General features: G+C 45.6%; 2 protein-coding genes across 11 annotated transcripts; both read left to right on the forward strand.

The window, feature by feature from the left end:
* Positions 1 to 12,990: 12,990 nt before the first annotated feature.
* LOC135912769 (uncharacterized) lies at positions 12,991 to 61,011 on the forward strand. 5 transcript variants are annotated; one of them, XM_065445302.1, is made up of 8 exons: positions 12,991 to 13,076; positions 15,321 to 15,379; positions 16,450 to 16,562; positions 29,952 to 29,984; positions 46,780 to 46,822; positions 47,340 to 47,384; positions 52,427 to 52,602; positions 60,755 to 60,894. In XM_065445302.1, exons 1-7 carry the CDS (start codon positions 13,044 to 13,046, stop codon positions 52,434 to 52,436), a joined length of 336 nt encoding a protein of 111 aa, XP_065301374.1. In that variant the 5' UTR covers positions 12,991 to 13,043; the 3' UTR covers positions 52,437 to 52,602; positions 60,755 to 60,894. The 5 variants fall into 5 exon arrangements, with proteins under 5 accessions (XP_065301374.1, XP_065301372.1, XP_065301376.1 ...); XM_065445300.1 differs by lacking the exon at positions 52,427 to 52,602 and having other exon boundaries at positions 60,755 to 61,011; XM_065445304.1 differs by lacking the exon at positions 29,952 to 29,984.
* Positions 61,012 to 68,619: 7,608 nt separating this feature from the next.
* Positions 68,620 to 116,831, forward strand: LOC135912770 (uncharacterized). 6 transcript variants are annotated; one of them, XR_010567768.2, is made up of 4 exons: positions 68,620 to 68,779; positions 86,494 to 86,615; positions 86,687 to 86,805; positions 116,553 to 116,831. XR_010567768.2 is itself a non-coding variant. In XM_065445305.2 (4 exons), the coding sequence occupies exons 1-4, from the start codon at positions 68,705 to 68,707 to the stop codon at positions 116,723 to 116,725; spliced, it is 408 nt and encodes a 135-aa protein (XP_065301377.1). In that variant the 5' UTR covers positions 68,622 to 68,704; the 3' UTR covers positions 116,726 to 116,831. The 6 variants fall into 6 exon arrangements, 1 of the variants encoding a protein (XP_065301377.1); XM_065445305.2 differs by having other exon boundaries at positions 68,622 to 68,779; positions 86,494 to 86,545; positions 86,698 to 86,805; XR_010567767.1 differs by lacking the exon at positions 68,620 to 68,779 and adding an exon at positions 81,260 to 81,353.
* Positions 116,832 to 121,896: the final 5,065 nt, after the last annotated feature.

The following is a 121,896-nucleotide window of genomic DNA, read 5'->3' on the forward strand; positions in this document are numbered from 1 at the left end:
GTCATTAAACATTGCAGAAAAGGTCGTCAACCAAGAGGTTACATTCCGGAAGATGAGCCAAGAGTGTGCTTATATACTCATGAAGGATCCGCAATCAGGCTAGTTGAAAAAATCAAGGTTCTTGGGTATCACATAGACGGAAACAATACTAACTACAGAACAATACAACATATCTCGAATAAAACAGATGAGGTCATTAGGTTACTAAGGAGAATTACCAATAGACACAGAGGCCTGGGAGGAGACAGCGCTTTGAGGATAATACATGCCTTTGCTCTCTGTCACTCAACTTATGTGGCTGGATTATTCAAATGGAAGCAGGCAGAACTTAACAAACTTAATGTGATGCTCAGGAAGCTCGTTAAAGTAGCCCTGGGTATACCCAGTAACGCTGCAACCGACAAACTCATGAGTCTAGGGGTGCACAATACAATGCAAGAAATTGCGGAGGCCCAACAGCTAGCGCAACACGAAAGATTGACAAAGTCACGAGCTGGCAGGAATATATTACAGGCAATAGGTGCAGAACTGAATACATCGAGGAGTCCAATAGAGGCTGAAGCAGAATTAATGACTGAAGTTAGGAGCAAGATCAGAACCAACCCTCTCCCCAGAAACATGCATCCAGAATATAATGTCGAAAGGAGAATGGCAAGAGCTAAAGCACTCTTGAAGGAAATAGAGCAGCAGAACCAACTGGCAGCTATAGTTGATGCCGCCTGGGTGAACGGTAAAGAAGCCTATACGGCCATTGTATCAAATTATCAAGGGAAGGTGCAAGACGCTCTCAGAATTTTTACTAAGGACCCCACGGTGGCAGAACAAGCGGCAATTGCTCTAGACATCAGGAGTAATAAGTGGGCCTTCATTTACAGTGATTCGAAAACCGCTGTAAAGTGTTTTGATAAAGGCTACGTAGCTGGAGTTGCAGCTAAACTTTTTGAAAACATTGTGATTATGACAACTGAAATCCGATGGTTTCCTGCGCATATGGGGAAAGTGGACGAGACTCGGGTAAACCTCAATGAGGTTGCTCATGACTTGGCACGAGGACTTGCTAACCGTGACAGTCACAACCGAGCCGTTCACCATCAAGCGAGGGAATCCAGAGATCATTTATTAACATACAATGATGTTACCAAACATTACTATTTAGGACGCAGACAATTCCCTTTGCCACATTCAAAACTGAACAGGGCCCAGGCAGTCTCACTGCGCTTATTGCAAACGGGTACATATCCCACACCGTACACCATTAATAAAATATATCCAGAGAGGGAGATTAAGATGGAATGCAATGATTGTAATGGCATCATTGGAATCAGACATATGCTTGCGGGGTGTCCCGCGACTCTCGCCAACCTCGTTGAAGAATGGACACAGTGGGAGTAAAGGATTCAAAGCCCATTGTTTCAGGACCAACTAAGGGCAGTCTAGAGGGCCCATGATGTCGCTGAAAGGCTTGGCCTGACAGTGCCGACGTGGGAGCGGCCCGCCTTGGCTTGAGAAGTCGAGCCTCCGCACCTCAGTACAATAAAAGTTTTCACACACACACGGGAATAAATTGACGTGAAGATTGTAGTAAATAGACATGATCTGTTGTTACGCTGAAGACAAGTCAACTGGTAAGGCACATCACAAGGTAGACAATTATGGCCTGCTTTGCAAGGACATCGCGCTCGAGGCTTTAGCTTTGCTGGTGTCCGCAGTAACATTCAGGCATGCGATATTTCTGAATAATCCAAGTTTCTGCTAACAAACCACAAAATCCTGGCTACCTTTAAGTCGTTGATGCTGTCATGAGATTCTTCTATATTGCTGATCTAACAATGTGCCCTCGGGCATTTTATAACCATGACTTTAACCTCCACCTACTGGTATATTCCGGCGCTGTGCGTACCTCGAGAAGCTTATTCTTTTTCTTTAGTCATCAGCGCTCTTTCGATTTTACATCGAACTGAGTACTCAAAATGGCGCGTAAGCTTTAGCGTATCACATGGCTGCATCGCTAAAGAAAGTTACCGCTTGTAAAGCTGCGTTTTCTGTCGCCAATGATTTACCGGTCATGTGTCCTCATTCTTGTCGCCGCCATTTTATAGTTCCGTGCAATTCTGCGTACTATAAACAGCCTTCCCGTAGCCATCCAGTATCCTAGATCTTCTGAGCCAAGGTTGGTGTGGCCTGAAACGCGTTTTTATTTAATGTATCTCAATGTACAGGCGTCAAAATAATACAAGCCAGTTCAATCGGCTCCCTCTTTCTACCGAGTCTCCGTGGTTCCCCCATACTCCTTACCCAGCGTAAACTAGCAGACTAGAGTCACACGCCAGTGAGGCCGACCTATCTCTACCTTTGCCTCATTAGGAGTCGTCTTCCCATTTTTATGAAGGTATCATTTATTCATACCAAGAAGCACGTCCTCATGCTTAGTATACTCCCGTTCACCGAGGAAGGACAGCGCTCATGTGTTGGCTTGATAAGCGACTGTATTGAATTTCGTTGCAGTATCACTCACACTCTAATACACAAGAAGTATGGCTTTCAGTTGAGCCAACACAATCGCATTAGGGAGAAGTTGCTCATCCTATAACTTATTCAAATAATTGTCGTCGACAGCATACAACAAAAAAGCCAATGATTTCTTTCCTCCATGTGTTTTAGCACATATTTATCGAAAAACCTTTCTTCGCAGGACACCAGCACGGACTTCCAGGACTTTCCTGACGCAGCTGCTAATCGGACACGTGAAGTGTATAACACGATGCCCATCCAACAAAGTGCTCCGCACGATAACGCATCCGATACATTCAACTACCCTGACCAAGACGTCGAAACCACTTGATTGCGTGCTTTAATTTAGACTCACAATGAAGTCTTAAATATGGACCGTAATATTGTTACCCATCATCGAAATAAGCATATTATAGTGGATTTCATTATATACGAGTTAGTTTAACTTTTGATTAAACGTAAATGAAGGGGTCTTGATATGGTACTCATTTCATAGCGCAAAAATAAAAAGAATATCATGAATCAGAATAAAAAGAAACTCACTTTAAATAGAAGCTCCTAGCGACAGTTTACGATCACCAGATATTCAAATACAATAACGCACTATACAGCAAGCAAAAGTAGCGCAAGATTGTATCTTATGAGTTGTGTTATACCTACGCTTTAGGGCCTAAGCCCCAAGTTTACGATTAGCCTAGGTCAGTAAAATCTGATATTTATTTATTGTATACCAATAGCGGGCTTTTTCCAGACTAAGATTTTAGTTGTTTTTTCGCAGCGCGCAGAGATGCCAATCACAGTAACTGAACTGCGACAGATTATATAGCAAGGGAAACCCCTCTTTCGTCACATTCGTGCTCAAAAGAAACAATGTTTTCTGATAGTTGAAGGTGCGATTTATACCGAGAATTAGGGACATTGTTATACTGGTCCTGCTCATCGCATAAAGGAGCGAGAACAAGTATGGAAACTAAAGCCATCTTTCTCGTTTTAGCGTGTCGTTGTTGGTCGTATTTGAATATAGGATGTAAGAGGGAAGTTGCCGAGACGTCGTCATTCAATGCTTTCGTGTTGTGCTCAATAGCTTCTAAAGTGACGGAACAAGCGAAGTGAGCTAGGTTTGGGTTAATGGGTGTTTTAATAAAAACTAAACCAATTACTACCCCTACGCGTCGCATACTCCACTACGAAATAAAAATTCAACCCCGCCGGCAAAACCGCACTGTATCTGCGCGCCGTGGCTGGGCATGTGAAGGTAGGATAAATACAAGGATGTAGTGTGACGCAATACTTTCAAATTCCACGCTTACAAAAATAAAGAAAAGGAGCATATGCACTATGTTCTCCCCACGTGATTGGGAAACGATAATTCTTCGCCGCTGAGCACGTACAGAAAAATAGAGCGGGTGACAAGTGTCCCAAGTAACGATGGCGTCACTAAGAGCTACACGAACCGAACAAGGCTTCCAGAGGCTGGAGGCTATGTTGGCCTATTTACGAAGACTTCGTCCCTAACAAAAGTACGGTGCTCGTCAGAGAAGCTTTGCTTGTCGGGACTAGCTGCCTAACAACATGCAGCCTCGTAGTCTTTTTTTTAATCCGTTCTATTGCGCTCTCCCAAACATCTACAGTTCCCGATATAACAGTTTCAAAATTGAAAGTAGTTCACCTGCACAGCGATATTACGAAAAGGAATGAATGTTATTGACTAGTGCACCTCCGCGATTTTTTTTCTGGGTGAACAGGCGCGTATTTTGCACTTCATTCTATGGTGGTTGCGGGCTATAGCGACTTTCTTGGTCCAAGGCATTAAGCAGCTCCTCGAAGCTTTGCGATTCCGAGTGCCAGATGAGAATGTGATACACGCCTTTAACGAGGAGTCGGACAAGAAACTGCATGCAAATAAGCCTCTCTCTGTGTCTCAAAGGCCATTTTTATTTTTGCAATTTCAGGCTCCGAAAAGGAAACTATAACAAAACTCGTCCATCTGCCGCGCACCACATTATAAAAAAGAAGGGGTGCACATCTGAGTTTTGTTTTTTTTTGCATTTCACACGTATATCATTTACGGTAGGCGCATATTCTTGCCGTCGTGCGCTAACTACACCAACTAATCGGATGCAGCGTGAAATACTGAAGAACTCGCAGTGTCATTTTACTGCGGTAGGAAACAACGTTCATAGTAGCAAAGGGGAAAAAAACATGTAAATCACAAAAGTTGCAGAAGCAGAGCACAAACATCGCAACTGGGGTCCGCTGGCGGGAAATCATTGGCCCATGTCGGCGCACAGATCTTGGAAATAAGAATTTTACAGAAACCAAACACTCGAAGCTCTAAGCAACGCATGGAGCAACGTAAATGCAGGCAATTGTTAACAATGACGAAGCGATTAGTGATCGTTCAAAAGCAGCTAAAATATTTAAAAGCTAGCCAATTATGTAAAATATGTATAGATGAAACGCAAGCGGAACTGAATATTGAGAGGAAGCGCAATCACTTGCATGCACGCGACATATGAGAGCGATGTTTTGCGCAGCCCGCCAATTACCTTAATTATGTGCGGAACACAGATCGCAGGACGACATTGTCTGTACAGGCAGCTAGTTAGGCTGAAGACTGGAACAATGAGAGGGTATTGGAAATATGTAAATAACCCCTGCAGTGAGCGCACGTAGTCGTGGTTGCTGCCTCTCAAAGAAAATTTGTTCAATGTGTTCTATGCCTTTCCAGTACATATTGCCGTCAGTCATTACCGAGCCAGGAGGCGCGAGCCTAGCTACCCAGCGCTATATATGTTTGCACTGCCTCGTGGAAGCCCAGGCTAACAATGAAAGTCGTCTCCAAGAACTCTTTTAGATATCGAACTGGGAACATAATTTACGCCCGTCAACACGTTGGCGCGAAGGTGTTCCCGTGCGTTCATCCCGGGAACGCACAGCAAAGTTTGTCACAGTGCTCCGGGCGTAATGTTTGCAGCTGTTGGTATAGACCTTGTCATCGGGCGAGGAAAGACGGGTGCGCCACGATTCTTCCCTTCTCTCTGGCGTGTTTGAGCCGGAGTGGCGCTGCTTGAATGTGTTGCTCCTCGCATGCTGCAGAACGATTCGGGGATGAGCTAGCTCGTTCTCCGAGAAATTTACGTACACCACTTTATACAAGGTCGTCGGGAAACCACTGCACAGCATTTGGGTTCAACAGTAACTATAGTGTACGCGGAATTTCACCTTGGCTGCACAATCGTGCGACGTACCATCAACTGCGGTGTCTGCACATGTTGGGAAGTATTTGGTTGCATTGGTTTTCAGTCGACGAAGAGCAGCGGCGTCTGTGAATTGGCAGCGTGAATTGGGAAGTCTTCTGTGGCCGTTTGACCTGTGAATTAAAACATGAGTGTTCGTCTACTGCCAACCGAATACAATCACGAAGCATCTAAGCACGAATCGTAATGAATATTTGCGACCGCTAGCGACGTCGCTCTCAAGCCTTTCAAGAGCTGCTACGCAATGTCTTCATTAGCATCGCGTACGAGGCCGATGGCGTGGCTCAACACAGTCATCACTGTGGTAGGTAAACCAGGATGATATTCTACATATAATCAACACAGCCATCACTGCGGTTGGTAAACCAGGATGATATTCTACATATAATGTCATACATCATATAGCACTATGCTTCGGCATTTCCTCTTTGCCCGGTAAACCATCTATTTCAAAATGGGACCACATCGAAAGAATGCGATGACTATTTGTAAGGAGACAGTTTCCGTAAAACGGGTGAGTGCATTATAGATGACTAGCCGAACAAGACACAACAACAAATCGCTTTTCATCCTTCTGAGGCTTTCATGACGCTTGAATTGGACTTGCCTCGAGTGATCGATTGATAAATTTGGTCGGTGTATTTCACACACAAAAAAAAAATAAAAATTCGGCAGAGGGACTTAAAACTGCTTACGTGTGGGAACGCGAAGGAATGGTATACCATTTGTTGACCTCGGAACGCCATGAGCGCGCTCATGGTATACATTCATGACGTGCGCCACCTCCCCATTGGCTGAATCGTCACGTGCCCAATGACGCATGCACTAGGTCACACCTTTAGAGAACCAGAACCATTGAATCGACGTGGCTTGGGGGAAGCATGCTCGTTTCGCAACGCGGAGGCCCGGGTAGCATACCCATCGAGGCCAAAGCATAAGAAATTTTCTTTCGGATGCAACATCCCTGAAAATCTTGACGTGAGTCCTAGTGTTTTCGACATACTTTTATTCTTTGCGCAGTGGCCCATCCTGATACCATCGTTCGGTCATGCCGACTCCGTTGATGTCGCCTTTCTCGTAATGGGGCATACAAGGCTTTCGAATTAAAACACAGGATAACATCTCATTAAGACCAAATAGGGTCGTGCCATGGCTCATGCGCCATTGGCAGCGTTGTTGGCACCAGACGGTGTTGCGGTTGCTTAAGCTTCCTGCGTGATAAACTGATACCAGCCCCTTGGGCTACAACTGAAATGGAATGATTTTCTGAACAGCAAGCAATGCATACTTGCTTAATTCCTTTGTGGAGCACTATGCTTGCTCACACCTGATAAGCGAAGCATTGCCCGATCCAGGTCAGTAGGGTGAATAATAAGTAATTCTTTCCGTTGGGGCTACCGTACAGGCTTAGACCCGCAGGAACGTTTGAGAAGCTCTCGGCATCTTTCTGCATGAGACAAAAATAATTGTCTCCTAAACCTTTTCAGAAGGCTTATTATCCTCACCTAATTTTTCTGTAATACGGAGATATTTGATCACTTATCTACAACAGTTGACACTTTAATTCCCATTTACACGATGCTTGGTACATTTCACCTTCCTTTCCCTCCAAAAAGTTGATAACCATTTTACCACCATCCGATTCATGGTCGATTCCCAAGAGTGGGCTGCGCCATTTCACTAGGATGGGAAGAACGGGGTTTTATATGAGATCTTGTTTGTTTCACATCGGATTACTGGATGTCACAGTTATGGGGCATATGGATATTTTAATAAGGAAGAGAAAGAAAACTTATGGCAGTATATACAAAATACTCCAGACAAAGCGGAAATGGTAGCCCTACAGGAGACACATGTAACGGGTAATCTACATGGATGCACCCCATATACCAGCCCAAGCCTAGTGCAAGCTCAGAAAAAAAAAAATCAGCAAGGAAAGGCAGCAGGAAACGAAAATTGCCTCAATGACAGTAACAACTCACAGTAACAATAACTGCCAAAAACAGTGTTCCGCAGTTATTCATAGATAATATAAACAAAAAGAATTTTTGCACAGCAGATGCAGATTCTACTGAACGTAACGAATTTGTACACGTCAAATGAGACGTACCACAGGGGTCCGTCCTCAGCCCCCTTCTTTTCTTAATTTACATTAACAACTTACCCTTGCATGCGTCCTGCCATATCCATACGTTTGCCGATGACTGCGTTATTTATCGCGCAGTCAATACCATCACTGACCAAAATCTTCCATTTGAACTTAACCGGGTGCAAGAACGGTGTGACCTTCGGCTGAAGACACTAAACTCTAATAATAGCAAACTTGTCTCATTTACACGTCATCATCAGCCACTTCATTTTTCTTATCGATGTGGGGACATCACAGTGGAATTAGGAGAATCCTACAAATACTTAGGTGTCATCCTGGAGGATGACCTCACTTGAAAAGCGCATGTAACTAATGTTGTTCATCGGCTAAGAAAACACTGAGATCTCAAAGACGTCATATTTCCTTCGCTCCATGACATGTAAAACTGTTAGCCTGTAGATCATTGGTAAGAACGAAACTCGAATACGCAATTGCCATTTGGGCAGCCATTGCCATTGCATTACCTTTGCGATCGGCCCACTTATGGGGAGTGCTTCACGCCTGCTTTACCTCCAACGCGGGTCGGCCCGGCATTGCACTATCTTCGGGATCGGCCCACGTATGGGGAGGGCTTAACGCCTGTTCCTCCTCCGCCGCGGGTGGCCCGGCATTGCACTATCTCTGGGACCGTCCCATGTACAGTGTGCTTTTTGCTTACCACAACGACACGAAAATTTGCTTGGACGGTAGAGGTATACAGCTTGGCTGTTAAAAAAAAAACCTTCCGTATCGCCTCTATCCTTTCGTCGCCGCAAACCACCATCTCACTCTTGCATAGGCTCTACTATTCGACGCTTAATCGCCCACCATTCATTCTCCACCCAAGGAGCCGGTCACGACGCATTGGCCATCCGCAGCAGGTAGTACAACCACATCCGCGCACAAATATACGTTGAGCCTTATTTTTCTAATGAAAATCTAAAGACTGGAATGCCCTTCCTCATCAAGTCGCTGCCGCCACCTGCTCTTCACAATTTTTTCAAGATGTAACAACTTGTTATTTACAGAATTCAATGCATTATAACACTCGTTTGCAAATGTCCCCACCCCTTATGTAATACGCCTTACGTGGTCATTAAGGAAATAAAGTGAAATGAAATGAATAATACCTAATGAACACGTATAGGCCTCCTGCAACGCGAAAGGTCTCTGGAGAGTGCAAAAGGTACATAAAAATTTCACTCGCAATCCTCCCCTTCGGAAAGCGGATGTCCAGAAAAGCTGTTCTAGACCTTCACTACAACGGCTGAACGGCGTATGCAATGCTTTATGGCTTTAGAGCAATGGTAGTAATGGGCGTAATGGTAATTTAGAAAGCACGCCGCCACACGTAGCGGTGTTGCAAAAACACTGAAATCATTTGCTAGGCTGGTTCTTGCATATACGAAAGGCTAGCGACTTCACTCCTCAAATCGAAAGCTGTCGTCGCCACGGCAGCTAGTTCAACAATAATATTTGCTGCGAAAGGTATGCGGGGAGCGCTACGTGCTTCGCATTGCTATTCCGAGTGCTTTAGCATCAATCATGTCGTTCGCGTGCTTGTGTTGCGCTTGTTGTTTATTGAAACATGTGCTGCTCTGTAGGTTGTGTGCATTACTCCAAAAAATGTATCTACAGCTCGCTTCAGTTTGCTGAGTACTTGAAGCCTCTGCCTTACGGGTTACGAACCACTGCTCCTGTCCCTGAAATGTCACCGTGATCGGCCCAGATTTTCGCGAACGGACGCGTACACAAAATTGCCGATCAACTAGAGGCTAACCGCTTCGCTGTAAAAAACTAAGAAAATGAAAATGCAAATAATATGGCTGCGCGACGTCAACAGCCATCATACAAAAAGTGACACCTGAAGAAAAAAATTGAAAGGGCACTTCGTTATCTCAACTCGCACGAATGCGACACGATTCCGATCGGCTCAGCAGATGCGCGGCGACGTCTGGTGGCACCAATGGTGGAGTCACTTGACATGAGCGGCCATGGCAACAGAAGCGGCGCGACGTCAGGTGACCAACGGTGTTTGTCGCAAAGTACGCACAGCGCAAGGTCGAGGGTTCTATCTCGCCAAAGGTTGAGGGCAGGACTCCGAACAAAGGTCGGGGGTTCCAGTGCCTTAATTAACTCTAAATTTCTTAACTGCCCTTTAACATCACCTTAATCTACACCAAATATCTGGGGTCCGAATCCCACCAGAGGTTGAGGGCTCGGCTGCCACGAAAAGTCGTGAGTACGAGTGCCTCAATTTAGTCTATCTTAACTAGCTGGGCCTTATTGAACCTCTCCTTAGATGTGACCAAACGTCGAAAATACGACCCCGACCAAAAAACGACGATTCATAGGTATCTTGGACCATCGTGTGGTCACGCCTACACCTACAACTTACCGGATTTTTGGCCTCATGAGTCATATTATGCTTCCGCATTATTAGGGCCTGTTGAATGACGTGGTGAGCATTGCGACAGACAACGACCCTCTGTAACCATGTGCAGCAAATAGTGCAGGGAGGAACGCAGGCCGAGACCTCGCTTGGATCCGAACAGATCAAGAACCGGAAAAGGTAAACAAAGGTGAAAACCTGGCAAGCGATCAGTATACAATACAGGCTAAAATAATAGCCTCGAAAGCCAAAAATAAACAGAGGGACTTCACGGTGTGGACATTCTCTATAAAGGAATGGGAAATGTTCGGCAGGAAAGTGCAAGTTGTGAAAACAACGAATGAAGCAAGATGGCTCCAAGAGATGATATAAGCAGAAAAAATAAGCGCAAAAAAATCACTGAAACAGCACAACACCGTCATGTTGACACACTTGCTATCGCTATGGAACAGGTGACCCTGGAAACGGAAAAATAAAACTGAAACAACATGGACACAATAAAGAGCTAAAAAGCGAATCAACTAAAGTGTGAAGCACAATAATATATTGATCACCTACCAAACACTAACTGGATAGGGACATGCGAGGAAGTAGCCAACTATTTGTAGAAGAAAAATCCATGAATACTACTCAGGAGACGTATGGGCGAACCACCTAAAAAAGATTATTCAGTGGAAATAAAAGTAATCGAAAGACAAACAAAATGAATCATAGCAAAACGCATAGCTGACCATTTCTTCTCGCATATATAAAAGAAGGGTTAATACCATCTAGCTCTAAACAATAAGTGGTCATACCTATACTAAAACTTGGAAAAGACCCAAAGAAAAGAATGGCAAATAACCCACCACTTTCTCTAGCTTCATCTGCTTGAAAACAATTGGAAGGGTTTGTCCTGGAAAGATTTAGGTGTGTACAGGAAAAGTGAAAAACTACGACCTTAGAGCCACTGGGTTCAGACCACACTCGCGGTCGCAAGACGCAATGTTAATGATATACAATCACGTCTGCGAAGAAGATATCAGTAGCCAGTTAAGAGTGATACTAGGTTTAGATGTTAAAAGTGCATTTGACAATATCTGACACAGTGCAGTAATCAAAGGGATGTTGCAGTTAAATTCACTCCACAGGGCGATGCAGTATATATAAACTTACTATAAAGGAACAGTTACCTCAAATATTGCGGCGAAGAGTCCTAAAGGCGACATTTTACGCGGGAGGGGCCCAAAGGTCTATAATATCCCCAATGCTCTTTTCTCCAGCCTCAGAAGAAGCCACTGCCGCACTTAAACGCACAACACACCTAGGACATAGAATATATGCGGATGATATAACAAAGGGCACACAAGGGATCTGCATAAGATGTGGTAGAAACACTGCAAAATAAGGCAGACAAAATTCAACGATATATACAGAAGCAAGGGGCTTTCACTGTCCGTGCATGTATCGGAGTACGTCATAGTAACAAATCAAAAAGGAAAAAAAAGGTCCATCGGACAGAGAGCTCGTCCAACTCAATATGGAGATGACCGCAATACGCAGAAGGAAAGAAATTAGAGTCCCTGGCTTCTGCATCCAAAATGACGGGAACACTCACACTCAAATGATATTGTGCAACAAAAAACTACACGTACGTAAGAGAAGACGACACACCAAGAATTTGGTGCGTCGTCGTCTCGTACGTCCGTGTCGGTTTTCGTTGCTCAATATCATTTGAGTATTGGATTATCATCTTGCCCGGAATGATGCTGTCATTAACACTCACACGTGGTTTAAAGAAACGGTGCAGATAACATATCAGATGAAGAGACTGTTACAAAGAATAACTAGAAGACACAAAGACATGAAAGAGCGCCAAATAAAGAACCTGGTGAAAGTCTTAAGGGCACCTAGTATAATGTGCCAAGTGCCTTATCTAAGACTGGCGCAAACAAAGACCGAGAAGGCTCAAACCGAATATCACGAAATATAAAGATAACAATGCGGGAACTGTATGCGCTACCGGCTAGAACAGAAGAATAAAAGAAACGTTTTGCCCAAGTCAGCGAACATTCAACAGCAATTAAAAAAAACGTTCTGCATTCTAATCATCCCTAAAATATAACACATCACTGAAGATCACCGAAGAGAAGCAAACAGTATAGGCCATGGACTCAGATGAAGTACTGATCAGGCTGGTAAGGCGTATGATCTCGAAGGCCATGTACAAAGCAAGACAAAACATCCTGTCGAACTCAAACACTAAGAAACTTTTATAAAGTGCTAACGGAGTATTTGAACTGCGCAGGATTTACGTTATTGAAATGCCATGATGGATTTGTAAAAATTCAGATAACAGAAGCTGTCTACGCAACGCCCCGTTACGCCCAAGAAGAGCAATCTTGTGTTGCGATAGGCGGTTGCAGCCATCTCCCTTATGCGTGCGCGGCGGCTGGCCTCGGCCCGTGTGCGCCCACCGCAGAAATGCGGCATATATTTTTCCCTCTTCGTTCCTGCGTAAGAGCACAAAAACAAACCACAAGTTCTAACGTACTTTGTCACCTGTCAAGCGCAATGATTCTAAAATATTTTGTCTCAACCTCCTTTTCCTTTTTTTTGTTTTTGGGGATTAATTGGGATGCAATATCATTCATGAAAGAACCTGCACTTGTAAGGCTGCCTCCATCTAGGTCAATCCCTCATAGTGGGTAAGAGCCATCGTTTGGAAACAAAACAAGGCAAGACAATCCAACGGCAGGGAAGAAGAACAAGAATGGCTGATGCTTCTCAGAACGAGCCAGTACGGGTAAGTGGAGATTCACTGTTTTTCATGAAGGGGTTCATGAGGTTTTCATGAAGAGGAATCCTGTGATTTTATGAGCTGGAATTCAGGCCGGCACTAGCATCGTCAAGTGGCTTCCAAAAGGCGTTTTCAGATTCTCGTCTCCCCTCGTACCTGGGGTAGACATTTGTAATTCGATCGAAGGGCGTCTCCTTGTCGCTACGCCGAGGACTGGCTTCCCCCCCCCCCCCGACAGAAACAAAAAAAGCAAAGGATAATAAACTTACATATAGTTTGTTCCTGAAAATATTACATCATTCCGCGTAGGCGACAAAGAATGTGCCCGTTTGGACGAATCAATGTTTGGAGCGAAAGCGTAGAAAATAATTGTTACGTTCTTTTTCTGCGTGTGTTTCGCATAGCCATCCTGTGTATGATGTTGGTTCTTACGATAACATAAGTACAATAATTTTGATCTGTTTGGGAGAAATGAGAGGTGTTAAAGGTTCCTGGCAAACAAAATTGGAAGAAAGAAATGAACTGGTGAGGCGAAATTGCTCTTCCTTAGAGTCGGAGTTGGCCCAACACCGACGCGGCCTATTCAAATACTTGTAAAACGCCAAAACGCTTTTGTTAGGCAACCCCTGGACCGATTTTCATGAAATTTGTTGCATTTAAGAGAGAAAGCTAAATTCTAGTGACTGTTAGAGGCGACATTTCAATTTAGGGCCTGAATTTTAAGAAAGGAATTTTCGAAAATTCGGAAGCTGGAAAAAAAAATAGATGCACAAAGTTTATAAATTATTAGCTCTGCATCAAAAACAGATATCGCGATTCTGTAAACGGCATCGATTATATCATTCAAAGCTAACACACTCTATATGTCTATCTATATCTTACGTGAATTTGCTACGTTGTGCACAATAGTTCTGCAAAAGCTGTATTTCCATAATACATTCTTTTTTAGAAACACGTGTAACGTATCAGTTCTGTCCGCTTTAGATGTACTATCACATTCAATTCACAGAATTGTGACATAATTTTCCCTTGCTGACTTAGAGAGTTGTAAACTTGATAGTTTGGTTTTCCGAAAGTTTTAGATTTTCGCCAATTTTTAATAAAACATTGACAAACTAAATAAAAAATTCGAAACCAGGAATCACTAGATTTTAAGCTTTTCTTTTAAGTGCGACAAATCTCGTCAAATTTCGCGCAGCGGTTGTCGAGAAAAAAAAGAATTGTCCTTTTATATGTATTTAGATAGGAGCACCCGAGCTAAATTTTTCTCTTAAGCAAAGCCGCGAAACTACACCATTACGGCAGTTGTACTACAGAAGCGCGAAATTTTCATGAAATTCAAAAGAAACTCCTTTTTCTAGGAGCACATTTCTCGTTTTCAGCTTCTTCTAATCCATTTCAGTGCTATTTACACACTGTAGAACATGCCGTTCGACAGTGGGTATGAATTTTCTAGAAATTATTTCGTTTTCATTGTTGCCGAATTTTGTCATTGGCTCGGACAGTGATAAGACGCCTCGACGCCACCGGTATCATTGGCATCGGCAATTCGGTGCACGCCATGATAAGAAACTTGTCAAAAATCGAATGTCACATTGCAACATGCGGACCTTAATGCGACAAAACTGGTAAGCTGTCTTATGTTTGGCGTACCTTCCCACGCGAGCGTGTTTGTGTATTGTGTACGGCGTGGGGGGGGGGGGGGGGGGTGATGCAGTTGCCGCGTCTGTGCTGAGAGGTAGTAATACATTGTGTACTCGTATACCCTAACGAGAATGGATGATTGACAGAGTTTAGCGCAGGGTTCCTGTAATTCAGAAGGGCATAATAATGTTGCTGGAGTGAGGCGTTCAGCAAAGCATACTTTTGTGCTTTTTTGATGCCAGCTTGATAGGGTCTAGTTCATATGGTCGCCATGCTGGGTGTCCCTACTTAAAATTCACTTCACTGGTTTACAAAAGAATCGTACATGAGCGTTGGTAGCAACCATTGCGTCACATCCGCTTATAGGAAAGAGCAATGACACAAGCGGCCCCTCATAATTGAAAGCTATTCACCGCAGGTGATTCTCAAGTCGTTGACGTGAACATAATTTTTAAAAATGTAATTGAATCTCGCATCTTACACGGGGAATAAAAACGAACCGGCCTCTTTTTGTAAAACGCTTTATGTTCACTTTATGGTCTTTATTTAGCGTTCCGTCAAAAGCACTGCACTGAATCGATAGTTTCGTTTCTTTAAATTACTTAGGTGTCCAGGCCTACTGCAAAGGAGGTGACCACAAGAAAGGACTCCCTTGAAGTACTAAGGTATGCATTCTTATACATCGTTCTTAGCACTTCACATTGGAGAATTTACAAAAGAACAGTGTCTTGGATCAGAGCGAGTTGGAAGGCCTTCTTTCTTTTTGACATAAAAGAGGGACCCACAGCAATAACAAGAATGACACTAGCGCTCTCTTCTAACTGAATCTTTCAACGTGCGCCAAATAATATAGGGGGTCACAAAAACCAAACAGAAAATGAGACTGCCAGAAGCAAAGGAAAAACTCAGTAGTTACATGTGCGAGTTCATAGCTTTTTCTACATAAGGGATAACTGCACTACGTCCATGTGACCACTAATTTTTCTCAGACCACTTTTGACAGTCTCATTGTTTCGTTGAATTTTTTTGTCGTCTAGTAGATTTATGTGGCACACATTGTTGATAAACCGTCGGCTGAAAGACAGCTCCGGTATTTACTTTTTTATTGTGAATTTTTTTGATGTAAATCACGAAATGAATATATTGTGCTTACGACAGCTTGTGCTTAGGTGAACATATGTTTTTCACCATTCTAGAGCACTTTGTTCACTTGTGGCATTCTCTTGCGCTTTTCCGCTGCATGAAAACACAAGACGCAGTGGATCACAGATTCGATGCTCTGTAATCGAGCTTGGCCGCAAATGAAATTCTGGAGTGAGGAAGCGTAGGAGTCCCGAGCGTGTAACCATCAATCCTTAACTTGCGCCGAAGAATGCTTTATTTTAATTTCTGTTGTTTACAATATCCGATAGGAACACACTACGGATTACACACAAATAACTGGTTGGGAAAGTTTTCCACCTGACTTACGCAGAGATAACCTTTACTTTGTGCTTAGTAGGCCCTATGGCAATTACACATGATAATTACAGAGTGCACCACAATGCCTATTTTGCTATGCGTACAGTATGTTAAAATCACTATGAATAATAAACAGGCGCCACCTAATACCAACTACTGTACACCATCGACCACACACCAAGTACTAATTTGCCTATGATCGCCTGCTCTCCGCAATGTCGCAATGACTTTGAAAGAATAGCACAACTAACTGTGCGCCCTCTATTGGGTGCAGAAAGAAGTTCCACCCCAAGGAAGATGAGAACGCGTTGAAGATTGACGCGCGCACCGTGGCCGCTATCCTCGTGACGTGCTTGCTCCTCTTGCTGCTCGTCGGCTACGTTATTGGTGAGCTAGGGAGTCTAGATGTCTAGATTTGTGTTGTTTTAGGGGGGCGACAGCCTTTGAGAGGGTATTTGCCACATCGAGATAATTTTAGGGGTGACACTTTCCGATGAACTATACGATGTGGGCCTCAAAATGTCAAGAGACCAGCCCTGCAGACACACAACGTTGTCGGCAAGCGACGGTGACGTGAAAGTAGTAATGTTTTTTAATAAACATCGGCTTCAGCCACCAAAGTGACAAGGCCACCATAGTGTATGGCAAGGCAGTACAAGGACGTTTACTTTATATTTAGCAGCATTACTACCACGCACATAGAAAAATATACCTTATATTACGTGTAAATCAAGAGTAACAACAGCACTTACATAAGATTATGCTACTAAAAGCACAGTACCATGATCTATAACGTGTTGATTTATATTATTGAATGAATGAATGAATGAATGAATGAATGAATGAATGAATGAATGAATGAATGAATGAATGAATGAATGAATGACTTTATTGCCCGTAAAAGCAATTCTATGGTGGGCTTCCTGGTAAAAAGTTGCCTGCAGGCAACTTGGGGAGCCCGAAAACACATTAAAGGCAACAGAAGGGAGTGGGAGCTCAAATGATAATGGAAGGTGATTAGGCGTTAATTTACAAAAACGTATGTTTGCAAAAAGGAAGTATTAAATTTGAATAATTAGAAAAACAACCAGTATGTGTACATCATGAAATATTACACTTATACATAAGCCTTATAAGTTACTGAAAGCATTCTTATGAAACAAAAACTGAAAAAAGCACATTTAATATAGCACTACATTCTGTACAACACAAACTCAGAAAAAAAGGGTCACACTAAGCCTAACATAAGCACTATGGTAATAAACAAACAGAAGAATTAGTTTCACAGAAAGTAGTTTTGCGAGCTTCATCAGGACCGAAGATCTATTTTTCGTAAGGCGAGGTTGATGAGCAAACTTCAGAAGTGGATGTCGAAGCATATGTCGACCATAACTCGTTGTTGAGTGCGCAATGATCCATCGTTGAGGTGTCCTGGTGTCATTGGTTGCAAGATGTTCATGCAGACGAGCTATATTACGAATACTGCTTACCGTGTGCTTACAGCATACATACATGCACCTGCATACATCAGTGCCAAGGAATGTTGTAAAAGATTTTGCATTTTAAACAGATTAACTTGTGAACAGTGGCTGAGTAGGAACATCGTATGACTTATTACTTATCACGCATATTAATTTTCTGCAAGATAGAGACCATGACCATATCAATTTTGATGCTGTATACCGTACTTGAAAGCAGTAATGCAAATGTCTCAAAAATAACGCATTGCAAATTAGTGTTTCTATTTTGAAGTGGAAGATATTTAAGCCAGTACATTGCGCATACTACTTCGTACACTTTTCCAGCGAGGAAGTCGTAATGGCTTTTCCACAACATATGCTCATCAAAGAAGACACCTAGCGTTTTTTATGCGAAGCATATTACGAGAGCTCAACCCAGCTCCTCGGGCGCGGCGGTGTCGCCTTCAATACCACGTGACACCGTGACGTCACGACAGAGGAGAAACGGGGCTCCAACTCGCGCCGTCGCTCGCGGCGTCGCCCCCCGCATCGGACGCTGTGAGCGTCGAGCAACGCAGCGTTCGGCGCGACAACGAATTGCGCGCCTGAGCAAGCGCCGCACGCCTGAGCCGACGCCGACGAGACCGGCTTTTCTGCGACACTGCGCGTTAAAATAAAGGCTAGTATGCTTCGCATCCTGGGCTTAACCTTAGCTAAGCCACAGCCATTTTTTCTATCTACAATTTTAATTTTGGACCCCCTAATAGTAAGTCTGTTTGTGGTGTAATTTTCCTAATTTTAGCTTCTAACAAAACTACCTTAGTTTTCTTTGTATTACTTTTAAGGCCGTTTTCAAGAAAGCAGCCGTAGCCTTTCGTTAGACCAAAGTGGGCTGTCAGTGTGGGGCTATGTGCATTCTCTGATTTAAATAGCGAAGAGGCGCGTCATCACCATAGATAACATATTTTGTGTTAGGATCGACATTAGCCAAGTTATTTATGTAGAAGTTAAGAAGAAGGGGTCCGAAGGTGCTTCCTTGGGGAACACCAAATTTGAATGGCCTTACCTGTGATACAGTTTGAAGTTGCACTTGCTGCCTCCTGTGTTTCAACTACGACGTGATTAACTCTAGAGCTATGCTCCGTAAACCATAATAAGTTACGTTTTGAAACAATAGAGCATGCTTTATACTGTCAAATGCATTACTGTAATCTGCAAATGCTCCTGGGACTTAACCCTTTGAGGGTCGATTTCTTTCGCCACATGTGACCACTCAGGGTCGATTTTTTTTATTGCTCATTTAAATTCTTCAGAGGGAGCTATTTCGAAAAAAAATTACTGTAATTTTTCTAGGGTGACCGTTAAGTGAGAAAAAAATGTTTGGCGTTGGCATATATGGACTGTTTATTCAAGAAAAACAATAAAAATAGCAAATAAAGTTATAAGATTTTCAAAAAATTGGCGCATTGTTATACACAATGTGCACACGAGAAAAATACACAAGAAGAATGCGCACACGAAATTTTTTTGCAAGTCTCAAATGTTCCTTTTGCACTAATACTTCTTCAGCGTGTGGTATTTCTTGAAGCATGGCTCCACGCAGAGCGGTTTGTTGCACTCAGCGCGCATGTACCTTGTATGGTATGAAGGGCTTTATTTAGGTCCTGAGGGATCAGTCTGTCCTCGCGATGTTTTTGCTGCCGAGTGGTGTTGGCGCAGACATGGCACCTCCTCTGGGTACTGCTTCCCTGAGGAGACGTGGGAGGCAACTTCGGAATAAAGGGCCAAAAAAGGAAACGCATGCACGGCGGCATCCTTCGTATGCGGACCCCTGTGAGCAACAACCGAGCGGGTAACAGGCGGTCACCCTTTGAGTGACAAGAACGAAATAGCCATCAGTTTTGCGAGCAAAAGAAGCCGAAACCGCGTGCGGAACAAAACCGAAACTAACCGCCGCGCGCCCGCGAGCGCGCCAATGCGCGAGCGGTAGCAGACGCGCCGGAGCAAGAAAAAAGTATAGAACGAAAACTGAAAGAGAGAGACGCGAGAAAAAAATTTCATGTATTCCCACATAGTAGCACCACATGCCAGGCAAGAAAAAGTTAGGAAATTAGCGCGCGTTTTAAACGTACAGACGGCGCCGTAAATATACGGCATCGACCATTTTCGGACCTGTTCGCGGCGCCGTATATTTACGGCGTCGACCCTCAATGGGTTAAGAATGCACATCCAGCTACCTAAGCATGAATCCTTTTTTGCTCAAGGAGGGCAATATCAGTGGACAAATGTTTTTGAAAAGAAAGTAGCAACAAGAAATTAATATCTTTCTTCCATAAACATTGGCAAATGACACGCAATAATGATAATTTCCTTCAATGCTTTCGAAAAGATAGGTAATATTGAAATTGGTCTTTAATTAAACATTCGTGTTTTATCTCCCTCTTTAAGTATAGGAAAGACTATGGCACTCTGCATTTTGCGCGGGAACACAACAGAAGAAAGACAGAGATTGTACATATGCATTAAAACTAGAGCTAGCAAATCAATACTATACTTCAGTAGTCTGATTTGTAAATTAATAATGTCGCATGACATACTATTCCTCAATACAAGAAAAATGGTGACTACTTCAGACACACTCATAGGGCACAAAAATGCTGTCCCGACACTTTGACAGTTGTTGACAGGCGTTAATCTTCAATGGTGGGTTGTCGATTTGAGTAAGTATATTTACTGAGTGCTTCAGCCAGACACTCTACTGGTATTTCCTTTCCCTCGCGTATGATGCATTGTATCGTACAACCTTTGGTTGAAACGTTGTATAGCGATTTCAATTACTCCCATACCGTTTGCTGTAATTTTCACACGATTGAAATAATTCTTGTCATAAGATGTTTTCGCTTGGCTTAGCTAAGAATGGAGCTTGTTACGGAACTTCTTAAATGCTTCAAAGTCAGCTATGTTACGGGATGTGATAAGGTTGTCACAATTTATTTTTGAGTTGAATATGAGTATACCGTTGATTTGTTATCTCTGGTTTTGGAATTTTAGCTCCCCACTTTTTTCTCATGCGGCAAGAGAGATAGAATGAACTTTTGTTCTAAGCACGAGCAGTTTGTGTCTTAGGTGGGCGGCCTTCTTATTCCACGTAGAAGTGAGCCATGGCCATCTCCCGCGCGCATTCGGTCAGACTGCGCTGTCTATTACGGTCAGGATCTGTTACCTTGGCCTGCCACTGTTATTCGGATAGCATTTGGGTGTCTACGGGGGCACCTTTTCATACACATCCCATTACCATATGGTATATGTTGTCTAGAACATCACAGTACTTGCAGATAATAGGTGCTCAGTGGGTGAGTTTCCGTTCAATAAGATACCATGGACATAGGTATTGGTTTAAATTTCTCGAGGCCTACTGCCTCTTCCCTATAGTTTCGCCAGGATGAGGCGGCGATTAAGTTCTGTCTAGCTTGTAGTGTTACAAAATATCGGTGCACTTTTGGGGGAATGCATCCTTCCTCCTTTGCGCGCCCTGTGAGAAGGTCGGTGAACCTGAGCTCGGGGAGATCATGCTGCATCACTCTCCGACATGGAACTCATGAAGCTCCTCTAGCCCGCCTTGGTTGCTCAGTGGCTATGGTGTTTGGCTGCTGAGCATAAGGTAGCGGGATCGAATCCTGGCCACGGCAGCCGCACTTCGATGGAGGCGAAATGTGAAAACACCCGTGAACTTAGATTTTTGTGCACGGTAAAGAAACCCAGGTGGTCGAAATTTCCGGAGTCTTCCACTACGGCGTGTCTCATAATAAGAAAGTGGTTTTGGCACGTAAAATCCCTTAATTTACTTTTTAATAAAGCTTCTCCAATTACGGGAGTTCAGAAGACGAAATATTGGAATAGGTGAAGGAGAAGATGACAGGAGGCACACAAAGCCCGGCAATTTTTTAGATGCGCCTAGATTACGCAGGTACCGTAAATGAAAATTTCATTGCCCATTCACACAGGAAACATAACACTCGAAACATACCACCAGGTAAAGACCGCATAAACAACAAGATGATCCACAACCTAAGCAAGGAGGCGGCAGAATACCTCCTACAAACCATCAACGAAAGTGGGGAAAGCATACCAATTACAACAATCCCGAAACACGCGAAGGTCATCATGATGCCGAGAGCAAACAAGCCACAAGGGATAGGGAAATGCGACGCATATTCCTGACATTATGCGCAAAAAAGCTGTACGTGCATATGCTCCTTAACAGACTAACTCCATAAATTGAACAAAGCAGATAGATGCCCGACACCAAGTATGGTTTGCGCCCCCACTTACCCACTAATGTCATCTTGCTACAAATGAAGGAGGACGTTATCGATCCTTAGGCAACGAGCAAGAGCGCAATCCGGACCATGTGCATGAACGCAGCTATTTACAATGTCTCTCACAAGGTGGTGTTGAAAAATCTCCAGGACAGGCACTGTGGCGCAAAAACACGCCGCTGCATACAAAATTTCCTCACCATCCGTACAGGCGTGGTTGGCCTGGACAGTCTGAAATCGGAGAAGCTTGAAATTGCGGACAAACGAACTCTGCAGGGGTCAGTGATCGCACTTCTCCTTTTTAACATAGTCATGCTGAAAATACCAAATGTGTTGAAAGGAATACACGGAATAAACACGCCCTCTGTGGAGATGACATGCCCATCTGTACAACAGGCAGATACCCAGGAACTCAACAGGATGCACTGCAAAAAAAAAAAGAAAAGCGGTGGATAGGACGGAAACGTACCTCAAGGCATGCGGGCTCGCGTGCGCACCGGAAAATCTGAGCTTCTCATAATAAAACAGAGAAGCAGAGGAAGACCACCAAAGTTTCGATCCAAGAACCACAGCTCTGCCTGAATGGAGTGAAAATGTCTAAATTTGCGTCGCTCAGAATTCTCGGTCTATATATTCAAAAGAACGAATCAGGCACAGTTACCCTTCCCATACTACAAGAAACCGTCGTGCAATTAGCAGACCTGTTACGACGGGTAGCAAACACATAGCCCGGTTAGAAAGAACAAGATACAGTCAGAAAAACTTGAGCTTTCATGATCAGCAAAAACACCTGTGTTTGACCTCAAGGGTGTGGAAATTGAAAGACCATCAATATTGCCATAGGGATCTCCAGACGATCCCTACACAACGACTACGGCGGTTACGTCGCCAGAACATCTGGGAGAAGCTACACGAAGCACACAAATTGAACCAACTCGAGTGCTTCAAACCTGCTGAAACAGGTAGGGAAACACTGAGAAGATTAGGATAAGCTGAAGGTATGCAACTGCGCGACGAGAAAAAGATAATCCCGGAGACAATTCGAGAGTACATCTCTGTAGCCCCCATTTTAAGAAATAGTCCTCCAATCATCAACGAAGAAAGAAGAAAATCCAGAATAGAAACACTCTGAAAAACATACGGTTGAAATCTAGACGCAGGACACACCGATGGAGGAAAATAATCGGAAACTCTAGTACATGCTATCAGCGTCGCCAAGGGCGAAGAGAGAACGGAAGCTAGCACTTTAAGAAGATAAATATATACTGTATAAGAAGCAGCAATTGCCCTAGTCATCTCAACCTGCGGGTAGGAAGCAATGATGCTCACTGATTCACACGCGGCTGGCCAAAATATTCACAAAGATGAACCTCTCTGAAACCCTCAAAAATCCTCCCAGCTACGGCAAAGAAGCACCTGCCAGATATATACATGGTTTGGACTCCGGCCCACGAGTCGCTGCTGGGGAATGAGGCAGGTGACACCTCTGCGCGAGCACACGTTAGCCGGGCTTTCCCTTATGCGGCAAATAAAATTTATTTGGTAGGAGACACGAAACTTGCCAAGAAAGATATTAAACGGATCGTCAGGATCCGTCGTGCGATAGACATCGTCCCACTTAATGAGGCTTAGCTCTGCCCGAAAATGCTAAGGCCGAATTGGTGTAATCAGCAGGGCGGTTTGCTTTACGGTTTGCTAAAATGTTTATATCAATATATTCGCCCCCATACATCATTATATTAATATTCAGAGGTGTAAAAAGTAACTTTTTTAAACAAGAACAAATACTCAGCATTACTAGATGGTAGGCGCTAGAAAGTGGAAAATACAGTCCGTCCATAAGAACAGAAAACTCCTCGTATTATTTAGTTGTAACGAAGAGCTCTACGTAGCACATTGCTTAAACTTTAAGTTGATAAGCAAGCTGACGCCTCCAACTTGTGCAGTTTTTCTACATTGGGTAAAGCACTAGCAATTAAGGAAGTTCAAAGGAAGCAAGTTCGGATCATATTCTGTTTCTCAGAGCATTCTGACGGTGAAGTAGAAGCGCAGACTACCAAAAAATATGTCAAGGTAATGAAATTTGTGTTTGGCTGGCTGGCAATAAACGGGAAGCATCGCACATATATCTGTGCGCAGAAACAACCTAATCGGTGCATGCAACGATTGGGAAGACACTGCATTCATTACCCATCCTAATTATTACACCAGGTGCCCAAAGTCAGTTGCTAATGTTATCCCTAGCACACGTTCGCCTTCACCTTTGCGTACGAAAACCTTCCCGATGCAATCACACGCAAAGCAATAGTGTATTTAACGCAATAGCGTTAAGGAGCTCGTGTCGCAGAAAAGCCGGTGCCGTCGGTGTCGGGTGTCGGCGTCCGCGGCGTTGACCGTGAGCGATAAATCACGGCAGGCACTTCATAAATAAAAAGAAACTTCCAAGATGGGCTGGGTGGGAATCGAACCAGGGTCTCCGGAATGTGAGACGGAGTCGCTACCACTCAGCCACGAGTTCGATACTTGAAAGCGGTACAAACGCGCTTCTAGTGAACGCGGTGTTGCCTTAAAAACGTGCCGTAGAAAGTTATACTGCGGTGTATATCGGTAATTATGAGCATGTAACTTACAGAAGTCGCATTTACACGAGTAGCGAAGTACGTTTCCGCTACATTTCTTCTGCGCTTACCGCACACGCAGAGCCATCTTGCGGTAAACACAGAAGACCCCTCCTCTCAATGTACGGCGCTGCCCCGACAGGTGGCGCGCCATGCGCGCATTGGGCCTTGCTGTGCGCGGACCGGTGCCAGGCGCGTTGCGGCCCCGACTCCCTCTCCCCTGACGACGCTTCGCCGTGCTCCCACGCGGGTTGCAGAATCAAGCGCCGTTCCTTTCTTTAGATTACTATCTCTCTATCTCTCTGCCAGTGCCGATCACGACGTTTGGCTGGCGTAGATCGTTTCCCCCTCCGAGACACCGAGTTCTTTGGTTCGTTCCGTTTGCTCAGGCGCACGTTTCGTTGCCGCGCGAAACGCTGCGTTGCTCGACGCTCTCCGTGTGATAGGTGGGCGCAAAGTTCGATGCGGGGCGCCTCGTAAGTGATCCCTGCGCCGTAGCGCTTTGTTTTACACCCCTTGGCGGGTCGATGTGAACACTGTCGCGTTCCACTCTTGAAGGCGAAGCTTAAGCGTCCACCAATTTTTCTTTAGTCCATGGCTTGGTTGCACGAAGTGGAGCCCTGTTTTGCGCTGTCAAGTTTTCTGTCATATACAGATCAGATTGGACGGTCAGCCGCATCTTTCTTCTGCAAGCCATTGTTCTTTCACATAGAGATGGGCAAAGCGAACAATAATTGCAGGAATCTGATCAGTTTTAGACGCCATTGTATGAACCACTGAGACGACATCTTCAGTTAGTAGCGGAAGCCTAAGTTTGGAAGCAATCTTGTTGATCTCTGTCATGAGACATTAATATTTTTGCCACTTCAAACCATGAATTTCGGTGTTTAGCTTACGAGTCTGGAACTCCAGGTTATTAATGGCAGTACATACTCTTTGTATCTCGGGATCTACTTTGACCTCTTCAGTCATTGTTTCCCTAGAGTTCATTTTCTTTAGTTGAGCGTAACGATTTCATACCACCTTATGGATTTCATTGTATTTTGGTGATATTAGGCTAAGAGAATATTAAATGTCACTGACCCTTTCCTTTAGGGGAAACAACTTATCTAGCTTACCGTTGAGGTCGAGCCGCAATATATCAATTTTCGGTTGTTTACATTCTCATCCAATGGAAGCGCACTTTTTCTCCTGTAACAGTCCGCACATTTCAAGTTCCTTTCGTATGCTTCTTCCTTAGACTTAAACGGGGATTTTGCGATTCGACAACAAGATACAGTATGGTATTGGCGACAGCACAGCACTACGTAACGCTATCATGTGCTTGTCGTGTAGCTTAGCATCTTGTACAATTGACTGTTGAAAGGGCCATTTCAAAACACACTGCGTACAGTTATACAGATTTACCATCCGTTAAGGCACGTAACGCAAGACGTTAAAAGATGAAGTGGCAGCAATAGCGGCGAAAGGAAATTGCTAGCATTAACTAAGAGTCTCATAGGTTTAACTGTGCAACCCGCGTAAGCTGAAATAATTTGATGTGATAACAGAAACGTAAATTGCAGCGCACATATTCAAGATATAGGTAAGTCTCTCCCGCATTGCAGCAAAATTATTTTAAAGTAAATTATTAACCCGGCCACCAACTTGGGTGCATGTCAAAGCATAACAAAAAAGGTACGAATTCGTTGAAATTTCTACGTGGATTGGATACCAACATGGCTGCTTGCGAAATTCGGTGGCAAATACGGGTGGAAGTATTCGTATTGCCACCACTGAAAAACAGTGCTTGTAGACACCATGTGGTGAGTGAGTTTCCTTCTATATGGAGCAAAAATGGCTAGAACTGTGCATACTTCCCGTCAATTTCTTCCAACGCTATGAGGCAAAGCCACTCTTTTGCGTACATAAGCGCCGATGTTGAAACAGTGAATTTACGCTTCTGCCACCATGCTATATTAATGCGAAATATTTTTTGCCCACCTTAGGCACATGGAGTCTCTCTGTATTTTTATGACGTCTTCATGCCTTAGCGGTTGTTTCTTTAACTAAATCGCATTTGAATGGGTTCAATGATATATGGTTTACATGAACTGACTGCATGGCATGACATGAATACACTCTTACGCAACGTGATGCCACCATGGCCATTATGTATGACATGTTATGACGTGTATGCGTAACATAACTTCTATATTATGACTGAATTACGCAACGTGCATTTGGGTAAATATTTTACGGCAGATAATGTTTTTTCGGTCATTTCTCGCTCCATCATGTAATTCCATATACCTGAGGCATTTGAGGCGTATATTGAAATAAATTGCAGTGACTCCAGAATGTAAGGGCTGGATTTGAATTGCCATGCACAGCAAGCACTATTCTTCGATAGTTCAGTTGAAACTAGCAAGGCTACCATTCGTGTGGTAGCGTTCAAAGCACGGCCCTGCGTAGAGAGCCTTCTCGCACCACCAGGACCCGATCCTGGTTTCCTTGAAGACGTTTTTTTCCATTTCCGTCTTGCCGTTGAACCGTTTCATGTTCAGGGGAAGTCCTGGCCGCCTTTTCTTCTCGGTACCGCTGTTATGGGAGTACTTGTTGATGATATCCTGAATAAGTTACAGCCTGTAATACAAATGAGATGCTCTGCCCCCTCCTGTATGATACAGGACGAATGAATTGTAGGCTGCCTCATACAATAAGCATTGGAAGATCTTCTGTTATGAGATCTTTTTTTCGGTTCCACAGCACTCAGCAGCTAGACAGCATCTGATCTGCCCTGTCGACTCCTCCCATTGTATAGTTATAATCCAGAAGAACAACTGACTTCATGGTTTGGTTGCCCATTTCCTAAGTGAATGGCACCATTTCAGCACCGTGGGCCATAGATAAAACCGTAACCAGCTTTTTATTCATCCACAGTACTGCCAAACACTTGCCCCTTTAAGAGGCATTCATCTCTTCTTTCTTGAGCTTTGGCCTGGTGAAACCAGGAGGAAGGTCTTTGCTAGTGGCTTGTGTTGTGCCATAGATATCGGTAGAGCTCTTGAGAAGGAAGTCAACCAGTTCTAGTGATGTGTAGAAGTTGTCGACTGTGATTCAGTAGTCATAGTGTGGCAAGGGCTCCGCAGGATTCAGTAGAACGTTCATTGCTATTCCAAAGATTTCTATTCCTAGTGACGAGACCTCAAGGTGAGTACATTTCCCTGTATGTATTACTGAGTTTCGAGTATAGCCGCTTTCATAATCACACAGCAAGAATGGCTTGATGCCGAGCCTTGCTCTCTTCAAAGGCATGTACTGCTTCTCACTAAGCCGTCCTTTGAATAGCAACAAGCTCTCGTCGACACTTACGTCACGCTCAGGCACGTACAACGTGTGGTACTTGTTCAGAACCTCCTGGTAAACCGGCCAGCTTTTTCCGAAATGAGTTTGAGGGTGTTATTCCAAATTTTCAAGGGTCGCGTTTTCAAGAAAGCGCAACATTCTGCTGACGAGTTGGAACCAGTTTCTGGGCCTAATCTCACCAAAGAGAGGAGTCTCAAGCAGCCTGTTTCTCGACTAGCACATCCTTTCATTTGGTTTCAGTACAATGGCCTGCAGCAACAATAGGCTAATAGAAACATGAAGTTCTTCTCCCGTAAGTGAAGACCATATTCAGAAGCGGGAATGTTGGCCCAGGTTACTCGAAGTCAACAGCTGAGACGCGTACTGGTTTGTCTCTACTACGATAGCATCAAGCATTTCATCATTGAAGTAAGCCTCAAAAAGCTCAAATGGTTGAAGGGACAGCGTACTGTGATTGTCACCCACGGAGAACCCGTGAATTCAAACTCTGTGTGGGATGTTGTCGGGGTATATGCGGTACCATGCGCGGGACCGGGCCATCCTATCATCGCTGCTTTCTTTCGCTTCAGAGTTGCTGTGCGTAAAAATTTCATCACTATCTTCTTCGCTTGAAGAATCAAACACCAACATCCTCACCACTCGCGCTTTCATCATCTGAAGGAGAAATATTTCCCGCAGAAAAACGCCGCACGAATGTGTTCATGCTTGTTCGTAAAGCACGGGAAACACAAGGCACAAACTCCGCCATCTAGTGTGTACACTCTCATTGAGTAATAGCACCAATGACGGAACCCGTGCTGCCAACTATTCTTGAAATCGAAAAGCAAATTTGACGTCCTGGGTTTGTCAAAAGCCTCTTGAAACATTGCGAAGGACCCATGACGCCCACAAGTCGCCATAAGGCAAAAAAACTGGCGACTGCTCATGGCGAGCTTAGGTCATCATAAGCCGTTAAGGGGTTAACGTGCAGCTAAATCTAAGTGAGCAGGTGTTTTCACAGTTCGTCCCCACCGAAATGCGAGCGCCGTGGCCGGTATTCGATTCCGCGATCTCGTGCTTATGAGCCCAGCTCTATAGCCACTAAGCAACCGCGGCGGGTGATCTACTGCCTGAATGACTTGGTGTGCATTTTTCGGCGTCAGTTTAATATCACTTTAACATAGAAGGATCAAGTGCAGATAGTATCCAGAGAAGGCCCCCAAGGTGATATTGTATTATGCTTTCTACGTCAAGTGATACAAGCCATGTTATGCGTCGTGGTCTTTGACCATTAGGTATGCGATCGTGGCCGTGTATGCCATGGCATGTCATTCATGTGCCTCCATGGATACATGTTATAAATGTACCTGGTGTTCACGACATCCAAGCTACGCAGGTGTTGTCATGCGTGTGTGTCTTTCGTGTTCCGCATGACAGGACACGTAATTAAGACGTCATGCATGCATGCCCATTCTTGTCATGTCATACCATGTCATTCATGTCATGCACGAATTTCGTGACATGTATTGTTATCTATGCCATTTCACATATGTCATGTTATGCATGCCTACCAATGTCATGTCGGCACTTCATGTCATGGAGGCAATCTCAATCTTGTCACTGCACGTCGTGCTATAGATGACATTACATGTCATTCATCTCATGCCACGCGTGTTACGAAAGCAGCGGATTGCTATCTTCATGACATTGAAGGTAACGAAAAGTCGGCGTCACGTACGTGTAGTTAGCTTCCCTGGAGAGCGGAGGAACATTTAACTGCGCGAGCAGCGATGTGAGCTGCGAAACGAAAATTAGGCGCTACTGTTTGTGAGCCTTCTCTCAGCGCCACCTATACAACGCGCCTGCCTACTACGTGGCGCTTAGTTCATTTCACCGCGAATGAAAGACACAATGATGCCATGATCGAGAGTAATCGTGTGGCCGCAACATACATTCTGCATGACTGCACTTGCTTGGCCGGCAAAAAAGTTTTCAGCGCCGAATTTACCACAAAACGAAAGTAATATACTTACATTTACGTTTTTGTTTCAGCGGGAGGCAAGCCGGTGGAGCGTACAAAAGAGGGTAAGAATGATGACCGGTTTTTCGATTTACTAGTGCATTCGAAGCACTCATGTGCGTATTGAGTGTGCGGGAAACAGAAGCGAAAAAGGCATAAAGAATTGAGCAACGCCAACTGACCGCTTTTTCTCTTCTTGGCCAATTTGCTGTATGCAAATGGTTCGCCAGCGCAACCAGCCGCGGTAGTTGACTGACTAGGCCGTTCCACGAGCACAAGTTCATGGGTTCGAACTCGGCCGCTGCGGCCGCATTCCGATAACGGTAGGAATGAAAAAACGTCCGCATGCCCTGCAGTGGGTACATGCTAAAGTTTATACCGGACACTTTCACTATGAATTCCATTGATTAGCCAATTCTGCACTTTATTGACGCTGAAGTGAACGAGTTAATTTATTGTCACCCCGTAAGAGCCGGCTCTTCAGGGCTGAGTTTTGCTACAAACATAAAGCGAAGCGCACTGTGCGAGCGCTCGCGGACATTGCAGACCATGGCTGTGTTGTCAAATAGCTATCGCAATGTATAGAACAGCAAATATGCGGGATTTTCAAAGTTAAAGTAATATTAGGGACCATGCCACGCTAGCTACGTAATATGTGCTTGCGCAGGCGGACGCAGTTTTCAGACAGAGCCACCAAACACGTCATTAACTAAAACATCTGAGATCAATTTTTCTGCCCTCACGATTGTGATGTGCAGTGCGGAGGCTATCTCACGGCAGTATGAACCACCACGGGCTCGGGCGTAGCGGGCCTCACGATCGCGTCAGTCATCGCCTCGCTTATCTAGTTCCGCTGCGCGCGCGAGTTCTTGGCCTGCAAAATAGTGGCGAGCACTGTGCCCGCAAGGAACACAGTATTGTTCGACGTTTACGGAAACATTTTATTTGCCTCCGGTGACACCCAGCCATGCCTAAACGCCCTGTCGCGGTGCGGAGCGGAACGAAAGGAAGCTCCTGCACCAAGGACGAAAATAGTGACAAAGGGCGTTGCTAGCATGTCGATGCAGCACTATGGCCCCGCACGACATGCCGCTAGAAAAAAACTGTCCCTGCGACTATGAAGCCTTCTGTACCCTCGCGATGACCAATTAGTCGGCTCGCGAGAGCTCGGGCAATCTCCGTCGGCTTGCGCCTCCAATAAGTGAGGTGAGGTACGACCCTTTTGTCCCCCCTCATGGGAGACCTGAGCCCAGGTCGTTAAACTTTGCCGGATTTAAAATAAAGTTGTTTCCATCCATCGCTGTTGTCGCTCGCCTTGCCGATCTCACTGGTCACGCCACTGCAGGCACATGGGACGGTGCGGTGGTCTGCGCGAAGTGCCACCGCCGAAAACCAGTCCGTTAAGAAAGCCACTCCCGAAAACCGCCGTCGGTGAAAAGGCAGAGGAGTAGGGATGACAGCATAAGAGAATGCCTGCCCAAAGGTGCCAAGGCATACTTGGATCTCAGCAATGTTTATATGCGAAACTTTCAGACAATCACATTTCCAGAAAAGTTCGCTTTGTTTGATTCTCCTGGAGCGCCTCTCTTACGAGAAATTCATGACAGAATTTTACACTGAGCCAGCTAATTTCATCCCCATTCAGGGGCATGAATCTCGACAAAGTCTCAAACCGTGTGGGAACGTCAACGTGCTAGAAAGGAAAAAAAATGTGGCCATTTTGCCCGACAGGCCAAGCATCGATTGCAATTAAATATTTGTAGAGAGCTATACGAAGTAAGGATAGTAGTTTATTGGCCCGTTTAAACTTGCAACCATTCGCCTACTAACTAAATTACCAAGAATGGTGTTACGCGCACACGAGAAACATGAATATATCTCACTCATTTACCGCCCAGCCTCGCTGTCAGAACGCTGGCGGGGGAATGCGCGGCAGCAAAAACGAGAACATTTACCGTTGTGCTGCCCCTCGCTTTAGCGCTAAGCGGTGAGAAGACAGCGCCACGCGGTGCTACCGGCACTCGACGCAGTCTGTTCCCATCGCAGATTGTTCCAAGTGAGGGCCCGCACGGCCGCGCGATACGCAGCCGCCGGAGGAGTCTTGCCCGATTTGCTACCTGACCGCTCCGCTTTCCTTCCTTGCGTGCGCGCGCGCGATTGAGACACCCTCGTCGGCTCACCCTAGCAGACTTTCACTAGAATATACGGCATACGGCGCGCAGTGACGATATAATCATGGTTTCACATATGTAACACGACGGCGACAATGGCAGAAATGCGCCGGGGTTGTCCATATATTGCTATTCCAATAAAAACATTAATTACTTGTTTTCGCCGGCTGGTAGCAAGGACGTAGCTGTTACCATCTACGTCTAGCTTCCAAGCAACATGTCACATGTAAGCTACCTGACAATGGTGGTTTGATGTGTCGAGATGTGCGCCCCTGAATGGTGATATGAATGCCCTGAATGTGAGATTTGATGATGAGTACGTCGAACAAAACTGCTCCTGGAGAGTGAGAGTGAAGTTGTCTGAAGATATGATTCCCTTCGAGTTTCGTATATAAACATATACGACAATCGCGATAAGAAAAAAAAATCACCATGAAGTTCTTTGTTACTATCCGTTTGTTTTTATTCTGTCCGCAAATGGCACAGAAATTGCTTTCGCAATTACGTTTTACGTCACTAGCTTAGCGATTTCTTAAAAATCACTGTTAGTTTAACTTTGAAGACTGTGTGTAACTAATCGACTTATGCAGCTGTCAGCTTGAGTGTCTTAAGTACCATACTTAAAGAAAGCTAACTTGAACTCTTTGACAATTATGAACTCGTACGTGTAGTCCACTGATAAAAAAAAAATATTTACTCCTGCCATGCTTGCACATAGGTGAGGGTGTGCAGGGCGCTTAGGTAAGAGTACCCATCACGCTGGGAAATTGTCGCGCTGATTCACGAAGCAGAATCAGGGGTTGAAGCTATTGGCGTCACGATACCCGGCCCGAAATTTTCAATGACAAGGCTGTACAAGGCTGTGACAAAGCGAGGACGTCAAAATCACTGTTGCCTAATCGAGAACTTCCCTATCAGATTATATGGCAGTCGGGCGAGGTGACATGACGTCATGTATCGGAGTCAAAAGGCCTTCTGCTATCTAAGTGGCGTTGGATTGGCTGCGCCAGTAGTGACGACGTTGCCCCCTGTCGCAGCCCAGCACGCGCGGAGCGGTTTTTTTCCGGCTCCGAAATGGGTAGTCCACGTGCCATACGGACACCTTAGGAGCAGGCAGCATTCGATCAGCAACGCTGCGTGCAGAACCGGGAATGAGCTCGCCTAAGCCGTGCCGATGCTGCAGCCAGGGCACAAGAACAGGCTCGTGCAACCGAGCGCAAGCAGCAACCGTGTACCGAGGATTCAGCATCGAACCAAGCCGTTATTTAATGAACTATAGAGCTTAATCCAGTAATAAACACCGGGGCCGCACGTTTGATCTTCGCTGGTTAACCACCTGTACGTAGTACTTGGGCGGTAATGTTTATATCGTTCTGTTAGCTTTTACAGCGTCAGCAGCACGCAGCAACGCTGAAAGTATTCGAAATAAAACTATAAGGAAGAACGAATGGATAAGACAGTGCTTTTACAAAATAAATAGCTTGCCGTTCATGTCATGTGCGAATTGAGTTGCTAATCATAAACAGTGTACAGAGGAGTGCAGTTGCAATTTCTCAATAATATGTATGGAAAATCATATCACATGACACGTATTTTTCCCCCTTAATCTTTATTTTTACAACAAAGGGGTATATGGCTAGCCTTTTCGCCCGTCCGTCCGTCCGTCCGTCGCCTGTACGCCGTAAGACCCCTTAAACTTTGTAATGTAGCCACACTCTCCTCCTCCGCCTTCACTCCTCCTCGTTTCTCCTGTCTTTCACGCTACCTCCTCGAGCATGGCGCCACCTACACTGCTCTAGCGTAGAATGACTCCAACATGCGCTCTTCGCAACTCCGTAGACGCTTCTCGAGTAAAAATGGCGGTGATGCACGGCGCGAGGGCTTACCTGATGCTATTAGGCCAATAGCGACGTGGTGTCTGCCTCGGCCAGAGCGCGCAAGGAGGCGGTAGCATGCTTCAAAAGCGTGCCGCTGCTTTACGAAGTTTAAGGGGTTTTAGTACGCCGAAAGTTCCTCCGGCGCAACCGCATGCACATGGACGACAAAAAAAGAGAGAAAGAGAGGCGTGCGATTGGCTGCGCCAGTAGTGACGTCGTTGCTCTCCGTCACAGCAGGGCGCGCGAAGAAGTTTTTCTGCGGCCCCGAAATAATGGGTAGGTCACACGTCATGCGTACTCCTGAGGAGGAGGCAGCTTTCGATCGGCAACGCCGCGTGCAGAACCAGGATCGAGCTCGCCTCCTCCGTACCGATGCTGCAGCCCGGGCGCAAGAACAGGCTCGTGCAACCGAGGGCAAGCAGCATCTGCGTACCGAGGATCCGGCACCCTACTAAGCCGTCGTTTAATTAACTGTCGAAACACCGGCGCCACGCGTTTCAGCTTCACTGGTTAACATCCGTACGGAGTGCTTGGGCGGTGACATTTCATTTAATGTTGGCTCTTATACACAATCAAGTACGTTCAGTGGAGTGAACATCATTATACAAGCAATTAATTGAATTCTGTGGTAGTGCGTGCCAAAACTACGATTTGTTTATGAGGCACGCCGTAGTGGGGGGCACCGCATTAATTTTGATAACCAAGGTATCTTTACCCTGCCCCCGATGCACGGGACAGGGGCGTTTTTGCATTTTGTCTTCATCAAAATGTGGGCGCGGCGGCCGTGATTTGATCCCGGGAAATCCTGCTTAGCAGTGTAACACTAAAGCCGCTAAGCCACCACGGCGGGTGATACAAGGAATCCAATGATATGATTGTTAGCTCATTACTTGGTTTGTTGCGTCTTGTAGAAAACACAACCTAACTGCCAGTTCTCTTTAAGTGCAAACAATTGGCTTTACGTTCCATTAGGCACGTCGAATAGACTTTAATTGAGCCTAATAAAACAAGGTGAGTGCAGGAGCTTAGACGCAGAAGCTTTGCGTGAGGACGACGATTTCGTAACGTACGTGCATGTGACAAAATTTCGCTAGCGTTTGGCAAAGAACACTTTTGTTCTAAAAAGTTTGCGATGCATCCGTTCATTGGAGATGACTGGTGATGCTGATGAAATTAACTAGTTTTTTTCCCGCGAGCATGTAATTGCTAACGGTAAACTTTATATGTTATGATAATTAGTGTAGCCCCATATGATATTCTCGTCTTGCAGGGAGTGTGAGAAACACAATTGTGAAAACTGAATCGCTAAACAAACTCTGTATTGGTTTAACCGGCACCCACAAAAGCATTGGACACTCAAAGCACAATGATAGCGGCAAGTACAGTAAGCGATTGTCGAAACTTGATCAGTGGGTCAAGCACCTGGGCTTTTACACATGGCTTGTCGAAAGTTTCAGAGTGATTGCTGGTACCCGGGTGCCTCCCGGGAAGTACTACACGATTCGCGTCGCACATACAATCTGATTACACAAGGATGAGTGGCAAGAGACGACGTGTAGAACCATCGACAGTATTCAAGAAACTTCCAATACAGGCAGGCACGTCCAGCGCCGAGCGATAACGTTTAACATTCAGTAGCCGGCGAAGAGCGGTCAGTGTAGAGAGATGAACAGGTCCACGTGTCATTATAAGCACTTTGTCCGTGAGTGACGAAACCATATGGACACATCAACAAACACACAAAGTACCAGTCTGGCTGCCAAACACAATACCGGCTGGTACCGTGGCATAATATATCTTGTAATCATTGCACCCCTGTTGAAATCCCGTAGCAACCACCACTACCCCTAATACCCTGGCTGCAAACTTCTTTGTCAATGGCTGTCCATCCAGTGGAAGCACTTCACTGGGAGGTGTCTATTGCGGATGGAGCGCTATATAAGCGTACATAAGCACTTGACTTGGCACAATTCTTTTGGAGGTATTGGCCAAAATTGGGCACATACCAATATTGCCTACGCAGTGTCTAAATTGTCTGCTTGCGCACATGCCCAGTGCCGCACACCCATCGAACCAACCAGCCTACTAGGTCAGCAAGCAGCGAGTAGCCAGCCGTCTATCTCGACACATATACAGTGGCCTACGCTCGTTGCTCCGCAAGATAGGAGACAGCACATTACATCATGCCCAAGCTAGTAGACAAGTTCAGTCACTGGGTATGTGAAAGAGGCTAGATGCATACCACAAGCTGGCCGAAGTTCCAGAAGAATGCTAGTCACAATAAAGCCCTACGGGCTTTCAAAGCTACCCTACTTGCTTTGAATAAGTTAAAATTACCAAGCTCCTGCCATCTGTTTGTTCCATACCCGCAAAAGTATTCACGTGGAGGCTTTGAAACTACAACGGCAAGAGGAGGCCACGTTCCGTCGCCTGTGGGTGATGTTTGCTCAATCCCACAGACAAGTTGAAAGAAGCATGTTCATCGCACTGACAGACGCTTCAACAATATGTTGGGCGTCTGTCATACGTGCATTGTATTATCACAATAACGCGCATTGTGCTGTACAATTTCATATGTGTATTTGAAACTGTCGAAAGTATGGTTGGAAGCCCTTGCTTTTTCATTGCGTAGTGTTGAAAAGCATAGCACGAAACTAAGCCGTGTATCTTGCCTCGTCGCAACACTGAAATCAATGCCATGACTTATACACGTTACGACAGCCGCCGCCGTCCCCTAATCATAAAAAATAATGGTTCAGGTAAACTAGCTGCGGTTGGAGAACCGTAATGCACGTGCACTTTTGCACACCGTAATACTCATACGTTACAGAGTCCTAGTACGTGAGATTCTCGTGACTAGGGAAAACGTGCCTGCTATATTTTCGAAGATATCGTCCCATTCATTTTGATAAATAGACGGACAAGCATTGCTTACTTTAGTATGAATATAGAAACGTGCTCATTCGGCCTCACGGATTGTAAAACAAACTGGCACTCGCCTAAGGTTCAATAAGAAATAAAACATATAATAATGTTTCGACACCGCTACGGGTCCCCTGTTCACAATAAAGATGAGCGCGAGAGAGTGGCGATTATTTTTGTCTTAGGTGGAGCAGAGTGCGCATGTATATCTCGGGGAGATTATCCCGTGTCTGGTTAATCACCTGTCTACTCGTTTGAATATGTAAAGTTTCTAAGAGCAGTTTTGACGATAGGCGATTCTCTGTCGCAAATTTACTCGCAGCATCGCGATCACTAATGTGATTAGTGGTGTGATCATCCGCCAAGGCGTTGGAAGTTACATTGTCCTTCCTGACGTTGTGCTGGTGCTGCCGAACCCTTCTTTTAAAATTCCCAGCATCAGCCATGTAGGATGCGTCACAACTGTTGCACGGAATGTTGCATATTCCCCCTGGAAACCTTGACCTTTCCAACTAGTCTTTCACGCGTACGAGCTTCTGTTTTTGTTTGTTGGGGCACGTGTGCGATTTTTACGCCATATGTGCCAAAAACTCTTGCGAGTGTCTCACTAATGCCACGCGCGTAGGGGACAGCCGCTCGTTTCTGCTCCTTTTTTTTTCTTATAGCCTTGCGTTAGCAACTGCAGACCGCAATGTGCCGGGTAGCTCTTCTTGGAGAGGTCTTTCCTTACCATGGCTGGCTCTTGCTGGCGCAGTCCAGGCTCCGAGAAGATGCCCAATGCACGAGGGTAGAGTCAAATGGCAACTGAACGTTTCTTTCCTATAGAATGCGCAGAGAGTAACCTCGGGTATCAACCCATGTGGATCGGCTTCCCTTACGCACTGGTTGTACATAGCTTTGCTTACACTGGTTGTGATACACAGGTTGTGATACCCTTGGCTGAACGTGTTATGAGGACGTCGAGGAAAGCAATCTGCCAATTGTTTTCTTTTTCCGCGGTGAACTGGATACTTGGTATAAAAGAGTTCAAATGCTGAAGGCGGAAAATGTTGGCCACGAATCACACAAAAACAGCCCGCTATGCATCAAAACAATTTTTAGAGGTGTTATACGAGGATATCGCAGAATTTCTAAGTGCGTCTGGGGCGAAATTCGCACAAGACTACTCTTACAATCTTGACGTACTGAAACGACTAGAAACTCGATTAACCGGACACAGGGTAATCTCTCCGAGCTATACATGCGCACTCTGCGCCACCTTACACATAAATAATTGCCCCCTCTTGCGCTTATCTTCATTGTTACCAAGGGGCCCACAGTGGTCTCGAAATGTCATTATAAGTTTTATTTCCTTTTGAACCTTCGGCGAGTGCCAGTGTAAGTGAAAATGCATCGCACTCACATGACGAGTTTTCGTCATACTTCGGACTATCGTCCTCACTGAGTTTCTTACGATCTTTTTTTTTTCTTTTTACAGACAAGTAAGTATTAGCACTACCTTCGTGCTTGTGAAAATAAGATAGCTGCGCTGTTCTCGAAGCTTCACGTAGAGTACACTAAAAGCAGGGAAATAAAGAAAGCCATAGGCGGTAGAGTTACAAAAGTTTCAACATTGGCAAAAATTTGAAAGATATGGCGACGCTGATATCATGTCGAGATGATTAAAGTTGGTATGGAATTAGCAAGCTATATTATAGTGGGTGTATAATTGCTGATTATATGTTTGATATTTTGTGACGAATATTACCGGGTTCGAATTCTTGGCGGTACTGTTTTCGTACCTAACCGCTGTCCCGCCAAGCTGGCTCAGTGCGTTGTCCGTAGTCAAAAAGACAAGCGTTCATGCTGCTTTGCTGAGTGAACAGGGTTCAAAACCAACCATCAGAAAAATTTGGGTCGCTGAGTATATGGCAATGTGTGCTTACAGGCCGCACTTGAGCACCTTTTAGGCCGATATGGCTAACTGTAGAGTCAGAATTTTGTAGGTGTGTCTATTCGAACACTCTTCTACGTCGACTTGCAGCACTGGGTGTGTAAAGCTTTGTCTGCACTGATCTTCAACGTACTACTTTGATGCGAACTTGGGTCATCGGGTATGTGCCAGTAGGTGCGTGAAACTCTTCATATGAACATTGTTAACGCAAACTTTGGTAACCAGGTATGCGCCAAGGGGAATGCGGCATTTCTACAATCACGAAGGAGTCCCCATAAATTTCTTCACTGCTAAGCGGCATCGAACAAACGTAACAATGGTTCCTCAAGGACAGCAACCCGACGCAATTGCAGGCTGCGCCACAATGCACTGCGTATGTTGTTCCGCCTTTCGATGAACCTCTCGCCAACTAGGGTCACTGAATATGGGCCATTCATTGTGCGGCCAAGCGAGGCAACGATTCTCAGCGTTCCCAGGCGCCAGCACGGCATGCTTCACAGGACAGTGTGTTTAGAAGGAAGCGCAATAGAGCAGCTTGGCTGCACCGTGTAGCGTCTGAGCGTTCGCACGCAGCGGTGCGGTATGCATCTCGGAGGCCATGCGCGCATTCCGCCGTGGCACTGCTAGATAGCGCCCAGATAGCGCCCAAATAAATGCGAAAGAGGAGTCGAGCTGCAGTACATGCCTTATAGATAATTCGTTTCGACGGTGGCGATGCCTTGTGTCACTGTATTGATTGAATGCTAAACGCATTACCGTCGACAGTGATTGTGACATGGGTTTTGCTGATTTTATGAAGAGCGGCACATACCCGGTAGCATATATTCAGAGAGTCAAGGTGGCGTCAAGGACGTTTATTGAAGAGCTCCAGATACCCAGCGTCACATCCTGTGTGGCACATACCCAGGGAGCTTACGTAATTCTCTGAAGCGTGCTAGGAAGCCAACGCTTCTTCGCCCATGGACAGAGAGAATTCGCAAGCGTCATAACTATAAGTTACCCAAGTTCGTGTCAAGGGACATCCGTTGAACAGTGGCATGTGCCCAATGGCACATACTCAGTGACACAAGCCTTGTAGCACATACCTGGTAGCACATATCCCGTAGCACATACCCAGCGACCCAAATTGGCACAGCGCTGTAGCACCTACCCCATTACCGAAGCCGGCGTGAAAGAAAAACGGTCAGACCCATGGATACCAGGAAGTGCGCGAAGTGTTAGAAAAAAGCTTCACTGGCCGACTACATCCTGTGGCTATGAAGGGAGCGCTACGGATGCAAAGCATGTGGAAGTAACACCGTTCCTAGAAACAGTACAAAAATCTCATCAGCGTTTGTTGAGGCAGCGGAAGATAAAAGATAAATATGAGTTTTATTAAAGCACATAAAAACAAAATACGCCATTGAGTGCTAAATTTAGATATTTGCACCCTAAATATAAAAAAGGAACTGATTAAAATTAAAATTGCTTGATTATTTTGGCGAATCGGCCGTGTTGGTACATATTCGAAAAGGCGGCAGCGCAAAAAAGGAAGATACGGACAGAGACAGGACAGGGACGAGCGCTGAACTTCCAACAACATGACTGTAAATATTTCACAAAGATATACACGCTCTCTCAGATGGGGGTTATCATCTGCGCATGCGGAAACATGCCAGCTCTATGTCTCAAAGGGTGATCTGGGCCATGCTGATATATTCCTCCCCAATTCTAGAGATCCGTTCAGATTCTGCGATTTCCCGTGAGACGCGTTTTACTCCTCCAGATAATGCAAGTGTTTTCAAGGTTTGGCGAACAGTCCTTGCGATCGAGACAATTACTTGCCAGCGAACCTTCAAAATCCTTTTCTTCTTGCGCATTTTTTTCGTTGTTTGCGTGCTCCCTTAACCTATCATTAAGACATCTCCCAAGTTGGCCAGCGTACACTTTTTCGCACCTTACATGAATTGCATAGACCACACCTTCTGCGCACTCAACAAAACACCATCTGTGCTTTGTGCCGCAGTCACGGTGCTGGGTTACCGCTGGGTTGGTCAACCTGCAAAGTTTTGAAAGCTTGCGGGGGCCAGAAAATACGACTTGTACGTCGTAACGTTTGGCAAGCTTTTTCAGGCTGTGCGATAGCGCGTGACTGTAAGGTATCACAGCTGCTAATACCTACGCTGTGCTCGAGATGCGCATGTTTGCGGCTTTGTGCGCATCTTTTTGAGAAAGCCCTCTGCTACCGAAATGAAGAGATGTTGCGGGTACCCGGCGCTCAGCAGTTTTTCGGTTTGATGATTGAACACATCTGAGATATAGTGCGGGCAAGATTTGCCAAGTGTGTTCTTTAGGCACACCGGGGCAATAGCTCGTTTAACGAGATTAGTGTAGGTGGACTTGAAAGCAGAAGTGGCTTGTTGGCATGCGATTCAAAGCTGCCGCAGACAGCAAAGCATTAAACCAGAACCGGATTTTAAAAAAAACTCGGGGGCCTTCCACTCTATGAAGAAGGATGGCCAATGTAGCTGTGTATGTGGGCCTCTTAATGGCGAACAGCACTTCCGCCGCGGGTCTGCCCGGCATCACACTATCTTTGCGATCGGTACATGTATGGGGAGCGCTTAACGCCTGCTTCACATGCGCCGTGGGTCGACCCGGAATTGCACTGTCTTCGGAATCAGCTCACGTAAGGGGAGTGCTTAGGGCCTGCTATACCTCCGCCGCGGGTCAGGCCGGTATTTCACTATCTTCGGGATCCGCCCACGTATGGGGAGTTTTTTGCTTACCGAGCCAACAACACGAAAATTTCTTTGGATGGTAGAAGCATACAGCTTCGCTGTAAAATCTGATTTGGCCATTCGCTGTTAGTTCATACGTTAGGTCAAGCGGGCTAATTCTATCTTTGAAGATAGCCACCGCCTTACTCCTTTCAATTCAATGGCCCGCAATTCAGAATTGAAAACAACAAAAAATCCTCGGCTAAGCGAAAAACCTTGCGAACATTCTTGCCTGCGAGCTCCGGCATGCATAATACGATAGAAATGAGCAAGTACTAAGCCACTGGGGACTGCGGCGATGCAGTGCCCAATGCATACACCCTGCTTTTGGGAATGTGGTGTCCCTTCAAGCTGGACATACGTTGACGGTAAATAAACATTCAGACTACTAAAAAACCGCGAACTGAGACCCCAGTTGCATATTGAAAAGGAATGAAACCATATTTGTCGATAGAATGCCGAACGCATTCAAGAAATAGGTTATGGGCTAAAGAATAAAATAGCTATTTAAACTCATTTGAGAAAGCCTGACAGATTTTGTCAGTACTTATGCTTAAAATTTCTAAAATCTGATTAGAGTTGCTCATCATGAAAGGGTCGTCTAGAGATAAAACCTAAAGATGACGCTGTAGGAGAAAGCAACAGTGTGCTACCATTTTCCAGATTCAGAGACAGTCATCCTTGCTGGCACATGAACCTTGTGCGTTTTCACGCTAAGAAAGACCTTTAAAATATTTTTTCTTGCTCTTATCGATCGCTTTCACAAGTTGGGAAAGGTTTAACCTGTCACACAGTTTCATTTCGTGACACTTCAGTTTGCCCAACGATACCCCAGAGCGCGAATAGAACACAGAGGAGACGGCTTCGCTCGATTTTGATAGTGAAGCCGCCATTTTCGTGCACCGGAAGAAACCGGAGAAAGTGGTCATGCAGAAAGTATTCCACACGTCTAAAGGACAGGCTGGATTCTGATTTCTTGCAGCGGTTAAGCACATCAACACCTTCCGAAACGTGCACTCGCCGCCGCCGAGGCACGACGAGACACCTGTCGCACCAAAGGTCTTGACTAACCTTTCTCCCTAGCTTTGACTCCCTGTATGGCACAGGCAACTTTAGCCAAAGGGAAAGGACATAGCGTACGTCGGCTGGTAAAGTTGCGTCTCTTACTACCTGCACCTTGCTTTGTGACTCTTGCGTACTCGGAAGAGACCGTGACTCCCAGTCTCACAAGCATCTGTTGCCAGAGGAACTCCGTTGTTTGGTGGAAAAGAGGGTGAAAGGCACGCAAGTCACGTTGGTGTGAGGAAATGTGCGTCCTGCTGCAGACTTGCACAGTCAGAAGACTTCGATATGCACGCGCTTGGCGTCTCCACTCAGACCGCAAGACCTTGACCATCCGTATTTCTTGGCCGACGGATGGCGGGAGTCCACCAAACAACACGCTGATTTCCTGGTGCAGACGCTTAGCCCGGAGACAGAAAGTGAGTTCCCGAGCACGGCATACTGAAACCGCGATGCGTGCAACGGTATCGCATGGGTCGAACGGAGTACAAGGCGAGAAAGAGCGCTTTGTACGAGAAATAGGCTTGATTATTCTGGAGAATCGGGAGTGTCCGTACATATTTGAAAATGTGGCCGCGCTAAAAAAGAAGACACGGACGGAGACAAGGCGACAAAGACGAGCGACAAAGACTTTCAACAACATGATTGTCAATCGTGCAATCTGAAAAAAAAGTGGCCCAGTACTAAGACGTGCAAATCGTGTTCTGTGCCCCCCACAAGCTTGCAGGTTGATCCAAACCGGCAGCGTTACTGCTGCACAAAGCACAGACGGTCTTTTGTTGAATGCGCAGGAGGTATGGTCTATGAAATTCCTTTAAGGTACGGAAAATTGCACGTTGGCCAAACTGGGAGATTTGTTAACGATAGGTTAAAGGGGAACGCAAACACGTACAAAATGCGCGAAAAGGAATAGATTTTGAAGGTTTGCTGGCAAGTCATTATCTGAATCGCAAGGGCTGTTGCCCAACCTTGAAAACACTCCCGTTATCAAGAGTAGCAAACCGCATCTGAAATAGAAAATCGCAGAATCTGGATGGACCTCTAGACTTGTGGAGGGATCGATGTATCAGCATGGCCTCCATCACCCTTGTAGACAAAGACTTGGCATATTTACGCATGCGCAGATGATAACCCCTGGCTCGGACAGCACGTGCATTTTTGTGAACCATTCACAATCATGTTGTTGGAAGTTCTAAAACGACTAATTTTAACGAACGCTAGCAAACGTTCACGTTCCTTGAAAAGATGGGAATATTTAAATCAATTTTGTATAGATCGGCAAATTATTGAGGCGTAAAAATACTGTTTGTATGTTACAATCACAATAAATTGGCTTATATAAGTCACGCATAAATCAAAGAGAAACACGTGCGCTTAATGTATAAGAGAATTCTATCAGAGAAGTCATCGACAGCACTAAGCCTGGATGGGTTGACCAACAGCTCTTACCGCCTACGGAAACCCCTTAGAAACACTTCCAGGAGGTGGAGAGAGACAGTGTAAAGGCAGAGGGACTTTTATTCCAAGGGAAATGGTCAGAAATCGGGAGCTACAAGAGACGTGCAAATCGGTGTGCCTGTCATGTTCAGGTGGTTGAGGCGTACATACAGGATGATTGTAAGACGCCGATTGCAGAATGGTGGTATGGCAGGTAACAACATGTTTTTGCTTAGGCAACTGCAGTTCCCGCTAAAGTTTATTTATAAAGGCTGTCTCCAATGCTATAGCTCGTTTCATAAAAAAAATCAACTTTAACATATAATTGGTTATTGAAGAAAGTATTTGTATTACAGGAAGCGTTACGGGAAAACAGTAATAAATAAAATACAAATAATCAAAAGACCCAAAAGATGACAAGTAATTATTTACATGTACTTTGTTACGTGCAAATCCCGGTAAATTTGACTTACTTTTCTTGTTTTCTCCTCGGTGTTTGCGCAAATGCGAAACGGTCACGAGCGGAAGCTACGCTGGTTAAGTATCTGTTCCAAAAAATGGAAAACGATGCAAAGCGCTGCGGGTCTATTTCGTTCAGTACCATATTCACAGAAGCTACCCCACGGTGTCTTTCTCATCACTGCCACAGCATGTTGTCCGCAAGCACATCTGCAATACAACGTGCTTACAGGCGGGAGTACAGGAGATCGATTGAAGAAAATGTTGGATGGATTAGAAGCCTTCAGCAAACAGATGATTCAGGGACTATAAAGACCCGTGGTCACAAGACCAACATTACATAGAAACGCATCGTGCCTGGCTAATTTAGAAGCCCAGACAAACTATGCAAATGAGGTGCATGAGAATAATAAAGGCTAATTCCTCACTTTTGTTCTACTGAAGGTGGCCAAAATCCATCGGGGTATTAAAAAGGCAGCAGATGCTCATCTATTGCACCGCTGGTTCAGTGACGACCTTGGCAAATTTTCACTGGGACAGGCTTCGATTGTTTGGCTAGAGTATTTACCTTGCTGTTGCACTTCCTGTGCCTGTGAGTGTTTGGCCTGATAACGTTACACTGTGCCTAGCGTTAGTCTATTTTGGCGCGTTAGTTGCAATAGTTTTTGCGATTGTGCTCTCTTTTCTCAAGCATGAATAACTTGTAAGCCATGGTATGCCTTATAGTGATCCTGCACACAGCAACTCTCTCGGAGAACACTGTTTTATAAAGTGTAAGGAAAATTATAAATTAAAATGGCCAGGCTTAGCTTGGTTAAGCCAAGAATGCGTTGCATATTGCGTGAGTTGGGGCCCAGCTTTTCCTCCGGCTGTCGTGACGTCACATCACGTGGTTGTGCTAAAGGTCAATGGTTGCTGCCCGGCCGCGCCCAAGGGCTGAACTGAGTGATTGCAATATGCAACGCATAAAAATAGTGTCAACTTAGTAACAAACATAGCAAACTTAAAATAGAACAGACCCACATATGAGACGCGCAGCAATGAACAATGGCTCATACCCTCAATGGTGGCTTCGCGGCCGCGCCCAAGGGCTGAACTGAGTGATTGCAATATGCAACGCATAATATCGCACTTCTTATATCCTCCAACCTCGGTTCATCACCATCATCAAACTATTTTTATATGGACTGTAGGAAGAAGGCCTTGCCCAGTAATCATTAAGTGCCCCGTATTGCGCATGCTGATTCGAAGTTATTCATGGAAATTTCCTAATTGGTTCACCCGACTGAATTTTCGGCCGTCCTCGGATGCGCTTTCCATTTTTTGACCGCCATTATCTAACTCTGATCTTTCATCGGCTGTCTGCCCTGCGCATTACATGGCCTGCCTTGCTACATTTTTTTTCTTAACATCAAATAGATTATGGGTTACCCCATTTATTCTCTGATCTACACCGCTGTCATCCTGTCTCTTAACGTTAGGCCTAATATTTCTATTTCCATCCCTTTTTTCACATTCTTTAACTTCTTCTCGAGCTTCTTTGCTAACGTCCACGCTTCTGCCGCATATGTTACCCGCCGTAAAATGCAAATATTGTGCACTTTTCAATGAGTGTGGTAGACTCCCAGTCAGGATCAAGTAATGACTGCGGTATGAACTCCAACCTCTTTTATTCGTCTGAAAGTTTATTTCTAATGATCAGTGTTCCCTGAGGATAATTAACCACTAAACGCACTCTTGCACAGACACTAGAGCTTCATTGGCGATCATGATTTCTTGTTTCCTTGCCAGTCTACTGCACATTATCTTTGTGTTCTCCATACCCTACCTTCAACCATACCCTTGCACGTTCTCGGTTAAGGTACTCATTCATTTGTTTCAATCCAGCCCCAGTGTTGCTGAACCAAACAATGTCATCTCCAAACCGATGATTGTCGGAATAGTATCCGCCAATTTTCACTCCCAAGAACTTCGAGCGTGACAGCTTGAATACCTTTAAGCATGCATTGAATAGCATCGGAGAGATGGCGTCTCTTTGCCAGATAACTTACTTGACAGGTATTTTTCTACTTTTCTTGTGGAGTATCAAGGTAGCTGGATGTACAGCAACGCGATATGTGCACTTTAAATTGTACATACTGTAATTCTATCTGGTGTGTTGTCCGGAATTTCGACTAGCATCCATGACACTAATGTTCAGCGAGTGACGTCGTCTTCATCGCTGCTCTTATTTTTTTCAGCTTGTCGACGCCACTTTCAGGGGGCGCGGCTACCGTGGCGGTTGTGAGCACTTACTTTCACATATTTCAATAAGGATTGTGATTGTTCCACTTCATTTGCGATCGTCGCTTTCAATAGTATGCTTCATCTTAAGCGCACCTATTTATGTAGTCTATGTAGCATTATATAAGAACTGCCCACAACATTTGCGCTTTTCTCTCATATTTCGACGCCATTCTTGGCCGACCAACACTTTTGTGTCACAATTACCATACAAACTCATTGCAGTGATTAAACTTTTCTAGATACACTGAACCTACTGTGTAATGAAATCACATTGCTTCGCACTAGAGCGCCAGCACATTCTATAAACAGCGAATGTTGGTGCGGTCTCTCTGTCATGTCATGTTTGCCTTCATAACAACCACGTTCACAACGTCTTGCAACATCTGATAACGCGGAAAGCCAGAAAATCATAACCAGGAATGTCGCGGCACCTTTTCATAAGAAATACAATTTTATGTGCAAGCAGTTGAGGGTTGCCTTTTGCTCTCATGCAAGCAAACTTTTATTCGTGCAGGCCGGACGAGCTGGAGAGGAAGAAAGCAGCATGGACTACAGCCAGGTATGCCAGCTATTGTCGAACAGCGCGGTGTGCAAATAGTTGTTGTAAACATTGTATGTTCGAGCTCTCGGTCTAAAAATGAGCAAGGGCCCAGAAGGTAGAAATGATAAAACGAGACTCTGGACTTCAATGTGCCTTTTGCTCAAAGAGAAATGTGAGAGCATTGTACACCCCTCAGGGCGCGTTACTTTGGGTTCGAAGAGTAAACGTGTCCCAAAAAATTTGTGAATCGGTTGTATTACCCTTTCCCTCAAATGGAGAACCTCCCAATCACTAATTCTCAACAAGAGAACTTGGTGTACCAGGCGCAACTCCTTACTAGCGCTTTTAAAGGCGTAAGCATTTCTATGCCTACCCAACGAGGGAACCCGTCCGTCCATCACGTAAGACGGGATTGCTTTCAAGGCACGACCCGCACAAACGAGCTAACCTACTTCGTGCTGCCTCTCACTTCAACGGGAACTAAGCCGAGAGAACACGGTGCAACCGAACGTGTCAGAATTGGACGCACTATATGTGCCCATCGCAGATCGCTTTCAAAATAGAACCCGCGCGGCCCCGACATACGCAGCTGCCTCAGGGGTACGGTATATCACAGCTGATAAATGTTCGCATCGAGAGGAGGCAGCGTCGACGATCCCGTCATCGATCACGTACGAGGTCTACCAAGCGTGACACCATTCAACTACGCCATGTACTACAGCACGCATCGTCCAGTGCTCATCTTCCACCAAGCAGCGGCATCATACAATAGCACCATCATATAACATTACTTATCATTTCTCCTGCTCGTCTCTTTTCATCACCTCGCGCGGGTCTCAGTTAACATTTCGTTAGTGCAACCGCGCTTCTCCCTTTCGGGATTATTTCGCGATGTTTCTCGCAGCTATACCAAACGTAGCAGCATACATTAATAAAACAGCAGGTGGTTAGTAGCAAATGCTTACGCATCATTTAGATAACTGCCACAGGAGATTCTGCGTGTAATTTTTTTTTTTTAAAGAAGCAGTCCTGTCTAGGCCCCTTGCGTTTTCACTAACAGGCTGCGTGACTAGGCGACGTTAGCAGCGAAAATGCTTTCGACAATATTTCGCAAATAACTAAGAAACCTAATATCTACGATTTTTATGGCATATTCGGAAACATGTAAATTGACTCCGAGGTGTGATGTCATGTGTGCCCTTAGAAACGTCTATGACTACCACCACTTTCAATATATGCTACATTATAGTAGGCTATAAAATACATGGCCGTTCCGCTTAGTTTCCTAAAAGTTGGCCTATAATAGTCCGGAATGACATTACCCGGAACGCAGAGACAGATTGTAGCCGATTTTGAGGACGGATAGCTCAAAAGTGGTGCTAGTCTTGTACCTTATGCTAAACAATATCCCTTCACTTCTCCTCGGCATCAATTTCACAGTACCGCTTGTAACCTAAAATTACTAATTAATATGGTAAGACTGCTATTTTAGCTCCTTGGTTAAATTATTGCTGAAAATGCTTTTGCTGATGATATCTGCCTGTATCCGTGTAGCCTATATGCAAGAAACGGCCAAAGGCCAGGTTTAAGATTTCTTTTAAAAAAGTCCTGCACATAGAAAGACACACCTGGTATATTTTGAGTCCCCGAACTAATATTCTCCATCATTTGGTGAAGTTGCCTAGGCGGAGGTTTCCCTATTGCTACTGGACTGTTTCCATGAGATTCAAAAATTTTTAAAGGCGCACATTTAGCTAAAGATTACTAATACGTCCGATTTGGAGACCATACTGGCAGAACTTTCGAAATTAATCAACAAGCGTAAGACAGCTGACATAAGGAAGTATAATGTGGATAGAATTGAACATGCTCTCAGGAACGGAGGAAGCCTAAAAACAGTGAAGAAGAAACGAGGAATTGGCAAGAATCAGACGTATGCGTTAAGAGACAAAGACGGCAATATCATTACTAACATGGATGAGATAGTTCAAGTGGCTGAGGAGTTCTATAGAGATTTATACAGTACCAGTGGCACCTACGACGATAATGGAAGAGAAAATAGTCTAGAGGAATTCGAAATCCCACAGGTAACGCCGGAAGAAGTAAAGAAAGCCTTGGGAGATATGCAAAGCGGGAAGGCAGCTGGGGAGGATCAGGTAACAGCAGATTTGTTGAAAGATGGTGGGCAGATTGTTCTAGAGAAACTGGCCACCCTGTATACGCAATGCCTCATGACATCGACCGTACCGGAATCTTGGAAGAACGCTAACATAATCCTAATCCATAAGAAAGCGGACGCGAGAGACTTGAAAAATTATAGACGGATCAACTTACTATCCGTTGCCTACAAACTATTTACTAAGGTAATCGCAAATAGAATCAGGAACACCTTAGACTTCTGTCAAGCAAAGGACCAGGCAGGATTCTGTAAAGGCTACTCAACAATAGATCATATTCACACTGTCAATCAGGTGATAGAGAAATGTGCAGAATATAACCAACCCTTATATATAGCTTTCATTGATTACGAGCAAGCGTTTGATTCTGTCGAAACCTCAGCAGTCATGGAGGCATTACGGAACCAGGGTGTAGATGAGCCGTATGTAAAAATACTGGAAGATATCTATAGCGGCTCCACAGCCACCGTAGTCCTCCACAATGAAAGCAACAAAATCCCAATAAAGAAAGGCGTCAGACAGGGAGATACGATCTCTCCAATGCTATTCACAGCATGTTCACAGGAGGTATTGAGACCTGGATTGGGAACCATTGGGGATAAAAGTTAATGGAGAATACCTTAGTAACTTGCGATTCGCTGATGATATTGCCTTGCTTAGTAACTCAGGGGACCAATTGCAATGCATGCTCAATGACCTCAAGAGGCAAAGCAGAAGAGTGGGTCTAAAAATTAATCTGCAGAAAACTAAAGTAATGTTTAACAGCCTCGGAAGAGAACAGCAATTTACAATAGGTAGCGACGCACTGGAAGTAGTAAGGGAATACATCTACTTAGGACAGGTAGTGACGGCGGATCCGGATCATGAGACGGAAATAATTAGAAGAATAAGAATGGGCTGGGGTGCGTTTGGCAGGCATTCTCAGATCATGAACAGCAGGTTGCCATTATCCCTCAAGAGAAAAGTCTATAATAGCTGTGTCTTACCAGTACTCACCTACGGGGCAGAAACCTGGAGGCTTACGAAAAGGGTTCTACTCAAATTGAGGACGACGCAACGAGCTATGGAAAGAAGAATGATAGGTGTAACGTTAAGGGATAAGAAAAGAGCAGATTGGGTGAGGGAACAAACGGGAGGTAATGACATCTTAGTTGAAATGAAGAAAAAGAAATGGGCATGGGAAGGACATGTAATGAGGAGGGAAGATAACCGATGGTCATTAAGGGTTACGGACTGGATTCCAAGGGAAAGGAAGCGTAGCAGGGGGCGGCAGAAAGTTAGGTGGGCGGATGAGATTAAGAAGTTTGCAGGGACGGCATGGCCACAATTAGTACATGACCGGGGTTGTTGGAGAAATATGGGAGAGGCCTTCGCCCTGCAGTGGGCGCAACCAGGCTGATGATGATGATGATGGTGAATACGTCCGATACCATATATTCCCAAACTGTCACATGGCTAACTTCATAAAGGCCGATATGTGCCCAGGCAAACCCATGTGATCATACTGGATTGTGGACATTATAAGTTATCATATGATTCTGTATGATTCATTATCATACAGAAGTATGCCTGCCTGAAAAGGATTAATCTATTTAACAAATATGCCTATTGAGATTGGCTTTCTTAAAATATTTCTTCCATACCAATTGACATACAGTGTTTGAGCGGACAGCTAAAAACATTCTGGCAGTAAATTGACATACCGCTTCATTAAACATGGATGAACATGTTCAGAATATGTAAATGAGTGCCCGAAAATGCACTTGTAAATCGTGCACCGTCGCCGCAAAAGATGGCAGGCGTGACAGAACTGTGCGCACCAAAAGCGTGCACAGTACCTTCGTGAGCTTCGTTGCTGTGGACGACATAGCTAAATGGACGCCCACTACAATGTGAACGCAGTGTGCTGTGTGAGTAGGTTGAGATTGACGAGATAAGGTGAAGGGTGTTGGCGAAAAAGAGAGAACACACGGTGCAAGCGTTGAAAATTTTTGGACGGGTTATAATGAGGCAAGGGCTAGTTCTGGCCAGCGTTGAAAATTTCATCGACAAGCAGGAAGTTCAGAAGCAGTGCAAATGTAGCTTAACTGTATAAAAAAATGAAACGATGGTTTCCTGCCAAGTATGAAGTACCAGAAGTCGGCTGGGTAAGGCATGAACTCGAAGGCTCTGGAAGCTATTCAATAGATCGCGGCGGCAAGGTGTTAGTATCTCAAATGTAAAACACTGTGGGAGTTTAGCATAAGTATGTAAAAAATCTATACTCAATTAACGTCGCCCAGACATAATAGCCCAAAACGCTATATTAATAGTTTGGCCAGTGGATCGTGCCGTAAGTAGTCACACGTCCCCCAATGGTCGAAACAGACACAGCGCCTCTAGCATAACAATCTGCCATTTCGGAGACCATCGAAATTCCTACAATAATTGCCATACCATACGAAACGTTGGCTCTAGGATCGTTCCGCAACCATGGGAATGACGGTTAGTACTTGGATTGTCGGATCGTCGTACTTGCGCTTAGTTTATTAGACTTTAGCTGCCTTTAGCGGGAACGATTTCAAAGCTGTTCATGCATTTTTTAATGCAGAAGGCAAAAAGACTCTGGAAACACGTGTATTCTCTGCTAATTGCAGTGGTTCTTCTTGCCCATGCATTCGTGGCGCAATGGTTTCAACATCGGGCTTCTCTGCAGCAGTCCTGAGTTCGAATTGCGCGACGGACAATTTTACTAATGCCTGTTTAATTGTTTATAGCCCAGTAGGTTGTCGCCAATTATGAGTTTGCAAAGCCACCAAGCCGTTGAAAGCCAGAACGACGAAGTTTAGGCAAATCTATGTAATAACCATTATTCCCCTCCTGACTGAACCACCCTGCTTGCAGATCCCCTTGACACGAGCGCCACAGTTCCCGCTAATGAAGTATAAGCCCCATGCCAGCGAACTTGCGAGCGACAGCGAGAAGCGAAGCGACGGAGATGGATGTCGCGTTCGCTCGTCGCCTTCAAGTCGCACCGCAAGCGAGCGACGACTTCAAGCGACGTCTCCCCGGCGTTGCTGGTACGAGGGCATCCAATACGTGGCCAAACTGGTGTGACGCGTGCTTTATTAAATTAAGTTGATGTGTTTTCCTGAACCAGCACCGTAAAATATTTCTGAAGGCCTCGGTAGGTTTCCATCCTTGCATGTGCCAAAATTTGGTGGTTTGCTCGCCCTGTGCGACAAATTGGTAGTACTTGACTCATGTATATCCTGTTCCGGCTTCGCGCTATTGGCTAGCCATTCATATCACTTCCCAAAGACGAGGAGCGAATCCGAGATTTCCAGAACCAAGCGATTGAGCGACAAAACGACCGATCTGTTCACACAACGGCGCGGTTCGTCATTCAAAGCCGTCGCTCGTCGCCATCGCGCACAAAATATCTAAAGGGGCTTGGGTATAACTGTGTTAAACTCTACGCTGCACACATCGTGGCTGTAATAGTATGCTGATCAGAAGTAGGCGCATTCGCAGGCACACATGGGAATGCGTTCTCTCGACACCAGGCGCTTCCTTCATCGGATGGCTTAAGAACGCAGTTTGACATGCAGTTTCAGAAACCACAATATCTTCTTCATCCGTGTACATTGTTGTTTTTTACACAGGCATTTATAATTGCACTATTAACCCAACAAAACTATCACAGTACGTCAGGCTTCCCCGGGCACTGCAACTTTCTGCTAGAGTAAAAGAGACACAACGAAGAAAATTTGTTCTATGTGATCTCGTCGGCCATAGCCCATCGAGTCAGCTCTTTGGCTCCAGGCGAGCACGTCGTCCTCGACTCTGACGGAAGTGGTCTAGTACATACTTCACGTGGAAGCAAGCGGAATTTTTAATTAGCAGTTCTCTTAAAAGCATTATTGCAATTAAAACGCGCGATTAAAGCGACTCAAAATAGAGCAAGTGGATCGCGAAGGGAGTGCAATCAAAGGGCGTAGATAAGCCAATCCTAACACAGGTGACGAGTACATGCCCTTCAAGGGCTTCACTTCGATTCATAACAAGGGCGGACCTCGGAGGCAGTGAAGCCCAAAACGATGAGATATCTTGATACCAGCACAGAACGTGTCATTGCAAAGGCTTTAAAGTGGCTGATAGCATCGGCTTATTGGGAGCCAGTGTACTGAAACGCATGGAGAAAGGTATTTATTTATTTATTTATTTATTTATTTATTTATTTATTTATTTATTAAATATTGTTTTCTTCAGAGTCGAAGCATTACAGATGGGCGTGGGTAGACAATAAGCATAATGCTCAATGATCTAACAAAGCATGGTAATTAACGCATGGTAACTCTTAATTATACAATCTTAGATAAAGCAGATTTAAATCGCGTGTTACTGTAAATGGCAACATTGTCGGAAGGAAGGCGATTCCAAACCTGTGAAGTACGAGGTTGCGATAATGCTATTGCGATTCCCTCCCTTACGCGAAAAACGGGTAACCATCACATTTTTCCATGAAACATTAACTTTCGTCTAGCAGCCCATCTCCTACCAGACACTACATACAGCGCTTGTCCTGCGTTTATTGCACGGACGACGCAAGACTCCTGCACATGGCTCTTACATGGTGGAGAACTAGCGCAATGCTCAAACCGTGATATATGAGCTGTGCTTGCAGCGACCATAGTTCGTTTTTTTGAGCTCACTTGAATTCCCTGGACAACCCTACGCGGTAGCCCAATGGCTGTGGCATTGCGCTGCTGAAATCGAAGTCGCTATTTAGATCTCAGCCTAGGCAGCCGCATACTGATGGGAGCGAAATGCAAAAGTGCTCGTGTACTCATCTTTAGGTGCACGTTAATGTAGCCCACGTAGTCCAAATTATTCTGAAGTGCGCCGCTATGCATTTCCTCATAATCAAATAATGTTGCCACGTGACACCGCAAAATTGTATTTCTGTCTACATGGAAAAGGAGGGTGAAAAAAATTCCTGAAGCATTTTTAGTACTGGTACGACAAGAGTGCAATAGGAAAATTACGCGACGCATTAGGAGTTGCCCTTGACGGTGCCTCTGAAAAAAAAGGAAGAAAAAATGCGATGCGATTCCAATGGCACCGTTAAAGTCCAACTCGGTATCGTATCATGTTTTCTTTTTTTTATTACTCGTGACTTTTTCAACGACATCTTCAGGTCAGGGAGTGTGCAGTACTGTAATTATTAAATCGCGTGCATTAGGCTACCTTACTAATTTTATTCTGCCATCCTCATATGCGCTGCCCTACCAAGGAAAGCGGCAGCATTCACTCTGTTTCACCGCTTCTGTCGCATGACATTGCATGGTCACAAAGGATAACAATTTGTTACCTTCGGGGCTGCTGATGCCGTTTAATGCTTTGAGGCTTTTTGATGATGTCGGCTATCGTTAGGCCAGCGCTGAAGCTTTGTGTGCCAACACCGTTGCAGTAACGCACAGCGACATGAAAGGACGCAATAATTTTAGCAGCACATACTGCAGTTTGTAATCTGAATATTCCACGCTCAGCTTGCGGTACACGTGTATTGCTATACGTAACTGTGCACCACGCGGCAAGAATGCGAGATGCGTGGGCCTAATGCAACGCACATGGCCATGGAGAAAAAGCTAGTTGAACACATCGAGCTAGTGGAAACGTTGAAACTGGTTCGCGTCTTTTAAGGTTCCCAGAATTGCAGGTTGTCTTAAAATTTTTTTTATTATGTGAACAGCGAAAGCCGTCGTTAGACATGTTGGTCATGTCATAGTCATTGGTAGTCATTACAAGTCATTACATTCATTATTAGTCATTACTGGTCCTTACAAAGCATCCTTAGTCATTTATAATGACTTGTGGTCGTCACAAGCCATGGTTAGACATATTGGTTGTTTCGTAATCTTTAGTAGTCATTATTAGTCATTACTGCTCACTACTAAGCATGTTTAGTCATTTGTAATCGATTCTGGTCATTACAAGCCGTCGTAAGACACGTTGGTCATATCCTAGTCATCAGTAGTCATTACGAGTCATTTCAGTCATTATTAGTCATCACTGCTCAGCAGTAGGCATTCTTAGTCAGTTGTAATCAATTGTGGTCATTACAAGCCGTCGTTAGTCATATTGGTCATTTCGTAGTCATTAGTATTCGTTTCAGTTGTTACTACTCATTACAAGAAACCCGTAGTCATTTCTAATTAATTGTGGTCATTATAAGCCATCGCTGATATAATGGTCATTCCGGAGTCATTAGTAGTCCTTACAAGTCATTAGTAGTCATTATTATTAATTACTAGTGATTATTAACCTCTGCTAATCTCTATTAAAACCTTATCATTAACTAACTGTCATTATCGATCATTTTTAATTCTTTAATCTGTCTTTAATCCGTCTTCATATGGCGTGATGACGCTTAGGTGGACACTCCGGCGGTCAGGTCTGCTGACACAAACTTCACCACGAGCCTAGAAAAGCTTTCGCCTCAATGTCTTGCTACCCGTCGTGGTTGCTCAGTGGCTGTGGTGTTGGGCTGCTGAGCACGAGGTCGCGGGATCGAATCCCGGCCACGGCGGCCGCATTTCGATGGGGGCGAAAACACCCGTGTACTTAGATTTAGGTGCACGTTAAAGAACCCCAGGTGGTCGAAATTTCCGGAGTCCTCCACTACGGCATGCCTCATAATCAGAAATTGGTTTTGGCGCGTAAAACCCCATAATTTAATTTTTTTTCAATGTCGTGCTATTTTGACGGCCTATCTATGCTAGTACATTGTAGCTGCGCACTGAAATTGCCATAGCTCCTCCTTATCAGCGCTGGTTCCCCACTAAAATCACGAACAGTATCGGGTTGGGCTTGCATACTGACAGCAAAGCCGGAAAAACACATCCTAGCAATCGGAGCAACCATTTACCAGAGTAAGGCACGCGTTTGCTTCCTAATTAGTTGTGCTTGACCTTAGGCATGAGTATTTGTTAAGCGTCCGCTACTACACATCCACTCTTTGTAGGACATGTTCAAACGCGCATTCTGAGTAGTCAGTTCTGAGTACGCGGCTGTATAATATCGAGTTCGAAGCCATACTCCGTTCCATACATAGCAGTCAACGCTGTCGAGGTTACGAGACCTCTTTGGCTTCGTTCGCACATGGATATAGTTCGATTTTCTCTTATGAGAGTTAGCTCTTGCTTATCACGTTTCTCGATTTCTTGGGGTCTGCTACCACCTCCCTTCCGCCCGCATAGTAAATCCATATAGAAACCGAATTGTTGATTGATTGCAGACGTCATTAGTATATCGAATTGGTGATTGGTTGGTGACGTCACTGATATATCCAAGATGACCGCCAATTGATGACGTCACCAATAAATCTAAGATGGCGGCCGCCATCGTAAATCAGTAGAAACTCAATTGATAACGGCACGTGACTGTGACGTCAATATAAGATAACGGAGAAATTCTGGTGCCATTGATGACGTCGTAATACAATATGGCGGATAGAAGTTAATGCACGTGATTATGACGTCCCAATCAAAGATGGCGGCATAGTTGAGGCACATAGAGTTTCACAATATTACCTACAGGGAAATTGGCGCTGCTGCGCTGCGGTATGCATGGGAATGCCGGTATATTGTGACATCGGATTGGCATCGTTCTCGGAGAGCCAGGCAGGCACCGTTCCGCCTGTCACATTGATCAACTTTCTACTAAAACAGCATGTAAAAAGCTGTTTTAGCTTTATTGCGATGGAAGAACATGTTTTGTTTACCTACGAGAACTTGCCATTGCATGTACAACTATATGAAACGCCAAAAGTATCAGTGGGCCGCTAAAGTTGGAGGACAGACGACAAGATTCGTGCCCGCTTTGGAACAGTTTGCCGTCTGTTCTTGCTTTCCTTCGCTTGGTTTTGCATTGTAGGTGAGTAAACTACACTGGAAGAATTATTATGCATGAATGGAAACAATTTATGAAGATTTTACTTTAAGAACGCATTATCTGTGTAGCCATATCCACGTTTTAGACGAAGCTTCTTACAACACCAGCCAATACAAGCCTCGCAAACACACATGCCATCATTCCCATGACGGCACTGCGCCCCTTAGGAAACTCCCATAGATGATGGCGCCAGATATCCCTCTGTGTGTTATAGTGAGAAACTCTAGGTTTGGGAATCTCAAATCCGAGATGACGGCCAAATTTGGGTGCCAATGATGACGTCATATTTCAATATAGCGGCTAGAAGTGAAACCATGGATTATGACGTCATGAACAACGATGGCGGCGTAGTTCCGAATCTGAAATCGCAGATGGCGTCCAAATTCGGCTGCCAATAATGACGTAACGGGTCAATATGGCGGAGAGGTGTAATCACGTGATTATGACGTCATAGGATACAATGGCACCATAGTTTCGGTTTCCCAAATCCAAGATGGCGGCTTTCGATGTGACTTCATATCTAAGATGGCGGCCACTAAAATTAGTTGTGCCTGTGCACCATAATCAGATACTTCCGACAACGCCGGGCAGCTGAAACCGAAGAGGAACGAAAGACGAGACAGCAGAACGACAGAGAACGTAAGCGGGCTCGCATTTCGGTAGAAACCGAAGATCAACGCGCCGTTCTCACTTTAATCTCATTCATATCACTTCTAGTAAACCACACAGCTAGCGCTCGTTACTTGACCGTCTCCCAGACGGTGGCGGCAATTTTTTATGCGAAGCATATTACGAGGGCTCAACCCAGCTCCTCAGGCGCGGCGGTGACCATGAAATCACGTGACACCGTGACGTCACGACAGAGGAGAAGTGGCTTTGGCTCAACTCTTGCAAGACGGGCTGGGTGGGAATCGAACCAGGGTCTCCGGAGTGTGGGACGGAGACGCTACCACTGAGCCACGAGTACAACGCTTCAAAGCGGTACAAAAGCGCCTCTAGTGAATGCGGTGTTGCCTTAGAAACGCGCTGTTTCTAAGGCGTGCGTCTCTTGCTCAGGCGCACATTTCGTTGCCGCGCCGAACGCTGCTTTGCTCGACGCTCACCGCGTCCAATGCGGGGCGCGTAGTCGCTGCCCTGTAGCCCATTGTCTTACACCCCTTGGCGGGTCGACGGGAACGCTGTCGCGTTCCACTCTTGAAGGCGAAGAAGTAATGCATGAGTTGTTTCTTCGTCTAGCCGAACCAAATATAGCCAAGCAACAGCAGTTCACCAGGCTAAACAGTGGTTCAACAACTAAAATAAAGGCTAGTATGCTTCGCATCCTGGGCTTAACCTTACCTAAGCCACAGCCATTTTTTTTACAGCAATTGTGCGTAACTGGTTTTTATATAGGCTCGGTATTGAATGAAACAAGTTTTAACCCTTAGATGCGAACACACTGTAGTATACGGGTGCTAATGCGTTGTTTTAGATTATATTTAATTTTGTTGTTCTTTTCGGGGTTTTTCTTTGCAACCCGTCGACATGAACCTCACGTGCATTCTAGCGCGAGCGATCGCTGTTGGCGCGATGCGAAGCGTGGACGGAGCGCGCTGAGTGATAAGTATTCTTGACCAAACTTGTTGCGTAGCTTCCACAGCGTTGACTGCTATGTGTGGAACGAAAACTAGAGCCCTCTGAACAGAATTGGGCAAAGTTGGCTTTCACTAGCCCGGATTGGTGTGGAAACCTTTTATTGGTATAGTAATTATATGGACACTTCAGACGCATTTCTGCCGTTGGCGACGCCGTCGCCGTCGTCATGAGGTACCGTATGAGTGAAAGGGTGTGAGCGTGAGCAACACTACGTAGACGTGTTGGGGTGAGCCGGCGAAGGCGGTCCTCCTCGCCCAGCGCTCCGTACAAAGTGGAGACACTGCGGCGTCTACTACGGCGTTGGCCACGCGAATCGCGGACGCCGTAGTGCACGCTTTTGCTACACGCCGTAGAGACGCGTTGCCGGCGCTCGTGTGTCTTGAAAGCAACCTGTGGTGTGGCCAAAGTGCGCGCCCACGCGGGCCTCATCTTCAAATTGATCTGCGATGTTTGCAGAGGACGCGTATTGCCAGTAGCTTCGTATGCGTGTTTTGACGCTACGTTCGCGTTGAAGCGGCAGATGCAGGGAGGTCAATTGGCTCGCGGCTGCTGCCGCGATTCCTAACTCCAGCGTTTTCACAGAGAGTTTCCGGTGTCATTCACCGACATGTGTTCATGTTTACCTTTGCCCGCGTGATACCGTGCTCGTTATATTTAGTTAAAACACGTTGACGGGCTAGTTGGTTTGAATCCATGCTAAAATTGGTAATGGTGACTGAACAAGGACGGTAGAAAGAAGCATACACACAAGGACAGCCCTGTCTCTGTGTGTATGTTTCTTTCTTCGTCCTCGTTGACTCACGCTTACACATTCCATCATTAATAATTTAGTAAGTAAGCTAATGCTTACAAGTTTATAGGTCCGATGAAAGTACTATTGTACAACTATACCTAAATTTGCTATCGCAATTGACGCTTCGCCTTTCCGGCGGAACTACAATTTTCCTTTTTCATTGCGAGAGCAATTACACGAACGCTCCAGGCGTATTTGCGCCATGGTGTCGTCGTGCTGTCATGCTATCGACGAGGAATGCGAGGACCCCGCTCGAGGGTGTACAACATGAAACGCCATGGTTGAAAATGCCTCTAGGGACGCGTAAGTGCGTTCCACCCGAAAACTGACGCAGCCAAGTGGACGCATTTTCACGCTTCGCCTAATCAGCCTGGCCGGAGACAGGGCATCGCTTTGCTTAGCGCTGCTCACATGAGTGTTGTGCACACGCACACATTAGCTTTCCTGCTGAACAGCTGTGCAAAAACCTCCGCACTGTGAACGCAGAGCTAAAGTTATGTCACCATTTCTTTGGACGCTGATCAGCGCCGACGGTTTTCCTTGTGTCCCTTGCAGCACTGAGGTGCGAGCTCTGCAGCGCCGCTGGCACGTTTTTCATCACGCCAGCGTTGTGACGCGTCTTCCGCGTAATGCTAAACATAGATATCACTTGCACTGCTTCGTCTCGAGGCGAAAGTAGCCATTTATTTCATTGTTGTACTGAATATTCGCCATTTGTCAAGTGTTCGTTCAATGGCTTTGTGAATCGCTAAAGCCGCCTCAGGTTGATTGCCGAAAACTGTTTTTCGTGACGAATATGGTGTTGCTTTTTTTTTACCGACTGCTCCGTTTGCTGTTCTCGCTCGCAGGATTTTACCGCTGTTGTCGACGATACCGCGCCCCCTTACAGGACAGAAGCCAGTGAGTCCGATGACACCAACTACGCCAGCACAAGTACAGAGCGAGAAGAAATCTTCGGGGACAGTGCAGCTATATGAACAGTCCTTTTCTATCCTGTCTCAAACTTTGTACTTTCTTTAGCTCGCGGTTTCATACGCTCATGTTGTGTCCCCGACTGGCGTGTCTACTAATGCGCTGCCACATAAAACGCTGCTTCTCTTCCTTATTCAAAAGTATTGGCGTCCTCTTTGCCAAATGTGGTTAAGCGTTGTTAGGATCAGAAAGGTAAATAAATATATTCGTTGCTGCAACGCATGGATGGACGAATTCAGCCGCAAGGAACCTAGACCGCTGCGCCTGATATTCAGGGCAATAGTTCTGCTTTTCTTCTAAGACCACTTATAATTTTGTGATTACTCAAGAGAAGGCTTGAGAAGAACGAAGAGGCCAATGAAGTGCAAGAAAAAAAAACAAATATTGCAATTCAAGAAGTATTCGCAGATAATCATATATGTAATGTACGAAAAACACAATATAGGGATACCCTTGAGTCCCTCCATTCAACCAGCCTACTCAATCGCGCATTTGACAAAAAACACTTAAGGCGCAAAATATATGCCGAACGCAACAAAAATATTCGTACGAACCATGGCCTCAAGCGCGTGTACTTAAAGACCGCCGGAAAAGTGCCCATGCCCATTCACGCTGTCACGAGAACCAGGAAACCAACGTCCACGCAGGGAGCGATCAAATTTTCGAGCGTCACGGAAGACGAAAGATCTGTACCCCGCCTTCCTACATACTCGTCATGTCACTCCTCTCACCCCGTTCTATCTACGGCCGGTCTGGAGCTCGCGTTTAGAATACGTCCTGTGTAAGGGCAATCATGTATAACTTGATAGGCGCACAGTGTAGTTCCAGACGCTGCCGAGGGGCTGGCCAAGACGCGTCCTAGGCCGGCACGTCATTGCTGTGTCGCGGTTGTATCGCGAGTGCTGTCGCCAGGTTATTTGGCTCATTGCGCGACCCCGCCACCATAAGTAAGTCGTGGCAGAAAAGGACGGGCCGGAAAACAGCACACAAATTGCGTCATCTTCAACCAACTAAAATAAATATTGTATCAACAGCGACAATTCGAACCCCAGCTCCACCGCCACTGCAACCGTTCCGCAGCCGAGCATGCTAACTACTGCACCACTGTTGGATGGCGGCGTCATTGCAGCAGGCGACAGTGATGAACATCATCGAGGCTGCGTACATGGCAGGGCTTCCCCTAGCGGGTGATTCACTAGATGGTGCAACATGTACTCGAATCGTAAGTGCTGCGCTCCCGATAAATCAGAATTTATCAGGATACGAGGGCGAGGCCGTCAAACTCACGAGCCGGTGAACCTCTTTCTGGGAAACAGCCAGATAAAGGAGGTCCAGAAAATGCGAGTCCTCGGACTGTGGCTGCAAAGCAACAAACGAGTAGACCACACCATTAAAACCCTTAGGACTACGGTGAAACAGATCTCCCGTTTGATCCGTAGAGTAACTTATCACCGAAAAGGTTTCAAGGAAACAGAGACGATCCGGCTCGTTCAGGCTTTTGTGCTAAGTCGTCTCACATATAGCCTCCCTTTCCTGGACCCCACGAAAACAGAACTAAAGGCCCTAGATGCGTTGATTAGAACGTCGCACAAAGCGGCTCTTGGCCTACCACAGGGAACCTTCACTGAACGCCTGCTGGCCCTCGGGATTCACAATAACTACGAGGAGCAACGGGCAGCGACGCTCATATCTCAACGGGAGCGGCTTAGCTTAACCACCTCTGGCAGAAAATTACTTTGCCACGTGGGTTACCCTACTCGTCCACAGTATGCGGGAGAAGAACTCGAATCTCTGACCAGAGTCCTTCGTGAAAGGATCATAGTAGCCCCAATCCCTAAGAACATGAGTCCAAAATACCACCAGGGACGTAGAAATGCTCGAGCTCGAAAGTTAATGCAGCAATTCGGTGGAAACCCGGATACAGTCTACACAGTTGTCGCTCGATGTGGTGCTTACAAATACGCCGTCGCAGTAGTAGGAGCGGCCGCAAATCAATGGCTTGTGACTTGTGCCACGGCTAGAGTTGCATCTGCGTATACCGCAGAAGCTTCAGCCATCGCGCTAGCTATTAAAACTAAGGACGCTCTGGCACAATCATCGATAACTCTTACAGATTCCCAAGTCGCATGTAGAATATTCCTCACCGGGAGGCTACCACACAGCACCATTCACCTATTAGGATCCAACCTAACGCAGAAACACATGATCATCTGGTGCCCAGGTCACGCAGGACTCGAGGGCAAAGAGAGAGCGGACGGCGCAGCTCGTGCTTTTGTCAACCGAGCGGCCGACCACTCTGACGAAAACCCCTTTTTACCACGAGACATCCTTGAGCACCAGCGGCGCGAGCGAAGAAAGTACAGTCCACCACACCCTGACCTATCCAGGCAGGACTCTTATGACTGGCGCCGAATACAGACGCACACATTTCCAAACCATTATTTGAAAAATGCCATTCACCCAACGCTGTACAGCGCTCGCTGTCCTTGGTGCGGAGGCCGGCCAACTCTCGCCCACATTACGTGGGACTGCCAGAACAGGCCACCCAAAATTAATATACCAAAAAGAGCCGGCAAACTTTCCGGAAGGGAGCAGTGGGAGGATCGGGAGATGCAACTAGCGCTCCTCGACCAAGCACGGCGGACCACTCAAGCCAGTGGGGCCCTGGACTAGGGGCTCCACCCACTCACTTTCTTCATTTTTTTTCTTTTAAATAAAGCTTTTGATATATATATATATATATATATATATATATATATATATATATATATATATATATATATATATATATATATATATATATATGCCCTAGATAAAACAATTTCACAACGTAGTGAGACTCATTGTTCTTTGCGCTGTCCTCCGCACACTCGCACTTACTATCACTTTTCTACTTCGTTCGAGTCTGTGATTGTCAGCACCGCCTAGACTTAGTGAAGGCCTGAGCGTTCGGCGAATGACATTGCGCATGAGAGGCCGGCGGCGCTCTAGGGAACACGGGTTCAAGGAAGGGATCGCTCGTTTACGTGCAAAGTTAACTCGACTGCGGTTATTGCTTTTTGGGCGTTGTGGAATAGATATAACGCGGTGCACAGAGGCTGTTCAAGGTGATTTTATTCACGCAGAAGCATTTAGACGCTGCATTATTAAAAATATCTGTCAAAAGAAAACGAGATGGTTCAGCCTTACGATTTAGAAACGATTTTGCGTGCATGATGACAGGGATCAAGGTTTATATTTAAAAGTCGCAGGGCTGCCTCTTCTTTATCGTAGCTTCTTTTCTTTGCCTTGATTTATTGTCGGCGTGAAAGAGTCTGTCGTCCCTGCGACCATAAAGTCATTCATCAAAATCTTAGCGCTGCACCAAACACATCATCAGCACCAGCACAATCAGCCTGGCTACACCCACTGCAGGGCAAACGCCTCTCCCATACTTCTCCAGCTACCACGGTCATGTGCTCATTGCGGCCGTGTTGTCCCTGCAAACTTCTTAATCTCATCCGCCCACCTAACTTTCTGTTGCCCCGCGCTACGCTTCCCTTCTCATGGAATCCACTCCGTAACCCTTAATGACCATCGGTTATCTTCCCTACTCATTACATATCCTGCCCATACTCCATTTCTTTTTCTTTCTTTCAACTAAGATGTCATTACCTCGCGTTTGTTCCCTCAACCAATCTGCTGCTTTCTTATCCCTTAACGGTACACCCATCATCCTTCTTTCCATAGCTCGTTGCGTCGTCCTAAATTTATGTACAACCTTTTTCGTAAGCCTCCAGGTTTCTGCCCCGTAGGTGAATATTGCTAAGACACAGCTGGTATACACTTTTCTCTTGAGGGATAATGGCAACCTGCTGTTCATGATCTGAGAATGCCTGCCAAACGAACCCCAGCCGATTCTTATTCTGATTATTTCAGTCTCATGATCCGGATCCGCGGTCGCTACGTGCCCTGAGTAGATGTATTCCCTTACCACTTTCAGTGCGTCGCTACCTATCCTAAACTGCTGTTCTCTTCCGAGACTGTTAAACATTACTTCAGTTTTTTGCAGATTAATTTTTAGACCCACCCATCTGCTTTGCCTTTCCAGGTCAGTGAGCATGCATTGCAATTGGTCCCCTGAGTTACTAAGCAAGGCAATATCACCAGCGAATCGCAAGTTACTAAGGCATTCTCCATTGCCTTTTATCCGCAATTCTTCCCATTCCAGGTCTCTGAATAACTGGTGTAAACACGTTGTGAATAGCGTTGGAGATATCGTATCTCCTGCCTGACGCCCTTCTTTATTGGGATTTTGTTGCTTTCATTATGGAGGACTACGGTGGCTGTGGAGGCGCTGTTGATATCTTTCAGTATTTTTACACATGGCTCGTCTACACCCTGATTCCTTAATGCCTGCATGACTGTTGAGGTTTCGACTGAATCAAACGCTTTCTTGTGATCAATGAAAGCTATGTATAAGGGTTGGCTTCATTCCGCACATTTCTTTATCACCACACTGATATTGTGAATATGGTCTATTGTTGAGCAGCCTTCACCAAATCCTGCCTGGTCCTTTGGTTGACAGAAATCTAAGGTGTTCCTGATTTTATTTCCGATCACCTTAGTAAATACTTTGTAGGCAACGGACAGTAAGCTGATCCGCCTATAAATTTTCATGTCTTTGGCGTCACCTTTCTTATGGATGAAGAAAATGTTGGCGTTCTTCCAAGATTCCGGTACGATCGAGGTCATGAGGCATTGCGTATACAGGGTGGCCAGTTTTTCTAGAACAATCTGCCCACCACCCTTCAAGAAATCTGAATTACCTGATGCATGATAACACATAGGACATGACAACTTCACTGGTGTGTCCTTCTTCTCATTAGTTGAAGACTCCTCAGTGGCAAGCAGCCCTAAAGCAAATTTTTTTATAAGTTGCCGCTGATTTGCTACCGTCAAAAAGTAAGCCTTCTCGGATAGCTGCCGTACAACAGCGTAGCGGCGGATAATAGCATTTGCGGCATTTCTCATTATTCCTATATATAACGAAAATCAATTACGACAGATTGAAACTTAACCTCGTGTGCTTTGTACCAAATAGGGTTACTCTTCGAATTGATCTCATCCATTTACTACAAAGATCATCGTCCTGAGCATATCTGAAAACGGACTTTCGGCCCTGCTGCATAATTGCCGCGGCACTTCGGTACAGGGCACTTGCTCGGCATTCTCACGACAAAAACGTCAAGGACGCTTAAGCTTCAGCATCAAGTATAGAACGCGATAGATTTCGACGATCCCTGACTGCTTGTTACACTTGCCGGCAACCGCATCTTCCTTGCGGTTACGCGGAGACCAGCCCGATGGTGGTGTTGCAAGGAACCATGCGGCCCGCGCCGCAAGCGAAAGGGGTTTGTTTCCACGTAATATAATTATGTTTTCTGGTATATTTAAATTAAACTCCGAAGCTATCATATGCATATGTTGTGCTCAGGCAATACATTGCGATTTTTCTACGCATTTTACGCTTATGAATTCAATTATTTCGGTAACGCCTCTGTGCCATACGGAGGGGCAGCATGGTTGCCATACGGAATGATTTTCCGCCAAGTTACGTCCAACGCCGACGTCGGATATATTGCAACACGGAGCCCTTAACACTAACACGGTAAAATATTGCCCAGGCGACAGCGCACAGCGCGCAAACATACTGCACACATAGGAAGTACGCAACAATGACGAAAGTTCTTTCGCACACGCAGCCTAGACTGGCGGAACGGCTGTTCACGAACAAGCCCGAAGACAAAGGCAAGCCCCCCAAAATCACCACCCCTTTCAGTCGGTGAAGATGGTCGAACAGCGAAGCTGTTTCAATTACACAGACTTCTACACCATGCAAGTCAAACTATGCAAGCAACCTGTATTGTAAATACTTTGTTTCACCATTATTTCAGCAGTCATTCATGTGATTTTTTTTGTGTGTGGTAGACAGCGTTTTCCTTCGGAGTACGCACTATTCATGGTCTTCCCATAGTTGTAGCTGAGATGGAATGTGTGGAACGACTAGTCCAAAACTCTGTATATTGGGCGCAAGGCGCACCCCTTGAGATGCAGGTGCTGTAATCATTTTGGCGATTGCTTGGATTAGTTAGACGACTGACGTCTTTGTATTTCTTAATGAAGTTATACACACGTCCGTCTGTGACGAAGAGAACGACGTCAGTGATAGTATGTCCGGAGTCCGCCATTGTCAGTTGCGTTCAAAGTCTCGAGGGTTTCGTTCTCGTGTGCAACGAACAGACTGGACAGCTGGGTTGTCAAGAAGCAAAATCACCCACGCCTTTATTCTGCATCGTTATTTATAGTCGAAGGTGGAAAGGGTTAGTAACAGTGAGGGGCGGGTATATGCACGTGGCAATCGTGCATGTAGATAGCACATGCGCTTTTATCAGATATGATACATCCTCTTTCCAAACAGTAATTACATGACAAAATTAATACCGCTGGCTCGTCTGCTGGAACTGCTGGTCATAACCCAGACGCTCTGGCTGCCGCGTCTGTCGTTGACTGCGTCGCAATGGCTGAGGCGACGGCTGTTGAGCTACCACGGGTGAGGCTGCAGTAGTAGTTGACGCCACACCTTGAAATGGGGTCTGGTTGTCGGTCATATCTTCGTCGTAGGATGAGCCAACCTCATACAATTCCTTCGCCACCAGAAGATGCCGACGGTTGCGTCTCAGCACAGTATTGTTCTCCGTGCGCACATAGAAGGATCGTAGGCCGGCCGATCCGACCACCTTGGCTTTCCTGGCCCACGATGTTCCATTCAAGCGTACCGCGTCATTGTTCCTGAGGCCCGGTAAGGTGCGCCTATGACGACTTCTCTGCCGGTGCTTCTTGACGACAGTCGCCGACATTGGATTGAAAACCGGCAATGCTGTGCGCAGCCGCCTTCCTTGCAGCAGTTCCCCAAGAGACCGGCCATCTTCAACAGGACTCGCCCTGTAATTTAACAAGCCCAGCCAAAAACACTCTCCTGCAGGTTTTGTTTTCTTTAGAATACGTTTCACCACCTGTACACCCTTCTCAGCGAGCCCGTTTGATTGAGGATACTGCGGGCTTGATGTCACATGTTTGAAGTCGTAACGCTTTGCAAAAATAATAAACTCTTGGCTGCTAAACTGTGGGCTGCTGTCTGTACAAACCTGGACTGGGATTCCGTACCTTGAAAATATTTCGCTCAGCCTATCAGCAAGGGCCATTTGTTTGCCAGGAATAAATGTTAGCGTGTAGTCATATTTCATCAATCTCAAGAAACATCGTTGCACTCTGAGTGGCATATCACTTATGCCTTTCTTTGATATGTTTATCAGTGGACTGTGGTCACTCTCGAGGATGAGGGGCCGGCCATAAACGAAGTGATTGAAATTTTCGCAATCGAAAGATAAAGCCAACGCCTCTTTTTCAATCTGCGAATATCTTTGTTCCGATTCTGTCAAAGCTCTTGACGCGTAGGCGACCGGCTCCCAGCAGTCCCCATGACGTTGCAGAAGCGCCGCACCAACAACACTCTGAGAGGCATCGGCAGTTACTTTTGTCTCAAGACTCGGATCAAATATAGCAAGCAATGCTGCATTACTTAAGTCCCGACATATAGCCTGCCATTCCTTTTCGTGGGTTGGTGTCCAATCAAAGATGACGCCTTGTTTGACGAGAGATCGTAAAGTAGACGTGCGCTGCGAGAGTGACGGTAGGTTAACGACTCCCAGCAGTCTTTGTACCGCCGATTTGTCCTGAGGTTTTGGCATTTTTAAAGACCGTCAACGAGATCTGGATTTGGCCTAATGCCCTTGTCGCTAATGATGTCACCCAGGAAGAGTACTTCTTGCAGGCCAAAGCGACACTTGGATGCATTGAAGGTAAGGCCTGCCTTTTCAGCTGCTTCTAATACTCTGCGCAGCCTCTCATCGTGTTCAGCCCTGGTCCCTGCCCAGATTAGCGCATCGTCTAGGTACACGCGTACACCTGGCAGGCCATCAAAAACCTCGTTAAGGGCTTTTTGAAACACTTCGCTAGCCGAAGCTATACCGAACGGTAGCCGAAGAAAGCGATAGCGGCCGAAGGGTGTCGCGAATGTGCATATCTTCGATGACTGTTCGTCTAATGCGATTTGATGAAATCCCGCATTTGCGTCGAGACGCGAAAAAAACTTCGCGCCTGCTAAGTCTGCCTCAATATCCTCTCTGCGCGGCATTTGGTAGTGCTCCCTCTTGATGTTTTCGTTGATGCGTTTTGGGTCCATGCAGACTCGCAATTTGCCGTCTTTCTTTAGTACAATGACAAGGGGGCTTACCCAATCTGTGGGGCTGCTGACCTTCTGGATGATGCCTTCCTTTTCCATTCTGCCTAGTTCAGTACGGAGAGGCTCTCGCAGGGATAGGGGCACTCTTCTAGCTGGCTGGACGACTGGCATGGCATCCTTGTGCAGCGCAATCTTGTATTCACGCGGAGCGCGCCCTGTTCCATAGAAAAGACGTGGGAACTCCTTCACAATAGCTTCGGTGTTGCTCGTCGTCACGCAGTCAACAGTGCGCTGTACGATTCCTAGCTTCTCGCTGGTTTCCAAGCCTGAGATAACGCTGTGGTTCTTCTTTACCACAAAAAAACTTGCGCACGCCTCGCGGTCGCCAATCTTGATTGGCGCTGAAAATTTCCCAGCATGCTTGATCATGTTGCCCCCATAGGATCTCAGAACGGCGCAATTTTTCAGCCGCCTTGCATAGGATGACAACCTTTTCCAAGGTCAGGTTTTTGTCCCTGAGCATCTTTTCTCAAAGACAATTTGGTCTCGTACCATATCGTCTGTCATGGTCCCAAAGTTGCAGTACTGCGCTTGTTCTTTTCAACTCGCGTAGAAACTGCTCAAAAGGCTCCGCCTCACCTTGACTACGAGAGCGGAAAACGTATCGCTCGTGGATTTCATTCTGATGCTCCCTGTTGTATTCTTCGAACTTGGCAATCACGGTATTGTACTCTTCCTTGTTCTCTTCTCCGCTGAACACAAAATTGTTGAAAACGTCCAAGGCTTCCTCCCCCGCCACGCTGAGGAGCAGGGCCGTCTTCGCCGCTTCCGACCTTGGATTGGCTTTGCATACCATCGCTTGCACAAAAAACTGGAACTGCTGACGAAACCGCTTCCAGTTCCTTCCGCCATCCGCTGTCAAGCGTAGCGGTTCAGGTTGCCTCAGGTGCTCCATGTGATTGCTTCTCACGTTCACCTATCCAAGGTACCATTCGCTTGAGCTGGTAGCCTTGCATTCCACTTATGACACCATGTTTCGTTCTCGTGTGCAACGAACAGACTGGACAGCTGGGTTGTCAAGAAGCAAAATCACCCGCGGCCTTTATTCTGCATCGTTATTTATAGTCGAAGGTGAAAAGGGTTAGTAACAGTGGGGGGCGGGTATATGCACGTGGCAATCGTGCATGTAGACAGCACATGCGCTTTCATCAGATATGATACATCATCAGCGCAAGATACATCGAGCACGGCCGCTAGATAAAGGAGAAACCTTTCCATCGGCATTGTCTCGAGTTTGTCAGTTTGCTCGGTGGCGTGGTTAGCAGCATCCGCCTGGCATTGCGGCTTGCGATTCTTCAATATTGCTTCAAAAAGAAATCGGTCCGTGACATAGGGCAATGAATGGATCATGCCCCCTTAAGCAATAGCTCCTACAGCCCGTAAACGCAGCCTCCCCATTACGACGACAGAAGTGAAATTTTGCGCTGGAATGACGAGCAGGAACGGAGCCAGCTGTGGCAGAAGACCACGACGACGACGATCGCGGGAGCAGGCGCAAGAGCGCGTTCGCGTGGTGGCACCGGGCGGCGCCAATGAGCCAGCTGCGGAAGAAGACGACGTCATATGACGACGTCGCTGGAGCCATTGCTGATGGTGATATTTTTAGAGCTCCGACCACGACGGCACAGGGTCCGCTTAAACAGCTTCGCTGTAAAACACTTCTCAACATGCCCGCGCCGTGTTTCGTGTTTAAAAAGCATTTCCTGTTTAAAAATTTCCTTTAGTAAAGGCAAGTTTTCGTATACAAGTCTCATAGTGGCGTTTATTGTGGCCAAATGTGTAAGGTGTGGAAATGCAAATGCTTTCACACGGTGCATATGGTTCGCATGCAAGCTAATGGCGCTGGTCGACCGGGCAATCCGGGTGCGAGGCTAGTATTCTGGTCTATACTCTCCACTGGGGAGTGCTTTCCAGCGGGCGTAAACGCTGCTCCGTAAAACCGCTGGCCGCCTCAGCATTGTGCGCATGCGCAGTCGTGTCTCCGCTCGCCCGCTCCGCTCCGCTGGCCGTAAACCCGCTGGGCTAAAACTCTCTAGTGTCGGCGTGAAGTTTCGTATGAGTGAAAGCTTGCGAGGGTGAGCTGGCGAACTCGACTCAAATTTCGCGTGCGCAAGCGAGGAATGCGGCCCGGATGCGTGCCCTCTCCTGTTGCGCGCGAGAAGCGTCAAGCGAGAAAGGAGGGACTTTCCTCCCCGGTAGCTGCTACGGGTCTCGTGATGTCCTCCTTGCCCGCCGCTCCGTGTAGAGTGGAGACATTGCGGCGTCTACTACGGCGTTAGCCACGCGAATCGCGCACGCCGTATTAGACGCCTGTAGCGGACGCCGTATAGGGACGCGTTGCCGGCACTCGTGTGTCTTGAGTGCAATCTGCGACGTGGCTAATGCACACGTCCACGTAGGCCTCATCTGCAAAGAGATATGCCATATTTGCAGAATGCGCGTAGAGCCGGTAGCTTAGTATGCGCTCTGCTTTCGATGTTTCGTTCGTGCTGAAGCGACAGGTGCACGCAGGTCCATTGGCTGTGGCTACTTCTGCCATACGAAACTCCAGCGTTTTCACGGATAGTTTGGGCGGTCATCGAGCGAGGTGTGTTCATGTTTACCTGTGCCCGCGCGACACCGTGCAGGTTAACTTATTGCACATTCGGCTGGTCGTTTCTGAGCACTCTAGAGCGCTCCCGCGAGCGGCGTTCGGCTACTTGAAAGAGGGTGCTTCTCGATCGCTCTCCTTCTCTTCTTTCTTTAATCTTTCCGTCCCCATTTCCCTTTCCCCAGTGTAGGGTAGCCAACCGGGCTCAGTCCTGGTTAACCTCCCTACCTTTCATTTATCATTTGCTCTCTCTCTCTCTCTCCATCTTGACGCGCTCTGACGCGCTCCGTGCCCTGTCGTCAGAGCAGTCGTCGAGCTTGAAGTGTTTTCCGCAGCGTCATCACAGCACAGCATCACTGCTGTTGGCGACAGTTCGTTTGCAGTTTGGAGCATGCCAATGTCAATTTTGGTGGAATAACGAAATTTACAGGGAACTTCGCAACCACAATGAAATATAAAGGACCAACATGAAAAGAACATTAAAGTATGTCAAGAGGCTGCATCGCACATTTTGTTCTGTGTAAAGGCAAGAGCAATAATGGCACTATCATCGAACAGCATATTCCCGTGCCAACGCTGATAACTGCAATGTTATTAAATAATGTGGTCCAATCAACGCGGTAACACACTTTCTGGTTCACCATATGTCACTGCAGATGCAAGGAGGCGCGATCAACCCCGAAATGGTGACACGTAAAGCTATTCCAATCTGTTTTTATCACAACAGCACTCATATAGACCCTGTAGCCACAACGGGGCCGTCGATGTTCCTGTGATGCTTCCAGATAAATTCCAGGAGTGATACCGACGTCGCCATGCACTGTATGCTGTAAAGTGCATGCTAGGATGAGCCGACGATGCCATTTGACGAACTCAAGATGTATTTAAGTACATTCTAATTACAACCTCCCAAGTGTCCGTGCGTGCGCCGGCCACTTGCAAGAAGCGCTGAAAAGTCCACTCTCGTGAGTGCAAAACTTCATGAGGGAGGCATGTTGGCTTGGTGTGCAGCATGTGAACGGCTGTGCTCTTTCATTTTTTTTTAGAAAGAATTCGTTCCCTGATCACGGCCACTTCTGGCGCACACGTCGCACAGTCATTGTGGCGTAGCATGGCACAACTTCCTCCAAATTTTTGTTTGTGGTGCAGTATGGTACAGGAATTTGGCTTTCTGTCAAGATGATGCAATCGAAAAAGGAGTCCACCCTTGCAATAATGTTATGAACTACCATGTACTTCCAGTGCTTTTCAAGTGTGTAAAGGTGCTGCACAACTTTGTTGCGCCATTGGAGAATAGAAAAAGGCCGTTGTTGAAACTAATTCTTGCACCCTCACTGCCAACGCAACATCACGTACACTTTGTGTAGATTACACAAATGCATGCCAAAGCTATAAGTTCCATGGATCAGAAGTTTACGTCCGAGCAGCTAAATGCTGTCACCATTGCTTTCTGCGCTCACGCTGAAATGAAATACTAATGAGGTGTCGTGCACTCATGGTCGTTTACAGTGCATTCTACGAGCATAACATGTCGAAAAAGTAAACCGCACCTCGATGGAAGGACACAAATGTGTGGTCGCGTCAGACAGAGGAGAAATCTCATGTCATATTAAGGACTTCCAAAACAAATAAATCACGATGTGTCCCAATGTAACACACGTAGGAAACACTATGGAAGTACTCGACAACAAACTAAAAGAAACATGACGAATATGGCCAATCGTTCAAAGAGGACGCATTCTATTAAAAGAATTGTCGCATGAAACGATTTAGGCAAACATAGTAACAGCACAGGCCACAGAACATGTTTTCCAGTGCATACAGAACAACAAATTGTTGCCACAAAAGTTGGAGTTCGTTCATTCACAACTTATGCTATCGAAACCTAAAGTTTGTGTTAAATAATTCACACGGACGTAAAGGACATTGACACTACGGATTGGCATATGAAGCGCATGCATGTTTGGTTTCGGTCATGAGTTAACATGACCTCGTAGGAGCACATGAAAATACACGATAATAAGAAGCTTTACTTTGTCAGCCATTCCACAAAACGAGACTTTCTCAGTCACAGTGATGCAGGCGACACTTTGAGATACACTTCATAGTGCAACATAGCTCCTAACATAACATTTAAGGAAATGTGGTGACCGGGAAATCGCAAAACGCACCTAAAAACAAAAAAAAAATACTTCATGCAATCCGCTCCACATTGCTTTGTTACACAATGCTTAGTTCTGTTGTAAATTTATTTTAGCAGTTGTGCAATACAAAAGAGGGAAATAAAATTTAAGAAGTTTATCAGCCTCTCAAACAAAGAACAATTGCGCAAGTTGTACTTTTTAACAAACACAAACCTAATAGTTAGAGTTTGCACAAATGTTGGAAATATGCTGCCTATTTAATATCGCACATCAGCAAGCTCACTGAATCTGCAGCAATGCTACGTACGCTGCACCGCATGTTTGAAGATCATTGTTATGTGGCATTCACACTCATGCCCACATAAGCGTGTTATGTTACGCGTTTTATGTCACAGTGAACTTCTTTCAGTGAAGCTTTCCGAAATTACATCTTAGCGGATTTGTCGTAAATTTTACTAGTAGTAAAGTTAATCACAGGTGCCATTTCTCTTGCAAGACCGCAATTTCACTTTCTCTGTTCAACACATTTCAATGCGATTGCTTTCACGGTTATCTCAGACAAGGCACTTGCACAGTTTGCATGTACTTTAAATGGAACCTCTGTTGTTTAAGTACATTAGGCTGTTTACATATCCAAATGCCGTTGACATACTGTTACCAGTGGGATGGAGTAATTGGCTTAGAAGCTCATCGCTAATTTTAAATTGCGAATAAACAAGACACCGAAACCAATACTGGTAGCTGCTTCATATGACATCGCTATGACTCGCAGATGTCAGATCCTACACTAACTCAACGTACATACCTACAACGCTTCTTAACACACTGCCTATTGTATATACGCTGAAAAAAATCCAAGCTGATGATGTGTCCTGATGACATAGGGAACGTTTGCACGTATTTGGAGTTAGTTATCATCGATTGCTCAAATAGAGTTAGCGCTGCAGGATCGTCATTTTCTTTTGGCCACTGTGCAAGGCAGCTGACATGCCCAAGCTCAACGTAGTGTGCTGCAGGTAGACGAAGAGAACCAGCAGTTGTGAAGTCTCTCAAAATGATGATTGCTGGCCATAGACTTGTGCGAAACGGACCTAGCTTCGTCGTTTGTCGCCTAAGTGGACGTGTTGTGTACGACGCCACAAACACGGAATGCCCAGTGTAGAGTTATACACCTGTGGACATGACCCGTGAGCATGCAACCAATATTTGAAGTTCCTGATAAGGAAAAGTAATCGATCGTTGTACACATCGTTTGGCATGAAAATTTAGAAGGCAAAAGGGAATGCATACTCAGAATTTCAATTTCAAAGTCAGTGGGCATAGAGAAATTGCTAAAGTTGCCCTTTCAGTGACAATTTTAAGTTGGCCGTGAGGTGCAGCTTCCACTTATATATATGGTGGAGGCTACAAAATGCTTCAACTATTTAAAGAAGAGGAAGTACGCAACACTTTGACATGTTTAGAAAGTTCTGCAAGATTGGAGGTTAGGAAAGTGTTACACATTCAGCTTGAGGTAATGCTTTTGCGTTAGAAAGAAGCAACCATGTGAGATTAAATCCATAAAAGAATACTGCTCCTCCACATACTGTGAACGTATGAGTCCCACTTTCATTTAGCAAAAATTGTTCTTGCTGTGTCATGCATTGTTAAAATTGCTTTTCGCAAAGCTTGCGTCTGTTTTTTAAGAAAGCTGTTGCTCCTCGAAAATTAGCAATTGCACACTAAATGACTCATATGAACACTTGCACTAGACCTCCTTCCTCTACAGTGGTGCAACAAAGTTGATACTAAGTTGAGAAGATGCTATCAGGGGAAATGCGACGCTGGACCCACTACCACAACATCACTGCTATGATACTACCGGAATGTCACTAGGCCGACAGCACAGCAACAATTGAATGACAGTTCTGGATGAAGCATTAATGACAAAAAAGAAACCATACGATGTACACGATGGTGGGGTGATGACGGCATTACGACCACTGCACACCAACCATGAAATGTTGATGCTATGTGGGAAATAATACGATGACATTGGCCTGACACACACAGTGAGGTGACATGATGATGTAATCAAGAACCTGGTATGCTGACAAAAACAGGATGACAATGGTGTCATCATGAGATCAAAGCCAATGATGCAGATGGTATTGTGCAATTCTGACTCAGAGATGCTGGCACAATGAGTGTAACGGCATGACTGATGAAATAATGACAGCTGATTTCACGGTACGACGACAATGGCATGGACCGCAGCACGATATGTAATGGCAAGGCAGTGAGAGTGATACTGAAAATTACGCAAAGACGGTGAAATTACAAGAAAGAAATCAAAACAGCATTAGGGGGATGAAGTAATGACAACATCGCAACGGCATGTTATAATGTCATTACGCTATGATGCTGGATCGTTGTAATGATGTGAAACCATTCTTACTGCTCTTCTTTTCGCACTGCTCATGGAAGAGGCATGGTGCATTACATCCATCTACTGCCAAGTGAAAGCGAGAACACTACAGGAACACATACCCACACTGCATGACACACAGCCACACATGTGCTGCGTTTCAGAGGCAGTAAACTGCTACCTGCAGCCAAAACACAGCACACAAGCAAAACGGAAGTACGTGTACCCACACTGCACGATACACAGCCACACAGGTGTTGGGTTTCAGAGGCAGTAAACTGATAGCTGCAGCCAAAACACAGCACACAAGCAAAACTCCCAGTACGTGTACCCGCACTGCACGACACACAGCCACACCGGTGTTGCGTCTCAGAGGCAGTAAACTGCTACCTGCAGCCAAAACACAGCACACAAGCGAAACTGCGAGTACGTGTACCCACACTGCACGACACACAGTCACACAGGTGTTGCGTCTCAGAGGAAGTCAACTGCTAGCTGCAGCCCAAGCACAGCGAAAGAGAAAAACTGGGAGTAACTGCAATCCCGCCACATGGACCACAGTGACGCACATGTGGCGCCATGCCGGAAGTAAGCTCATTGTGCATAACTTTTTAGTTGTCCAGTGCGTGACGTTGCACGCGACGGCAAGCTCGCTGAATGTGTAGCAAATGTGCATTGCTACTGATGCCACAAAGTGCTATTTGCCTGTCCCGTGTGGCCTTTATCCTTGCGAACAGCGCTATGCTGCCACAGGTCGGACCGGGGTCATCACTTGGCAAGACGTTTTCCTGGTTGTCGTCGTCGTTCTCCCGGCCATGTTGCTGTCGTCGTCAAGAAGCTGCTGGCTGGCGTGGAGACATAGGTTATGCAGCGCTGCACAAACCGCGACAATCTTTTCGGCTACAGCGGGGCAGTACTGCAGCGCGCGATAACGGTGCAAGCAGCGGAATCGACTCTTCATAAGGTCGATGCAGCACTTCACCACAGACCTCATTGACAAGTGGGCCTGGTTAAAACGGCCCTGCGGAGGCGATAGCGCCGGATACCCCGGAACCGGCGTGATGAGCCATGGCTCCAGTGGGTATACACTGTCGCCTGCAGAATAAATGTAGCGCAGGAATTGCGCCTGCAGAACAGACATTGACTGTGGTCCATAAGCGCGTTTATATTCATTTTCCGATGACGTCAGAGATGTTGCCGCTCCGCAAGAAACCTTGCTTGACTAGCGCTATCTCCGAGCTTGTACGCGGAAACGACACTCAGCGCTGTTCGGTGCCGACACGGACGATTGCGTCCGATACGGAGCGAGCGCAGCGGCAGACAGAGGGCTGGGAAAGCGATACGGTGGCTTCGCTACCGACAGCCGTTTAGAAGCCACCGGTAGCATAATAGCTTGTTATGTATTTATTACTTGAAACCTAATACCGATATAACACATAGCGTGTTATGTATTTATTACATCAAACCTAATATGCGTACGCAAGGAAACCGTGCACGCTGCATAGCACTACATTTATATTGCTCTATATATCCATTAAAGAACACACACAAAAGAATTAGGTGTATTAGTAAATTACTTCTTTGCAAAACGCAAAAAAAACACACACATTTCCGTCAGGAAAGTAGCTTTCCGTGGGACCGAGCAATACCGTTATGCGGAAAACCAGGCAGGTTGTCTTCGATGCGTGTTCACTAAAAAACTCTCGCTTAACTAAGACAAATGTGGCATCTACGTTGAAATATTTAAGTTGTCTTACGTCCTCAATATGTTAGCTTGTTATGAATAGTGTTGTACTCTCACATATTCCATTATGAATAGATAATTATTGCTTCCTTTTTTTAGAAACCAGCCTCTTGGCATGTAGGCGAACACTAAAATAGCTCAATTATGATTATTTAAGCTGATGATTAGATGATCAGTTAAGCTGTCCTACCAAAACAGCATATATTCGATAAAGGCACTCATATAGCGTTCATGCCTATTAACTAACTTGGCCATTTTGCCATTTGTGCATTTTAATTTGACCCTTAGAGCCACCGCGGTGGCGAAGTGGCTTTAGCATTACGCGGCTAAACTCGAGGGTGCATGAATAAAACCTTACCGCAGCAGCTTGATTTCCATGGGGTTTATATGCAAAACTGCTCTTTGACGTGTATTGGTTGCCGTTAAAGTACCCAATGTGCACAAGAGTAATCCGCAGTCTTCCGGCTGTGGCGTGCTTCATATTCGTATCGTGGTTTTAGCAGGCAAACTTGAGAATATAATTTTTTAAAGTTTCATGGCTTAAAGGAACTGACGACCGATTTTCATCGTACTCAGGTTTTTAGTACAACGGTAAGCTTACGGGTCACGGTGTCTAATTATGTAGTGGTAACGTGAAAAATGCCGTGGAACATTTTTATGAGAATTTCGCTATCTGCACTGAGGACGTAGTCGTTCATGGGCAGCATGCTGAAAAGAGTGAAGCGAGCGCGATAGCGATTACACGCTGGCATTCGTGGGACGCAGGCAAGTGCGGCCTTAGCTGTGAGGGAGTATGAGTTTGTTTGGTGATAATTCATGTTTTCCGAATTGGTAAATTATTTCGACTAGAATAGCTGGTTTCCTGTTGAACTCCTTTGGCAACTAACCAGTTAAGAGTGTACTTCAGCCAAGCGAAATTAAGTTCTGGAGGGCGAAAGAACACTTTTACACGTGATACGATATTCAGCGTGTTGCCATAGCCAAGCGTATACTAATATTGCAGTGCTGGTGCCCAAATACTGCAGAACGAGTCTACAAAATTTTGTATCTCGCAGGGAGACCACACTACTCTGGGTATTAACTCGCAAGCTCGCGACCGTACAACAGCATGAGCTCAGCCATGCATTCTGAAACAAGTGTGTCGCTTTTCTTTGCTTCGTAATATGCATAGCATAAAAATCAAGCTTTTAATAATATACGAGCTGACTGCTTAGGCAATGCCTATGCTGTACTTACATACAAAAATGCTGCTTACTTACAAAAATTCTCATGTAGTACATCTCAAGTAACACGATTTCACCGCAAAGTCCCGCCACTTACGGGATCTTGAGACTCCCTTTGTCGATGTACAATTAAAGTTACTCCTTAAATCAGCAAAAACATGCTGCTTTCATGGTCATATCATTGGCCATGCGATTCAGGTATGGTCATTTATTTCTATCAACGTCTGACAACATATACTCGCCAATTGTTTGTCCCTTTAGGAAATGGCACACGGAGGTGCAGTGCGCAAGTTGTACGGTATTTCTCTTCCAGCTTGTGACAATTTTGACTCCAACACATGACCTCCAGACAGCAAAGGCAGGATGATGTCCACTACCGAGTTAGTTGCTTTCCAATTCAGCGTTTAAGAAATGCATAGTGATGCTGAAATGCGTTTCATATAGCATAGTTCACTGCAACACGCCCTGCAAGTATATTACGAAATTTCTTTTAGGGAGCGCGAAATTTAGACTAAAACACGGAGAATGCAAGACGACAGAGATTATCCTTGTTAGTTTTTCTCATTTTGTCTTCGTCTAATGTTTCAGCCAACCACACACAAAAAAACGCAACACAATGAGCCAGTGAGCCCACTTACTATATTACGGCATTTCAGCACAATTGAAATGCATTTCTGCATTTCAATTGCAGGGTACGGTTACGTACCCTGCAATTGCCTGGAAGTGCGACAAGCTGTCAAAAATCTTTGAAAGCTGTCGTGTTCCATTCTTCTAGACGAAGCTTAAGCGTCCTCTAAATTTTTAGAAACATAATTGCAGAAAAAGTTACTTGTACTGTTTCATCCCTCGAGTTTATTCAGCTATGTAGGCTCCTACATTGTTGTTCAACCTTACACTGTTCCACTTGAGACAGCTTGCATTCAGGACATTGCACTCAGCTGCTTGGTGAAGTACCACAAAATAGAAGCATCTAAGAGTATAGAGGCATAGCAACATGTTGAAGAAGACAACCGAATTTCAAAACTGTGAACACTGTTGCTGGGAATACCACTGTGAAGAAAATATGTCTGAGAAGAGGCAATATTACTAAATTTAGCTTTATCTCAAGCTAACGCGTTGCAGCACCAATTGCTGATCCAGCTGTGAAGAAACATCAAACGCATGGCGTATACTTCCAAATCTGTAAGCACTATCAGTCAACAAAAAAATAAAAATAAACAACAGTTCAGCGCCACTTATCAGGTGGCAATGGATCGGGTAAGAGGCGGCATATAATTAATTGTTTGGCAAGTTATGACTGCCACGAGCATCGAGCGACACTCCTGTTTCTTGTGCAGCACTTCCAGTTCACCTCCTGAGATGACCACAAATGAAATTCAAAATAAATCAGGAAAGAAATACGAAAAATAGTGCAGTACGAAATTGATGCGTTTAATTTTGGAATGATATCAAAGCACAAGTTTAGTTGCAGATTTAGTTACTGAAGTGTCTAGAATAAGAATATAATTAGAAATCGCTGATTACCGAACACCAAAGCACATAATCGTATACTTTAAAGAACCGCCACGTAAGCACGACTTGCGCAAAATTCCTGGAATCCTGGAAGTAGAAACCGAAAGTAACGATGTCACTATTGACGTCAAGTACAAGAAGGTGTCATGTTGATGTACCGGCTAGTTAATGGAAAATAGTTGCCTGGCACAGACAACATCTGCCTAGCAGAGCGGACTTGACGTTACTCCCCTCCTCTCTCACTTCTTTCCCGGCGTCCACCTTCTTGCTCTCTTGCTCGCACCAGCTGCGCGTGCACTCTCGCTACATGCTTAATATCAACGCCGGAGAGGACGCGCAAGGTAGGCTACTTGCGCAGCTACGCCCCGCCAGGTGGTGTGCGCTGCGCTTTCTCCTCGCTTTCCCTCACTCCTTGCTCGCATATCGTGCCAGTGGACAGACGTTCGCTCGCTTCACCTAAAGAGCACCAACACCGAAGTGCCAGTGCCACTAAGAGACAACCAAGTCAAAGGTTAGGGTCACCTACGCTATTTTTGCTCAAATGTTTTCTCTGCCAACCACTTTTCTCAGAACTATATATATAGCATGTGCAATTAGCGGTAATGCGCAGCCGAGGTATGTCGGCGATACGAGATGAGCGCCAGCTATTTGATCCATCTTGTCGGCAAAAACCGAAAGATTCGATTGATTGATTTTGCTCCCGAGGAGGTTCCGCCAGCGGTTTGTAACTTCAGGACCTCTTTCTGCATAGTTCCCTGTTTGTTTTCTCTGTGATTTACCCTGACATTAAGAAACTGAGCTCAAATAGTTTTTGAATTTTCTGTGAAAAAAGATGCTCTCTTGGTGTTTTATTGTGTTGGGGGGTGGGGGTAGCTGCAGGTACACGCAAGGTTTCCTCCTTGATGAGCAAGCAATTTCATATTAATAGAAAAGAATAATGAGCGGAAAACTTAGATGAAGACAAAGTCAGAAACATTCGCACAAGACGAACCCTTACTTCTATTTTATTTCGACGATTCGCATCCGCTTTCATAATGCCCGCTTGTATGATCGCTGACTACGCGTGAAGTACTTCGCCCATAACTAAGGTATTGATAGTCGGTCGGTCGAACGTGACAGTGCGCAAATTATAGAAGACGCCCCATTTGGACAAAAATACCTGTCTATCGTTGCAAAGGGACCAAAGTATTGCGTTCAACCAATGATAGTACCGTATAGGCTACATGCAATAAACAGTCGTATCGGAAGCAATGATACTCAAGAAAGCCAGGAGAGGTGTTTCTTAGAAGCTTTTGATGCCCTCCTGGAATGAAAAGACCAGTTGACTTTCCTCCAAGTAGGGGGCTTCAACTTAGGTATTGGATAAATTTTCACACAGAATGAGCTCAGCCTGTCAAAACCGCACAAAAATAAGTATCTGTTTGAAGGCTGGTGTGTAGCTTCAATAAAAGCAGCCATGCAAGTTATCGGCAAGAATAACAGTGTAGCCTGTGCAAGTTGTGCCACGAAAAGTATTTATACTTACTATTCAAAAGAAATGTAAATTTCTAGTCTTTAAATTACCTCAACGTAACTTAACGTCCTTAGTAGGCATTGCAATTGGCTCGCCTTTCACTAGCGTCAGTGATAGTGTATCATTCCTTGGCGGTCATCTCGATTCTGCCCTTAAGTTCGTTAACCGTGTTGCTAATATGGAAAGATGGCAGTATTCGGCATTCTGCATTGCTGAAAGTACGCTCATATTTTTCTTATTAAACACTTCTTTTTCTTTACTTCACTTTCAGACCTATTCCTACCAGTTATGACATCGTACAATGGGGGGATACTTATCAGTGTCATCTTTCATTCCTTCAGCATTTAAAAAATCAAGCCGTTCGGTTTTTTCCTTAATCTCACCGCGCCAGCGATACTGCTATTCTTCGCTGCAACAGCATCTTGACATTTCATAATGTGTTTCAGTTTTGTCTAATTGTGTTGTATAAAAAGTAACAACTCAACTTTCTAGTAATTTCTGTAATTGGGAGCTTTTAAAGAGTACCAACGGCACCAAGATTGCTTCTGGAAACATTTCTTTGCTACCTAAGGTTTCTACTATGTACGGCAAATCATCTTTATCTTTGTGTGCGATCACATTAAGGAATGATTTACCCATGTCTCTAAAATCCAAAGATTCTTCTTTTTGACTCAGGAATTCACTAAAACTTTATTTATTACGTTTTTCATATCCATGTTTCCTTAGTTTTGCTAGGTAGTGTATTTATTTCTCATTTTCATCGTTTTTTGCTTTCATGCATTTTTATGTTTCTATTCCGTTGTGCTTACTCTTATTCTTACTCAATATATTGGATCTATTATTCACACTGTTGCGAATACTTGTATTTTCACAGAGGATCCCGTTGCAGTATTTGCTTTCGGACCTTCCTCTGTATATTTTGTATGGTGTATTTAACCTCCGACGTAATAATAATAAACTGATTGTATGATTGAAAAAATTCGTATAAGACAGGGCAAAGTGGATGCAGTGAAATATATGCATAGTGATCTCAGCAGCAATTTCGGTAGCATAATAAAAGCCACAGGAAATGATATATTGACCAGTACAAAGTAATGTTATCAGCACTTTCCATGACATAGCAAAAGCAGCCGAAGAATATATATCGTTAATTAAACTATCCAAAGAGCCATGCAACTTTCATTGGAAACAGCGACTAGCAAGATAGAGAGGCGTCTTCTATAACAAGTGCTGAAGTTAGAAGGGTCTTGCAAGACTTGTGCCGCGGAAACACCCCAGGAGGTTATGGAATAAAAATCAATTCAATCAAAGATGGAGGAGACATCATGCTTGAAAATCTGGTCACCCCTTATAAGCAATGCCACAGGGCTTGAGGTCAACTAGAGAGCTGTAAAAATGCCAACATTGTAATTATCCATAAGAAGCGAGACGTTAAAGAATTGAATATTTATAGGCTCATTATCTTGCTTTCAGTTTAGAGAATATTCACCTAGATAATTTGGAACACAATCAGGGCCACACTTGAATTGAATGAAAGTTTGATGTTTAATGACGCAAGGGCCAAGTATGGCCAAAGAGCGCCATGCCCGTCTTGACTTCAATCGACCAAATAAATAGACTGGCTTAATGACGCTATATGCTGCGATAGATGCTACCTATGTAATAAAATAGGTTTTGAGAAATTTGCTAAGTGCAATCAGCATCTCTGTATTGCTTTCATGGATTTAAAAATGCATTAGGTTCAGTAGAGATATCAGTCGCCTACAAGGCAATGCGTAATCAAAGAGTACAGGAAGCATAAATGAGTATCTCGGGAAATATCTACGGAGACCCTGCTGCTACCTTATTTCCCCACAAAGAAAGTTTAAACTTACCTAAGAAGAAATGATTCAGGCAAGGAGTCAAAATCTCATTACTGCTATTTTCTGCATGCTTAAATGTATTGAAGCTGTTAGACTAGAAAGGCTAAGGAGTGGAAGGTAACGGTGAAAATTTACACAGCCTTCGGTCTGCAGATGACATTGACCTGTTCAACAACGCTGTGGAGGAATCGCAACAAATGACTGAGGACCTGAACATAGAAACAGTAAGAGCAGGCTTGAGGAATTATGAGCGAAACAACTTGTTTACTCCCGTCATGCTGCTCTCTCATCATGCCACTTTCAAGAATACTATGGATCGTATCTATTAACGAATGTACGCATGAGTTATGAATTATGTGTGCATATTTTGTCATAAGTGTGCATTAGTTGTGAAGTGCATGCATTACAGGCAACCGCCGTGGTTGCTCATGGGCTACGGCGTTGGCCTGCTGAGCAAGTCCGGATTGAATGCCGGCCATGGCGGCCGCATTTAAATGCGGGCGAAATGCGAAAACACCCGTGTCCTTAGATTTAGGTGCACGTTAAAGATCCCCAGGTGGTCGACATTTCCAGAGTCCTCTACTACGGCGTGCATCATAATGAAAGTGTTTTTGCCACGTAAAACTCCAGAATTTAATTTTTGATGCATTAGAGATGAATGTACACACCTGATCTAATACCCATTAACTAGAGGCACTCGAATGAATAAATAAATTATTAATAGGTGGAAGACGATGGTACACTCCACTAGACTGGGAAGGGAGCAAGCTTGCATGATTTGTTGACAGCCCCTCGAGCATGTGCTGCAGTACGCTTGTCTATGTCAATTACTCACGAGGAACCCTTATCATTAGAATAAACCTTAAGAAAGCATAAAAAGGGTAGCACTGCATATGACAAGTATAACCAAATCTTGATTGGAAGCTTACCACTGTGGCGGAAAACAAAAGCGTACGCTCATTAGATTCAACTGGCGCTAAAACATGGGTCAGAAACTTGGAGGTTAACCAGGAAGCTAGAAAACAAGGACCGCGCAAGGAGCGATCGGGCAAAAAATGTTAGGCATAACGTTAAAAGACATGAAGATAGCGGCGTGGATTTGAGAGCAGTGATGGCTAATATTCTGTTTGACATTACAAGAAAAATATGGAGCTGGTTAGGACTTGTAAGGCATAGCGCAGATAGACAATCTGCGCATCATTAAAGTTACATAATGGGTGCTGAGGAAAGGGAAGGGCAATCAAGGATGACAGAAAACAAGATGGGGTAATGAAATGAGGGAATTTGCAGGTGGAAGCTCAAATCAGCAAGCGCAATAGTGGAGTTACTGGAGATGGTTGGCAGAGGCCTGCGTCCCGTAGTGGGCATAGAGTTGCCTGTTGATGAAGATGATGATGGTGATGCAGAAAGCCCTTCCACTTCGAAAACGCTGGTGCTTTGAGTGCACATTGAGGGGTTGCGATAATAAACGAGTAGCTTCCAAAGAACCGTGGCTCTCAAAGGCTCGTCGTTCAATCTCAAGGCAAAGGTAACAGGAGACATATCTCTTCAAGTTCGTCTTTGATTAGACAGCTTAAAATTAATCAGTATCACAGCGCACAGCTTCCCATGGAATATGCGCTTGGTACGTCAAACCCAATGAATAAAGAATCACTCAGTCAATGAGTACTTCAATCAAGTTTATTTTGTCCAGTTTCTACGTATAGCGTTTATTGAGAAGTTTCTGTGGCGCCATTCCAGCTGATGGCTTGATTTCCCAGAAGTAGCATGCAATTCAAAGCGGCCCACGTGGATAGTGCGATCATATGCAAAAGCATAAGCGGTGCTGCTTGGATCGCATCGCAGGTGGCAGTCAGCAACTTTATTTTCAGCTGCTTCATGTCGACACCAGCACGCCGCTCCACTCTATGTTTGCCACATTCTCTATTCATCCATCATGTGCCCTGGGCTGGCGTCACAAATCAGGTTGTTTTGCAGCCGGAATTGGGCGCTCAGTCGCTATTGCTTCACCTACTAAAGTTTTATTGTATCACTATGGGTGCAATTCAACGACGACAGAGTTTTCGTCGAACGGCTGGAGGAACTGTTCTCTGCGACATATGCCCCCTGCATCTGTAAGAGCGGATGCTTTCGTTTGCAGTTCTGCGAGTACTGGGGCGCTCCCAGTTGTTGCGCAAGCGCGTGCAATAGTTCAGATGGTGAATCCCCTGTTCATGTGTCATGGAAACTGTACGGAGGAGGCAATGACATAGTATTTCCGACTTTCTATCCCGCAGGTGCGCGCCCACGTGTGCTCCAGCCGAAAGTGGTCTGCAGCGCTGAGCTTGGGTGAGGAGTGCAAGTGCAAATCCGGGGATGATTAGTCATCGGCACAAGCTTCATTCACCGACGATCACTCGTAAAGAAGCTAGACTCAGTTTGACGCTTGTACTACTCGCAGAAATATTTCACTACGAATAATTTTCGCAGTAACGGTGCAGGTGGATCGAGCATCTCTGGAACACTGTCGGCGTCAGCAGTTGCCGAAGACGACTTAAGAATGCACAGCCGCACGATTTCCCTCTTCATTCTCTGCTTGATCATCGCGGGTAAGGCTTGCGCGTTTCAGCGCACTTTCCATCCGTGTTATCTTCTCTGAGATGAAGCAGCAACGTGACATCATTGCGTGAAAGCGCCTAGTCATGTGGGAATGTATTTCGCTTCGCGTTTCAGGCATGAAAGCCATTTTAACTTACTTTCCCAGCCAGCCTCGATGGTCGCAAACAGCCAAAAATGTGCCACGGTGGTTCAGTTGTTACCGCATTCTGTGGCGGGCCGCGAGGGGTCGATTTACGTTGCCGCGGCCGAGCGATGGGGACCAAATGCAAGGGGTCCCATGTATGGAATCAACATTAACAAAGCCACATTGTGAACATTATTGCGGCTCCTTCCATGCCTTTCTTAGCACTTCGGCTAAAGTGGAATGTAAATTTCCATGGATGAGCCAAATAGTAAAACAATATCAGGTATACCTGCATGCAATGTTTCGGGCTCCTTTATTCGTAGTTGACTTTGCGTTGAGGGCACGTATTATTCTAAAGAAAATTAAATTATGGGGTTTTACGTGCCAAAACCACTTTCTGATTATGAGGCACGCCGTAGTGGAGGACTCCGGAAATTTCGACTACCTGGGGTTCTTTAACGTGCACCTAAATCTAAGTACACGGGTGTTGTCGCATTTCGCCCCCATCGAAATGCGGCCGCCGTGGCCGGGATTCGATCCCGCGAACTCGTGCTCAGCAGCCTAACACCATAGCCACTGAGCAACCACGGCGGGTCCGTATTATTCTTAAGCACTCTGTTTAGCAGTGCAGTGCGCTATTCATCAAAGTTTTTTTCGTCAATTACGTTTTTTTTCTTTTTACTTCAAAGATATTACAGCGTAAGAGTTCGCTTGCCGAGTTCATGCCTCAAACGTGAATTGTCAAACATTCAACGTGATCTTCCAATAATTCACCAATAGATTTAGTAACTAAGTTCGTATAGCAGCATTAGTAGTATTAGTAGCAGTAGTAGAGGTAGTAGTAATAGTAGTAGTAATATTAGTGATTGTAGTATTAGTAGTAGTAGTAGTAGTAGTAGTAGTAGTAGTAGTAGTAGTAGTAGCAGTGGTAGTAGTGGTAGTAATATTAGTAGTAGTAGTAACAATGGAAGCCAAGTCACGGGTTTTTCTAGTTCTAGTTCAATTAAGCGCAAAGTTAAGGAGAAGTCCATTTTATGTCGAACATCGATGCTTTGATGAGCTTATCGCGCTTGGAAAGCGATACATCACCGTTTATTCAGTATATATGTCGTTAGCTTTATGCACGTTATGAACATCACGTATCACATGCCTGTCCATTCTGAGTAGTTTTGTAAGCGTTATATATCCATAGAATGTAGGCATCACGCAGCTTCCTTCATTTCCTTAGCATTTTGGGTACCGACTACTATCGGTGCTGCCATTAGTTTACTGAGATTCTCGTTAAACTGAGACAATGAAGTCGCTAAAGTTTCGTAAAATTTTCTTTCGAAATTCACTAAATATTAGCGCTATAACTGCAGAGTAAATTCTAGTATAATGAACGTTTTGGTGAATGCTATATATAGGCATACATGGCGTGAACCAATCTACCGCAACTTGCATGTTTATTGTGTGCGCGTGCAGGTCGGAATAAAACATTGAATATACCAACACGGGGCAGAACAGCTTTACTTAAATGATATGTTTGAAATACAATACATGATTACACCTGAAATCGTGCATTTACCTTATCATTTAGGTTACAGTTCCAGCAAGGTTCAAGAGTGCTCAGGTCACTTAATTTATTTAACATAAAGAAGCACTTGGTCTACGTTAGGCCCACAAATTATCTAAATTTCAGCGCTTGTGAAATGAGAATTCTGCGACGCAATCTTAGTATTTTTGTGAAACCCGTAATTGCCATTACGTGACCGTTATACAGACGAAGCACAAGGTGCACTATATTCCTTTGCCCCAATGGCGTGAGAACAATGTTGCCATTTTAGCGATTTTGTCACTACATTTGGTTGTTTGGCGGTCAGTATTTTTACTTAGCGACCAGGAATGTAACTTTAGCGGCATCACTGAGTAATTTGGCCATATTTTAGCGACGTCGAAGCTAGGAAAATTCCTTCCAAAGCGCCTTTTAGAAACCGCCTTTTAATTGAAAAACTAGTAGGACAGCCGGAAATGAGTCTAGGACATGTGTGCCCTGTGACCTTGATAAAGCAATGGCGGTCTCCAATCACGGAGGCTATAGGCTGCGGCTGATTTCGCAGAAGGCAACAGCATTTCCATAGCGCTCACAAAATGTACCTTTTCTTTATTATTTACAAAACTTGCTGGAATGGGTTTCAACCCTGGGAATGGGGCAGTTTCACTGAATAGGTTCGAAAGGTGGGGGTTCGCAAACGTACCAGTAAATATTTTACAAAGCTTATCGGGATAAGCTTTACGGTAAGATCTAAAACCCGCACGTAAATAATGAGACAGACGAAGGTTGTATCGCACTTTTCACTTGATCTAAATATTCTCGCTCTAATTTAAAAAAAAAAGCAAGAGTGAGCGACTGGACTCGTTCAACGCGGATGGTACGCGAATTATGAACACACAACTTTCGTTTCTCATGCCCTTGATAAACCATTAGCGCACCTTAAAGCTCTCAGGCGGATCGAGGGGCAGCAACGTTGTATTTGACCTGTATGCAGGCCGCGTAATTGTAATCACCCTGTTAAAATGGCCACGCCAGCATCGCGGTATGTATTACTCTTTTCATGAGCACTCAACTAAGAAAAACTTGCAGGCAAAAAGCGGACGAAGCGCTTCTACGTGCTCATAAAATCAGGTTACGTGTGCTTTCCTGAACCATGCAGGATTTGTAATTTTACAACCTGATAGTAAACGCAGAGTTTCAGTAGTTATTGTCCCTTGTTCTCTATGGGCCAGACAATGAAATCTTCCTTACCTCAGTAAGGAAGCCTTCATTGCAGTGAGGCTACCTTATGTCACTCTGAAAGGTTCCTTACTGAGGTGCCCTCGGTGAAGGCTTCCTTGGTGCTTCCTTGGTACTTCCTCAGCATAAGAAGCCAAACAATGAAACCTTCCTTACCTCACTAAGGAAGCCTTCATTGGGGTGAGGCTACCTTATGTCACTCTGAAAGCTTCCTTACTGAGGGGCCCTCGCTGAAGGCTTCCTTGGTGCTTCCTCAGCATAAGGTAGCTCCAAAGCTACCTTCATGCGTCCTTACGCCGCTCCTGGCCCTGAACGAGCGCTTCACCTCACTGCTTAACCACGTGGCATTCGCTTGCGCATGCGCACTGTCGCCCACCTGCGGAGAAGCGCGAGCACGGTACGTCTTGCCAGGCATGTTCGTTTCAGTCACGCGTGCGGCATGCAAGCATTGCTAGGCGTTGCTAGGCGTTGCAAGACGCCGGCGTGCCAGCGTTGCTGGAGCACATCAAGTTTTGCACTGTAATGCGCAACTTTTTTTAACCTTAGTGAACGAAACTAGAAGAAAGCGTCCACGCTTCTCTATATTAGCTATTCAATTTAAAGATTGTGCAACGATACAACATTTCTTATAGAATAATGGTGTTCGCGGAAAGATTTGAAGAGATAATCTCGAACTCAGGCACGCGGCAACCGCTCCTTAGGTGAGGACGGGTGAAGGGAGCTTTCAGAGTACGCTTGCTTCCTCCATCGGTCCTTCGCTGTAAGGAGGCCTCACGTAAGGTTAGGAAGCGCTCGAAGGAAAGGAACTAGGGGTGTGCGAATATTCGGAATTTCGAATACGAATCGAATATTTTCCATATTCGAAGCGTATTCGATTCGATAAATGCATGTTCGGAAATTCACGAATATCCGAGGACGGCCGAATAACGGTGGAAACGGCGAATATTCGGATAGACTGCGAATAATTGAGCAATTAACCAATTGTATGCTTGCTCCGCATTCTCCTAAGAACATGTTTATTAACTAAGAACTTCGCATGATCCGCTCATTATCTGTATGCTCTGTTTCAGTCTATCTGCTTCAGGCATTTGTGACATGATCAGTTTCGGTTTCTTTTTCACCAAGCTTTATAATTCCAATTATTTTTGGAATGCCCCATTGCCTTGAAGGTTGCAAAGGCAACTCAGGGTTTGCTAACATTGATTCAAAATGTATCAAGGCTCTTTGTGCGGAGTGGAAATTTGATGAAGTGGCCAGCCTAGGCATGTTTCTTGATCCGCGCTTTATGGCCACAGTTCATCAGGTCAGATGATCTGGCTGAAAAACCTTGTGACAAGGGAGCTCCAGGAAGCCGTCGTGGAACACCGTGGGGACACCGCCGTGCCAGCGTCGACTTCGTGTCCACTGGTGGCATCGAGTGTATGGAATGCTTTTGACGATCTAGTGATGAACAAAGAGAAGACACATTTGGCATATGCCCCTGAGGGGGAAGTTACAGACTACGCGCAAAAGCCTCTTCTGGAAAGGGGCATGAATCCTTGTGAGTGGTGGCAGTCCATTGGCCGCTTCAGGTACCCGCTTTTAAGTGCACTCGCCCGGAAGTACTTGGCGATCCCTGCCACTTCAGTTCCTAGTGAAAGAGTCTTTTCTAGCGGTAGAAATGTGACAGTGCATAGAGAGCGTTTACTTTCTGGCCATATTGAGCAGTTAATTTTCCTTCACGACAATCTGTAACAAGCGTTTTACCTGACTGAGGGCATTACCTGAGTCCATTATCGATAACTGAGTACCTCTTTAATTTGAAGCAACCTTGTAAAATGCAATATTACTTTTAAAAGGGTAATAAAGCTATTGTTACCTCTCTTGCAATTTTTTAATACTACACATGTATTCGATATTCGATTCGATATTCGAAGAGAGTTCTTCGCCTTATTCGTATTCGATTCGTAATCGAAAATTTCAATATTCGCACACACCTAAAAGGAACGTTTTATTGTTTGGACCAAGCTACCTTCATGCGTCCTTACGCTGCTCCTGGCCCTGAACGAGCGCTTCGCCTCACTGCTTAACCACGTGACGTTTGCTTGCGCGTGCGTGCTGTCGCCCACCTTCGGAGAAGCGCGAGCACGGTACGTTTTGCCAGGCACGTTCGTTTCAGTCACGCGTGCGGCATGGAAGCGTTGCTAGGCGTTGCACGACGCCGGCGTACCAGCGTTGCTGGATCACATCAAGTTTTGCACCGTAACACGCTACTTCTTTAGGTTTAATAAACAAAACTAGAAAAAAGCGTCCACGCTTCTCTATATTAGCTCATCAACTTAAAGATTGTGTGACGATACAACCTTTTTTATTGAATAGTGGTGTTCTGGTGTTCGCCTAAAGCTTTTAAGAGATAATCTCGAACCCAGGCATGGCGGCAACCGCTCCTTACGTGAGGACGGGTGAAGGGAGCTTTCAGAGTACGCTTGCTTCCTCCATCGGTCCTTCGCTGTAAGGAGGCCTCACGTAAGGTTAGGAAGCGCTCGAAGGAAAGGAACGTTTCATTGTTTGGGCCTATATGTATGAGTAAAGTCAAGGCCCTCGTCTCTTTTGTGGCACATAATTTCTTTATTATCGACCGACATGGATTCTAGACGAAAGCTTAACGTTTTCGTAGATGCGTTATACCATGTTACCACATATTTGGGGGCTCCAAACAGCTTATTACAATAATACTGATTCAACGGTGCGAGCGACATTTTTAGCAACTTTGCCGTAAACCAAACAGATAATTTAGCGACTTGTTTGTCTCGGTTTAGCGGTGCACAGAAAACAGTTGGCAGTGCTGCGTGACAAATTGGAGTGGTGCTTTCGGCGTCGTGTGAATGAGCCGAGCCGCTCTGATACGTACGTATTTCTACACTTGATCTGTTCTTTTAATTACCTGCTGCGTTCTAAATATTGCCAAAAGATTTACTGAGATAGGTTTTCGTCGTTTCATTTACTGCTACGCTTGTGAAGGTGCACCCAGCGATGCCGCTGCGTCTCTGAGTTTGACTCAGCGAAAATATCGTTGCCGGGTCGGGATAAAAACAAGAGGTATATCACTGAAGCTATGAGTATAGTGAAAACCGCGAAACAATACTTGAGCACGGCCTCTCTATCACTTTTTGAGAAAGCAGCCAGGTGTTTATGTGCTTCCTAACTATCCTAAATACATACACGTATTGCAATTGTTACTGCGGATTTGCAAATTTGGGCTATTTCGTAGTTTGTCTTTACAAAGCACTCCTTGCAGGTTTTATAGATTACCAATTTAGGTCAGGCGGTGCATTTGCTGATCATACCTATAAATTTTAACGATTGTCATCCTCTCATTCACGTTCTCTTTATCGTCTTAAAGATGTCTTTTGTTTGCAATATTCAAGCTATTTGTTGCAAAACAGTGCGTGATATTCACTGTTAAGAATTATATGTTTTTTTATGAACTGCGATTTTGTTACGAACACTCTTTTATCGCGCTTTTTTGCTTGTTGCTATTTTTGCTAGCAAATTGGTTTCTTTTATTTGTGCTTTGAATTTTCTTCGCAGCCACAATCCGACCGAAAATATCGGCTTTCGCAAGCCGATATTTCGCAAGCGTACCTTTCGCAAGCGTTCCTTTCCCACAAAATCTATGCTGAGATTACTTTCATCCACTTCATCTTATCTACCCTCCTTTCCACCTCCTTTTGGCCCGATATCTATGGGTCAGGGAAACGGCTCATTGACAAAAAATGCGAAATGCTGCAAAAAACAAGAGGAAATCGTACTCGCCAATCAGTGAAGCTTACCGTAGCATGTGTGTAGCGGCTGCAGATGGCGTAATTGCTGTCATGAGCAAATGAGTAAACATTTGCAACATGACACCGGTGAGAGTATTTGGTATGAGAGTATGTTTAAGAGACCTGCCTCTGAATTTCGTGCCATGAGCCAACAAAACACAGAGAGGATTTATCCACGCCACGCTTTGCCTCGCTCCTTTCACCCAAAAGGACCCGGATTGCACCCAGTACGAGCCGGACTACTGTATGACAAGAGAAAATTCTATGCGTACACTTTTCTTGCATCCGATTATTAGCGTTTGTCGAAATAAAGATCGATTAACAGGCGTCATTAATGTACCCTTATCAATATCAAAGTTCTCGTAAAATTGTGAAAGAATGGTGGAGGAATTCGTTAAATCTTGGAAAATGCGCATACATGTTGTCCTAAGGAGATGAACTATGTTCAGTTAAGTCGGGAAATCAGTGAAGAACAAAAGCACGACGGAAGATCAGGACGCCCCTCCACCTCGTGCGACGAAGAAAACGCCTATCAAGTGTTAGAGTGGCATCAGAAGCACTCAGTTTGGGACAGTTGTCAGTGCAGGAAATGAAAAAGCTTTCTGACAGGATGGTGCAGAAACAGCTGATCCCTGGGCAAACGTTGCGGCGAAAAGAGTGTTGTAAGCAGACCACCATGATGCCTTCTTCCAGAGAGTCATCAACGGCGGAGAATTTTGGTTTTACGGTTATGGTATCGAGCTGAAGTCAGTGAAAGGAGCGGAAAAGGAAAGATCATCCAAGGCCAAGAAAAACGCTTAGAAACAAACCAAAATTAGACTTCTTGATCGTGTTTTTTGACTTCATAAAGAATTTTTCAGAACGATTGTCTAGCTTATTGGGAACTTTCAACGAACCTTTCGATGGGCAAGTCCTGAAGCGAATGCCAAATTGCTCGCTCCACGGGTGATCAAATTCTCAATATAAGGGGGGCGAATTACGCACCATGCTGATACCCCTGCAAACTCTGCATTGCTACCATGGAAGGTTCTGGCATACAATTCCAAAGCTGAGCTAAAGCACGCTCTCTATTTCACGCTCCCTATTGGTTGTTTCTCTTCCCCGAAATGCAAACTGGCGCTCCGGGGCCGGTATTCCGGGCACGTAACGACATTTCAAATGGAAAGCACATCGCTGCTGAAGGGTCTAGCAGAAGGGGCGATTCCGAGGGTGGTTTTACCAATGAAATAGAAGGAACCAATGCATTGTGTCCAACGGGCAGTATTTTGAAGGTGACCGCACTGATGTATCTAAATGATTTTAAAAGGTCCTGAAATGAATTGTTTTTTTTTTAGCCATGGCACGAACATTTCGGACAGGTGTCTTACTGTCCAGTGTTTTGTCTATCGTAAATCGTTATATCTTTCCAGTACTTATGAGAGTGGCACAAATTCTTGCTCAGAATTCAGTTCTGGATTGCAGCAGCTTCTCGACCTTAAATAAATACACGCTTCATTTCAGTATTATCTAAACGCACAAGTGCAGCTCCCAGGAGGAAGTGTGCCGTTTGACCTAAAAACAGGCAAAGATGTCAGCTGTGCGGGATGCGACCGCTCACACTGCACAGATGGTAGCACGCTTAACTGCAGGCCTTCGACATCTCTTATCTTATTCCATCCCACAGGTGCCGTAGACGCTTTTTCTCGTCCCCGCTCTCCTCGTTTGCTGTTTTCTTTTTATTTTACGTATTGTGCGTCACTGAGTATATTTTTGATAAAACGTTGTCGTTCGATTCGGGGTTGAATAGAGCTTTTACCTAAAAACTCCTATACCAAACAGGAAAACTTAATGGAATTGCATCTTGGATTGCACTCTTTCATCTCATAAGAATGCGCGCTTGGGGCTATAAACGTTTTCGTCGGGAGGTGGCCATCAATGGGAACCACTCTTTCACCTCATAAGAATGGGCGCTTGGGGCTATAAACGTTTTCGTCGGGAGGTGGCCAATCAATGGGAACCGACTCAGCGCAGCCCTGCGAAGGTGCACGTGTCATCTCACTAATGGTGACCTGGAGGCCTGCGGTGTAATTTCCGACGCCCGGCGTTCTTTAAACTGTACCCTACGCTCATATGTCCTTAAATATATATATATATATATATATATATATATATATATATATATATATATATATATATATATATATATATAACATAGCAAGGTTATAGTGGTGGCGCTAGCTAATACTCCCAGGATTGTTTCTAGTAGATAAACATGCGAAATACCTCGGAATGTGGATGGCAAAATGGCGCCGCGGTTGCTCAATTGGCAAGAGTATTGCACGCGCAATGATTGTGCGCATGCAGTGGCGACGCAACTTTCAAAGAACAACCTTCAGTGGCTCATTCAACTTTCATGTCCATTTATGCACCATCTATTTAATTCACTTAACTGCAGAGAATTTCCCTTATACAGCCTCTCGTGTCAACGTGTCTGAACTTCTTCTGATATAAATAATAAAATCAGGCCCCTCGGTTTCCTTTCTTCGTGCTCACACGCAGACGCAGCTATATATATATATATATACATATATATATACATATATATATACATATATATATATATATATATATATATATATATATATATATATATATATATATATATATATATATATATATATATATATATATATATTGACTCGTGTAGTTGTTTGTCTTTATCGGGCGACACGTTTTACGGGGCAGGGGCGCAGGGGGGCAGGACATGCCTCGAGTGAGCTGAGCAACACTTTTCAATGTGATGAACAAGATTTAGCTCATGAATCCGGCACCTCAATGTCGTGCGGCCTAATAATAATGTGTTTATTTCACATTTACCACTACATTACCACCAATCTTTTTGAATTCCGCTGCCATGGCTATGCATACGGCGTATGACGAAAGACTCGAGCTTGCGTCATCGTACTCCAATTTTGGTCACAAAGGCGCTTACTGGAAGGGAAACGGGCGCTACATCTTATTAAATATTGTAAATCACAGCGCCTTATAGACAAGCTCGACCGTAGAAACGCGACACACAGGCACTGACTCCCAAATAATTTGTTAGCACAGATCACACACATCTATAGTTACATTGCTGAGAGAATGAAACGACGCAGGAAGGACTGCGGCATTCGTAATTTTGCACATAGAAGCATAACCTTTGTAAGGTTAGGAAATGGAAGGTAGGCTGACATACTGCTGTGCTACAGGTTGACGTTGTGCTTCTACATACGTGCGTGCTATACTAATCATTGAGTTGGAAGTCAGAGTATTGTGTATCCTATTTCTGCAGCCGTCCCTTGTCGATAACACGCGCTGCTTTATCTCTAGTGCTAGGCCAACTACACTGAATTTTTATTTTATTCAAGCTTGTTGAAGTGGCATGGCTATACAGATGCAGACGTTGTAATATATAGAAACTGTTGGCAGAACATAAAACATACAACATTAAGTTACAATAAATTGCAGCTGATATTTACTACTTGAAAAAATGTTAAACGCCGCAATAAGAAACACCTAGAACCACACACTCTGTTTTTGCTGTATCGAAGGCCAATGTCAAGGGAATTCATGTTTTTCCAGCAGTTTTCGTATTGTTCTAGTGTCCGTAATAAAGCCACACATTTCAATCTTTGCGCACACATTACCAATAAGATGAGCGTGATTTCCGGCCTGATTAAACTCTGTCACATTTTGACCTCCAAGGAAATTACAAAAACGTACATAATTATATCAGGTCTGCTTAACTTTCGCATACAATTTACTGCCACAATTGTGATCACATTACAAGTTACACACACGTCAGCCATATCGGGCCCCTATTAGCAATGAAGTTTAACCCGGCGCCTCACTTTGTTCTCCCACGACAAGAGGCAAACCTTCTATGGAGTTGGTAAAATTCGCCCATAATTTATTAAATTACTGCAAAGGCTGCAGTTGCGTCACGCGCGATAGAACTTCACCGGAACAATGACTCGTAAGATGAACCCCATTAGCTGAAAATTTTCACCTAGCACATGTTCACCTAGCGTGCTTTGCTACAAACGCATTCCAGCATTTGACTCTGTCGTAGTGCATGAAATCTGAAATCTTGAGAAAAGTAGAAGCTACTTCCTTATCGAATAAAATATGTAACATTTATTTAATTTTTTATTACAGATTAACAAGAAGCAGAATATTTTGAGGACATCGCAGATAAATAAGCGAACAGAAAACAGGATAGAACACAAATTATATGCTGCAAAATTTTCCTGCCTTTCCTGCTTTTTATCACACAAATATTTTAGCACTGTAGGTAGAAAACAAGGGTACAGTATTTACTTGATACGCCCATAGCTGGACCCGCATTGTTACGCTTTCCCCTGATTTTCTCCATCAAATATCCCATTTCCACTGCATGTGAACTTACTCTCTTGTACAGTTATCCTGGAACGTTGAGAAAAATTGCTCTGTATTGCGATGTTCGGCTACGCTGTCCGAACCATGCCAGCCGGGGTGGGATCGCGAGGCTGGTGTACTCACTCCTTCAAGCACTTGCTGAAGGAGCTTTTTTTTTTTGACGGAAGCTGTATGTATCCTAATCTATACACAATAAGTTGGCTTGCTCACTGGCTATAACTGTGTCCCCGATTACATTGAAATTCTTTGTAATAGGTAGCTCAGGACAGCGTGCAAAATTATGCGCTGTTCGTAAAACACCTTTGTATCGCTCCGGAGAGCACGAATACGTAATTTACTGCTAATGGTGTAATCGTCACTCATAATTTGAACATTACGTACCATTTTTTTTTATAACCGGCTCTCTATTTTCGGTGAACACAACCGAAGTGCCATGTGGAGTTGTTAACCTTGGATTTTGGGGTATCCAACTACGTGTCTCCTAGAGTACATAAAAATAGCCAGAAAACGAGGGTTCGGTAATTATTTCAAACGATTATAATTAAGCCAGAAGAGTTGCGTTTCGCGACGCATTGCGCTTAAGAGTGCCTTCATTATCAGCATATCTCCACTCGGTGTGGTATAGATTTGTCCCGGAGCACAATAAATCTACTTAATAGTGGCCGTAGAACATTTTCGAGCACGTGTATGAAATTTTTCTTTCTTCTAAGGTTGTGAACAAGGGACACTCTTGAAACAATGCTTATGCAAGAAGCATCAAATACACCTTATTCACCAAAAATTTCAATTTCGTGGCAGGTTATGTTTTTTTGTAACATAAGGAAGAATTTTTGTTTCATTCTAAGGATACTCTTCTCAACATCGAACTCTTGCGCAAGTATCTTATTATTTACAAAAGCAGTGCTCAACCTACAAATGCACGCGTAACATGATGGCTATTTTCTCTAAAGATAAAATTTCTGCACCCTTTCCCCTTTGGATCTTCTTATGCAGCGGTGAAACTTTGTGAGCGTCTAACGTAACGCCTTTAAACAGGCAAAAAATAAAATAAATGTATTGAAATTTCCACTGATCCCATTTTAAGACATAGACTTAAATTTTAGAAACATTACCGCTAACATGTCCCACATTCTTCTTATATGTTAGCTATGTGGATTATGCGGTTGTGTTAGGATACTGTGAAAACACGCTTACCACGTACAGCACACAGCTCCGTTAAAAAGAAATAAAATAGAAGTAAAATATACGCGCTGTCTTGAAAATTGCCCTTTCAGGCTCCCGGCCGCTGGGAGCACTGGTTCCTTCTATTGAAGCAAATGGTGGAATCAGAAGGGCGTTTTTGTTTTTTTCTAATTCCAAGGGACTGGCGAAATTTTTTAAGCCAAACGAGTCTGTCTGAGCACGGTCATCTGCTGATGTAGATTTCTGACAGAGCTGATTCGTGCACGCGAAAGAAAATGTGAATTTCACGCGCTGTGAGAATTGTATTCAGCGACGTTTTCATTTTAGGAGCAATGCTGCTCTTGTTGAGAGACCGTTTGCAAGTGTAGAGCACGCGATGACATTGTACATGTGCTCCCCAAATCCGGCTTGCTCAACGTAAACTTGTGGGGCTCGAACACAGCACATGACAGAAAGCATGGTCTACACAATTAAAGCAGTTGCGCCCTATATGGTGCATATATCGCGGCCATACGATAGTAGTCACGCCACCGTGATTGTGCAATACTCGTCATTCCAGCTTAGTCATTCGTCGTGACACCACCTAGATCGTTGTCATTCGGCCGTCGTTATGCCTTTGTCCTGATGTTATTATCATCACGCTGGCATCGTTATACCAAATTCATCATTTAAGAGTTCTAATGTGATTGTCATTAGGCCGTGTTTGTCATGCTCCTTTGTCGTTCAATCGACGCCATTCCTTTTTCACACCATTGTCGTCACTTAGTTGGCGCTATATGGTCATAGTCATGCCGACATGTTCATGGACGACCTTGGAAATTGAGTGTCATAGCAAAGTAGGACCGTACCAGAGTGTGTGGCACATATCCGGATCAACTAATTATCTCGGAATGGCCACTACGGATGTTAAGCAAACGCGAATTCATAAATACACTTTGTAGCCACATTCACTGCTTCAATGCTAATCGCATTACCGGCGACAGACATCGTGAGATGAGGTCTGCCGTAAGTTCTCGGGTTACATAGGTGTTCTAATCAATGTAATATAAAATATAACGCACTGGATGGTGTCAATTGTATCACTGCCCACAATTTAGAACAGCAGATCAGTAGCATAAAGTCAGTTACTGCAAAAATAAGTTCTTGTCCTCTCTGGTGAAATTGACGAAGAAGCTTTAGCTCGGGGCCAACTCCGATGCCGCCTACTCAAGTGCACCTAAAAGGCAGGAACAATTTGATGAAACAATCGTCCAATGAAATTCAATGACATTTGTTACATTTGACATACAAGGTTAAAATCTAGTTACTGTAGGCAGCAGAACCTTGATTTTGGGCCAGAATGTTTTTTATATTGCCGGAAATTGACATGTTAGAAAAATACACTCATAATGTTTATAAATATGCAACAACAGATATCACATTTCTGTAAGCTGCATCTGTTAGACAAACTAAAGCAGACAATATCTGTATTAATAATCTCATACCTTATGCAAATTGTACATTGTTTAGGAGGGTGTTGGGAAGTTCCTACTCGCATATTGATTGTATATCTCACACCAATATTAATTAATCACAGTTCTCCGCTTTAGATTTTTTATTAAGTGCAATTGTAATTATTTTTTCGCTCCTGACTTACTGAGTTGTAACTGCGATAATTTAATTTTTCAAATTTTACGATTTTCAACAACTCTTTATCAATACGTGGCACCTTAAACAAAAAGTCCTCTTTCAAGAGTAACTAGATTTTAATTTTTGCTTTTATACGCAGCAAGCCTTATAAAGTTAGGTGCAGTAGCTGGCAATCAAAATAATTTCAGCGTTTCCATGTATTTATGTGGCACTCGCCGAGCTAGCCATTCCTATAATTACTACAAGGTACGAAACCGACTCCTTGGTAAGGGAAGTAAACTTTATTAGAGGTGTATTAGTTATTGAGACCCTGGAAGAGGAGCTAGCGTGAATGCCATGTGGTCACACCACGTTTAGCCCCCACTGCCAGCATGACTTGGAGGTTTAAGTCATCAGTCTTGATTGTACACCCCCAAGCTTCGAGCATGGGACCTTGCCGATGAATAGTTCTTGGAGGGGGTTTGGATTGGCACCCCCAAAGTATGTGATCTTCGTCTGTGGTTATTGGCTCACAGTGCCTGCTGTTAAGTTCAAGCTCTTGCTTCGAAATTTCGGCCTGAGAACGGATCTAGTATGCACCCCCTGTAGAGTCGTGGCCTGCTCCGGGAAGGAATCGTGCTAGGTAACGGATATGCTCTGCACGAATGCTTGTGTAATTGAGTTAATTCGTGCTGTGTGAGGTTGGGATCAAGGCAACCATCCGTGTCCAGCAATCCCACTTCATGGTTAACTACTGCTTGGGGGCTAGGTGAGTTGCATCATTACCCGGGTTGCCGGCATGAGCTGGCACCCACATTAGACGTATAGTGTCCTGAGGTTTGAGAAGCCTGCTTGCAATGGGACCGACTGCTCCAAAAGAGTAGCTTCTTATGGCCGACTTAGACTCTGACACAATGAATGTAGCATCAGGTAGGGACGCACCCATGGCAGTTGCGGCCTCTTCCGCCTCCACAATGGAGGACATGTTGACCGTGGCGAGGCTAATGGCTTGACCACAGCCATCAACGGCAGCGTTTGTGCAACGACCCTTGCCCACGCAAGCGGCGTCCACGTAGATGGCGGGTTTGTTTTTCAAATCTCGCGAGAGCATCCATCCTGGCTTTAGCTCGTTCCGTGTAGTCATTTCCCATGTTTTTGGGGAAGGAGTAGCAGTAATTTTGGCGGGGACATCATTTGGAATTCGGCTTTATGTTGAGGCCTTTTTACCAGGCCTGGCCATTTGAGCTGACAAGCGCAGTGCATACAAAGCGCACTAGCGGTCGTGTCTACAAAGTATTACACCACTACGCGCCGCAAAAAGAGTTAAATTTTAAACCAAATACCGTGCGCCTTCCTCCTCGATGGGCGCCATGCTGCCAGCCAGAGTCTACATCGTTCGCACAACTTCGCCTGCGTAAACGGCAGTGTTGAGACGTCACTCGCAGTGACACGTGACTTCGATAATCATTCGAAACAACATCAGTTTTGTTTGGCCTTTTGCTTCAATGGACGAATTAAAGTGTAGCGAAACAATAAAACATAGAAACCGAACGCCAGCGTGCCCTCCTTTACCTTCGTTGTGTAGCAAGAGAGATGTAGTACTTCCACTTCGTCTGCTTTTTCCCACGCGCTGCCGTAGCGCTCGTACACAACGAAACTTCAGCAGTTTTCCAGCACGGGATCATGCCGTTTCTTTCATTCGCGTGTGCCCCAATGTTCAAGCGGCACTGATTTATCATTCGCCTAGTTATGGGCATCCTCCCTGACCGCAGTTCCAGCGGTGTAATGACGTGGTGTATCGCCGTCGAGATCCATGAGGTCAGACAATCTCTCGAAACATACACGCACAGATAAATCCATTTCGTGGAAATAGCCAGACAGAAAAACAAGTGCTCTAATGTACAGCGTGTAAGTTCGTGCACAGAGCGAAACGAAAGGAAGCAAGGAAAAGGATTGAAGAGGCGAGGGGAGGGAGGACCGGGACATCTAATTGACGCGATCTTCCGCTTACGGTATGGAAGAACGCAGGGAAGGAATTTCGCTGGCGGAGCCTTATCGGGGCAGGTGGAGAGAGTGTCTAAGTTGGCAGTGAACCTAGCGCCGAAAATCACGGGTTTGCGACACTTAAAATGCTTCTATCTCTCCTAAACTGAACAAAATTGAAAAACACTTGTGCTAAAATGCTCACCATAGGTAACGTAAGAAGTTCCAGCCAATAACCCAAACTTGCTGTGCGATCTCGTGAGCGGCCTTTGAGAGCCTAGAAAGACAACTAGAGACCATTGAATTATTGTTTCATTTATCCTACACGCGTAATGGACGAAGGATGAAACAAGAGGTCCTTGAATTTACGTACGACGAAGACATCGGGCTACTAATGGACAATGCAAGTGATTGATAGAGACTTGCGATTATGCGTGGCGACCAAGAAACGCAGTAGGTCTTAGTTTTAGCACAGGAAAATTGGGAATAAGGATCTATAATGAAGCGCCTAGTAATTAGTGCTATCAATTAAACAGCACGTCTTACCCATAACGAAGCTTTTTAAATACTTCTTCGTATATATAGGTGAAGGAGACTTATTCAGGCAATCACCAAAATATTCTGAATATAAATAGCGAAGCGGAATGCACCAATAACGAAACGCAGAGCGTTTCGGGGCCGCAATGACTATCAAGTGGTGCGAGGATTCGGGAAAGGAATAATGGCATCATCGCTTACGTTCACAAAAGAAATTGAGTGCTTGAAGTTGAATATTTTATTGGGGTCGGAAGTTCACGGAAAGGTTGGCTTTGGAAACCAATAGCAAAACCACAAATGAGGCAGTGTAGTGTGGCATTGGTTGCACCCCTTTTAAAGTAAAAAAAAAACGCCCATAGCTTTGAAGTCTCAGGAACACGAATGAAAGTAAATGGTCGGCTGAAGGGCACAGGTATCTGTGCCCTGCGGAGGAAGGGGTCAAGAATGGAAGAATAGATCAAGAAAGTTGGCAACCAAGTACTGTGCAATTGAAAGTGTAAATGGACAACCAGGATTCATGAAAAAGAAAATGAGAGAAATATGGACAATGAATGGGATGCAGAACAACGAAAACAAGGAATATCATGAAGATTTCTAAAAATGAGAAGAAAAAAGTTAGAAGTGAAAAATATCTAAGAATATGCAGAAGGACAGAGCATCGCTTTTTGAGGCTCGAGGTGGTCGTCTAAGTACAAAAAAGTCAGGAGCGAGTATTCTGCAACAGGTTGAGGCATGTGTATGCTGCAGCCAAAATCCAGAGACCACTCAAAACATCCTAGTGGAATGCGAAGGTGTGCGCCCAGTAAGATCCGTACGTAACGCACACCTTCCAGAAGCGCTTGGATTTGAAGTGGATGGAAGCATTAGCCAGTCGACACTCTACATCCCCAAAACAAATTTGGATGATTGGTGAAAAACAAGCAGGGAAAAGATAGGTACATCCTGATACCTTACATCCACTCGTAGCGGTTCAAGGTAGATACAGAATCTTTAAGAAAGGGAAAAAAGGGTAAGATGTGTGCGACAATGCTAGAACGAAGCGCCGATATGGTCTGCTTGATTAAGTCACGCAGGCTATCTGACGCCAATAAATATCATCATCTTTTGTCGTTTATTTAGTGGTACCCCAGCATTCTGAAAGCGGTAATTGATATGCTGCACGCTAAAACGTTGCACTCTTTCTCAATGCACTCGTTTTCAATCGTAAACGATATGATCCGGTTTCGCTGCTGCTTGCGTATCGGCGCTGACGGCCTTAGCGTTTGAAACCATCCCTCACTTTTGTGGGCGAAGAGATTGCAGCTCTCCTGAATGCTCATCGCCGCTAATCAAAGCTGGTACGCAAGCGAGCTTCGTTCGTATTGTAAACCACTCTTTTCTGCATCTCGAACATGTGCCTGTTCCGCTTGACGCTTCCACTCATTTCTCCTTTACGTGTGTTCTCCTTGACGTGCTTGCCTCTCCGCAGTTACTTCGGCCCCATTTTGTTTCTTTCTTAACTCCCGTAAGCGCTCGGTGTATTGTGAATGTGGTTTCCCCTAGTCGTTTAATTTGCATTATATCCAAGACCAGTCGAGTGTTGCCTATTTAGTGCTGTCACGCATATTAAAGCGCTTTCTTTTGTACCTGAGCCGTCGCAGAGCAGCGAAAATTCTCGAATCAGGGATTTTGTCGCCAGATTTAGCAACATTTTATCTCTTTAATCACAAGTTATTATTTTTGACGACCGACGACTTTTCTAGCGGTGCGACCAAAAAATGAGTCACTTGCATGTTGGGAAAGCTGCTTCAAAAATGACATTTCAGAAAACGACATATTGTTTAACAGCGATATGTAAGCGGCCCAATCAGGTTACACAACACGCAGGTTACGCGATTATTGTGAAGCTGCCAAATTTAGCCGACCGTTCTAGTCACTTCATAGCAAAATTTAGATAAAACTTGAGTTCTTTGTCTCAGTTGAGTGACATGTTTGAAAACACTGGGCCATGCTGGTAGCATATATTTCTTGCGGTGAGATGGAACCAACAGCTGCCTTCTCATCGCTAGTACTCACATTGTGATCATGCTTCACGGCATACTGGTCGCCACAAGCTTTACATTGTTGTAATAAAATGGAAAGTTGCTATTCCTTATAAAACTAGCTTGTTTCAACTATAATTGCACGCATCCCACCGATAGCCAGCTTTCTCTTTTTTAGCCTCTGCTAGCGCACTGCAAATTTCACAGTGAAGCCAAGGGGGCAAAGCCCCTGCCTAAAATATAGCGTCGGACAAAAAAGGGTGCCGGCATGCTCTCCCTCTTCCAGCATGAGCAAGAAAGAACGCATTCAAGAACCCTACGACGAAAGAGCTCATCGCATCACCCCGTGGCGGCAATAGTAAATGAGACTATGGGGCCTCCCGCTGCTATCTCCGAAGACGCGCGCAGCTGCTGCAACTACGCGCAATTGTTGTGTTTAGGCTGGCAGTGCAAATCGCGCTACCATACACCCCTTGAAGGCAATGCAAATATGCAATTATTTTCCTCTACTTTGAGATAGCAGGCGTATATATTGTCACAAGCTGTCATGAACCACGCCTGCCGCGCAAACAACCAGATGAAAGAAGGAAGAGAACGACGTGAGCCAAGCGGCCGCGAGACCGCTCTTCAACAACCGCGCCTATCAACCAGATTCATCTGGTTCTGCATTAAAACACCTCGTGTGTAACATTTGGTGGAGTTGCGGGGTAACTCCCACGACCTACAACGGAGCCACTAGCACAAGAGCTACGCCGAAGCCATCGCCTCGCCGGACTTTCGCCGTCGCGCTCAGTCATGGCCACAGAGCAAAATACCCTCACCAGCAGTGCCTCGGCGAGCCCAGTCCCTATCCAGCACTACCGAGAGCCACGCACGTTCTCGGCGAAGGCAGAGGAAGATGTGGACGAGTGGCTAACCCATTACGAAAGGGTAAGCCAATACAATAACTGGAACGCTGCCAGTCAGCTTAGGAACGTTGTTTTCTTCTTGGCCGGCACGGCGTTGGTATGGTACGACAACCACGCGGACATGCTAACTACTTGGACACGCTTCGTTGAGGAAATCAAAAAGTGTTTCGGTGACTCGGACGCAAAGAGGAAACGTGCGGAACTCACCTTAGCCCAGAGAGCTCAGGTACCCGGCGAGACTTGCACTACGTACATCGAAGAAATTTTGAAGCTGTGCCGCACTGTCAACCCTCAAATGACAGAGGAAGATAAAGTGGGGCACGTGGTAAAAGGAATAGCGGAAGACGTGTACAACTTCCTCATTGGTAAAGAGAACTTGCACACTGTATCAGAACTGATACGGCACTGCCGTACGTTCGAGGCGCTGAAGACTCGCCGAATTACACCAAAGTTTGGACGGCTGGCCAATGTAACGACTGTAGCAAGTGTTGACACGAGTCCTCCGCTCCCAGACCTTTCGTCCGCCATCCGCCAGATAGTCCGCGAGGAGCTCCAGTGACATGACGAACAGGCAGGTTATGCGGCGCCACGTTGCAGCTCCTCTGTTTTCCGAGACACTCTTTGGGAAGCCCCTTTGGCTACTTGGAACCACTCGGTGAACGTCGCGGATCTTACCGGCTCCAGAGACGAACCGCATTACATTACGACCGAACCACCACGCAATGATTCACCCCCTCAAGGTTTGATCCACGCCCACGCAACTTTCGTCCACGAAGACTCGCCACTACCTACCACTTTCAAGGGGAAGAGCCTCGTTACCCTCAACCGATGTCTTCGGCAGATTACTTCAATCCGCATTCTGAAGTTCGCCCTTCGCCAGTGTGTTACTGCTGTGGCATGCCTGGCCATATAGCTAGGTACTGTAGCCGACGCCGAGCATCAAACTACGGATCGTCAGCGCCGACTATGCGGTCTAGCGGTCGCACACTGCGCACTCAGTGGCCAAAAGACTCCACTTCAGGAAGCCACTTTCGAGAGGACCGATGCACCGCCCAGGAGACCTACTTTGGAGCAGAAAGAACCCGGAACCGCTACCGCTCCCCTGCCTCCGACCGCACTCTGACGCCACCACCAGCCTTCCGAGCCTCCCGATCACCATCCCCTCGGCCGCGATTCACGTCACCATCGCCTCGGCGCCGTTTCGTGTCACCCCCGCCGGGAAACTAGCCAGCGCGGCCGATGGAGGTGAGGTCGCTAGAAAATGTGTGCTGCCGACTCAACTGCCTCCAACTATTTTCATGTTAAAGAATAAGGTTCAGGTACTGATTGATGGGGTCTCCACAATGGCTTTAGTCGACACGGGAGCAACTGTCTCGGTCATGAGTGTGGGGTTTAAAGGCCTTGTGGGACGCAAGGTTATGTTTCGTTGGGACCAGTGCACAAGTTTCCGTGGAGTCAGTGGTGAAGCATTATACCCGGTTGGTGTGTGTAACGTGGATGTGTCTTTGGGTGGGAAAGTTTTTAATGCAGAGTTTACTGTTCTTCCTCACTCCTCGCATGACGTGATTCTGGGGATTTACTTTTTGCAGTTGTGTGGTGCGAATGTTGACTGCCGGATGGGAGAACTCAGTGTCGACACCAGTGTTTCACCTGTGCTCTTTGAAGGTGAAGCTTGCCCGGAGAGTGTGTTGTGCGTGTCTGAGGATACAGTTGTGCCCGCCTTATCCGCGATGCGTGTTGCCGTCGCCTGTTCATCTCCCACTCCTATCTCGTTCGATGCTGCAGTGGAACCTGTACATCGGAACTGCCTCAAGAAAAACGTATTAGTTCCGCACTGCGTGGTCTCAGTGACCAATGGATGCGCGGGGCTGTGGGCGCTAAACTGTTCCACTGAAGCGGCAGTGCTACCTCAAGGCCTAAAAATTGCCACGTTTCTGAAAGACTATCCCGTATCGGTGGCAGTACTTGCAGAACTCCCCGATGGAGGAGCAACCAGTGTCTCGAGCTCCGGGAGCTCGAAGATACTTTCCATGATTGATAAGTAACTCAGCGATAATGAGCGTCAAGTTTTGATGGCCCTGCTTACGAAACATACCTCGGTATTCGACTTTGCGCAGCACGATGGACCGCCATCAATTCCTGCGTCCTGAACTCGTCACCGCATCAACACAGGAGCCGCCCAGCCAATCCGACAAAAACCCTATCGTGTATCCCCATCAGAACGCAAGATAATCAGAGATCAGGTCCAAGAAATGCTATGCAAAGGCGTCATTCGAGAATCATCTACTCCTTGGACAGCCCCCGTAATATTGGTGAAGAAGAAAGACGGTGCATGGCGGTTCTATGTTGATTACCGTCGCCTAAACGCCGTTACTAAGAAAGATGTATATCCGCTCCCACGAATTGACGACGCCATCGACTGTCTCTTTGCGGCATCTTACTTTTCCTCAATCGATTTACGGTCAGGTTACTGGCAAATTCCTATACACAAGGACGACAGAGAAAAGACAGCATTTGTAACACCCGACGGACTATTCGAGTTTAACGTGATGCCTTTCGGGTTGTGTAACGCGCCCACAACGTTCGAAAGGTTCATGGACACGATATTACGTGGCCTAAAATGGAAAGTTTGCATGTGCTACTTAGACGATGTTGTGATCTTCGGGCGAACGTTTAGTGAGCACAACAAACGTTTGGATTTGGTCTTGAACTGCTTCGAGAAAGCGGGTCTTGTCCTCAATTCAAGAAAATGCCGTTTTGGGGAAAGGCAAACTCTTGTGCTAGGCCATCTGGTCGCTAAAGAAGGCATCCGACCAGATCCGCAAAACACTGCGGCCGTAGAAGCATTTAGAGTACCTAACTCTGTCAAGCAGTTAAGAAGTTTCTTGGGCTTGTGCTCCTATTTTCGCCGATTCATTCCCCGGTTTGCTGACATATGGCTCATCCCCTTACACGCCTTCTCCAAAAAGGCGTTCCCTTTGAGTGGACTGCAGATTGCGACTCATCCTTTCGCCAGCTCAAGTTCCTGTTGACATCCCAACCAATTCTTCGCCACTTTGATCCTTCATAACCAACTGAGATTCACACCGATGCCAGCGACGTAAGCATTGGTGCTGTACTAGTTCAGCGTGTTGGCGACAGAGAGCACGTGATCTCTTACGCTAGCCGGTCCTTGAGCTGCTCCGAGCGCAACTACACAGTCACCGAACAAGAATGTCTGGCGGTCATCTTCGCCGTGCAACGGTTTCGTTCGTATCTCTATCGGCACCCCTTCACTGTCATAACAGATCATCATTCGCTATTCTGGCTTGTGAATCTGCGGGATCCCTCAGGACCACTAGCGCGCTGGGCCCTCCGTCTACAGGAATACGATTTCGTTATTTGCTACAAAAGTGGCCGGCGGCATGCTGACGCTGATTGTCTCTCTCGGATGCCACTTGAAACAACTGAATGTGATGCGGACAATTTTGATGAGTACGTCACTTTTGTGTCCCCGGAATTTCCGGATATGGGTACCGTCATATCCGAGCAGCACAAGGACGAGAGCTTACAACCGCTCTTCGCGGCAGCACAATAGTCACCTGCGGGCAGTCGCTTTCGCCTACGGGATGGTGGCGCGCTGTATAAGAAGAGCTACTCGACCACCGGTGCACGGTACCTTTTAGTTGTCCCCAAGAACCTTCGCCACCAAGTATTACACGCCATGCACGATGACCCAACTTCGGGTCATCTTGGTTCCACACGGACACTCTACCAGGCTCAAGAACGTTTTTACTGGCCTAAGATTCGGAATGATATCGAACGGTACGTCGCCAGCTGCTGTAAACGCCAGCGCTACAAGCGTCCGCCACAAGCGCCACATGGCCTGCTTCAACCAGTTCCCCCTTCTAGCGTCCCCTTTGAGCAAGTTGGTATAGATCTTCTGGGCCCCTTCCCGCGATCCTCCAAGGGTAATCGTTGAGTTATCGTTGGCGTAGATCGCCTTACCCGCTGTTGTGAGACCGCCGCATTGCCATCGGCCACAGCTACAGAAGTTTCTATCTTCTTGCTGGCTAACATTATACGCCGACATGGACCTCCTCGCATAGTAATCAGCGATCGTGGGCGACAGTTTACCGCGGACGTGGTTGAAGAAACCTTTCGTCTGTGTTCATGTAGCTTCCGCCATTCTACGCCCTACCATCCACAAACTAATGGTCTGGTCGAGCGCACAAACAGAACGCTTGCCAACATGCTGCCCATGTACGTCGATTCAGCACACAAGAATTGGGACAGTATCTTGCCTTTCATTACCTATGCCTTCAATACCGCGAGACACGAGACCACTGGTTACTCACCATTTTTCCTTCTGTATGCTCGTCCGCCACGCTACACCCTCGACACAATATTTCCCTATTCGCTCATGACAACGAATCAATTGATGAGCTCCTATGTCGAGCAGAAGAAGCGCGACGCCTCGCTAGGCTACGCACCATAGCATCGCAGGACCGGTCCAAGATACGCTATGACGGGCGTCACCGCCACGTTTACTTCGATCCTGGTGACCTTGTGTGGCTCTGGACGCCGTTGCGGAAGCGTGGCTTGTGCCAGAAGTTTCTCGCCCACTACGTCGGCCCTTACGTTATTCTGGAGCGCCTCAGCGATGTAAACTACCGCATTGCGCGTCTCACGAGCAGCGGACGACGCTCGGCCAAGGCTGAAGTGACACACGTCGCACGTCTGAGGCGTTACAACTCACGAGATGACTGACTCGCCCGGCGGGCTTCGTCTGCCAGCGGGGAAATGTCACAAGCTGTCATGAACCACGCCTGCCGCGCAAACAACCAGATGAAAGAAGGAAGAGAACGACGTGAGCCAAGCTGCCGCGAGACCGCTCTTCAACAACCGCGCCTATCAACCAGATTCATCTGGTTCTGCATTAAAACACCTCGTGTGTAACAATATGTTTCCAATATTTACATAAATATTTGAAATTAGGTATGACTGCGAATGCTCTCACGATCACAAGATCAGCGTTGATGGGTGCAGCTATTTGCGATAACGCTGTATGGGGACATTACGCATAGGAGAGCAAGAAATTTTTCGGTGTTTTAACATGGTATTGTAAATTCCCTGCGGCATGCACTGCAGTAGGATTTAGCTGACAAGTTCACAGCTGTCTCTAAGACAGATGGTGACGTTTCCTTACGAAGTTCAGAAAATGATTCAAGGCCCCTACAGGCGATTTGGGCGCTGCAGTTTTACAAAGATTATTTGAATGTTAGACGCTCTCAACCATAGTAGTAAACGATAGGCACACTAAAATGGAACGCTAAATATGCTGAGACTGTCGAACTATTCTTTCAGAAGTCACTTTGATAACGTGGACTCGCAGCGGTTGCTTGGTGGCTGTGGTGTTGGGCTGCTAAGCACTAGGTCGCGGGATCGAATCCCGGCCACGGCGGCCGCATTTCGATTAAGGCGAAAACACACGTCTACTTAGATTTAGGTGCACATTAAGGAACCCCACGTAGTTGAAGTTTCCAGAGTCCCCCACTACCGTGTACCCCCTAATCAGAAACTGGTTTTGGCACGTAAAACCATATTATTTAATTCAATTAATTTGATTATGCAGTAGCAGGGTGGCAATTAGGAGGGAACAGTCATGAAAAATTTTATTTTTCTTTGCGCATAAACCCAAGAGCCTGCACGGTACAGTGACATCACGAATTTTATTGCATTTGTTCCTATCTTGGTCGTTCTGGTTCAGTAAAAGTTTGTAAAACTTTTACTACTTCATTTCCGCCGCGGGTGGGCCCGCGTTGCACTAGCTTCGGCAAAGCACACGTATGGGAAGTGCTTAACGCCTGCTTCACCTCCGCCGCGATTCGGCCCGGCACTGCACCAACTTCGGTATCGCCCCGGGTATGGGCAAGGCTTAACGCCTGCTTCACCTCCGCCGTGGCTTGGGCTGCCATTGAACTAGCTTCTAGATCGGCCCACGTATGGGGAGTGCTTAACGTCTGCTTCGCCTGCTCAGCGGGAGGGCCCGGCATCGCACTATCTTCGGTATCGCCCCACATATGGGGAGGGCTTAACGCCTGCTGCGCCTGCACTGTGGGTGGGCCCGGCTTTGCACTATCTTCGGCATCACCCCAAATATGGGGTGTGCTTAAAGCCTGCTTCAGCTCCACCGCGTGTTGGCCCGGCATTGCACTATCTTCAGGAACAACACACGAATGGGGAGAATTTACCGCCTATTTACCCCCGCCGTGGGTCGGCCCGGCATTGCACTAAATTCGGGATCGGCCCACGTATGGGGAGTGCTTAACGCCTGCTTCAGCTACGCCGCGCGTCGGCCCGATATTGCAATAGTTTCGGTATCACACAACGTATGGACAGGGTTTAACGCCTGCTTCACCTCTGCCGTGGGTCCGCCGGCCATTGCACAAGCTTCGGGTTCGGCCCACGTATGGGGAGTGCTCAACGCCTGCTTCACCTCCACCGGGGATTGGCCCGACATTGCACTATCTTCGGGAACGACACCGGTATGGGGAGCGCTTAACGCCTGCTTACCGTCGCCGTAGGTCGGCCCGGCATTGCACTAGCTTCGAGATCGGCTCACGTATGGGGAGTGCTTAATGGCTGATTCAACCGCACTGTGGGTCGGCCCGGCCTTGCAGTATCTTCGGGATCGCTCCGCGTATGGGGAGTGATTAACGCCCGCTTCACCTCCGCCGCGGGTCGGCCGGCGTTGCAATAACTTTGGTATAGGCCCACGTATGGGGAGTGCGTAACGCCTGATTCACCTTAACCGCGGATAGGCCCCGCATTGCAGTAACTTCGGGATTGGCCGACGTATTGGGAGTGCTTAATGCCTGCTTCATCTTCACCGCAGATCGGCCCGGCATTGCACTTCTTCGGGAACGACAGACATTTGGGGAGGGCTTAAGCTTGCTTCACCTGAGCTGCGGGTCGGCCAGGCATTGCACTAACGCCGCGATCGGCCCAGGTTTGGGGAGTGTTAACGCCTGCTTCACCTCCGATGCGGCACATATGCCATGCGCCTACTGGTGATATTGGTTGTTGGCTTCAAAAATTGTTTTATCGCTTCAGGCAAAATTCGCTAGAACAAAAATTTCTATATCACAAGCGAAGAGGACGGTGCGTATATTGATCAGTCTGACATAATTTTTTCTCGAGGGCCTTAATGCTTAAATTTTGCTTGAATATCACAAGAAATTCCCTTCTTGTCAACTTTCGAGCATTTTTTCAGAAAAAATGTATGTATTAATAATTTCAAATTATTTTTAATAGACACTGTAGTAACAGAGAAAACGAGGCAAACATATGGTAACTGAAAAAATAACGCAATTTATGCACAAGAATTCTGAAAACGCAACTTTCATTGCCTAATTACTGCGCCAAATAAAGACGCAAAATTCTAAAATGCCTCCACTTATGACGGCATATCAAAGGAGGTTGCCAACAGAATGATCTAAAATAAAATTTGTTATTGCACCTAGTTCCAGACTTCAAAAAATGGTACCTCCAACCAACTTTTGCAGCTATGCGGAAATTTCAAAGAGCGTTCAAGTGATCAAAAAAAGTTTTTGAAGAAAATACGTTGATGAAAGCTTATTAACACAATAGCCATGTAGCCGATTATTTTTTTCAAAAAAATCATTGGTGGTCACTTTCGAGCCGGGGAGGTTTCGCCTGGAATGACCCTTTTATGAGCAATATCTGGACGTCACGTGCCCACGAGAGCTTTACAAGCTTCCCGTATCATTTTATTACGGTGAACTTCGAGACGAATAAGTTCACTTTAAACACCCGACATATGCTGGAGAGTCACACTGCTGTGAACATATCTACTTCATTCGAGCAGCTATGCCCTGGCTGCGAGAGGCCAATCGACTGCGTGAAGTGCATCGTGAGGGACAACGGCCGCAACATCCAAGCGAGCGGCATCCAGGAGACTGCCGTGGCTCCGGCGTGCTTGCTTTGCGCACACTCTGCAGCTGGCGATCAGCGATTTGATGCCGCGTACTCCGGCAATCAACAGACTCTGCAAGAAGGCGAAAGCAATTGTAGGACACTCCAAGCATAGCCCTAGTGAGCAGAAAAGACTGAACGATCTGCGAGGGCGTTTGAGTGAGGACGCGCTCCATGTTGTGCAGGATGTTGACTCAAGATGGAACAGTCAGTACCTCATGCTTTCGAGGCTCCTTTAACTCAAAGAGTTCATCACACTTGAGCTCACGACTTCGCGCATGAACAGATTGCCTCGAAGGTTGCAAAGGCAACTCAGGGTTTGCTAACAATCTTGCAAAATGTATCAAGGCTCGTTTTGCGGAGTGCGAATTGGACGAAGTGGCCAACCTGGCTATGTTTCCTGATCCACGCTTTAAGTCCACAGTTGATCAGGCATCTGGTCAGTCAATCTGGCTGAAAGATCTTGTGACAAGGAAGGTCCGGGTAGCTGACGTTGAATCCAGTGGGGACACTGCCGTGACAGCGTTGACTTCGTGTCGACTGGTGGCGTCAAGTGTACGGAATGCCTTTGACGATCTAGGGTTGAAGAAGGAGAAGACACATTTGGCATCTGCCCCTGAAAGGGAAGTTACAGACTATGCGGAAAAGCCTCTTCTGGAAAGGGGCAAGGATCCTTGTGAGTGGTGGGAGTCTCATTCGCCGATTCAAGTACCCGCTTTTAAGCATACTCGCCCAGAAATACTTGACCATCCGTGCCACCTCAGTTCCTAGTGAAAGTCTTTCCTACCGGTGGAAATGTTGTAACTGTGCATAGAGAGCGCTTACTTTCCTAACATGTTGAGCAGTTAATTTTCCTTCACGATAAACTGTAACAAGCGCCTTACCTGACTGAGAGCATTCCCTGACATTACTGTAATGAGTGTAATGCATTAGCTGTAATGAGTGCCTCTTTAACTTGAAGCAGCCTTGAAAAATGGAATATAGCTTTTAAAAGGGTAATAAAGCCATTCTTACCTCGTTTTGCAACTTTTTAATACTAACACATATTCGATCTTCGATTCGATATTGGAAGACACTTTTTAGCCTTTATATTATTTGGTTCATATTGGATTTGTATTTGAAAATTTCACAATTCCCACACCCCTACAGCGCAGCTGAGTGCTCTATTTCTTGACGAAAGATGTGCTTACGAGTTACGCTAAGCATTAAATACATTACAAATAAACGTTCACATTGAAGATTCCTAGAATGTGCAAGGCTATAATAAGCTATAAATCTTCATTTGCTAAAAGTTTCGGTAGTACTAAACATTGTCGCAAGACCCGCCTCTTCAGAAATACAAGAGAGCTAAGTTTACATGTTTTTGTAGCCTTTATTTTGCCCATTCCTTCTCTTCGCCGTCTTCCTAGTGTTCGCGCCTAGATTTTCGCTTGGAACGGCCACGTACATGTACATGACCACATTTGCCGTTCAGCCACACACAGACACCTCTGGAGAGGTTACGTTTCTTGAAAGTGTCTGAATTAAGAGAGAGTTACAGCACGCACACATACTTCAGCTTCCGAGGCGTCCACCACGACTCATGCTCGCTGAAGAAACTTCCAATCATTCTCTGTTTGCACGACCACTGCCTTGCTTCACTCAATGTAGCAGTAGGACGGTTTTGTCTTTGATGCGACAATGACCCAGATAATTTCAACAATATCGCCAATTTTAACGTTCAAAGAGAATTTACTTCTTCCTTTGCCTTATTTACTTCAACAATATTTTTGAAGGAGAGAGTGAGAAAACATTTATTTGGACCATCGAGGTCGTTGCTCTTGAGGTCGAGTGGGTGGTCTCCTCAACCATGGCCAGTAGAGTCCAGGAAGGAGGACACCACCCACTCAACATCAGAAGCAACGACCTCGATGGTCCAAATAAATGCTTTCTCTGTCTCTCTCTCTCTCTTTGAAGGAGACAAGCAAAACGCACACATATTTCGGCTTGTGCATTCAACAGATAGACCACGTGACAAAATTAACGAAGCGCAGTTTATGAAAAGAAAGGAATTGATTAAAATGTATTTTTCTGACCTAAATATTGCCGGCGATCTGCCAAACATTCGCGAAGTCACCATCATATGTATTATTGCGCGTTAATCATTCGACGATCCATAAAATTTCGCACACAGATGTACACCATTTAAATATGCGCATTCTGATCGAGAAAATTTCTTTTTGTGCATGAACTGTTCTTTACGGGACTGTTCAATTACGTTCACCGGTGCCCTTCGAGAATAAGTTTGTGCTATATAGATATCGTAAGAGTTCATCTTCCAGGCACAAATATCCTTAATATTTGACGCTGCAACGAAATTTGATGTTTCTGTTTGGCTATAAATGACTATGTTTGTATTTCAGTTGCTGCTCCAGCAGCCGCCAATAGCCAGCTGGGACCAGTGACTGGTTTCGTCTCAGACCTCTTCAACAATATTATACGGGTTGTCGACGCGGGAATAAAGGAAGGTATGGCCGTGCTGGGCCGTCGAGAACAGACACTGACTCCGACACCTGCTGAGGGGGCAACTAAATAACCCCGAGCCAGCGAATCAATGAAATGCAACTAATTTCGACTCTGCACGTCCTATGTTGTTTCTTCGGCATATGACTTAGCTGCTCAATAAACCTCAATACTAGTGACCAAGCGGAACCTTCTTGACTACCGCTAAGGACAAGGATGTGTGTGTGTGTTCAGCTCTTCTCTGTCTGGCATCTCCCTGAAAAGGGCACATAAGCCCGAGGGCTCGGGATCAAATCCCGGCCCCGGTGGCTGTATGCCGGCGAGCGCGCAATGCCAAAATCCCTCTGCATCATGCACTGAGTGTAATTTAAGCAAGCCGAGTTTATAAAAAAAACTACGGCGTGGCTCATAATTAAATCCTAGGTTTGACACGCAACACACGAAAATTTATTCCTTTGTGCCGTAGTGATGGAGAGCAGCTCTTGGTGATTACCTAAGCAAGTATCCAATTTCTACTTGCCCCCCAGTACCGGAAGCGATAGCCGGTTGCCGACAGATTAGCTTCGCGAAATAAAACAATGAGAAACGCATTCATGCAGTGGACGTAAACACTTGTTGCATAATTATGACAACCCAGTTTGCACATTGCGTTCCCGTCACCATCGTGAAGGGTAGACGTATGAATCAGCGCAGGACACGCATACGAAGTTTGTGTGCAATTAGGGCTCTGCAACGGGTCTCAAATTTGGTGCAACGCTCTCACATACACAAAGCACGTTCGTTAGAAAACATGTTCCGGGGAGCGCAGGCAGAATGTAATATTGGTATAGATAGGTAGAATAAATTTTACCCAAAAGCAAAAATTTGGCAACACGAAGAGATTTTGAATACAGCAGCTGCAGCTTTTATCCAGTCTCACGTCGTTGTTAATTTTTTCAGATCAAATTACACGTAAACAAGTGCCATATAGTTTGATATCTCATGTAACGGTATAACAGTGTAGTGTCGTAATCTATCATGTGCGGTGTGGCCTTGCAAGCGCTAGGGTATCGTCATATCGTCGGTTAAGCTTGGCGCCACCACCGCTGCCCGTCATATCATCTTTGGGTCAGGAAATCTGAGTGCTGTGGCCTACAAGGCTTTGGGTGAGTGATGCGCAGCTCACACGCGATATAGCTCGTAAGTTGTGAAAGAAGAGTAAGGAGCAACTTCCCTTTTAGCTGCACTTCAATGATACAGTTAGTGCGATATAAAAATGAACGGTCGACATGTCCCGTCGCAGAGCATGCAAGGCCCACAAACTTCCCACGCGCACGCCACGCTCGCCTGCACGTAAACACTTCACGATGCTGGCGAAAAGTCGTCATGCGCGTAGAGGGTTGTTGGCATTATGCAAGAGGATTAACGACTATGAAGACGACAAAGAACGCGGGAAGCGTCACGTGGGACGCTTCCGGCACTCTTAATCCTCACAGTCTTGAAACGGAAACGGGGAATTGTACATGGTTGACGACGAACATCTCAAAAACGCATGGCGCTTTCGTAATCACATACATAGATTCGACCTTACGCGTCACTTGTCTGCAGTATCACTTGCATCAAGGACGCCAGATGCACTGTTCAAAGTGGTCTAACGAATTTTGTTTAGTCATTATATAGACCATATAAGGACCGTATGATGTAGGGACTAAGGGAGAAAATTAGCCTTCTGATCAGAATAAATGTTTTAAACATCCTATTCCGTTAATGCAGATCAAAGCGTATACAGTGTGTACGCATTGGTGGACAGTAATTTATGACTATATAAGCACAATACAATATTGTCAATTACATTTTTCTTGAAGATGCTCAACAGCAATATCATTGAATTATGTTGGAGAAAGTTGAATGTTTGTGCATTCTAGACAAGTTCGTAGTGGCCCCTGTGCGCCGGAACGTCCATACCATCCACAACGAGGGGAGACGCAAGGTGAGAGCAGCAGCCATCCTCATACAGATCAAGCAACACGACATTAGAGCACGCTTCGTCGATGCCGCGGAGTACAGTGACGGGAAGACCTTTGCCGTCGTTGTGGTCAACTCGAGTGGCAAGATTTCCAACAGTGCCTCAATTCGCACTTCAGACCCCGGAGTCGCCGAGCAAGTCGTCATCGCCCTCGCCCTGCTTGACAGTCGTGGGTCCGAAATCTATAGCGATTCCAAAACGCCAGTTAGGGCTTTTCAGAAGGGTTGCATCGCCAAGGAATCTGTTCGTCTTCTTAGCGGCTCGAGTGCATATGGTCTCACAAACCATTCCATTCAGTGGTTTCCCGCTCACGTAGGGTCGGTCAAGGGTGCTCCCCCGAACCTCAATGAGTCTGCTCACGAGGCTGCGCGTGACCTCACCGACCGTGCTTCCTCCATACAGAGCACTGACTCGCCTCCTCTCTATGGTCACAGGGCGCTCCCGCTACTGAGAACGAGATTATTAAACATTTCTACATGTCCAGAAGGGTCTTTCCACCCTCTCACCCCAAGTTGAATAGGGTGCAAGCCGTTTCGCTTAGGCTTCTACAGACCAGCACATATCCGTGTCTGTCCGCTCTCCACGCGGCTTACCCCGACGTTTATCGCGATGACGCCGGCCCGTCCTGCGGCTAGACCTCCATTCTAACTCACATGCTCTGGGAGTGCGGGTCGACATACCCCAAGTTCATCAAGGAGGAGTGAGACTCCCTCCTGCGTAGCCCCACTCTAGAAAAGCAAATCCTATCCGTCCGGCGTGCTCGCGACCGGGCCTGTGGGCTAGACCTGCCGTTCCAGACGTGGGACTAGAGTTCGCGTATTCGTCGGACCAGCAATAGAGTATTCACACACACACACGCACATACACACGCACGCACACAAACACACACACACACACACACACACACACACACACACATATATATATATATATATATATATATATATATATATATATATATATATATATATATATATTGTAGTCAGAAATACGGGCGCCAGCAGACGACGAAGAGACAGAAGATAGTAGTTGTTCTTGGTGCTCGCGCTCGCTCACGCGCTCGCCCCCCTCAGCCGATGTCTCTTTCTGTGCATTCATATACAACGCGATTATATCTTAAACGCGCACTATCAATTGGTGGACGTCCTGGTCTCTATTTTCAATCTAGAACTCCGTACCCGCACTCTACCCCCCCTCTTGGCCATGCCTGCCGACGTACCTATTCAAGGTACTGCCGCCCCATCAGTGGTCACCTGCTCTGGAGTACCAAGACAGCGAGACCCTGTAATTTTCAACGGTCCCGACGAGCACGACCTCAAGGACTGGCTCACTTTGTATGAGCGGGTGAGTGCCCGCAATAAATGGGATAATGGCGACAAAATCAGCAATGTCAACTTTTTCCTGGCGGACGTGGCCCAGCTGTAGTTCCACAACCACGAAGTTGATATTGGCAACTGGTCGTCCTTTAAAACGAGCTTCGTAGAAGTCCTCGGCTGACCCGTTGTTCACAAGCTCCGCGCAGAACAGCGCCTAGGTGGTCGCGTCCAGCAATCCGGCGAGAACTTCACGTCCTTCATTGAGGATAATGTCAACCTCTGCCGTTGCATCAACCCTGCTATTTCCGAATGTGATAAAATTTGGCACATCATGAAGGGGATCGAGGACGACGCCTTTCAAATGCTCTTTACCAAAAATCCCCAAACTGTCACAGACGTCGTTCAGCAGTGCCAGAGCTACGACGAGTTGCGGAAACACCGCATTTCTGCACGGCTCCAGAGCTCTGACACTGCCAACATCTCAGCACTAACTGTCGGCGCTGCTGCTATTGAGACTTCAATGTTAATCGAGAAGATTGAGCAGATTGTCCGAGAATAAGTGGCACGACAATTTCCCTTGTTCCCCATGTCCCGGACACCGCGCAGGGGCTTGCTCCCACGCTACGACAAGCCATAGGACAGCAAATTTCTGAGGCACTACCAACTTGCTACCAGCATCCGCCTGTTTGCACTCCTCTGACCTGTGCTGAAGTCGCAAGCAGGCAGTAACCAGCAGTGCCGCTCGGCACGAATGCTGGTCGACCTGCAAATGACTTTTACGCTGCGCGTGCGCCTATACGTTCGAACCCGCTGCCGTTTCGCCGTCCCACACCGCCGTCCACTAACCCTTGGCGCACCCCGGACAAGAGGCCTTCTGCATTTTCTGTTGTCTACCTGGTCATTTCGCTCATTTATGTCTTCGTCGTGACTTCCGTACGAGTGTGGGCGAAGAACATCTGGGCTACTTACCACCTGAGCCACCGCACCCGATCTCCTCCCACACAACGAGGGACACCTGCTCACCGAACCGACGTGGCTATGGCACACGTTGGTCGCCCCCACCACGTTGCCATTCGCTTCCTCCTATGCTTCGTCACCCCCAACCCGTTTAAGCAGAAAAATAGCCATCGCAGTTCCGTAGGCCAGAACTGCGCTCGTGTCGACAACTTCAAGGCCTCGATTTCTACCTGCGACCGAAATAACCGTGAATATTGAAGGTGTTTTCGTGCAAGCGCTCGTTGATACTGGAACCGCTGTGTCTATGTTTAGTGGAGAACTGTGCCGCAAGTTAAAAAGATCACGATTCCGCTTTCCGACGTCTCCCTGCGTGCCGCAACCGCGCACCACATTCAATCTTCAGTGGCATGCACAGCTCGCCTTGTCATTCAAGACGTTTTGTATGTAGTCGACTTTTCCTTTTTAACCATGTTCGCACGACGTTATTTTGGGTTGGGGACTTTCTTGCTACTAACCACGCCATTGTTGACTGTACGAGTGCCGAACTTGAGTTTTCCATGAAGTGTGACGCCACATCTGACAACCCACCTTTTTTTCGCGTGCTCGTCACCCAGGACACTCACCTACCTCCTTCGTCTTCTCTTCCTGTACCACTTTCTTGCGTTATTGCTCCCTCTACCACCACCTTACTTGCGCCCTCTGAAGCCGTCACGTCTCGCAAATCTTGCTGCTTACATTTGCAGTTCTCGGAGTCGAAAACACGTGCAACGCCATTTATGTCACGAATCGGTTTTCTTCCACAGCCACCTTATTTCGTGACGAATTGATAGGTCGGCTTGACGATATTGATTCTATCTGCTCTACTCAGCTGCCTGACGATACGTTAAGTCTTCTCGTCGACTGCCTTACTCCTGTGACCAGCGCCAATTTGTCCTCCTTAGAGGCCTTCCTTCCGTCAGTTGACTC

The sequence above is a fragment of the Dermacentor albipictus genome, chromosome 2, assembly GCF_038994185.2.
Source record: "Dermacentor albipictus isolate Rhodes 1998 colony chromosome 2, USDA_Dalb.pri_finalv2, whole genome shotgun sequence".
In the NCBI taxonomy this organism is placed as follows: domain Eukaryota; kingdom Metazoa; phylum Arthropoda; class Arachnida; order Ixodida; family Ixodidae; genus Dermacentor; species Dermacentor albipictus.

Coding starts and splice junctions, on each gene's coding strand:
- LOC135912769 (XM_065445300.1), top strand. CDS start 13,044: ATGGCTGATGCTTCTCAGAACGAGCCAGTACGG. Junction 13,077..15,320: donor CTCAGAACGAGCCAGTACGG/GTAAGTGGAGAT, acceptor TAAATTACTTAG/GTGTCCAGGCCTACTGCAAA. Junction 47,385..60,754: donor GCAGCATGGACTACAGCCAG/GTATGCCAGCTA, acceptor TCTCGCTCGCAG/GATTTTACCGCTGTTGTCGA.
- LOC135912770 (XM_065445305.2), top strand. CDS start 68,705: ATGCCCTTGTCGCTAATGATGTCACCCAGGAAGAGTACTTCTTGCAGG. Junction 68,780..86,493: donor GACACTTGGATGCATTGAAG/GTAAGGCCTGCC, acceptor TCTATCCCGCAG/GTGCGCGCCCACGTGTGCTC. Junction 86,806..116,552: donor TCTCTGCTTGATCATCGCGG/GTAAGGCTTGCG, acceptor TTTGTATTTCAG/TTGCTGCTCCAGCAGCCGCC.